This window comes from Anabrus simplex, chromosome 4 (genome assembly GCF_040414725.1).
Source record: "Anabrus simplex isolate iqAnaSimp1 chromosome 4, ASM4041472v1, whole genome shotgun sequence".
In the NCBI taxonomy this organism is placed as follows: domain Eukaryota; kingdom Metazoa; phylum Arthropoda; class Insecta; order Orthoptera; family Tettigoniidae; genus Anabrus; species Anabrus simplex.
The window spans coordinates 147,280,870-147,425,048 of NC_090268.1; the positions used below are offsets into that span (position 1 = coordinate 147,280,870).

The 144,179-nt window shown below is 39.2% G+C and overlaps 2 long non-coding RNA genes across 2 annotated transcripts; one reads left to right on the forward strand and one right to left on the reverse strand.

Annotated features, from left to right (window-relative positions):
* The first annotated feature begins 22,859 nt into the window (after positions 1 to 22,859).
* Positions 22,860 to 66,824, forward strand: LOC136872522 (uncharacterized). Its single transcript, XR_010859933.2, has 3 exons — positions 22,860 to 22,967; positions 58,542 to 58,647; positions 66,704 to 66,824. It is a non-coding gene; the product is annotated as an uncharacterized lncRNA (long non-coding RNA).
* A 353-nt stretch (positions 66,825 to 67,177) lies between these two features.
* Positions 67,178 to 110,520, reverse strand: LOC136872523 (uncharacterized). Its single transcript, XR_010859934.2, has 3 exons — positions 110,402 to 110,520; positions 89,189 to 89,344; positions 67,178 to 67,476 (listed from the first exon to the last, which is right to left on the reverse strand). It is a non-coding gene; the product is annotated as an uncharacterized lncRNA (long non-coding RNA).
* Between the last annotated feature and the right edge of the window lie 33,659 nt (positions 110,521 to 144,179).

Consider the following 144,179-nt stretch of genomic DNA (forward strand, 5'->3'; position numbering starts at 1 on the left):
ATTTAAATCGGACAAAATCTTGGAATTTGTACATCTTCTCTGCCAGTTCGTTCGGTACAACGTAAATATTCTTCCCATAATTCTGGTAACATAATTTCTGGAAATACACAGATGAGGATTAGCCTACATCTAACATAATAAAATAATAAACGGATTTTTATGAGAAGACCTTTCTCTAATATTAACATGATTATTTACAAATTAAATTTTTAATAAATATTTTTCTGATTCATTTATCGTCAGCAATTAAATTATATCCCTTCCTGTTTAATATGTTAAATTAATGTTACTTCAAGTAGATTGAAAATGAAGAAAAAAAATTAAAATTTCTGTCGAAATATTATTCAACATTATTCAACAAGATTATACGAGACTCACCTCGAAACCACAACTTTACTTTTGAATGCTCACTGGAACCTATTTCAAGCCCAAGTTGACAATAGATTATCTATTGAATTATCAAAGAAACAACATACCCTAGAGAAAAAGCTGCATAAGTTAATGAACTCTAAACTCAACAACAACCATGCTAAAGAAACCAACAAAAACACCAGGCCTAACATGCCCAACCAATTTCACCCTCCAATCATAAATTTGTCCAAAGTACCACTGACTGAAGACGAAAATTCCATTTTAGCCAAGGGCCCTAAACACAATTGGCCTAATTTTAACACTCTGAACACAGCCATCACTACAACAGTAGAAGCAGAATTAGCCATTAGTAAATTACCAGCAGATAAACAAGACGAAGTAAGATTTGAAGTAAAAAGAAAATTAAACTCCGTTCTCAACCCAGATAACAGTAACTCCCATAATTCACCCCTTACTCGTGGCAACAATAGCTACAAAGATTCTATCTTCGCACAAAAGCAAATACGTGCTCTAAAAAAGAAAATCAATGATAATAATCTCATAATTACGAAAGCAGATAAAGGCAACACTACCGTCATAATGGACAAGAACGAATATGTAAGCAAAACAAATCAGTTTTTTAAAGATAGCTCATTCTCTACAATAATGAAAGACCCTACTGCAAGAATCCAACATCAACTTAAGCAGACCATCAAGAATACTTCATATCTTTTAACAGATCAAGAAAAAACTAAATTAATTAATATGAACCCAGGTTTACCCACCGCCAAAGCCCTCCCCAAAATACACAAAACCGGTGTCCCCATTCGCCCGATCATTAACTACAGACCAAGTCCCTTATACAAGACATCGCAATTCATTCAAAGATTTTTAAGAAGAAACTATCATTTCTTATCGAACAAATCCGTCAAAAACACTAAAGAACTGATCGATAAATTGAAAAAATTTAACATTCAATCCAATCATTCTCTCCACTCATTCGATATTGTAAACATGTATCCTAGCATACAAACCTCCAAAATATACCCCATCATTCAAAACAATTTAAGCAAATACAGCGGCTTAAGTATACTAGAAATACAGGATTTCATGTCTATGCTTAAGTTAGTTATCAGCAACAACTATTTCACTTTCATAATCATCATCATCATCATCATCATCATCATCATCATCATCATCATCATCATCTTCCTTCCAAGTATTGGGCCATGTGACCCGTTACGGTCTTGCATTTTACTTTTTGCAAGACTTGAAAGCAATCAAATGTCCTTCCGACGGGTTGCTAGCCTGAAGGAAGTTATTTCACTTTTGATAATGTTATTTATCAACAAGAAGGATTGGCTATGGGATCACCGGCCTCAGGTATCTTAGCTGAGATCTACCTGGATTTTTTAGAACACACCAAAATTGATGATAATAATAACTTTAACAACATCCTTTTCTGGGCAAGATTCGTAGATGACACCATAGTAATTATGGATGAGAGCATTACAAATGCAGCTACCACTCTCATTAATCTAAATAACATTGACCCACATATAAAATTCACACTTGAATCCGAAATTGAACAGAAAATAAATTTTCTAGACCTAACTATTACCAGACACCCAAGTTACTTAAGATATAAGATTTTCAGAAAACCCACCCAAACAGTCACCACAATCCATCAAGATTCTTCACACCCCCAAATTCACAAACGAGCAGGATACAACAGCATGGTATACCGAGCCTTCAATGTTCCAATGTCTAAAAGAGACCTCAAAAATGAGTTGAACACTATTCGCCATATAGCTAAATCCAATGGATACAGCAGATTCTTTATAGAAAAAATAATCAATAAATATAAATACTGCCCTTCTACCACCTTGAAAAAAGATAAGAAAAACAACTCCTCTCTTTCTATCTTTACCTTCAACGAACAAATCTACCAAGTCACCAACATCTTTAAAAAGCACGATGTAAAAGTAGCTTTCAAAACAAAGAATAGGAATGCACAAATCTTACATAATGCCATATCCATAAACAAGTTCAATAGTTATTCAAAATCAGGAGTATACAGGATCACTTGCAACAGTTGTAATTCTTCTTACGTCGGACAGACCGGGAGAAATTTTAAGATAAGGTACTCAGAACACGTCAATGCCCTGAAATACAATAAATTTTCGGCTGTAGGACAGCTTATGCATGACTATAAGCACAAATTCACAGACATAAAACAAGATATGGAAATTCTCAAAATCATCAATAAAGGACCCCTCCTTAACATTGCCGAAAGCTGCTTCATACATTTAGATCAATATTTTAACCCAAATCATAATCTTAATGAAATTTCAGAAAAACCTAATATCCTTTTTGACCTTCTAATTCCCATTTTCAGCAATGTCAAACCAACAAGTCATAATTCAGTTTTTCATAATATTCACAGCACATTTCCTCAACAGCCATCCTTTTTCCCACATCCTTCAGCCCCACCTTAATCCCCCCCGTCCCAACCCCACCCCCTTCCCCAACCCCCTCTCCTTCTGACATTCCCCTCCCCTCTCCTTCCTTTTCATTTGAATCTCACAACAGTTAGTCTGAAGCACACTCAACAATAGACCACACACCTCATGCTGTATTGAGAGGTAAGTCTCATATAACCTATGCCATCTAACTAACACATTCTCTCATTCAATTCATTAATTTAATTTTATATAATTTATCAGGTTAACTTCATGGATACCGCAATGAATCGCAAAAATTTTATACCAGACACAATGTATCTGTGTTAACCACATCTTCATGTGCTGTCCTGACAATGTCCAACAACATTTTCAGCAAGATTTAACAAGCACCGTGAGAGCATCTCATTTATTATTTTGATTGAGGATGAAACAACATCTAACAGTTCCCCGTCAGCTAGTGGTTATTTACAGCAGTGTCCAATGGATTACATATAGCTAACACCACACAAATAGATTTGATGACAAACTATAGGATCAACATTTACCAGTTCCCAGCAGTATTAGAAGTAACAGTTCTGTGTATATAAATTAATACTTGAAATTATTCTCAATGATGAACATACTCAAGATGTTAGAACCTAGTTCATTTTCAAATTTATTCATAATTCCATCCCAGTTTTTAATGTCACTTTGTATATATTTGTTTTCATTTGTTTTATGTCAGTTGTGTGCATGTACATTTGTTTAGTTATTAGGTGTTTTACATTAAGGCTGAAGATGGCCAGCCCCGGCCGAAACTAGTCCCTAATTAATGTAATTTAGAATATTACATATTATAGTATTGAAAGGTGGACCATTACTACATTAATTTAATAATTACATTATCGTTAAGGACTATCGCTGCACGTGTTGGCCGACAGGCATCTACAGTACAATGTGTATGGCAGCAGTGGTCAAATGAAGGTATCCACACTCGTAGACCTGGCACAGGCCCAGCGCGACAGACAACTGTGAGAGAGGATCGCCGCATCATTCGGATGGCCCGGATGGAACCCCATGCAACAGCAGCGCAAATTTGAGCAGTTGTGACACCCCACGTTACACAACAAACGGTTGGTAATCGCCTGCGTGCAGCTGGCTTACAAGCCCGTGTCCCTGCAGAAGGTGTTCCATTGACCCCACAACAGCGACGTGTAAGGCTGGCCTGGTGTCGAGAAAGATCGACGTGGGACGACGAATGGCATAGGGCCGTATTTAGTGATGAATCACGCTTCTGTCTTGCCCGCAGTGATCGCCGGAATCGTGTGTGCCGGCATACCGGGGAGAGGGTCCGCCCAGATCTTATTGTCGAGAGGCACACAGGGCCAACACCAAGCATTATGGTCTCGGGAGCTATTGGCTTTAATGTGAAATCACAATTAGTGCTTGTTGAGGACACTATGACTGCTCGATAGTACGTTGATAGGGTACTCAATCCAGCGGTTGTCCCTATGATGGCGAACATTGCTAATGGGATGTTTCAGCAGGACAACGCCCGGGTTCACACTGCACGCATCTCCAGAGAAGCTCCCCACGACATCACAACCTTAGAATGGCCTGCCAGATCCCTGAACCTCAGTCCTATTGAGCATGTGTGAGACATGATGGGTCGACAACTGGCCAACCGTCCTCAGCTACCCACAACTCTGGAACAACTGACCCGTGCAGTGCAGCAAGCATGGGCCACAATTCCTCAGGAAGCGATCCAGGGCCTTATTGACTCCATGCCTCGATGAATTCATCACTGTATTGCAGCTCGTGGTGGGCACATCCTGTATTGATTGTTGTCCAAACTTGCAGTCAGAGGGACCTGAAAGTGTAATCATCGAATCACAACCGAACACTCGTCCTGCATGCTCAATTGCAGCAATGTAGTACCACTCCTTCTGGGTGTTGCAATTTCCATTTTCTTCAGTGTAGTTTGTGATAATATGAAGGAGTTGGGAATTATAGGAACATGGATTTCATTTTTCGAAGTGACTGATCCCTCCTTTTTCTTTTTTCTCTCTCTCTACCCCCTGTGGGTGGAGGACGCAGACAAAAAATACACCCACGGTATCCCCAGCCTGTTGTGAGAGGTGACTAAAAGGGGCAACCAAGGGATGATTGTCTTAGAACCATGAAACTACTTTTGATTAGTACCATCACGTGGGGAACACCATGGGTCGCCTCTACTTGCGAGTAGAACCACTATATTAGGTACGAAATAGGTTTGTGATTAGTAGCTGCAGAGAGTGGTTCCCCTGTGGGTTTCCAGTACCCGTGAGTCGTACCCATGTGAGCAACACCACGGGTCTGGACGTTGCCTGTGAGTTGTACCACTATGTGAGCGACACCGTGGGTCTGCGTTGCCTGTGATTAGTACCCACTATATGAGGAACACCACGGGAATATTGGCGCCCGTGACTAGTACACCTAGGTGAGGAACCTCATCGGTTTGCGCTGGCTATGAGTGGTGCCATTGTGTGAGAAACACCATAGGTCTGCGTTACCTGTATGACGTACAATACTTGTGAGTAGTACCATAATGTTTGGAACACCATGAGTTGATGGTTATGAATTTCATGTTTTTGGTCCGTATTGAACAATATATAAGTAATAATAATAATAACTTAAATGTTTCCACCTTTTCAATACAATATATTCACAAAATTACAAAATTATACGGTACTAGTTTCGACCCATCTAGGGGTCATCATCAGCCGTATTGGAGCAAAGATCATTTGTGGCAAAATCCTAAGACAATATTATTTTAAAGAATAACAAGTGAAATGAGATGTTATGGTAATAGTTAATAATACAAGGAATATACATAATAAGAGGTTTTTAACAAAGAATAAAGTATAAATGGGGTGTTGTAAAAATTATAATCATGGAAATCAGTAAGTTCTTGTATTGAAATGAAATATGGCTTAGGAAGAGGGCTTAAGGTGGGGCTGAAGGGTGCGGGAGAAAGTGTAATTGTCTTGGAAAAGTACCTTTGATTAAATTTAGGATTGAGTTTAGGTTGGCTGCATTATTGTTTCTGAGGAAAGTGATAAATAGATCGAAGAGTATGTTGGGTTTCTCTGAGATTTCATTGAGATTGTGACTGGCATTAAAGTATTGGTCTAGGTGTATGTAGTAATTTTCCATTATGTTCAGTAAAGGGCCCTTGTTTGCTAATACGAGGATGTCCATGTCTTGTTCAATATTGGTGAAATTATGGTTATAATCTTGCATGTGTTGGCCGATGGCTGAAAACTTGTTGTATTTTATTGCGTTAGTGTGCTCGTGGTATCTGATAATGAAGTTTCTCCCGGTTTGCCCGATGTAGGTTTTTTTACAGGTGGTACATTTGATCCTATAAACTCCTGATTTTAAAAAACTGCTGGTCTTGTTGATGTGTGAAGTATTGTATAAAACATTCATGTTCTTATTGTTGGTTTTGAAGGCTATTTTAATGCCTTGTTTCTTAAAGATGTTGGTTAACTTGTAGATATCATTGTTGAACGTGAAGGTGGAAAATGTTAGAGGTTTGGCTATTTCTTTTTTGAGGGTAGTTTTTGGGCGATGTTTGTGTTTATTGATTATCCTTTCTATAAAATGATTGCTGAAGCCGTTGAATTTTGCGATTCCGCGGATTGTGTTGAGTTCGTTTTTTAGATCTTTATTGGACATAGGTATGCTGAAGGCTCGGTGAACTAGGCTGTTGTATGTGGCTCGTTTGTGGGACTGGGGGTGCACTGAATCTTGGCGAATGGTGGAGGCTGTTTGAGTGGGTTTTCTGAAAATTTTATAACTGAAAGAATCTGAGTTTCTAGTGATGGTTAAATCTAGAAAGTTGATTTTTTGATTTGATTCGGATTCTAGTGTGAATTTGATATGAGGATCAATATTGTTGAGTCTTAAGAGGGTGGTGGGTGCGTTAATTGATTTCTCATTCATGATTACAAAGACATCGTCGACATATCTGGCCCAAAAGAGAATGTTTTCGAATTCGTTGTCAATTTTGGTGTATTCGAGGAAGTCCAGGTATATTTCTGCTAAGATACCTGAGGCCGGTGACCCCATTGCCAAACCATTTTGTTGATATATGACATTGTCAAAAGTGAAGAAGTTATTGTCGATGATAAGTTTTAATATTGTGATAAAGTCTTGTATCTCTAGTTTGCTTAAGTGGCTGTTTTTGTTTAAATTGTTTATAATTATCGGAATTAATTTTGATACTTGTATGCTTGGGTACATGTTTACAATATCGAAAGAGTGGATGGAGTGATCCGGTTGCAAATTGAACTTGTTTAGTTTTTCTACTAGCTCAGATGTGTTTTTAATAGACTTTTTGGATAAGAATTGATAATTTTTTCTTAAGAAACATTGGATGAATTGTGATATTCTGTATAAGGGGCTCGGTCTATAGTTGATAATTGGCCGGATGGGAATTCCGGTTTTGTGAATTTTGGGAAGAGCTTTAGCAGTGGGGAGTCCTGGGTTCATATGTATGAGTTTGGATTTTTCCTGTTCGGTAAATAAAAATGAAGTGTTTTTAAGAGTTTGTTTAAGTAGTTTTTGAATTTTTTGGGTGGGGTCTTTTTTGATTATGGAAAATGAGCTGTCTGTGAAAAAGTTTTTTGTTTTTTCAATATATACTTTTTTATCCATGATAACTGTTGCATTGCCTTTGTCAGCTTTGGTTATGATGAGTTCGTTGTCTTTAATTTTCTTCTTGAGGGCGTATATGCGCTTTTGTTCAGCAATTTTTTCTTTATTATTGAGGTTATTTGCGGGGTTGGTTAAATTGTGGAGGATATCAGTCAGTAACCTCAATAATAAAGAAAAAATTGCTGAACAAAAGCGCATATACGCCCTCAAGAAGAAAATTAAAGACAACGAACTCATCATAACCAAAGCTGACAAAGGCAATGCAACAGTTATCATGGATAAAAAAGTATATATTGAAAAAACAAAAAACTTTTTCACAGACAGCTCATTTTCCATAATCAAAAAAGACCCCACCCAAAAAATTCAAAAACTACTTAAACAAACTCTTAAAAACACTTCATTTTTATTTACCGAACAGGAAAAATCCAAACTCATACATATGAACCCAGGACTCCCCACTGCTAAAGCTCTTCCCAAAATTCACAAAACCGGAATTCCCATCCGGCCAATTATCAACTATAGACCGAGCCCCTTATACAGAATATCACAATTCATCCAATGTTTCTTAAGAAAAAATTATCAATTCTTATCCAAAAAGTCTATTAAAAACACATCTGAGCTAGTAGAAAAACTAAACAAGTTCAATTTGCAACCGGATCACTCCATCCACTCTTTCGATATTGTAAACATGTACCCAAGCATACAAGTATCAAAATTAATTCCGATAATTATAAACAATTTAAACAAAAACAGCCACTTAAGCAAACTAGAGATACAAGACTTTATCACAATATTAAAACTTATCATCGACAATAACTTCTTCACTTTTGACAATGTCATATATCAACAAAATGGTTTGGCAATGGGGTCACCGGCCTCAGGTATCTTAGCAGAAATATACCTGGACTTCCTCGAATACACCAAAATTGACAACAAATTCGAAAACATTCTCTTTTGGGCCAGATATGTCGACGATGTCTTTGTAATCATGAATGAGAAATCAATTAACGCACCCACCACCCTCTTAAGACTCAACAATATTGATCCTCATATCAAATTCACACTAGAATCCGAATCAAATCAAAAAATCAACTTTCTAGATTTAACCATCACTAGAAACTCAGATTCTTTCAGTTATAAAATTTTCAGAAAACCCACTCAAACAGCCTCCACCATTCGCCAAGATTCAGTGCACCCCCAGTCCCACAAACGAGCCACATACAACAGCCTAGTTCACCGAGCCTTCAGCATACCTATGTCCAATAAAGATCTAAAAAACGAACTCAACACAATCCGCGGAATCGCAAAATTCAACGGCTTCAGCAATCATTTTATAGAAAGGATAATCAATAAACACAAACATCGCCCAAAAACTACCCTCAAAAAAGAAATAGCCAAACCTCTAACATTTTCCACCTTCACGTTCAACAATGACATCTACAAGTTAACCAACATCTTTAAGAAACAAGGCATTAAAATAGCCTTCAAAACCAACAATAAGAACATGAATGTTTTATACAATACTTCACACATCAACAAGACCAGCAGTTTTTTAAAATCAGGAGTGTATAGGATCAAATGTACCACCTGTAAAAAAACCTACATCGGGCAAACCGGGAGAAACTTCATTATCAGATACCACGAGCACACTAACGCAATAAAATACAACAAGTTTTCAGCCATCGGCCAACACATGCAAGATTATAACCATAATTTCACCAATATTGAACAAGACATGGACATCCTCGTATTAGCAAACAAGGGCCCTTTACTGAACATAATGGAAAATTACTACATACACCTAGACCAATACTTTAATGCCAGTCACAATCTCAATGAAATCTCAGAGAAACCCAACATACTCTTCGATCTATTTATCACTTTCCTCAGAAACAATAATGCAGCCAACCTAAACTCAATCCTAAATTTAATCAAAGGTACTTTTCCAAGACAATTACACTTTCTCCCGCACCCTTCAGCCCCACCTTAAGCCCTCTTCCTAAGCCATATTTCATTTCAATACAAGAACTTACTGATTTCCATGATTATAATTTTTACAACACCCCATTTATACTTTATTCTTTGTTAAAAACCTCTTATTATGTATATTCCTTGTATTATTAACTATTACCATAACATCTCATTTCACTTGTTATTCTTTAAAATAATATTGTCTTAGGATTTTGCCACAAATGATCTTTGCTCCAATACGGCTGATGATGACCCCTAGATGGGTCGAAACTAGTACCGTATAATTTTGTAATTTTGTGAATATATTGTATTGAAAAGGTGGAAACATTTAAGTTATTATTATTATTACTTACACCATGAGTTTACGCTTACTTTGATCAGTATCGCAACTTGAGAAATACCATGGTTCTCCTTTACTAGCAATAAGTGCCATTATGCGGGATCGTTGACATAGATATTGACCCATTTAGACAAGCATCATCAATTCAGGATTGGGCTTTGGAAGCAGTCCCTTGGTCAGTAATATTGTTTCTGAGAATGTGAGGCATTGCGCGTCTTATCCACTGATTGTTTTAAATTCATATTCATCAATTCATTCCTCATCATCACGTTTTGATTTCTGGTCAGTGGATGAATTTTGTACTTTTAAATTGTAATTGCATTTCGTCTCATTTCGTATCATAGGGGCCGATGACCTGGATGTTAGGCCTCTCTAAACAACAAGCATCATCATCAAACAGCAAAATCAAAGAGGGTAGGGAGAGTAGAGAAACTAGAAAACAGCTAATGGGGGAACTGAATAGAGTGAAAAAGGAAACAAAAGAGAATTACCGTATATGAATGGCATTCTTCGAGAGGGTAATGACCACAAAGGGAAATGAAAAAAGCTGTATTCATATATCAGGAATCAGAAAGGAAAAGAAATCCAAATTCCTACAATGGTTGGAGAAGGGGGTGAACACTATTTAACAGATACTGAGAAAGCAAACCTATTTAGTAGGGAATTCAGAGATTCAGTAGAAGATTGTCAGGAGTTGGAAACCGAAACAGAAGATAGAGAGGGAGAGACACATAGGGAAACAAGAAGCTTCTCATTCACAAATGAAGATATTTTCAGAGAAATCTAACTGCTTCATCAAGGAAAAGCAGCAGGAAGTGATCAAATTACTGTGGAGATATTAAAGACAATGGGGTGGTACATAGTGCCTTATTTAAAATTTCTCTTGACTATGTCATAAATAGTAGTGTAATACCAAAGGAATGGAAGGAATCTTTAATAATACCAATTTATAAAGGAAAGGGTGATAAAAGGAAACCAGAGAACTACAGACCAATCAGCCTGACCAGTATAGTTTGTAAAATACTGGAGGGTTTAATATCAAAGCACATCAGAGGGATATGTGATGATAAAAATTGGTTCATGAGGAGCCAGTATGGATTTAGAAAGTTTCTTGTGAGGCACAACTGGTGGGATTTCACCAGGACATATCAGATCAGTTGGATTCAAAAGGCCAGTTAGATTGCATAGCCATAGATCTTTCCAAAGCCATTGATGGAGTGGAACATGGAATATTATTAAAGAAATTGGAGAGAATAGGATTGGACGTAAGGGTTACACGGCCGGGCTGAGTGGCTCAGACGGTTGAGGCACTGGCCTTCTGACCCCAACTTGGCAGGTTCGATCCTGGCTCAGACGGTGATATTTAAAGGTGCTCAAATACGTCAGCCTTGTTTCGGTAGATTTACTGGCACGTAAAAGAACTCCTGCGGGACTAAATTCTGGCACCTCGGCGTCTCCGAAGACCGAAAAAGTAGATAGTGGGACGTAAAGCAAATAGCATTATTATTATTATTATTATTATTATTATTATTATTATTATTATTATTATTATTATTATTATTATTATTATTTCTTTTCTTCTTCTTGCGTTCCGGCCTTCTAAGGACCACGTTACAATTTCAATTGTTCCTCCTTAGTTCTTTCCTTTTCTTCCAGTATTCTTTCATTGTTTCACTGTGTTTCTTTTTCCTGTCTTCAGTCCACTTTGTGCCTGTTTTCTTTTCCTTCCTCCCTTGGAATCCTTCCATTTGTAAGACTTTCTTCCTAAAAATCTTTCTTTCCAATAATTCTTCTTCTCGTATGTTGTTCCTTTCCAGGTCTTTCTTGACTTCTTGAATCCAGGTGGTAGTTGATTTCTTTTCCCAAAGGTACTTGAAGATTCGTTTAGTTAGTCTATTGTCATCCATTCTGTAAATGTGTCCAAGAAATAGCAATCTCCTTTTTCTTATTGTTTCTGATATGTTTTCTACGTTCTGGTAAATTTCATTGTTACTTCTTAATTTCCAAAACTCTGCAATTCTTGGAGGACCTAATATTTTCCTTATAATTCTTCTTTCTAATATTTCTAATTTATCAAGCTTGTAGTTCAGTGCTAGACATTCGCTGGCATAAAGGCATTCTGGTTTCACTACTGTGTTGTAGTGCTTTATTTTAAGTTTCCTTGATAAGCACTTTTTGTTGTAAGTATTCTTAGTTATACCGTATGCTCTTTCCATCTTTTGTATCCTCTCCTCTATAGCAGATTTTTCTAAACCATTTTCTTGAATTGTCTCACCCAAATATTTGAATTTCTTTACCTTTTCTATTCGACCAATATCCGTTGCTAAAAACTTTGGGGCACTTTTTATATTCGTCAAAAATTTTGTTTTCTCGGCAGAGATTCTCAAGCCTGTCATGTTGGCTGTCTTTTCAAAGAGATTGACTTGCATTGCTGCATCTGTAAGGCTTTCTGAAAGTATGGCAAAGTCATCTGCAAATGCTAGGCAATTTATTGCAACACCTTTGCTCTTCTTCCCCAGCATGAGTGGCAATATTTTAGATTCTTTCAGTTTTTCATTCCAAATTCTTACAATTTTCTCCATGACACAATTGAAAAGGAGTGGAGATAGACCATCGCCCTGCCTGACACCTGTATTTATTTTGAAAGGTCGAGATACTTCACCCATAAATTTTACTTTCGAGATAGTGTCTGTAAGTGTTTCACTAATTAGGTTTGCCAATTTAGTTTTAACTCCAAATTCACGGATTACTTTATCTAGGGTTTCCCTATCAACAGAGTCAAAGGCTTTTTTAAAGTCAATAAATGTTACAACTATGTCTTTGGAGTTTATTAATCTGTGTCGAATTATAGATTTCAGGTTGAAAATCTGTTCGGAGCAAGATCTTCCTTCTCTAAATCCACCTTGATATTCACCCAATTGACTGTCCAGTGTCGATTTCTCTATTTAGTAGTATTGTTGAGAATATTTTGTAAGCAACTGGCAAGAGAGATATACCTCTGTAGTTGTTGACATCCTGCTTGTTACCCTTCTTGTGTAATGGGTGTATTAGAGCCACTTTCCAATCCTCTGGGATCTTTTCTGTTTCCCAAATTTCTTCAAAGATTATTTGTAGATCTTCTATAATTTTTGATTCAGCCCATTTTAAAAGTTCAGCTGTTATGGAGTCTTCCCCACTAGCTTTGTTATTTTTAAGATTTTTTATTGCTTCCTTTATTTCTTCCGCTGTTGGAGGTGAATCAGCTTCTAGATTTTCCTGAATTTCTGAAAATTCTAATTTATGATTTGGCTCAGGGCAGTTCAGCAGGTGTTCAAAGTGTTTTGCCAGAATCTCACAATTCTCGGCATTGTTAAGGCCAATATTACCATTTGCATCTCTGAAGCAAATGCTCCGGGATTGATAACCTTTCAGGTTATTCTTAAAGGTCTGATAGAAATTTCGGGAGTTATTTTTTACAAAATTATTCTCAATTTCTACTAGCTGCGATTTTTCAAAAGATCTTTTAACCTGCCTTATTATTCTTGTTGTTTCCTTTCTTTGTTGTTTAAATAGCTCATAGTGTTCATTCTTTCCGGAACATTTCCATTTTTTCCACTTTTTCACTCTTTCCATAAGTGCTTCCTCACATACGTTATTCCACCATACTTTCTTTTTAGTTTTAACTGATCCAAATACTTTCTTCGCTGCACTATTAATCTGTTTAGATAATTCTGGCCATTTGCCATGCTGAGTTATTTTAATTTCTTCCTGAAAGTTTTCTATAGTTGCTTGTGTAATGTTGAGCCTATCTATGTTGTATTTCATTAATTTTCTCGGCCTTCTTTGATTCCTGCGAGGTAGAAGCTTTAGCTTAATTTTAGAGAGGTAATGATTGGAGTCAAACTCCCCACTTCTTATTACTTTAACATTCATAATTTCCTTAATACTTTCTTGAGAAATAGCTACATGGTCCAACTGAAACTCACCTAACATCGGATTTGGGGACACCCATGTTTTAGCCTTTCTTGGAAGTTTCTTGAAGAAGGTCGACATTAATTTTAGGTGAAAGGATTTACAGAGATTAATTAGTCTCATGCCATTTTTGTTTGTTCTTTTGTGTGCCGGATATGCCCCTACTGTTTTGCTGAAAACTTTTTCTTTGCCTATCTGTGCATTAAAATCACCGAGTAGAATAATAACATTTGATTTTGGAATTTTTGACATTTCATCATCTAGAAGACTCCAGAATTCTTCAGTTTTACTTGGGTTCTTGCTATTATCTTCATTTATTGGTGCATGACAGTTAACAAATGTATACTTTTTGTTCTTGCATTTAAGTGTGAGAAGAGATAACCTTTCTGAACTAGATTTAAATTCCATAACATTATCAACTATTGCTTTATGGACATAAAAGGCGGTACCTAGTAGTGGCATTCCTTTCATAATTTTGATTGCTGGTTTACCTTTAAAGATTCTATAATTTTTGGTTTCTGTTACATTCTCATCCATAAACCGTGTCTCTTGAGCTGCTAAGATCTGGATTTCATGTCTATCTAAGAAAATTTCCAGTTCTTTCTGTTTGCCGGTTTTTAGCAAGGAATTTACATTAAGAGTGCCTGCAAAGAATTTCCTCTTAAATTTAAGTCTGAAAGGATTCCAAGGATGCTCCGACTCACCCTTATTGCAGATGTTGGGACTCCCCAGAACCCTAGGTCCCGATGCATTGCATAACGCAATGGTGGATTTCTCTTCCGAGCTACCACCTGGGGTAGTGCTTTCATTCAGCGGACTTTCCATTCTGCAATTGAAATTGTACATTGTACAAGGTAGGAAGTTAATTCCAAGATAAGATCGGATTGTTAGTCCGAAATGATTTTTTATTCGTGCTTTACTCCACTAGGTTCTTCCGCTCTCTCCACCGTTGGGACATTACATTCCTCATCCGCCTTCGAGACCGTTGACCAGGTTTCACCTGTAACCCTAGGCAGGGGCCCTTACAGGGTGCTACCATCCGGAGCCAGATGGACCCAGGTTTTTTTACGAGGTTGTTACTCTTCCCCCTCCTCCTTCCCCATCACTTGCAAGATGGGGCCCCGGGCTTGGGACCGGCAATGGCGGAGTTATTATTATTATTATTATTATTATTATTATTATTATTATTATTATTATTATTATTATTATTATTATTATTATTATTATTATTAAGGGTTACACGTTGGATAAAACATTTCTACATTCAAGGGTTCAGAAAGTCAAAGTAGGAAATAATGTATCGCAGGAAGAGAAAGTTTGGAAGGGAATTGCACAGGGTAGTACCCAAACCGGTCCATTACTTTTCTTAATATTCGCAAATGATTTTGAGAATAATATAACATCAAAAATAAGTTGTATGCAGATAACATAATTGTAGAGAAATAAATAACATTGAGGATTGTTCAGAATTAGAAAGGGACCTTGAGAGTATCCAACAATGGGTTGAAGAAAATAATATGAAGGTTAATGGAGGCAAATCAACTGTTACAACATTTACAAACAGGAATTTTAAAACTGAATTTGAATATACTTTGGATGAGGTAGTTATCCCAAAAGATGGCAAGTGCAAATACTTAGGTGTGAGATTTGAAAGTAATTTGCTCTGGAAGGCTCATGTGGGTGACATTGTTGGTAAAGCATATAGATCGTTACATGTCATATTGAGGCTACTTAAAGGATGCAACAAAGAATTAAAAGAGAAAAGTTAATTACGTATGGTTCATCCATTATTGTAATATGCAAATGGTGTTTGGGATCCTCGCCAAGAATACGTAATAAAAGAAATAGATAGTGTGCAGAGGAAAGCAGCAAGATTTGTAACAGGGGATTTCAGGAGAAAGTGTAGTGTATCAGAAATGTTAAAGGAACTTGGGTGGGAAACTTTAAGTAAGAGAAGGGAGAAACTAGACGTATAGGATTATATGGAGCCTATACAGGAGAAGAAGCATGGGGAGATATCCGTGAGAGGCTTCAGTTGGAAAATAATTGTATCGGCAGGACTGACCACAAGTATAAAATTAGAAGAAATTTTAGCAGAAGCATTTGGGGTAAATTTTCATTCATTGGGAAGGGCGTGAAGGAGTGGAACAGTTTACCAGGGGTATAGTTAGATCCTTTTCCAAAATCTGTACAGATATTTAAGAAGAGAATAAACAGCAACAGAGAAAATAAATGAAGTGTTAGAGGGCATTCGACCAGTGCAGCTTATTGTAAATAAAAAGTGTGTATGGATAAATTAATTCCATCCCCTGGTCTAAGGAATTTGGACAGCCAAAATAGGGGATTGCCTGTAGGGGTGGAGTACAGTGGGGACTTCAAGGGCTCTGGGACTGCTACGGTAGCTGTGAAGGCCCTTCAAGAACTCTGTAAAAGTGGTGGCAAAAGGGGCTCTGTTTAAGACGCAGCAGGTTGTTATGCTACTTCGGTTCCAAAATGGGTAAAAAATAAATAAGTAAATAAATGCAATGTAAATTTTAATCTTATACCAGTTGTATAGTATTATTTAAGTACTGTAATTCCACATACTGTATATGAGTTTACTATGTTTGTAAGACTATGTTTTATGAGCTGTGTGTTTAATAGAAAAAAATTGTTAGCGTAAATTGTATAATATTGTATTCTAGGAAAATTTTCTTCTCTTGTTAATTTAAAATTTAGTGCTTGACAAAAATGTATTTTAGTGTACTATTTGCCACCGAGGTAGACACCTCATTTGCAAATAAAGAGATTTTGATTTGATTTTGAAGTTTGAAATACATTACCAATATAAAGTTCAGTAGCAAGAGTTGTCAGAAAGATGACAACGATCTTGTAACTGGAGTTACAGCTACATGTTGGACAAATTCCCATTTCATGAACTCTGTGGTGGAGCCTGCAGAAATAAGTAGTGGATGTTTCATTGAAAGCAACTGTACTTCATTTTCATCAGTGATTTTTTGTTTTTGTTGTATTGTTTCAAAACATAATTGAGAACCCTGACGAAGACAAACTGGAAATGGAATTCACTTCGTACCAAGCAAATCCATTAAATGAAAACATTTCAAACTGTGAAACAATGGATGTAGCATGGGCTAAAATATCAAAGCTGAAAGATGCTTCTGGAAACATTAAATATTCAATTGTTCCTCAAGTGATGCTTACCGTTTTAGTCATACCTCACAGTAATGCTTCAACCAAGCATATCGTCGTTGCCGGGACAAAACCTCTTATGTGATAATATGTTTTGGAGATATACTGACCCGCAGCACATACATTGTGAAGAGCGAGAATGCCTTGACAATATGCACACGATATTGCACCTTAGATGACCGAACCTTACCAGCCAAAGTTCTAAGCTAAAATTATTTCACATAGGAGGTTTTGTCCCGGCAGCGACGATATATTCTCTGTGTTTTTTTTTTTAACCGTTGGTTTTACATTGCACCGACACAGATAGGTCTTATCGCGACAATGGGATAGGAAAGGGCTAGGAGCGGGAAGGAAGCGGCCTTGGCCTTAATTAAAGTAGATCCACAACATTTGTCTGGTGTGGAAATGGAAAACCACAGAAAACCATTTTCAAGGCTGTCGAAAGTGGTATTCGAACCCACTATCTCCTGAATGCCACCTGACAGCTACGTGCCCCAAACCACGCAGTCACTCGCACGGTGATTCACACTTCTGATGACCTCATTTGAAGGTTGGTATCTCTGAATGAACGAACAAACAAATGAACAGATTTTGGAATGCGCTGGCTACATGGTATATTCTTAACGTAGTTGCTTTGGTGTAGGTCCTTGATGTAGATTGTCGTGCATTGTGGAGGAAATTTATTGTTTTGAGAAGTCATGACAGAATTAATTATAAATAAATGTGTGAAATTAAAACATTAATTGTTTCCATTTATAGCAAAAATAATATTACAAAGAGCTTTTTATAGCATTAATTATGATTAAATACCCTTTTATTAGCTATAAACTCTTTTGTTATTTTGTTGACTTGTTTCAGATGAGTAAATGAAATTGAAAAATTAGGTCTATATAAATGGACTTACATAACCTAATCAATTAGTGTTTAGTTAAATATACTGCCTTACAAAAAAAGTTAAGCACCCAGAAGGAGTGGTCCAATATTATCACATTTTGGTATACATGCATACCATTGATGTGTGAGTAAATGGTTAGATTTACAATGATCTGTAATGTGTAGAACGCCCACCAGAATGCATTCGTAATGGCACCGTCCCGTTGTTGATAAGTTGTTACCAGTCAACTGCTGTGAGTCAGACGGTTAAGCAAGACGTGCAGAGAGGACTAGGTACAGTACGAAGCACCCACGATGCCTCGGAGATGCGTTAGACTGCCTATCCACCATTTGACAGCATTTGACAGAGACCGCATTGTGGGGATTGCATGAGGCTGGTTGGTCATATCTTGCAATTGTAAGGCAAGTGGTCCATTCAGATGTCACAGTGGCCCGATGTTGGACTCATTGTACACATGAGGGCACCCAGTCACGTCGTGCAGGTTTGGGTCGACAAAGAAACACCACTCCGAGAGGGGACCTTTGTATTTATTTATTTATTTATTGATGTCTTTATTTGTGGCGAAGTTAGGGCTCTTGGCCCTCTCTTACACTTAACCACATTATGCGGCTTAATACTGAATCCAAACTTAATATTCTAACTTAACACAGTGTATATAATATAATATTAATATAACTTAATATAGTCTAATACTAAAAGATTACATCCTAAGTATGGTGCACCATGCATTGTGAGACCCCGTAACTTCGGCACCCACCATCCGCGAACACGTACTGAGACTCTACAACACACTGTATGTTCCCGCACAGTGTCTCGGCGACTCGCATCCACCGGATTTGGGTCCTACCACCCATGCGTGGGTTCCCATTGACACCAGAACACCATCGCCTGCGTTTGAAGTGGTGCCTTGCCCAGGAGGCATGGACAGAGGATGACATGTTCAGTGATGAGTCCTGCTTCTCTGTATCCTCCATTGACCATTGTGTGCGGGTTTGGCGTCGCAGAGGGCAAATCCTGCCCATATTGTGGAAAGACACACAGGCATAATCCCTGGCATCATAGTGTGGGGAGCCATAGGATATGCATTCAGGTCACCTCTAATATGCTTCAGCAGACCTTGACAACACAGTGATACGTCACAGACATTCTGCGTCCGCACATCCTACCCCTTATGGCACAGCACCCTGGGACAGTGTTCCAACAAGATAATGCACATCCACACACAGCATGTGTGTCTATGGACTGCCTAGAGCAGGGTCAGCCAACTGGCTGGCGTGTGGTGTAAGAGAGCCCGTGTGACGTCGGAGAGCCCATGTGACGTATGAGCGCAGAAGGTGGGGAGACGCTGTCTTAGAGTGAGATGAAGAGACAGCCTAGCTTTGTAGTAAACACGTGCAGTGCCATACGTAGTGGTGGTGGTAGTGGTACAGTACAGTACATAATTATGGATGAACCGGGCACATCACGGTGCGACAAGCTACCTACTCCTCTGATCTTTTTATCTTTATGGGAAAATCTATATTTATTTATTGAAAATGATAGGAATGCTTCAGCTAAATGTTTAGTTTGTAGAAAAGAGCTACAGTATGTAAAAAGATATAATTTACAATGCCACTACAGTTGGTGTCACGCTGCAGATTATGATCGGTATCAAGGCGAGGAAAGGGTACGTGTAATTACAGAACTAAAAGGTAAATAAAATAACCCTGTTGAGCATTCGATCAGTGAGTCAGCAGTTCGACTGAGTTATAAAATTTCATATTTAATTGCAAAGAAACTTAAACCGTTCAGTGATGGTGAATTCGTAAAGGAATGTTTAATTCTAGCAGGTGAGGAGTTTGGCCAAATATTATTGAAGAGTTTGAAGCTACCAGCTTGTCCGCACACACAGTGTCAAGAAGGATTCAAGACCTATCTGATGATGTCCACCTAGAATTATTAGAACTGACAAAAAGCTTCCAGGCATACTCCTTAGCAATTGACGAGAGCATGCTATTTCTATATGTATGATAACATAGATATTTCTGACACGGCCCAACTAGCCATTTTCATACGAGGGGTTGACGAAAATCTTACAATTTGGTAGGAACTAGTGGATTTAGTGCCTATGAAGAATACCACGAAAGGCATCGACATTTTCAACTGCATTTTGATCTGATTACGACAAGATATAGGTACATTTATGGAGCAACAAAATGTGCCAGTCCCTGAACTACAAGATCGCAGGTGGATTTGTGACCTCGCAATTCTTGCAGATTTAACAGGTCATTTGAACATTCTGAATGTTTCTCTCCAGGGAAAGGGTTTAATAATTACAGAAATGTTTGATAGAGTGAAATCGTTCAAATTGAAATTGTGTCTGTGGGAGCGTCAGTTCATGAACAGAACTATTCCACGTTTTCAAAAACTGCTTACAGTGTTTGAATGTGCTATGGCTGAGGATAGTGATAGGTATGTCAAAATCATAAAAAGACCTTTATTTGGAATTTGATTCTAGATTTAACAATTTGGAGTGTCTGGAAACTGATTTTCAACTTTTAACCACGCCATATTCAGTTGTTGCAGATAACATTGAACCAGACCTACAATTAGAGTTAATAGATTTACAGTGTGATAGAGAACTAAGAGAGATTTGTAAATAAGAAGGATTTGTGTGACTTTTATAGACATTTTTCACAAAAAAATGTCTCCCCAATTGCATAGGTTTGCAGCAAGAATGTTGAGTATTTTCGGTTCTACGTATGCCTGTGAACGACTCTTTTCTATTTTAAAAACAACCAAACCAAAACAGAGAAGCCAGTTGTCAGATCACAGTTTGAAGTGTGCTCTTAAACTTAGTGTTTTTCAAACATTAACTCCAAATATTGAAAAACTAGTCAATGAAAAAAGACTACAAAAATCAAGGAAACCCACGAGTGGCAACTGAGTATCAATATCATGAGGTAAATCGTATGCTTTGAGTTTACAGATTACTCTCTGTACTATTTTTGTTGTAAAACTGTACTGTTTGTTACTATTAGCACTCTTTTTACAGTGCATGATATTGTAAAACACAGCAATTTTTTGTTCAATATCAGTTCCGAAGATGCTCTGAAAGAAAACAAGTTTAGTTTGTATAGGTATGTAGAAATAAAGTTGCTTTATAACTCTTATACTGCTTCATAACAAAGTTACGTTACAATAAAATATGTAGAGGGAAATATGTATTACACATACCGCATTGTACCTGCAGCCCTTGGGCCTCCCGCTACGAATGACGTTGTGTTTCCCCTCGCCCCTCTAGCCTTCACTTCTCAGTTACAGTACTAAGTACTTTGTTTCGCTGCCCGAGCCGAGTGTGTGACGTGTTACCTGACATCACACGTACACGCAGTTGGCTGACCCTGGCCTAGAGCATGTTGAGGTCCGCCGATGGCCAGCAGGATCCCTGGACCTCTCCATCATTGAATACGTGTGGGATGACATTGAAAGGGGATTCCGTCCCAGAACCAACCTGCGGGATCTGGGGGGACAGCTGCAACAACTATGGATGAACTTGCTTCAGGAGAGGATCCAAAAGCTGTTTGACACCATTCCAAACCGCATAAGGGCATACATTGCAGCCAGTGGGGTTGCGACACCCTACTGACCTGGCACCAACATTCCACCTGTAACTGCCAACGGCCTTGTCTCTTTTATCCCATATTGTAATCAGTTCAATAGAGGCACGTGGTCTTTCAGCATATGTAGTTCATACCTGCCAACTTTCCCGATTTAGGCGGGAGACTCCCGATTTTCGACAGTTTTTCCCGCCTCCCAATTATTCTATTATTTCTCCCGATTTTAGCTTATTTTTTGCGAACTTCAAATATTTGTTTTCAGATCCCACCATTTCAGCTTTTTTACACTAGTGGCCAGTCCTTTTCTTGTTGGCGGCTTTCAAACGAAATACTGACGTTTATTAATGCATGACGCAGATTGGTTGTGCAGTAGATGTTCATAATAGATGATATAGGCTAAATTAGAAATAGATTATTGAAAGTTCTGTTTTTTATAAACTGGGTTGATACTAATTTTGGGTTAAAATCCCTCGACATCAACATTCTAAAAAAAAATCCCAACTTGCTAACATCCATTTTAATATCCCAACTATAATTAATTGTTTTTTATACTATTATCACTGAACGACATCCGGTTACAACAAAGGCACAGCAATAGCCTCCTGATAAATTTAGGACAGCTATAGAGTTCCAACAAATGATGAATATGGAAATCTTACAACGTTCAAAAAGCTGATGGACAAGTCCTCTCCGTGTAGTTGCTAAGAAAGATGGTTTCTGGAGACCTTGTGTAGACTATCGTACTCTCAGCAACATCGCCAAGTCAGACAGATATCGTATACATAACTTCCATAGCCCAAGAATGCTGGCACATAAAGAGAAGCAGTCAGAGGTTCAGAGACAGGAAAATTGAACAAAATTAACAAAATGAATAGGCTTGTTACTGGATCTGTGCAGATGAAACAAAATGAGGGTTATCCAATCAGTTGCTAAGTTATTAGAATGAAGACACTGGAGGTGGCATGAGAGTTAAAAGTTCAGCTAACTGAATTTAAGGCAAGCGTGGGATGGTGTAAACAAATGATCCAGCATTCAGGGCTGTATTTATAGCATTGCACTACTATTGCACAGTGACTACCAACAGATTATGCCGATAAATTTGGTCACCCATCAGTGTTACATAATATAACTGAGGAAGGCACACAATATATTATATTAAAATAAAACTTTTGTTCTCAGATTTACTTTAGGACTTATTAAATTATCTCTGTTGTAGGAGAGCTTGAATGTGCTGCAATTACTTAATTTTTCTTGTAAATAGGCTACCTTTCAAAAATTCAGGGTGATCTTATATGCAACACTGTCTTATATTCAGGTCAATACAGTACTGTAACAGTGCTGTTTAGGAACTTTATTTTTTCTGACACTTTTTTGCCATGTATTTTTAAATTTACATTGTTTTTTGTCTTTTCTTTTTCAGGAAAGAAGCACATTTATGCCTTGGCAAGTTTCTATCAGTCAGAAGTTTAACCCTATTCTGGAAACAACATAGATCTGAGCTGATGGATGAAGTGAATTCGTAAAAGGTAGGAATATTATGTTTCTACTTTGATGAACTTAGAGCCTGCTTCACTGTATATATAATGTGAATTAATATAACAGAAAATATTAAATCATGTACTATTGTATTTCATACGACTAGTTCACCACTGGCTATACGGTAATACCTTGATCATGGATTTCAGAAAGTAAAATACAGTTTCAAGATCTTCGTTAAAAGGCAAGCCATTCTCATGTTAATTTAAAGATATTGTGGAATGGGCTTCTGGTGTTCTTACCTGTTTCAGAGAGTGAAGTCATGATGCAATATCTTATACACATGCATATTACGTTTAAGAGCTTGGGTCTACTCACTACTTCTAAATGTACAGTGTACAGAATTTATGCATGTTTTCTCACATATAAAATTACAACTTATATTTGCACTTAAGATTTATTGTTGAGTTCAAACCAAACTCCGTGGCACAACAGCCCCGAAGGGCCTTGGCCTACCAATCGACCGCTGCTCAGCCCCAAGGCCTACAGATTACAAGGTGTTGTGTGGTCAGAATGACGAATCCTCTCGGCCATTATTCTTGACTTTCTCGACCGGTACCGCTCTCTCACAGTCAGATAGCTCCTCAATTGTAATCACGTAGGCTGAGTGGATCTCGGTCCAGCCCTCAGAATCAGGTAAAAATACCTGACCTGGCTGCAAATCGAACCCGGGACCTCTGGGTAAAAGGCGGTCATGCTATTGTTGAGCCAGTACCGAGTATTATTAAGACAGGTCAGTTTGGATACAGGTTATATGTATAGGAAAGTGTTACCCAGGCACCTCATAATAATTCTTCTTCAGTTAAAGAAATATGTATAAATTTAGCCATTAGTAAATAATAGAACATTTTTCTATACTTGGCAAAGCCTATGCACTATGTTTTTGGAACTAAGGTGTTTCAGACTAATATTTGTATATCACTAGAGATTCAACCTTACTTCCTCCGTGACTCAGGCGGCAGCGCGTCAGCCTCTCAACGCTGGGTTCCGTCGTTCAAATCCTGGTCACTCCATGTGAGATTTGTGCTGGACAAAGTGGAGGCGGGGCATGTTTTTCTCCGGGTATTCTGGATTTCCCTGTCATCTTTCTTTTCAGCAACACTCTCCAATATCATTTCATCTGTCAGTCATTAATCATTGCCCCAGAGGAGTGCAACAGATTTCAGCAGCCAGCACATTTTCTGTCCTTACCGGTAGATGAGGGCTTCATTCATTCCATTCCTGACCCGGTCAAATGACTGGAAACAGGCTGTGGATTTTCATTTCATTTAACCTTACTGAATGAATTTTCTGTGCAGTATGGGTAGTGTAGCTGTAACCTTGCATTCAAGAGGTGGTAGGTTTGAACCCTGCCATCAGCAGCTGTGAAGGTGGTTGTCCACAATTTTCCATTTCTGCACGAGGCAAATGCTGGGGAGATACCTTCATTAAGGCCACGACTACCACTTTTCCCTATGTTAACACAGTGCCACTGAAAACACACCAGTGTTGATGTGGTCTTAAAATGGCTAGCAAGAAGATAGGATAGCCCTATTATGAAAATAGTCTTATCATTCCAAAAATATGTTATAGTTTCTTCTTTTCTCTTCTCTCTCAAAAATTGGGTCAGAGGCCTGAATTAGGTTTATCTGTTTAGTTCATTCTATATGGAAGTATGCCGAATGAGGTGGCTTCACGGTTCAGGTCACATATCGATATAAATGGTCCATTATTGGACATTATAAATTTTCCAGCTAACTCATTCCTGGTTGCCAGTGGTTCGCCCCCGTGTGTTAAGTTGGGCTCATCAGTTGGTACCTAGCACACCCACCAAGATGCAGAGATGGGGGCATGGAAACTAGCAAACAGTACCATCATAGTTATGAAGTGTCCATCAATTGCCTGACCAATGATTTTTCTGCAGCATTTTGAGTCCTGGATCAGAAAACTATGTGCGGCAGAATATCAAGGTTGAAATATGGCTATTGGTTACAGGAGTTGAAGAAGGAGAAAATGTGAATTTCAAATTTTGAACAAGGAGCACCAAAAGTTGAATTGTTAATAGGTGCTGATCAGCAGGGAAATATAATGTATTACTAGAGGACCCATGCTGCTCCACAGCATTCATTGATATGCCCATCGTAGTGATATTGTTTTGCCTGCCCTTTTCAATGGGTTTATGAACATTTAATAAGAAGCGCATTATAGTATGTCACAGTTCATAGTCAGAATCATTCTGATGTCATCATGCCGTCTGTTTTGTAAAAATCTATTCAAATATTCGCTTTTTTATCTTGCAGTTCTTGATGTAAAGCTTGGTATTGTGTCGTAGAAGACAATGTTATTTTTAATCGCAGTTCTTTTATACAGAGCGGTTGTCTTGTGAGCTCATAGGTTATTCTCAAAGGAGCGTTTTTTGCCAGGCGCAGATCATTTTTAAGATACATGGCCTTCACTCTTTCTAGTGTAGGCCTAGCTAGGTTATCCTTCAATAGGTGTTCCCAGATAATGTCATGATGGGGTCTGTTTGTACTTGGACTTTTTTCTCTTAGCAGTATGTAAGTTATTAGGAACACTCTGCCACCTGTTAGATATATTTAGAAGCTGGGAAAGGTTAGAGAATCAAAGAGTATCCAGCAGGAAAAAGTATTCCTCCGTGATCAGAGAAAGTGTATACTCTCTGGTTTGATAGGTAGTAGTCAAACATGGCTGCATTCAATGGCATTATTCAGAATGAAAATCACATATATCAGAATATTAATTTAAGTGTTAATCGCTTAGGAACCTGCTAAGTACAGAATGTATTGCGAGTTAGGGTAAGCCTTCGCCTGCAATTATTGGAGTGATCATTTAATGATTTGATTTCATGGTTACTCATAGTTGGCTGAACTTAAGAGACCTATCAATGTTTCATGATTCACCGGCAGGTAATTCCGGAGAGAATAAAACAAAACTGAAGCAAGTCGGTCTAGTAGAACGGACAGAAGGATTTGCCAAAGCTGTTTTTAATAAACTCTTCTATATATATAAAATAAGAATTTTGTCTGTACATTGCTCAGAATTTGAAAACAATGGTATTTTTGTATCGGTTTTGTCCACAGTAATAAGGAAATACACTTTTTACCTTTCCGTAATGTCTGTCTGTCTGTCTGTCTGTCTGTCTGTCTGTCTGTCTGTCTGTCTGTCTGTCTGTCTGTCTGTCTGTCTGTCTGTCTGTCTGTCTGTCTGTCTGTACGCACATCACAAGAAAACGGCTTAAGAGAATTTAATGAACATTGGTATGTAATGTCGGGAGTTGAGTCACTACAATCTAGGCTATAAATTATTTTACTCACGCTGAAGTGAAATGGTAGTTTAGGGGAAGGCCTAATTTAATTCTTAAATATTTATATTATTAGTGGTCCTGTTGATAAATACTACATAACTAAAGTTATATAGAATTAAATTTCCGATCATTTATGTCTTATACATTTTTACCATACTGGCTATGATAACACAGATATTTATGAATTTTAATTTTTGTTGATAAGTCCATATCAACGTTGAGCCACGAGAAAATGTGTAAACAGCATTTAAAGAAAATCGGTATATAGAGTTGGGGAATAAGAAATTACAGTCTAAGTTATAAACAATTTTATTCACCTTGGTTGAAATGGTAGTTTAGGGGAAGGCACCTAAAATTTAATTTTTAAAACCTATGTTATTGGTCCTATTGAAAAGTACTACAAAACAAATGTTATAGAGAATACAATTTCCGATCATTTATGTTTTATTCAGCTTTACTGTACCGACTATGATAAGATTTAACATAAGAAATTTCATTTTTTGTCCGTATTGAACTGAGATTACAATGATTAAACTTTTAAGGTCCACCTATTCAGTACAATAACAGTGTTGTCTAGATGTAATTAAAACATTCTAAATTTATTCAGGGCTAGTTTCGGCACATTTTTGTGTCATCCTCAGCAGTACAAAGAAATCAGAAAATAGATTAATTATATAAAGCTCATTATAAACATTAAATTTTACATAATATAAAAGCCCTATGATGTCTACATTAAAACAAGACACATAATAAAACCTTAATATACACTGTTTAACTGTTCTTTCTTTTCCAACAAGTTGAAGACTTGCGAGTCAAATATCCTGGATGTTGAATAACAATACTCAATATGATTCATGTCCCTGTGGACATACAGTATCAAGCTCAAGAAATTTGGTTAGCGATCCACCGTAATAAAATAGCTTGTGTTTTAAACATTTTTACACCTTAATTCATCTATGGTTCATAAACTCTGTTCTCACATGGAGCCATCTTAAAGTAAACGTGAATATAAATAGCTGAATAAGATTTGAGTATGGCGGTATTCTTCTATATCTAAGGCCTTTGAGGTGGAAACGTATAAATAAATCCTTAAGATGTAAACAGGAACTACGTTTCTCTGTTCAAATGTGGAACCTGTGAATACAGTAATAAAAAACACTTTACTCAATATTGTAAGTGTTTGTAAGACTCACCCCATATGGTCGTAGACTGAGCATAATGTAAATAAAGTGCAGTAAGCAATGAACAGCTTGACTCAGGTATGCATATCTGAACAGGGCAAGGGAGGGATGATAGGGGTAGGCAGAAGAAGAGCGTGTGGAGTGGTCATGTGGAGGGGATCGGAGGGGCACGGCCAACGAAACAAATATTGAGAAAATGTGTTGGGTATAATACGTAACATTAAACTCTTGTTTGGAATTTGAACATTATTGAGAAAGGCTATAAGGAAATCAAAGAAAACTTTCGGTCCTTTGGATATATCATTTAGATTAATATTTGAATTGAAATACTGGCCTAGGTGAATATAACAGAATTCAGTAGCATCCAGCTACGGTCCTTTACTTAAAGTCTCTAGTATCTGAAGATCTTGCTCCATACTTGTGAAATTATGTTTTAATTCGTGGACATGTTGACCTACCACGGAGAATCTATTATACCTCACGGCATTAACATGTTCAGCATAGCTTATCTTGAAGTTGCGCCCAGTTAGCCCAAGATAGGCGCAGCCACAGTCATTATGCTGAAACCTATATATTCCTGACTTGAGATATGTAACACCTCAGTACTCCTATTGTCAGTACGAAAGAATATCTTTACTTTATTATTAAATATATTAGTGACTTTATAAATATTGTTATTAAATGTGAAGGTTGAATAAGAATTATGGCTAGGTTTGTCTTTACATAGCGTGGTTTGCGGACGACGTCTAATCTTATGGATTATACGTTCGATGAAAGCTCCTTTATAGCATAAGCTATTGTAGTGAATTGAGATTTTCTGACTCATTGGTTTACTCCTAGGAAACAGATTAGTAAAAGGGAATAGTTTTTGCCTGGGACTCTACACTACTCAAACCCCCCCACCGAAAAATGATGAAGAGTGCTCACGAATCATGGCTATCTTTGGCCTGATCATTCCAGCTCTGTGGCTACTCTATCTTGAGTTTATGAACTGTAAATGAATTAAGGTTTAAAAATGTTTTAAAACACAAGCTATTTTATTATTGTGGATCGCTAACCAAATTTCTTGAGCTTAGTACTGTATCTCCACAGGGACATGAATCATCTTGAGTATTGTTATCCAACATCCAGGATATTTGACTCGCAAGTCTTCAACTTGTTGGAAAAGAAAGAACAGTTAAACAGTATAATTTAAGGTTTTATTGTGTATTGTTTTAATGTAGACATTATAGGGTTTTTATATTATGTAAAATTTGATATTTATCATGAGCTTTATATAATTTACCTATTTTCCAATTTCTTTGTACAGCTGAGGATGACACAAAAATGCATCAAAACTAGTCCTGAATAAATTTAGAATATTGTAATTATATCTGGACAACATTATTATTGTATTGAGTAGGTGGACCTTAAAAGTTTAATCATTGTATGATAAGAGTGGTATTTCAGAGTCGGATGAAAACTAAATGTGAAAGCCTACGATATCGAAAGTGCATAACATTGATCAACAATAACATTACAGGTTGTGATGTTCTTTGTCTCGTATGCTGCCACTCAACTCTGATAGATGGGATTATTGCTGTGTACCAAGTATAACAACCTGACTGAATATTGGTGGGAAATAGTTGGGGATTTAGATAACTTTCTTCTTTAGCATACCATTCCTCTAGTTCATATATTTTCTGGTATTGCTGGTACGTAACACACTGGTTCATCATAGTATTCCAACTATTCGATCCCTACTCTGACGCGCTGTTTTGAATGAGCAGTGTGCACGGTTACAGCAGAGGCTCACTTACAGTAGTAGTAGTATGACTGTCTAGTATTATAATTTAGACCTATTCCAAATTATAGCACCACAATTCACTAAATAACTCAAAATTCAATCCTAAAAACAGCCATTTTTTAAGAAAAGCTGCTTCCACTTCACTTTTATTAAATTCTACATTCATTTTATTCCAAATTACCGGGCGAGTTAACCGTGCGGTTAGGGGTGCGCAGCTGTGAGCTTGCATCCAGGAGATAGTGGGTTTGAATCCCACTGTCGGCAGCTCTGAAGATGATTTTTCATGGTTTCCCCATTTTCTCACCAGGCAAATGCTGGGGCTGTACCTTAATGAAGGCCACGGCCGCTTCTTTCCAACTCCTACCCCTTTCCTATCCCATCGTTGCCATAAGACCTATCTGTGTTGGTGCGACATAAAGCCACTAGCAGTATTCCAAATTAGCAGCGAAGAGGGGGTTTCTAATCTGGCTTGGAGGAAAAATTTGCCTCCAAGTCAGATAGATTTTCTCTCCGTCATTGTAGTGAATTGATATTTTCTGACCCATCGGGTACTCCTAGGAAACAGATAAGTAAAAGGGCATAGTTTTCGCCTGGGACTCTACACTACTCTAACCCCGCCGCCGTAAAAAGACGAAGAGTGCTCATGGATCGCGGCTGTCTTTGGCCTGGTCATTCCAGCTCTCGAACGTTGGACTCTTAGATCGGCAGCATAGTTCATTAAAAGTGAGAAAAAATGTGGTTTTTCAGTTGATCGATTATTTCGTATGAAAGCATTGCTTTTAATCGTGCCATTCCTACTGACATCATTGTAATGACCTATTTTCATTTCAGTTTGGAAAACCACTAAGACTGTCTTTCTGAGGATGTAAAAAGGCTGGTGGAGAGTGAGTGTCTGCCATTTTAATTAAAACTCCCCAACCTGATTGTGACTGATGGTAGGCAAGCGGGCCTACCATTACAATGAAAATTCCCTAACCCAGTCTTCATATGAGAAAATACGTTTCTTGACTTACCTGTTGTGTTTCTATTGTAACGTTAAGAGCTATGTAATTTAATACAGTCTTGCTTACGATGTGTACACTACCTAACCTAGAACGCTGTAATACAATGTAGAATTCCATAGCGAAGCACGGGTACATCAGCTAGTTTAATATATAGAAGACCGAGCTCGATAGCTGCAGTCGCTTAAGTGCGGCCAGTGTCCAGTATTCGGGAGATAGTAGGTTCGAACCCCACTGTCGGCAGCCCTGAAAATGGTTTTCCGTGGTTTCCCATTTTCACACCAGGCAAATGCTGGGGCTGTACCTTAATTAAGGCCACGGCCGCTTCCTTCCCAGTCCTAGCCCTTCCCTATCCCATCGTCGCCATAAGACCTATCTGTGTCGGTGCGACGTAAAACAATAGCAAAAAAAAAAAAAAATATATATATAGAAGAGTTAATACGTTCTGAAGAAGCTGATAACGAAAGGATGAATGTTGTTGACCAAACTGGAAAGATTGCATATGGAACAATTGCATCTGGATGAGAAGGTAAAAGATTTGTTGTTAGATTGAGATAATGGTATATATGATAATGAATACTACATTGTCGATAGTTGACATGATAAACTTGACGAAAAACGTCAAAAGGTCTCAAATGTTCAATTCAGAAATGATATTATGGAAGCCAGTGGAAATTCGATTGCAACAACACAGACTGAGTCTGTTGGAAAGTATGTGAGATTACCAAAATTAGAATCAGCAAAGTTTGGCAGGGGGGTAAAGTACTGGTTACGATTTTGAAGCCAATTCAAAATAATTCATGATGATGAGAATATTAAAACAGAAGATAAATTGCAGTATCTCATTCAGTGCACTGTAAGGGGCATTTTTCAAGTTGCTTTACGTCGCGCTGACACAGATAGGTCTTATGGCGACGATGGGGCAGAAAGGGCTAGAAGTGGGAAGAAAGCAGCCGTGGCCTTATTTTAGGTACAGCCCCAGGATTTGCCTGGTGTGAAAATGGGAAACCACGGAAAACCAGGGCTGCCGACAGTGGGGCTCGAACCCACTATCTTCCGAATACTGGATACTGGCTGCACTTAACCCATTTATGCCCAAATTTTTTAAATTCCGATATTGATAACTTGTATATATAAACACTTAATATGACCCATTATTCATGTACAAATGAACAAAACCCATATAGAACCCATATAAACACATGGGTCGTTAACGACCCGCTCAGCACTTACTTGAGAAGCAGGGAGAGAATATATTCTGAACGTCAACCCTAGCAACAATTTATTTCTACAGAGCTACAGTTCACTTACCTTTAGAAATGAGTATTATAATGACACAGAAAGCAATAATTGTCATTGTTCTGTTTAATTATAGCTAATAATGTTTAGTACCCAAAACACATAACTTCAGATTCCATAACTGACAGTGGAATTGAGTCTCACTCATGGTAATTTACAAAACACCTGTCATGAAGGGGAACATTACACCTCGGAAAGGCCTTCATTGTTTTATTGCGACAAATCTTGCATTTTCGCCTAGGTTGTTGACTTATCAGCAGGTGCCCTCGATGGTCCTTCCTCTGGCGTTCCTTGATAATGTCAAGCGATGTAAGTCGACTTCTTCCCTTAGGAGCTGTCCCATATTTGTAGAGAATTGCCTTGGTTGCTTCCCAACGGAAAGTTAGGGCATCAAGAGACATTCCGTAGCTCCTGCTAAGAATCCAGGCATTGTTCGTGCATAAATCAAGCAACCAATACAAAATAGGAATGTACCATTTTTTGCCACGAATTGAAATTCATAAATCTGACACGTTTATAAGATCAACTCCACCCATGCAGTGGTTGTACTTACGAAAAACATTTGGCTGTTTGACTTTTATTTTCCCCTGTTGGCTGACTATCTTGTGACTTCTTGAAGGGGAGCTACACCAAACTGATTCGACATAATGTTCACTACACCATTGTTTTTCCAAGACACAAGTATCACACCATGCTCTTTATAAAAACAGGATTAAAAGTAATCGTGCTCTTTCTTTTCAATGACAGGCTTACCAGAAATACGACACTTTAGCATTCTGTTGCTTCTGAGAGTTCCTGTAGCATGGTGGCCTTTTTCAGAGATCCTACATAAAAGCTTAGCTGACGTGAAAAAGTTGTCGAAATAGAAAGAAAAAGCAGTCCCAGGAAATACTTCAGAAAGAATATCCACAAATGTCATCACTACTGCTTCACCTAATCCCACTCCTTTCTCCTTCCTTTCTGCTCCTTCATATCCTTGGTAAATGTTAGCCTGGAGACAGTAGCCTGTCCGCTAAGCGGCTACCCAGCCTTTGAAGCCGAAACAAATTGGTTTGCTGCAGATGAATTGCTTACACCCGTGGTACCCGAAATACGGGATCATAGACTCATCAGTAGATACTTTGTTGTCATTGGGAGCATTTATAAGAAATTACCTGTTTAGATGATCTATAAAATATCTCAATTTACCCATTTTGTCACTTGCCGGGAGATCCAAATTATCACAAACATGAAGAAATCGGAATATTTCCTCAAGCCTATTCCTACGTATGCTGTTCTGAACAAGTTTGTTTCTAACATCATCTGAGTTTTCCCAAAACATCCTTCTTCATGATAGGGGTACATACCCACTCAGAAATAGTATGCCAAGAAAAGAGTACATCTCTTCCAACAATAATTGAAACTGTGGATTATTGGTGTAAGAGGCATAATCAACGGTATATTTCAATATTTGAAGAACTGTATCTGCTTCGAGAAATGCTTCCAAAAAATCTATAGGTTGTGATTGGATCCTAAAATTTCTTTTACCTGGATGATGAACATTGGATGAAGAAGAGGGTGGGAATTTCATATCACCTATTTCCCAATTGAAAGAGTACGATTTAGCTGTCCTATTATACAATTTGTGTCCAAGTCACTACCATCAACCTGTTCCTTTTCCGGAAGTGGTTCAGGTTCATCACTGAATTCGGGAGGAAGTTCTGAATTGAAGTTACTGTTTATTGGTACCTGCATCACTAACTCTGCTGGAGCTTGAAGCTGAGCACGATTTAGTCTGTCAGGATCTGAACAATCTTCATCACCAGAGTCAGCATCTGTTTCTTCTCGTCCATCTTCAGGCAGCTCAATAAAGATATCAACTGCTGAGTCAGGGATATCTGAAAGATCGGCTGCTTTGAGCTCATCCAGAATTTCTGCAACTGTCAATTAGGAATACGAAGACTAATTATGTGAGGTTTAAACTAAACATATGGTCATTATCGAGTGAATGTGAAAGTCAGTGATAGTTCTCGGGTAACGGGTCGTTAGCGACCCACACTAGGTTCTATTGAAAATACCGGAAATTCTAAGCAAGTTACACAGATATAAAATTATGTATATTATTGAAGGTTTAAATAGCAAATACTGCAATGAATAACATGCTAATGAGAATAGTTGCCAATTCTCCTTACATTCTTCTCCCGCGTGCAGAGGGCTGACAATTCATCTTTCTTCTATTGACTCCAGATCAAGAATAACGCCTATAGTGAATCAAATTCCTGCCTAAACTTGTGACGAAATATATAATGGTTAAGTTAATCGATCTTACACGTGTCAACAATGTGATAGCTTAAAGAAGGATGTCATAATTTGATGAGTTGAAAACGACCTGTCTGGACATAAATTATTTAAGCGACTGCAGCTATCATGCTCAGTATAAGGGGCATTAAAGCTAGAGAAATTGTGAACAGCTTTCCTCCAACAGCTGGCAATTATCCTAAGGTGGTTGATTCTCTTACAAGCAGATTTGGGAGGGATGAATTGCTGATGGAACAGTACATCAGAGAACTTCTTGCACTAGTGCTTTTGAACACTTGTAAGAATGAAAAGATGAACATGTTGTTCTGTATGACAGGCTAGAATCACAGTGTTATTTCCAATGGTAGAGCCATGCCTTTCAGAGGAAATTACTAGAGTATGGCTGAGACCAAACAGTTTTATCAGGTGTAGATAAAGTTAATTTGCATTCAGATAAGCTTGAATTGCTGCTAAGTTTAAAAACAAATGAGGTTGAAAGTGAAGAAAGAATACAATATGTACAAGCTGGTTTTGAACTGACTGAAGGAAAATTACAAGTGCCAGGTAGAGAAAAGGAAGAAGAGAAGGAAAGCATGCCAACAGCAACTTCACTTTTTTCCTCAAAGCAGGTTAGAAAAGATTCCAACAAGTGTGTCTTCCATAGTAACAGAATGAAAGTGAGGAATATTTCCTAGCCCTACAGATGAACTTGCTTGAGAAAAGAGAAAATCTCCAAGGGAAAAATGTTGTTTTGCTTGCTTGAGGTTGGGTCACTGAGCCACATATTGTAAAGTAAATATTCCTTGTCCTGTGTGTATGGCAAAAACATGTCATTATGTGTCCCAATCTTGATGTGAACAAGTTAGAAGATAAGACCAGTGAAAAAAGGGAGCAAGAAACTAAACCTACCAGAATTGTAATGAATTCTCAGACTGATTTTCTTGAAGGAAAAGGTTATGAGATCTCTGGTTGATAGTGGGTGGCAGAGATTGTACATCCTTGAGAGGACCTTCCCAAACAGAGATGGGGCTGTGGAAACCAGCAAACAGCACCATCACAGTTATGAAGTATCCATCAACACTCTGACCAATGATTTCTCCACAGCATTTTGAGTCCTGGACCAGAAAACTATCTGCGGCAGAATATCAAGGTTGAAATATAGCTAGTGGATGCAGGAAGTGAAGGAGAGGAAAATATAGATTTTAAATTTTGGACAAGGTACACCAGAAGTTGAATTGGTAATAGGTGCTGATGTAGCTGGTAGACTAATTGTTGGTGATATCTGAAGGTTGAAGTCAGGACTAGTGGCCATGAAGACTAAGTTTGGTTGGACTGTAGTGGGAAAGTTATTGAATAGAGAAAACTCTGACAGTTCTGCCTCAGTGGTGAATGCCGTGTTTATTCAGAGTGCTTATAAATCTGAATTTAGGAATTCAGATGCCTTAGGGTGCAACCACACTGCACGAAACAAACAGCCTGAAACCGCCTCAGGCAAAATGTTTCAGCTGTTTCACACTGCAGCAAATTCAGGCAGTCGTCAAGGTGTCGTTCTGGAGAAGAGAATGTAGATCAACGAATATCAGTAATTTGTCAGTGGTTGCTCTTAAATTCAAAACCACCGCAAAAATGTTGGATTTAAATGTTAAAGGAATTAAAAGTAATAGGCTAGTGTCTTTTGATAATTGAACTACGGAATTTTGAAGATAAATTTCTTAATTATACGAGGATAATCCCTGCAAATTTTGACCTTTAATTAAGTTCAGTTGTGCCGTTCAATTCTGCACCAACTTCCTCCCATAATTTATCCGCGAGGGCTTTATTGCTGTGATATTTCAAATTGAAGTTATAAATAGCTGGACATTTTTCTATGGTTACAATAAGCTTCACACTCCATTTAAAAGGGAGAATATATATTTTACCAGTAAGAGTAAAATACACTTATAATTTATGAACCAAGATTTATGTTTAATTCTCTTTTAAAGACAGAATTGCCTTTTTTCAATATATCACAATATTTTACTCTTTAAGTTTGTGGCTGTGTACAAAAGCATTGTTTATAGACAATTTCTTGCACAGAATGTGAAATAAACAATTAGTTTGGCTTACCTTGAATTATTATGTTTGCTGCAAACAAGTAGCCTCAGCACAACGTCTGCCTGACTGAGGCAGCCTGGAGCAAACAAACATAAATGTTGGAAGCTCCAAACAAAATTTAAGTTTAAATTGTTTAGGACTTGCTGATTGAAGCAGGCGGCGTCAGGTAGCCTGTAACAATTTTGTTTCATCTTCTTTCACGCAGTGTGGTCGTACCAAAAGGGATACATGATTCATTCAAAACAAGATCAAGAAAGGAAATGGAACTAGCTACACTAAAACATTTTCAGTAGACTGTAAAATTTGAAGACGGAAGATATGAAGTGACACTTCCTTAGGTAGTGAATCAACAAAACATTAAAGAAAAAGAGGAGCTGGCTAAGAAAGGTTTCTAGTATGTTACGGTTAATCAGAGAAGGAAAATACTGTATGAGGTCATTCATAGTTTGGAAGTACCCCTATCTTGATTTCATTAATAAAACCAGTCTTTACCGAGCTCGATAGCTGCAGTCGCTTAAGTGCGGCCAGTATACAGTATTCGGGAAATGCTGGGGCTGTACCTTAATTAAGGCCATGGCTGCTTCCTTCCCACTCCTAGCCCTTTCCTGTCCCATCGTCGCCATAAGACCTATCTGTGTCGGTGCGACGTAAAACAACTATTAACATTAAAAATTAAATAATTGAAGTTCAACCAATTCAATACATAAAAGAAAGAAATGTAGTAATTACATTCTTATTTAAATGGGACCGGTCCCATTTAAATAAGAATGTAATTACTACATTTCTTTCTTTTATGTATTGAATTGGTTGAACTTCAATTATTTAATTTTTAATGTTAATAATTTCAATACGGAACAATGAAATTTTTATCTTTAAGTAAAACAACTAGCAAAAAAAAAAAAAAAAAAAAACAGTCTTTCAAAAAGAAATCATTATCAGCAGCACCATGAGAAGAGAGGCCAATGACAGATTCAAGTTGACAAAGTTGTACTTATTGGTAGCGATAACTAGAAGAGGATTGACTGGCCAATTGGCAGAGTGGTAGCTGTGTTTCTAGCAGAGACTCCAAGCTACGGGTTGTGAAGATGAAGACATCCCACAGAAAGTTGATCCGTCCTGTGCGACATATCTACCTTTCAAAAGCTTGCTCTTCACCCAGCGGTACAAGAAGGGTGAACCTACCTTCTCGTCTTATTTGTGACACTTGAATAGTTGTGTTGTAATTTGTTTCTTGTTTACGACAAGGAGACTGTTTATCCCCATTACTATTTAATTGTGCATTAGAATTTATAATAAGGGAATGGTACAAGGTCAACCCAAAGAACATAAAAGTTGGAAACTCCAAACAAAATTCAAGTTTAAATTGTTTAGGATTTGCTGATGACCTTGATCTATTGTCCAACAATATTCAGGAAACTTGACACCAAATAAATCTCTACAGGAAGTAGCACAAAAAATAGGTCTTACAATATCCTTTGAAAAACTGAGGTCATGTTTACACATACCCCACTGGTAAATAAACATTTGATGGTCAAGAATTCAAAATTGTTGATAAATTTAAGTATTAACTTGAGAAACCAGCTTGGCATAACAGAATAAATAATTAAACAAAGCAAATTATATTACCAAGGCAACATACAATTAAAAAAAACTTATTGATAGCAGAAAAATTAAGACATTATAGAACAGTCACACAGCCAGAAATAACTTATGCTAGTGAAACCATTTTTAAAACTACTAAAACAGCTGAAACAGACAAAATGCTGAAGACAGAAAGAAGAAGAATTAGAACATACATAAATAAACAGTATGAAGTTCATGGACATTGGAGAATAGCATCAAATAAAACAGTTTATAAGGAAATTGAACCAGTATTGAGCACAATGAGCAATGAACAATGAGCTTTTGAATTTAGACATTATAATAGAAGTGGAAATGGTACGTTCATTCATCACCAGATGTCTCCCCGGACACGGTACAGCGCTAGCGTTCGAAGCGGAAGCTGACAGAACCATCAGAATCAGTCTAAGATGGTCACATAACATGTGTACATAACATATGACATAGACAGGTGTATGACATTGACACAAGTTTGAAATGAAACCTATGGTGATGAGGAACTTACGAATTCGGAAAACACTGAGATGAAATAACAATAGTGAAGGGACAGGGAAGGGAACTACCTACGTAAATCCTTAATGGCTGGCAACCAAGTATTACTTAATTGATAGCCAGTGTCCCTGTTGAAATTGTTAGGATTTCTACGTGTTTCCACAGCTTCCCATGTAATCCTGGACCTGTAGAGTCTAGTGTGAGTAAGAGCTCGAGCATCTTGGAACATGACATCATGACCCGATGATAGAGCATGCACAGCTATTGCCGATTTGTATGGCTGGTTGAGATGAATATTACGTTCATGTTCCTTGATGCAGGTACCAATGGACTGGCATGTTTGGCCGATGTATACCTTACCGCAAATACAGGGAATTTCATATACCCCAGGATGTAAAAGTGGGGACAATTTGTCCTTGGTTTTATCCAGACTGTGAGCAGTTTTAGTGGCGGTGCCAAACATGGTTTTTATATTGTGTTTATATTGTGTTGTTATTATTATTATTATTATTATCATCATCATTATGAGTGTTTTTACTTTTTAAACATTGTAATTAGATTTTAAGCTGGATTATGTTATATAATTACATAGACTATGTAACGTGTTGGGGATGTAGAAAGAAACAAATTTATCAATTCGTAGAAAAACAAAGCAACAACGTAGTAGTTGATTAAGATTCTTTGACAAGACGTTCAAGGAGAAAAGGGCTGGGACCAATTGGAGGTCGGTGGATGTAATAATAAGAAGAAAAAAGTTAATCAAAACAGTATATTGTTTCTACAAGGAGATCAATTTCAAATTTACAACTCAAAATTTTGTAATCTGGCACATAAAAGAAAATGCTCATTGTGAATGACATACATTAGAATAGAATCCCTAGACCATTTACAACCGGGCGAGTTGGCCGTGTGCGTAGAGGCGTGCGGCTGTGAGCTTGCATCCGGAGATAGTAGGTTCGAATCCCACTATCGGCAGCCCTGAAAATGGTTTTCCGTGGTTTCCCATTTTCACACCAGGCAAATGCTGGGGCTGTACCTTAATTAAGGCCACAGCCGCTTCCTTCCAATTCCTTGTCCTTTCCTATCCCATCGTCGCCATAAGACCTATCTGTGTCGGTGCGACGTAAAGCCCCTAGCAAAAAAAAAAACAAAAAACAAAGACCATTTACAAGTTCTAATGTGTGACTAATCAAATGAACATGGTAACCTATAAGTCTCGGAGAATATTGACACAGATTTCCAAAAAGGTAAACAAAGGGAGAAGAAAGGCATGGAAAAGACCAAGGACGGGGATCACAATAATGGGTGTCGCCTGAGTATAAAAGTTGCCAAATGCAGGAACAGTTTTATGTGATAAGTTGTACCGTCCAGGCCACAAGTTCAATCACTCACTAACTCTTGAAATTGCATATTACTCGATGTTCATTTGTTAAGGAGAAATATCACTCATATCAAGCTTAAAAGAAAACCGGCCACAGCAAAGAAGATAACTCCAAAATCCATAGGAGAATAATAATAGTGGTAATTATAAAATAAATATTCTGTTGCTCACCCATTACAGCAAATAAAAGAAGTGGCGCTTCCCAGCAAATACTGCGAAGTCCTCAGACGACCCTCCAACCACACTCGGTGTCAGTGCTGGACTGAAGACCGAGTATGTGGGGGAAGCCTTTATACCGCTGCAGAAAGTTCAGGAAAAAAGTACACAAAACGTCGAGAAATATCGGACACTGACGCAACGGGTGACGTAATCCAGTGGAGACTCAGTGTGTAGTGAGCAGTTCACCAGGACAGATGCACGGCGAGGCAGCAGTGAAAGTGCAAGGCCGGTTAGACGAGTAAAGTAGCGGCGAGTATATGAAAATAGGTGGAGTTCCAGATGACGGCAGCCGAAAATAGGTGAGTGATCGTTACAACTAGCAATAAAAACAAACAAGTATTGGAAGATGGGATTCTCCATTCAACCTAACCTTAGTTGAGTTGATGCCAATACGAGACAAAAAATGAGATTTATAAGTGTAAGAGCATATCAGCACATCCCTATACAGCCTGTACACGAAGATAGCAGTGATAACTCTGTTTGTATTGTGAAAATTTCTTTGACTTCTGTTTGGACTTCGAAACACAGCTCAGACCTTTCAGTAGATACATTGACACTGTACTGAGAAAACTAGATTTTATGTACTGTTACATAGATAATATTTCTGTGGCATCACAAAATGAATAAGAGCACAAGAAGCACCCTCATTAGCTTTTTCAGTGTCTCATCGCATTTAGTATCAGAATGAACTTGAAGATATGTATCTTCAGTTCCGCAGAGGGCGGGTGCAAACCATACTCACTGCCTACTACAATAAAGGAACTGCATTGATTTCTTGGACTCACTAATTTTTACCAGAGAGCACTTCCAGATTCTGCCAGAAAGCAAACAGTCCTTCTGCACCTTCTACATGGTGATGGGAAAAATGACAGTACAAAAATTGAATGGACAGAAAACCTTCGAAAAACTTTTGATCTGGGAAGCAGTTTGTCAGATGCAGCAGCACCACTGCCTCATCCATGTTCAACCTCACCCTTACTTTTAATGGTTGATGCCTCAGATTTTGCAATTGGTGCATCACATTTACCCAACACTGACAAGCAAGTTTGTTTTCATTCGACATGATGGTGTTAAAACACCCCTTCAGCCAATATATAGTAGGCCATATCCAGTTCTGTATTGCAGTGTCAAGCATTTTGAGGTGGAGACAGCTACAGGGAAACAAACAATCAGCATCAACAGACTGAAACCTGCCTTCGTTCTTCAACATAATTTCCCTACAGACATAGAAGGCAAATTACATAGAACCATATTGGACCTTCTGCCAACTTTACCCAGCACTATCACCCCGACACATGTACTCCTAACAACCAGGCCAGTGAACCTTCAATGTAGACTACAAGATTAGGTCGACATGTCACTTTCCCTTGAAAGTACATGGATGTTCTCATACTGAAGAAGTGTGTGGTGGACCATATTAACAATGGCCAGCGATTATTATAATTTAGAAAACAACAATAAAAATATTACAAATTACAACCCCTCCCAAGGATGATCACCATGTGTTGTGTAGACCACTTTATTGCGCATGTACGGTTTACAATATATCAGCTGACTTCATGACTTAGACAAAGTGTGTTTGACATTTTTCTATCACTGGGGCATTGGATATGCTCAGCTGGAGCTACAGGAGTGTTAATTTTGAGACACTTATAATAAATCTCTTGACACTCAGCACCGGTTATCTTGGACGTTTTGGAATTCTCACAAGCTGCTGCAGTAGCGGCGATTGGAAATTAAAACTGCGGGGCAAAGAAATATACAGACAACAAACAGTACCTGGTTTTGTGGGATATAGTGGACGAGGGTGGGGGGTTATATATGTCAAAACTGAAGAAACTACTACTGAAGGAGAAGTGCAGGGATGTTGAAAGTAGTATGGTAGATGCTACATACAGGAAAATCAAGGAAACCTTTTGAGAAAGGAAAACTGGTGTATGAATATTAAGAGCTCAGATGGAAAACCACTTCTAGGGAAAGAAGACAAGGCAGAAAGATGGCAGGAACATATCCAACAGTTGTATCAAGGTAAGGACATACATGATATGGTTCTGGAATAAGAATATGCTATTGATGCTGATAAAATGGGTGACCCAGTTTTGAGGTCAGAATTTGACAGAGCTTTGAGAGTCCTAAATAGGAACAAAGCACCTGGAATTGATTAAATTCCCTATGAATTACTGACTGCTTTAGGAGAAACCAGCATGGCGAGGTTTTTCCATTTAGTGTGCAAGATGTATGAGACAGGAGAAGTGCCATCCGATTTTCGGCAGAATGTTGTTACACCTATTCCCAAGAAAGCCGGTGCTGACTACCACACCATTAGTTTAGTATCTCATGCCTGCAAAATTCTAACACGTATTATTTACAGGAGAATGGAAAGACAAGTTGAAACTAAGTTGGGAGAAGATTAATTTGGCTTCACAAGAAATATAGAAACACGTGAAGCAATCCTGACTTTACGTTTGATCTTAGAGGATCAAATTAAGAAAGGCAAGCCCATGTACATCGCATTCGTCGATCTAGAAGAGGCATTTGATAATGTTGATTGGACCAAGCTATTTAAGATTCTGAAGGTGATCGGGATCAGATACCAAGAAAGAAGAATTATCTACAGTCTATATAAAAATCAGTCTGCAGTGATAAGAATCAAGGGCTATGAAAAAGAAGCAGCAATCCAGAAAGGAGTGAGGCAAGGCTGCACTTTGTCCCCCCTCCTTTTCAGTGTTTGTATAGAACAGGCAGTAAAGGAAATCAAAGAAGAATTTGGAAAGGGAATCACAATCCAAGGAGAGGAAATCAAAACCCTGGATTTGCTCATGATAGTGTTATTTTATCTGAGACTGCAGAAGATCTGGAGAAGTTGCTGAATGGCATGGACGGAGTCTTGGGTGAGGACTACAAAATAAATAAATAAATAAATAAATAAATAAATAATTCCAAAACAAAAGTAATGGAGTGCAGTTGTACGAAGTCAGGTGATACAGGAAATATTAGATTAGGAAATTAAGTCTTAAAGGAAGTAGATGAATATTGTTACTTGGGTAGTAAAATAACTAACGATGACAGAAGTAAGGAGGACATAAAATGCAGGCTAGCACAAGCAAGGAAGGCCTTTCTTAAGGAAAGAAATTTGCTTACTTCAAACATTGATATACTAATTAGAAAAATGTTTTTGAAGACTTTCGTTTGGAGCGTGGCATTGTATGGAAGTGAAACATGGGCGATAACTCGCTTAGAAAGATAGAGAATAGAAGCTTATAAATTGTGTTACAGAAGAATGCTGAAGGTGAGATGGATAGATCGCTAGCTAGTGGCTTTACTTTACATGTAATTAATCTCATGATTAGACCCGTATTGAAATTTGCTATAAATGCTTACAATATCCCCTTTTAACTAGAACTAATCATTCTAATATTTTCACTGATCAAATCACCAAACTGCAGCAAGCCTCAAAAATTCTAGAAGCTGGTCTCCAACGGTTCCAAGATTTTAATTTTAGAATATCATTTCGGCTCAAATTACACATGGAGTCAAATCACGGTTGTTTTTAAATAACTGCATTGGAGATCACAATTATTAACCAAATTCTGAATATCGGAAGTTACTGTAATCCAGAAATCAAGGGATTTTAGAAAAAATGGCTCCTATATTTTAACCTTCAGTTTATATTTATGACTCAAATTTAAAGCCATATTACAGTTGATTCAATCAACCACATCATTGTGAAAACAATTTTAGCCAAATATTAAAATTGTAGATACTATGTTTTGGACGTCAATATATTTTAGAATTAAGGGTTACTCCAATTCAACATTGTAATTTTGAAAACCATTTTAACCAAAAAAAATGTTTAAATTGTAGTTACTATGTTTTGGACGTCAATGTATTTTAGAATTAAGGGTTACTTCAATTCAACATTGTAACTCATATTATCATACTTTTAATGTGTACATAATTCCTATGTTTTTAACACATTATTACTAAACATGGATTTATACTCAAGCAAAAAATTTGTAAAAACAATTCAAATATGACAGGTCTTGACCTTGAGACAATTATGTAGGCTGAAGATGCTTGTAAATAAAGCGAAACATGTCCCTGTAAATACGTGTTGTAGTATTATGAACTAGCAACACAAAACCAATTTGTATTGAATAGGTGGATTAAAATCATCACTATATTGTAAGCATTTAGAGTGGCTTTATGTCGTACCAACACAGATAGGTCTTATGGCGAGGCGATGAGGTAGGAAAGGCCTAGGAGTTGGAAGGAAGCGGCCGTGGCCTTAATTAAGGTACAGCCCCAGCATTTGCTTGGTGTGAAAATGGGAAACGATGGAAAACCCTCTTTAGGGCTGCCGACAGTGGGATTCGAACCCACTATATCCTGGATGCAAGCCCACAGCCGCACGGCCAACTCGCCCAATATGGATAGATCAAATCACGAATGAAGAGATACTGAATCGAATTGGTGAGAGGAGATCGTTGTGGCTAAATATGACTAGAAGAAGAGATAGAATGATAGAATACATCTTAAGACACCCAGGATTTGTGCAGTTGGTTTTTGCGGGAAGTGTAGGGGGCAAGAACGGTAGGGGTAGACCAAGGTATGAATATGACAAGCAGATTAGAGCAGATGTAGGATGCAGCAGTTATGTAGAAATGAAAAGGTTAGCACAGAATAGGGTGGCATGGAGAGCTGCATCAAACCAGTATATGGACTGATGACTCAAACAACAACAACAACAACAACACCTTCCTCATAGCACGTGCAAAGTCTCCACTATCTGCTGTGGCGCTATACAAATCGTTAGCCGGGACGAATGACATTTTGTGCATATTTCTGCTAATAAATTTGTTAAAAATTGAAGAAAATAAAGGAAAGAATTAGCTGATAAGACAACAGGGCTTGTACATATTACTTGCTTACTTACTCACTCACTCCGTGGTGCTACAGCCCCTCTAAGGCCCTGGCCTCCTGGACAATCTCCACCTACTCTTCTCTGTTGACTGCTCTGGTTATCCATCTTCTAACTCCCATCCTTCTCAAATCCTCCTTGTTGCTGTCCAACCATCTGAAGATCGGTCTTCCCCTCATACAACGTCCTTCTGGGTTCCCATCGAAGACTTTCTTTACTGTCCTCTTCTCTACTATTTATTTCTGCTACTATATCTGGTTTATTATATAGCTATCTGATTTCCTTATTATTTCTTATTATTTCCACCATCCGTTATTGGTCCAGACTTTCCTAAGTATCTTCCTTTCCCATCTCCATAGCAACTCCTCATTACCTTGTGTTATAGTCCAAGTCTACGTACATAGATCACCACAGGTATCACTACCGTGCGATAAACAGTCAAGCTTCAAATTCCTAGTAAGACTCCTTGCTTTAAATACTTTGCCTAAGGCAAAGTAACTCCTATTACCAGCTGCTATTAGCATGTATTTCTTCCTTCATATCATTGTTTTAAGCTACCACTGACCCTAGATATTTAAAGCTTTTGCAGCGTTCATATTCTTTCCCTTTCAAATTCACATATTTTTCTGCTCATTATACTTTAGGAGATTCTCGTAGGAAAGTGACAGAACACTGGCCATTGGTAAACATTGCTTTATTATGGTATAGACAGCAAATACACAAGACTACATACAAAGGCCTTCAAAATAATCACCCAAGGTTTCCACTGTGCGTTGCCAGCGTTGGGGTAGGCGCTGAATACCATTCGCTGCAGGTGTATCGCTAACGTGTGACACCTCTTCCGACATGCTGTTACGATGTCCTCTTTGTTAGCAAACCATTGTCCACGCAGTGGCTTCTTGACTTTGGGGATTAGATCATAGTCACATGGGCTCAGATCAGGCGAATAAGGCGGGACATGGACACTGGACAGCCTCAGTGAGGCAAATCATCAGTTGATACTCTACACCGTTTGAACGTCTCCACCCACCTCGCTACTGTTCTATAGGGCATGGCATCCACCTAATGCTTCCCGCACCTCTGCATGGCATTGGTGTGCATTTCTGCTGCGGAGAACTGCTATACGATCGTTGCTCCTGCTTGTTGACTTCCATTTTGTGACGCTCTCACTCACACACTGAACGTGGAGGCATGCTTAGACCCACACTGTTGTTTACATACACCATACGCAAGTACATACCGTACGTTTCCAAATGCATATCTTACATTTTCCATGTTGTCTCCTGTTCGCGAGAAAAAAGAAAATAGTTGCCATGACTTATGACTCCACCTACGTATCCTTCCTGTGCATCCATGTACTTTTAATAAGCATATTATTACCCATGGTAAAATCAATCTACCTTATACCATTATCGTTTGAAACCTCATGCAAACCCTCCTTACCAGCTGTTTTCCTGTAAGCAATTTCTCTTCCCACTTGGGCATTGAAGTCCCCACTTTAACATCATGCTTTGACACTAGTGCTAATTCTTGTTCCAGTTGTTCATAAAAGATATATTTTTCTGATAAGATAAGATAAGATAAGATAAGATAAGATAAGATAATACCATCTCCCATAATCTTGAAAACACAGGTCAGGGAGAGGGTATTGTTTATTGTAATCTTTTCTTATTTTTTATTCATGCAGTATATAAATGTTGATATCCTTTAGCGTAATTATACATTAAAAAAATAAATAAAAAACAAAAATAAAGCAGTGTCAGGAAAAATCATCAATCAATTTTAACACACAAATGATTTAGGAATTGAACAGAGAAAGAATGTTAGAATTTTTTTAAATTAATAAATGGAACTTCAAAACACAAAACAAAACGAAACAAAACAAAAAGGAAACACGAGACTCCTTAGACATGCCATGAGGTCCATTGGATACTCCGGAAACGTGACACCCCAAAGTGAGGGTCACCACAGTAGTCATCCTCAGTCCCTGCATACCACGTTCAACATCATCACTGAATATTAATATTGTCTTTTCAGAACGTGCAATTTAAATAGAATATGTTGGTTCATTGTTTATATGCTATAAATATAATCTACATACCTAATAGCTCTAGACTTCAACAAAGTTATATTGTCTAGGTTACCTTAGGCACAATTCCGTCACTAACTAGCATGCATCAATTCTTACCTCTATCAATTTATTTCTCCACATTCCCTTAACAATGTTGAATTATTTAGCAATTCTTCCCAGGTGCATTCACTCTCTGTTCAGTAATTTTACAACGGTATACAATTGAGTTTCATTGTCAATTTTTCTCCTATCCTCCTCATCCATAAATATCTCCCTTATTTCCCTTGTCTCTAAACAATCCTTTATAAGGTGTGCCCATCCGATTTCTTTAGAACATAATAAACATGTGTTATCATCCTTGTTCTTTTTGTATACTTTATTTGTGTGTATTCCCATTAGCCACCATTTTACTCCCCTCATTTGCTTTTTTCTTATATTATCTACATTTATCATCATTCTCCCAATTACATTACAAAATTCTGCTAGTGACCTTTAATTTTTACACTGTGAAATAATTTCTTGCTTTTCAGTGTCCTTCACTCTTTGGACTTTTTTTTTTTTTACATATTCTTCGCTGCTCTAAGCAAGCCCTTTCCCAATAGTACCCCATTCCTACCGTTTCCAAAATATTTCTTACCCCGTCCACCCAGTATCCTTGGTTCTGATATTTCATTTGGTGTTGGTAGGCTATCTGTAACATGTTGCCTCCTGCTCCCAACTTCAGTCTTAACCAATACTTAATTATCTTTTTAACAGTATTTCCCTGAAGACTTAACATCATTGCATATCATTCTTACACCACAGTTGGCTGTATTGTGGCGAGATGAGAAGAATACAAGAATGAGGAATGTGGCTGCAAGCACGAACTTCCTGTTCTGCCCAGACAGATCGGCTCTTATCTGCTCGTATCTGCTACACGAAAACATTGACTCACACTTTGCAGTGTTCAATGTCTTGCCTGATCTAATCAGATATGTGAACACTCAGATGAATATGGAAGAATCTGTCGATTTTTTCACTTAGTTGATCCATATACTGCTTTGCCACAATTGATATTGGTCACGCATACCAAATCACAGCATTAATAAGAGCAAAAGTCTGCAATATATCTGGCTAAATCTTTTTCAAGCGTTATTTCAGCATGCTATGAAAACATGCATTATTACCTCGAAAACTTCCAGCGACAGAGTTGGAGAGAAAGGTTCAAAGTTTATAAACTTAATATAATATATTATATCAAATCTCAAGTTGAAAGTGCTATTAGTTCATGCGCTAGGGAATGTATTTTGATGCGGGCGCCACTGCTTCGATATGTTTGGGTTTCTAGCAAAAGAATTAATCTTAGTAATGATAAAGCATACCAAACTTCTTTCTTTTTTTACTATTTGCTTTATGTGGCACCGACACGGATTGGTCTTATGGCGACGATGGGATAGGAAAGGCCTAGGAGTGGGAAGGAAGCGGTCGTGGTCTTAAATAAGGTACAGTCCCAGTATTTGTCCAGTGAGGAAATGGGAAACCACGGAAAACCATCTTCAGATCTGCTGACAGTGGGATTCGAACCCACTATCACCCGGATGCAAGCTCACAGCTGCGCGCCCCTAACCGCACGGCCAACTCGCTTGGTTACCAAATGTATGGTGAAATATTATTTATTTATTATTTATTATATTATTATTATAAATAGAGGATTGTGGCGGTGATTAGCAAATTCACAGAGGCCTGCAGACTGAACGATGACAGGCATAACAGTCTCTAATGAAGATGCATGTATGTTATTATTACAGTATTATTAATCAAACATCAAGAGAAGTTTCAAAATAGGTACAGTTACAACATTGTCGAGGTCTCTTTGCGGTCACTCACAATCCTGTAACTTATTTCACCTGCAAAAAGCCTTATCTGTAATTCCAGTTCTTTAGTCATTCTAAAAAAATATAGTGTTGTAGTAAAGAAAGTCACTCGGTTGCAATCCAAATCAAGTGCCGACTCCAGTAAATAGGAAAAAAAGGAGAAGGAGGAGAAGAAGAAGACTTTAAAATTCAACGTAAATCAAAATACTGGAACTCGACATTTTCCAGTTAGCTGGAAAATTTATAATGTCCAATAACGGACCATTATATTGGTATTATAAATTTACTCATTCGGGACAAATAATTTAGGTTCCCCATGGGAATCAACATCTACATCACAATCCTCTATTTGTAAATAATAATAATAATAATAATAATAATAATAATAATAATAATAATAATAATAAATGTCCAAACATTTCACCAAAATCGATCCCTTTTATTTTAATAAAGAGTGATAATTCTTTCTTTCCTCCCAGGACGTGTACTTCAGGCCGTGTTGTGCTCACATTAATCGGGCTTACCTAACCATCTAAAAACGACTAAAAGTTTAGGGAACTGCACCTGGGTTGTACACCTTCCCACTGACTTGAAATCAACCAGCTGTTTCCTGTTATATTATATATAATATATCCACACCTCAGATTTCAACAATACAACAATGCATAATATATATTATATATACATATCTCATAAACAAGCATACGATAATAATGAACCTTACACTAATAAACCAAAGACTAGAACGTTTCCCACAAACATTTGAATGTATTGTGCATAAAAAAGATGAAAGTACGTGGTAAAACATGGTTCATCTTCTTAATACATCATGCTAGTCCGTAATTAGAACATAGTTTCCAAATGCTGCACATTTATGTGTAAAAAGTATCCACTATGGAAAAATCTCCAAGCTTCTACATCTAACGTATCAAATAAATTAATTCTGAATTACATGTAATAATGTATGTCTCGGGATTGTGATATCTGTCTCAGTACAATAACATAGTTCGTAAATATCACTTAACAATGCATTAAGCCTACGACAAAAACACTTTGAGAATAATAAAATAATAAAGTTTGCACTTTCTATCACAAATCTTCAAAGAAATAATTGCAAATTATTACAGTACAGTAGTTATCAATATGATGCTCAGTAAAATGCTTTGAAGACTATGTGAAAATATGAAAGATGAAGTTAATTGAATGAACAGTTTGAGACTGAATAAATGGAGTAAAATACAGTAAGTTACTCAGGAAAAAATGAAAATGTAGCCTGCATGGGGACACAGTAATTTTAGGATTTTGAACAGCTATGGAAGAATTAAAAACGAGAGTGAGTAACAGGATTCCGGTTAACCAATTTCATCATCGCTCACTGCAAGCGGTTGAGCTAGGTCAGAATCCGAAGAAGAATCACCACACTCTCCATCATCATCGTCACTGGATTCCATATCACCTAAGCGTATGATAAAACTGTCAACTGCATCTTCCATTAACCCATCCTTTTCCCAGAACTTGTTTTCGAGGTTGATGACGTGTTGGTCGAATCCCTCCCAGTCAGTGGGTGTCACAGATGCGATAGCATTCGCTGTCACTTCCTGCAGCTTCGTTAACGAGATGTCACTCGAAATGTTCTGTTCTCGTACAGTTCTTTTGATTTTGGCCCAGGCCAGTTCGATAGCATTGAATTCGCACATGTAAGGAGGCAAGCGTAAAACCGTGTGCCCATGAAATCTCAGTAATTCATCGAACCGGTATTTTTTTTTTCAGGATCTTTGAACTTCTGGATCAGTTCAAACAGCTGACATTTCTTCATTTCTTCAGAAAAATTCACTTTATTCTCTTTTAACCATTTCACCATATCACTTTTAACAGCATACAGAGAAGGTACTTTGTTTACTTCAGTACTGTGATAAGGCGCATTGTCAATTACTATAACACTTTCAGAGGGAAGATTAGGAAGAAGTTTTTCACTCACCCATTTATGAAAATTTACTCCATTCATTTGGCCATGGTAATCTCCTATGGCCTTTCCTGCTCTAAAAATCAATTTTTCTCCATCAATAAACCCACTCTTAGAACCAGCATGGACAAGTATAAGCCTATTTGAAGAGCTTCTGTTGGTTGTTATGCCCTGAACAATGTCAGGTTATTGTCAACCCATGATTCATCAATATAAATGATGTTCCTGTTCTGAGAATGGTAAATTCTCATGCGTCTTAAATAGTTACTTCGCCAATAAACAATGTTTGGGCGCTCAATTAGTATTTTCCTGTTACTGGCGCATCTCTTCCACTTGAAACCCATATCATGTAACAACTTTCTTAGTGTGTGCACCTTCCAGGGAAAGTTAATTTTCACTTGAATTGCCTTCAGCAGCTTTGGTGCTGTTGGAACTATTCTCAGCTTTACATAGAAGTCGTTTAAGACTCCCCTATCAAATTCATCACAATGAAACTTGTGTTCCTCTGATCTAGGCCTCTTTTTACCTGGAGTACACAGTGAAGACTCACCAGCAGAAAGTCCTTCCTTTCGGATCTTTGAGATCGAAATGGAAATTCTAAGTTCCCATGGAGGGAATTAGATTCTTTTCCACCAATAGAGCATATCAAAAATTAGATGGATGGCTTTTCCAGCGTTTGCTCTATTAACCAGCGTTTCGTCTTAGGTCTGACGCTAGACTCTTCAGAGTGGGATGTGTCAGACCCTACCCACTGATGCTGGGGTGTATGCAGGTGAACTTATCAGAAGCTTATTTATGAAGCACAGTCTGATAACTGCATACAGGAGATAAAACTCCACAATGGAATTAATGCCCGCCTAGCAATTCCAAATGGAAATTCTAAGTTCCCATGGAGGGAATTAGATTCTTTTCCACCAATAGAGCAGATCAAAAATTAGATGGATGGCTTTTCCGGCGTTTGCTCTATTAACCAGCATTTCGTCTTAGGTCTGACGCTAGACTCTTCAGAGTGGGATGTGTCAGACCCTACCCACTGACGCTGGGGTGTATGCAGGTGAACTTATCAGAAGCTTATTTATGAAGCACAGTCTGATAACTGCATACGGGAGATAAAACTCCACAATGGAATTAATGCCCGCCTAGCAATTCCAAATGGAAATTCTTATTCTGAATTATCAGACTCTAGAGTATTATCAGAAGCTTATTTATGAAGCACAGTCTGATAACTGCATACGGGAGATAAAACTCCACAATGGAATTAATGCCCGCCTAGCAATTCCAAATGGAAATTCTAAGTTCCCATGGAGGGAATTAGATTCTTTTCCACCAATAGAGCATATCAAAAATCAGATCAAAAATGAGATGGATGGCTTTTCCGGCATTTGCTCTATTAACCAGCATTTCGTCTTAGGTCTGACGCTAGACTCTTCAGAGTGGGATGTGTCAGTTATCAGACTGTGCTTCATAAATAAGCTTCTGATAAGACTCTAGAGTCTAGCGTCAGACCTAAGACGAAACGCTGGTTAATAGAGCAAACGCCGGAAAAGCCATCCATCTAATTTTTGATCTGATTTTTGATATGCTCTATTGGTGGAAAAGAATCTAATTCCCTCCATGGGAACTTAGAATTTCCATTTGGAATTGCTAGGCGGGCATTAATTCCATTGTGGAGTTTTATCTCCCGTATGCAGTTATCAGACTGTGCTTCATAAATAAGCTTCTGATAAGTTCACCTGCATACACCCCAGCGTCAGTGGGTAGGGTCTGACACACCCACTCTGAAGAGTCTAGCGTCAGACCTAAGATGAAATGCTGGTTAATAGAGCAAACGCCGGAAAAGCCATCCATCTAATTTTTTATCTGATTTTTGATATGCTCTATTGGTGGAAAAGAATCTAATTCCCTCCATGGGAACTTAGAATTTCCATTTGGAATTGCTAGGAGGGGCATTAATTCCTTTGTGGAGTTTTATCTCCCGTATGCAGTTATCAGACTGTGCTTCATAAATAAGCTTCTGATAAGTTCACCTGCATACACCCCAGCGTCAGTGGGTAGGGTCTGACACACCCACTCTGAAGAGTCTAGCGTCAGACCTAAGATGAAATGCTGGTTAATAGAGCAAACGCCGGAAAAGCCATCCATCTAATTTTTTATCTGATTTTTGATATGCTCTATCTAATCTAATCTAATCTAATCTAATCTAATCTAATCTAATCTAATCTAATTCCCTCCATGGGAACTTAGAATTTCCATTTGGAATTGCTAGGAGGGGCATTAATTCCTTTGTGGAGTTTTATCTCCCGTATGCAGTTATCAGACTGTGCTTCGTAAATAAGCTTCTGATAAGTTCACCTGCATACACCCCAGCGTCAGTGGGTAGGGTCTGACACATCCCACTCTGAAGAGTCTAGCGTCAGACCTAAGACGAAACGCTGGTTAATAGAGCAAACGCCAGAAAAGCCATCCATCTAATTTTTGATCTGATTTTTGATATGCTCTATTGGTGGAAAAGAATCTAATTCCCTCCATGGGAACTTAGAATTTCCATTTGGAATTGCTAGGAGGGCATTAATTCCATTGTGGAGTTTTATCTCCCGTATGCAGTTATCAGACTGTGCTTCATAAATAAGCTTCTGATAAGTTCACCTGCATACACCCCAGCGTCAGTGGGTAGGGTCTGACACATCCCACTCTGAATAGTCTAGCGTCAGACCTAAGACGAAACGCTGGTTAATAGAGCAAACGCCGGAAAAGCCATCCATCTAATTTTTGATCTGATCTTTGAGATCGTTCGAACAGATACACCACTGTAATTAGCAGCCTTCAAGTTACTCTCTGTTACTAAGTACTTGAATTTTCCTTGTCTAGCTTCCTCATCACATTGGTTTGTAACATTCCTGATCACTTCTCTAGCTTCACTGTGAATTGTCTTTCCCTTCTTGCGTACGACAGACATTACGCTGTCTTTACAAAACAGTTACGCACAGAAATAACAAGAGTAATTAAGAGCAACATCAGTAACAAGAAATAAAAGGCAAACAACTGGTGTGTTCTAGTAATTTTACTGCCCTTCCCATCTGATTATTCTCAATCATTAAGTCTATTCCAATTTTCACTATTTTACATGTTTCTCCTTCATAATAATTCATAAACTATTTCCGAGCTCCTCTTTCCACCTGTATTTTGCAATAATAATAATTACAATTTCTCGTATAATTCATTAAAGCATTACCCTCTATATATTCTATTGTGACCGAGCTCGATAGCTGCAGTCGCTTAAATGCGGCCAGTATCCAGTAATCGGGAGATAGTGGGTTCGAGCCCCACTGTCGGCAGCCCCGAAGATGGTTTTCCGTGGTTTCCCATTTTCACACCAGGCAAATGCCGGGGCTGTACCTTAATTAAGGCCACGGCCGCTTCCTTCCAATTCCTAGGCCTTTCCTATCCCATCGTCGCCGTAAGACATATCTGTGTCGGTGCGACGTAAAGCAAATAGCAAAAAAAATAAATAAATAAATAAATAAATACAAATTCTATTGTGATAATAATTGGTAAGTGGTGTGACTCACTCCGGTCCTGGACCTTTATACTATTAATCATAGGTAAGGCATTCTGTGAACAAACTACCATATCAATCACACTGTTCCCTGTCTCTGTTATATATATTAGGTTCTCCATTTCATCACCATACCATCACTCTTTTAAAATATATAGTTTTTCAATACCACACAATTCTAATAATTTTTCACCATTTTTATTAAATCCTATATCTTGACTTACTCTCTTATGAATATATATTTCCTCTGCCTCTTTATCATATAACGACCTGTGGTCTGCGACCCTGGCATTCAAGTCTCCCATCAGTACAATGCCTACGTCCTCAAAAAGATTCTGTACCCTATTAATTTCCAGTGCTAACTCATAAAAAGTCTTTTTTCGTAAATGGAGAGGCTTCAGGCAGGTTGTAAACTAAACCAATGCACAAATCTCACTCACTCTCTTCAGAAAAGTTTGTTTTTAACCAAATCATTTCCTCTATTCCTGATTCAATGTGTTCTATTTTTTTTTTTTTTTTTTTGTTTACCTCCTCCCTAACCAAAGCCATTATACCACCAGGGTATCTACCTCTTCGCAACCTCTTTTGTTTTTCCTTGGAATAGACTGCAAATTCTTCTATTTTACTTCCCAGAGCCATCCAGCTTTCTACACAGGCAAGTACCTGTAAGCCTCCCATCAGTTCTCTAAAAGATTCATTCCCTAATTTAGTCATAAAACCTTCGATATTCATACACCCTATTTTCCAATCTAGTTACCCTGTTTCCTCCCCTGCATTTCACTCTTGGTGCCAGTCTTACTCCTCATAATCCTGGTTACTCCTAGTTCAATAGAACTCCTCTAGTGCACTTACCCTTTCCCTGTCACAAACTTCCTCATTTGAATTAACTTTCTTTGGCCAGAAGTTCTTCAGGCTCACCCATCTATGTTTGGGCGATACGTCCTTACTTCCAGTCTCTGTCCTCTCCTCCTGCTGAAGGTCGACACGGCTGTTCTCCCTGCTGATGTCCTCCGAGTCAGCAGTTTGATTCACTTCCTCGTTCGACATACATCCCACTAATAAATGTGAGAAGTTTATTTTAACTTCAACCAATTCAATACAGTACAAGATGTTAACGTGTTAGTTAAACATCATTGAAATAATTGAGACATGTTGCGCCCCTTTTGTGGAGCATCATCAGTCATATCAATACCTCAAAGTTTTTACCAGACGTCTGGTTAGAAAATTGTATAACATATTGCATAAGTGAATACATTAAAAAACTTGACAATATACTATCATTAACAAAATGTCAAATTGATTAAAAATATGTTGCACATGCTTGTGAATTTTCACATAAACAAGGCTGTCATATGTGTAGTAAATGGCAATAGTGATAGTCTAAAATCTTCTGCGTGCTAAAGTTCGAAGACAGTTTAAAATTGATATACAAATATTGGGAATGAATACAGAATACATACAATTACAAATACTATACACGTATTTTACATGTGAAATTATGTGGAAAAGCATTCCAAATTCGTGCTAATCTCACTTAAATTTGATCTTAATATTACGTTCATGATGTGGTCTAATGGAATTAGCATCAAGATGTGAAAGTTTATATGTGATTTATAACCAGCTCATGTGAAAGCGTTGCATTACATCGTAATTCAACCCAGATGTCTTAAGTTGCTTGATTATATTTTCGACCCAAACAAGTTAGATCGCTGAAGTATCCATGGGCTATTTAAACTCCTTTGGACACTCTCTATGAGACGGAGTGTCTAGTGCATGTAAACACAGTTAATATTTGTTTCAAATTGAGCCTATGTTGAAACAGTTGAACTAATGGCTTGAGTGAGGGCAGTTGAAATGTCATTAATATCTTCCCATTTGACTAATGTTTTGAAGTTTTAACGGTGTGCTTCAATAACTGGAGTATGGGATGTCGGGTTTATTAGTTGAATGGGTGACAGTCAAAACATTGTGCGATATAATTAATGTTGAGCTGTCTTCCGTATGTGAAAATCTGAAAGGAAGGATAATTCCTTAATTAGTTGAATGAAATAACGACAGGGAAAGAGAAAGACTGAATGCGTTAGAGAATTGAGAGCATATGGATTTAAAGCTTACCTTTAGTGTTGTTGGGCTGTTAACTTGTTGTTAAGAGATTTTTGAAGCACTGGCTGTCACTAACGTCTTACTCCTCGTGTTGTACGTGTGACGTCTTGGTGGGAAGTGGACCTGAGAAGGCGGGGCTGCGGGTCTGTGATTGGTGCTTGGGAAGGAGTTGTGTGTATTGGAGGAAGAACAGGGGCGTGATAAATTGAACGGTTTAGTGGGGGTGCTTGAAGAGGGTGTTTGGGGATATCAACAAGTCTTTTGTCTTTCATATTTAACTTATTAAACAAAATTATTAATTGTTCATATAAAGGGCTTCGATTATCTATTGGTTCATTTAAGTTTTTATTACTGTTGTATTTTTGGTCCAAGAAAATGTACAAATTTTCAAACTCGGTCTGGCTCATTGCCTTAGACCTGTCCAGCTTGGGTGGCCCTACCAGGATCCATAGCTCCGGCTGGCATAGCTCTAAGGGTCATTTGAGAACGCAAGCCTCCATAAAGGTCCGGCAATGCAATATTGCCTTCGTCATGGTGGCAGTACCTGTGGGAGGCTTGTACAAATTGCTTTTTTTTTTTTTTTTTAAGAAAACAATTCCTAGTTTCAGCCGGCTAAAATGTGAATAAAAATCTAATATTTTCTCGAAAAAGTGGGAGCTTTCCCCCCCCCCCCCCTCGCCCCCAACTAATCGCTGCTACTGAGGTGCTGTATTATAGATTTGAAGCTATTTGTCCACTTGTTGCAACATTTTGTGAAAGTACATTTTCTCTGTTTGTTTATAGTGGAAGCCACTTCTTTTCAGTTTTTAATTAGTTAATCTTTAACTGTGAAGTTTTCCAGTGTTAGCAGACTGAAAAATTTCAGAGTTACAGAAATAAATTTTTTGCACTTCTTCAAACCACAATTTTCTGAAATCTTCACTATTTGAGTTCTTATTCACAAACAACAAACAACTCCTCCTGAGAGTTGATACGACGCTGGTATTGTTAGTCTAGCAGCATTATGACTTTAGTACCTGCTATTGCATCACCCGTATGTGTCATACTGAGGTCAGATTTTTCTGCTACACACATTGGCTCTTTCTCTTTACAGTGAGATATTTAACACTGTTGTCTAGAAGTTATTTTGATTTTAAAACTTTTATTTTTTGTGTCCCTCGCTGGCCCAAGAACAGTTCTGAAAGTATTATTTGAGAATCTTATGCATTCTTCGAAATCGCTTATATTTTGCTGAAAATACAGTTTATCACTGTTTTATTCACTTAGAATATTAATTTACAATAATGGAACTGATATTAAAGGGGTACAAATATGATGAGATGTAAAAAAAAAAGGTGAGGAAAGGCACAAGAATCATGCTTTTTATTTTCATCACATTTATTGTGATTGCAATATGTTTATAATCGTAAGTATAATATCAAAGGTGATGGTTTTGTTGTTAGTTGTTAGGCAACAGAAGCAACAGAGAAAGTGGTAATTGGTGAATGACCCTGTCACATCTACATTGTATTAAATAACATACGTGTAGCCGCTAAAAGTTACGTCTGTTACGGGAAGATTATGGGCCGCTGTCCATTCATCTGTGTTTTGACCTCTTTGGTTGTGACTTTGAGGATGGCGTAGTGCTTTGACATTGCGCAATAAATCTATAATGTATAAATAGCCACGTCATATTTCACACCACTCTGTGCATATTTCTCATGCTATTCAGTTGTACAAGTTATACATTTAGGCATGCCCGTTTAGCCATATCCCAAGAATGCTGGCAGTCAGAGGATCAAAGACAGGTAAATTGAACGAAATTAACAAAATGAATAGACTGGTCATTGGATCTGAGCAGACGAAACAAAATAAATGGCATATGGCTTTTAGTGCCGGGAGTGTCCAAAGACATGTTCGGCTCGCCAGATGAAGCAAAACGAGGGTTTTACAATCAGTTGCTAAGTTGTTAGAATGAAGGCACTGGAGGTGGCATAAGAGTTAAAAGTTCAGTTAACTGAATATAAGGCAAGCGTGGGGGTGGTGTAAACAAGTGATGCAGCATTCAGGACTTTATTTACAGTATTGCACTACTATTGTGCAGTTACTACTGACAGATTCTGCCGATAAATTTGATCACTCAGTAGTGTTACATAATAAAACTGAGGAAAGCATACAATATATTATATTAAAATTAAACTTTTGTTCTCAGATTTACTTTAGGATTTATTAACTTGTCTTAGTTGTAGGAAAGCTTGAATATCCTGTAATTACATTAATTACCTAATTTTTCTTGTAATTAGGCTACCATTCATAAATTCAGGGTGACCTTATATGCAAGGCCATCTTATCTTCAGGTCAATACAGCAGTTTAACAGTGCTGTTTAGGAACTTTATTTTTTGTGACATATTTTTGCCATGTGTACTTTTTAAATTTACATTGTTTTGGTCTTTTCTTTTTCAGGGCAGAAGCACATTTATATCTTAGCAAGTTTCTATCAGTCAGAAGTTTAACCGTACTCTGGAAGCAGTGTAGATCTGAGCTGATGGATGAAGTGAATTCGTAAAAGGTAGGAACATTATGTTTCTATTTTGATGAACCTGGGGCCTGTTTCACTGTACAGTATATATAATGTGAATTAATATAACAGAAAATAGTAAATCATGTACTATTGTATTTTATATGACTAGTTCACCACTGGCTATACGGTAATATCTGGATCATGGATTTCAGAAAGTAAAATACAATTTCAAGATCTAAGTTAAAAGGCAAGCCATTCTCATGTTAATTTACAGATATTGTGGAATAGGCTTCTGGTGTTCTTACCTGTTTCAGAGAGTGAAGTCATGATGCAATATCTTATACACATGCATATTGTGTTTAAGAGCTTGGGAATTTTCTACTCACTACTTCTAAATGTACAGTGTACAGAACTTATGCATGTTTTCTCACATATAAAATTACAACTTATATTTGCACATAAGATTTATTGTTGAGTTCAAACGAAATTCCATGGCGCAACAGCCCCGAATGGCCTTGGCCTACCAATCAACCTCTGCTCTGCCGGAAGGCCTGCAGATTTTGATGTGTCGTGTGGTCAGTATGATGAATCCTCTCGGCCGTTATTCTTGGCTTGCTAGACCAGGGCCGCTATGTCGCCGTCTGAGAGCTCCACAATTGGTAATCATGTAGGCCGAGTAGATCTCGAACCAACCCTCAGAATCAGGTAAAAATTCCTGACCTGGCCGGGAATCGAACCCGGGGCCTCCGGGTAAGAGGCAGGCATGCTACCCCTACATCGCGGGGCTGGCTCTTCTTGAGTTAGGACCGAGTATTGTTAAGAGAGGTCAGTTTGGATACAGATTATATGTATAGGAATGTATTACCCAGGCACCTCATAATAATTCTTCTTCTGATAAAGAAATATTTATAAATTTAGTCATTAGTAAATACTAGAACATTCTTCGATACTGGGTGAAGCCTATGCACTACGTTTTTGTAACTAAGGTTTTTCAGACTGATATTGGTATATCACTAGAGATTCAACCTTAGTGAAGGAGTTCTTTGTGCACTATAAGTAGTGTAGCTTTAACCTTGCATTCAAGAGGTGGTAGGTTTGAACCCTACCATCAGCAGGTGCACGGTTTAGGTCACATACTGTACTTATGAGCTTGCGTTCGGCAGATGATGTGTTCGAATCCTACCGTGTATTAGAGCAATGTTGGTAAATGTGACCATAAGAGGTGCTATTTACTCCTGTATTAACTTGTATAATATTGTAAAAATATATTTAAATAGGATGCAGGAAAGATCCACCTTGTCTATACACTTTATGTTAATTGGTTTTATTTATTCAGTAAAACATCATACATGTTTTGATAAAAACAAACATTCTCATCCATTATGATTCTGGTAAGAATCATAAATAAATACTAGATGAAAGACTACCGGTAATTTAAATGTTCTGAGATTTTTAATTTCAGGATAAATGCCATTAGGCATACATTGAGATTTTGCAGCCAATATACTGTAGGCCTTACCCACAGCTAGGAAAAACTAACTGTTGGCTAAGTTGTCCATTTTTGGGTTGACTTGCCAAGATGATTGCTGCCCAGGTAGTTGGCCTACAGGTGTTGGAATATCATGTGGTTAGCACTATGCCACCCTCGGTACCCTTGGCTTTCATGACTGGATTTGCTGTCTCTCATATTAGACAGGTCCTCAGTTTGTATGATGTGACTGAGTGATTCCTGTTCCAGCTCTCAGTCCAGAATTAAAATTCCTTTACTTCCAGGAATTAAGCCAGAGTCCTCTAAGTAAGACAGGCATATTACTGCAAAACCATTGGGTTGGCCTTTTGGTGAATTTTACAGTATTTTAAATTAAGAAATAAATATTTAAATTTAATTAATGAATAATATAAACAGTTACTATATAATATGTGTTGAAGTTGCTCTTAGTTGTTCTTTAGCATAATGAGAAATTATAATTGCATCATGGCTCCATTACTCATGTAGTAACAGTTCCATTGGCAGTTTGGTGAACATTATGAACTAAAACTTTCTGTACTGTAGACATGGTCAACCTTCTGAAATATTTAGACTGAAGATCTATATTAACACAGAATGTGGTTAAGACTGGTGTGAAGAAACTAGTCAGTAATTATTTTCTTGTACTTTGATATAAATACTGTATTGAACCAAATCCATGCTCAAGAGAAATTCGCTTTACTTAGAGTGTCAGAATTCCTTCTTTAAAATTTAGCCATCTATGTTATTTTTCACTTTATATGGCACATAATCCTGTTATATTCTCAAATTAGAGCTTGTTGAACTGATGTTGATAACCTAGGACTATACACAAAGAGGGCTTCTTCTGTTTTGATACTGGCAAGAAACACTCAACTTGTTTCAAATGGGGATCACGTTCAGGTTGCGTGGGTAGCTGGCTAAAGTGGTGTGATTCTCAGAAATAGAAATGGTTTTGGTCCAGAATGATATTTAGGATAATTTCCAGGTGTTAAAGTTTGAAGCAGCCGGTCTCATTTCTCTGTGTGTGGAGGTGATTAACGACAAGCTGGCGCACTGTTGAGTGGGGTTTCCAAGACTATATAAGCAATGAAGTCTGGTAGGAAAAGAAGGTAGCATTTGTTCCTACATGTAGGGTACCAGTAATGTATATATTAATGAGTACCAAAATGTGTAGTGAATAACTGAATGAATATTAGAAAACGTAACATTATAGCAAAACTGTGTATTTCATGTGGTACTTGTAGTACACGATTCTTCTAAAACTCAGGAGCGAGGATATCTTAGGTATTGACTGCATATAGATGATCTTGGGAGCACAACTGATTCATATTTGGGTAGACTTGCAGATGTATCTGATTCTGACTGTGTCTGCACTCACAAAGGATGTCTCCTGATGCACAAAGGAATCCCTACTCGATTAAGTTATCCTTACACCTGGAAACACCAATATGTAAACGGTTGAGAGACTTCGAAGTGATACAGCAAGCAGGACGCTACCCTACTTGCACATAGTCTCAGTGAGAATCTCTCCTCTAACAGGTTAGTGACCGCCGGTGGATTGTATAGTCCTAGCCACCTGAGCTCGAGAAGAGCCATGGCTCACGATATGTCCGAGATGTCCACTCCTATTCCATAGCGAATGGTATCCAGACTCTTAGTACTACTTCCTAGGCCACTCGGCCATTGCCCATGGTTCACGAACTATGATGTGACTACATTAACCCACACCATGAAGAATGATCATAAAAGTTGCAAGGTCCATTCTTTGGGAAGGCTTCTCTGAATTTTCTGGGATTGTATTAAAAATTATACTATTTAATGAAAGAAAATTTCCATGCACTCTTGCCAACATTATCGTCATACCAGTACATTGATGTTATTGCCAAGTGAATTTGTCATGTTCTTCTAATGAAGGTGCTATTGTTTGCATGCATGTGGGATATTTGAAATGAAAGATTTTGTCCCTGTGGTTCAGATTCCATGTAAAACTGGAGGTCCTGTGGTTATGATCACAGTGATATTGATATTATCAGTAGCCACAGAAAATTATAAGCTTGCAACTAGAGCAAAATACATGCTTAATATCAACTATCTGTCTCTCTTAGTTTATCAACAGGGATGCAGATAGCAACATATCAAATTTCTGCCACAACTTTGGGTACAATTTTCATTTCTTTTGGAGTCACAATGATTTTTGTGCAAGTTAATAACACTGGTTGTTACATTAAATAATTTGGCGTGATTAGTGCCATACTACTTATATTTTTAGGGGAAAATATGCTTTTTGTCAGCCTCCCTTGTTCTGTTTTGTTATTTAATGTAGTATACAGAGTTTGATTGCTCTAGCTCTTATAGTTCCTGAGGAAAGCATACATAAGAGTTTTAAAAAATGTCCCTTTTGGGAGTAGAATATTGGGGAGTGGCAGTGAAATCAGTTGCAGGAAAATTTTGAAAGAAAGCTTACTCTGTTCAAAATGTAAGGAACCAAAATGTGAATTCCCATTACATTACACATCCAGGAACCCTTAAATTTGAGGTGTATAGTTTGACTATCAAAAATGTCCTCTCCCTTTTTTGTTTTAAGCATTCATCTTACTGCAGTTCCTTTATATTAGTCCAAACTTATAACTATTGATACAGGAAAGTTGGCCATGTCTGTTGTATTGTAGCATCTGTCTTCTTTGATGAAGCTAAGTGCTACACCCATAATTCACCCATAGTGCCACTCATCAGGACACAGGAAGCTAGGAAGAGGATAGAAACAAGCTTAAGATAAACACAGCTTATTACATATTCTTGCGAGTAGAGAAACCAATGGAAAAGAAGGAAGTACAAAATAAAAAATATCTTTCTTCTTAGCTTCCTTACTTTGATGAATATTCATACATTGAGTTGTTCCCATTCTATTACATTATGATGCATCAGTGTTTCTTGTACGGACACAGCAGGAAGGCTGTTAATAATTAATGCTTACTGACTGGAATGTGAGATGTGCATAGCATTGCATGTGCAATGTCAGTCAAGCTGATTCACGGTAGAAGAAAATAATTAATAATTAAGAAACATGAAAAACTGAGTGTTAGACAAAATTATGATTAAGAGAAAATTTTAGAGAGATTCTTCAAATGCATTGTTTCTTGATAATGAACTTAATGAGATCCAGCTTAGTTCCTATCCACACTCTGTGTGAAGCTGATAAATGCTTTGCTGTGTGCAAGTAAAACTGGCTGAATGCAATGGAGATACAGTTGAACAACACTTTGTATGGATATCGCCAAAACATAATAATTATGATTAGCAGTGTATTCTGTACATCACACTATATTATCTAAGCTACTTAATAAGAATAATTGTTATTAACCCCCTGACTACAATGGAGTCCAAATCTCTTGAAAGATCTTTGAGGAAGTCCATTCACTCCCCATTAACTAGCAGTTGTACAGATTGTGTGAGAGTAATTGCTTGCTTATAAAATATGCATCAAGGCAGGTTGCTCATGGCAGAGACTTTGCTATCTTTCAAAATCGCAGTGGTATTCACGAATTAATTCATGGGGATGAATTACGAAGACATGTTGAAGATAGCTATTTTTCTTCCCTGCCCCCGCAATACATTCTATTTTTAACATGGACTCAATTCAGTGATTCTGTGGAAAATACCCGATCTAAAAAAAATAGAGAAATAGTTTCAAGTTTTTAATTAATATTATAAGTGGTTTCTGTTCAGCCCAAGCAAATCATTTTCAACAGAACATTTCTAAGATATATTTTCGATTCACTAATTATTAATAATACCAATATAATGGTCCGTTATTGGACATTATAAATTTTCCAGCTAACTCATTCTTGGCTGCCTGCGTTTCGCCCTCGTGTGCTAAGTTAGGCTCGTCAGTTGGGACTTAGCACACCACCCAAGACGCAAGGCTAGTGCATACCGTGGAGGCCACTGCATAGGCTACTTGAAGCCACCAGCAGTGCCAATGCACTATGAGAGCTATGTCTCATTTTCAAAAATTGATGCCTGCCTGGCCATCAAATGATGTAGATGTTGATTGGTATTGGTATTATAAATTTACTCATTCGGGACAAATATTTTAGGTTCCCTATGGGAATCAACATCTACATCACTAATTATTGTCAATGCACAAAATTGTTAGTGTGAATTTGTACACAATATAAGGTACAAATTATTTTACTGAATGGGGAGTAGGCATCCTGCATCATACAAGCATTTGCTAATCAAGTGATGAGAACTCCATTGAAGTCGTAATGTCTCAAAATAATATCATTACTCATTGATGAGTAACTAATACATAGCCGAGTAATACATTAGCTTCCTCTCCCTGTCATGGCCTTGTTCATTTGCACTAACTGAAGATTCACTATGGCAGATTAGACAACCATTGTAGACTTCTCTAACTGGTATAATGGATAGGTTACCAATGATTCTTAAAATATAACTTCTTGTCTATATTGATAACCAGATTGCAAGGTATGGGAAATTTTCTGTTAGAAGAGAGTCAGATTACTGGGCTTGATCTTCGTAATGTAGTAGCAGTGAAATGACACAGCAAGGCAGACATAGCATATCTGTTGGTGGCAGAGGCTGGGTCATCTTGTTACATCAGATTCCTAAAATGGTTTTAAAGATCAAGAAGGTTGAGGACAGAATTCCCTGAATTATTGAAAATGCAACAAGTGGGCAACATTCTCACTGGGTTGTCACCAAGGCAGCTGCAGATTAAATCCTAGCTAATGAATATAAGATTTTCTTACTGCTCTGTGGTTCAGATTCCATAAATAACTAAGGTGGCTTCCTTTCTCCAAATTACTCTGAGAATGAGAGTTAAAAATACTGGAATCAGTTAATAAGGGATGTCATGATGTTGTATTGCAGTAAGTAAACCTTTGTCCTCATGCTGTGGTGGTGTAACTCTTTTGAGGCACACACTGAATGGAGGCGAGTTGCATGTAATAGTTCAACCACATACCAGCTCTCCTGCCGTTCTTAAATATCGGGCAGGACTGCGAATCGAACCCGGGCATGAGAGGACAGCAGCTAATAGATTACTTGATAAAGCATCTTCGTAAGATTTAAATTCTTGTGCATTTATATACAGTAGCACCAAAGAGTGCTTAATTGAGGTTTTTTATATATATACCAATAAAAACATGTGAACTTCCAAAACTTGGGCTTTTCTTAAGACGAAGTAGCAGTTGAAATGATAATTACTGTAGTAGTCTTGAAAGGAATGGCTTGCAGTGTTAGATGCTAGTGTGCTGCCATTCCAAACCCAAGCAAAAAGCTTCAGTGCAGTTTTATTTGAAGGCATTCAAACAAGTTGTCGTCATGTCTGTTGATTTACTTGCACAGCAAATGAATGAGGTCATGTTCTTGGAAAGGAGTATAAAATGTATTGCTGAATTTGTGTTTTACAAGGGGGCAATACCTACTCGTCACCACAGATTTCGCTCAAATTTATAGAACATGCAGGGCTTGGCTAGAAATTAAAGTACCCGAAGTGGGAACTCCAGATGGCCAAGCGTATAGAAAATAAAAATGTTTTGAAAGAAAGTCATCTTCTGCGACGGCCAATTTTTGTGTGGCCGATTGTACATATAAGACGCGGCTCTCGCACCGTATAAGCCACTTACGTTAGTGCGCGCGCCGAGCAGTTGTTGGCGTAGCAGTAAGAGCTCGGACTAGTAATTCGATGGTCGTGGATTCGGCTCCCCGTGTGGAGAATATTTTTCTGAATTTTAATTTATTTTATTTATTTATTTATTTATTTATATGCAAAAGGCATATAGGACACCTTTTTTTTTAATGAGCGCACAATTGTAGAAAATATGGAGTTACGAACTTTCCCGACATGTTCAAACAGAAATTCTTCCGTTTCCTCCTTTACTGGCTATCTCCCCTCCTTGGGGAATGTGCCATAAATGTGAATAGTCATTTTGCTGTAAGATTAGTTTTCACCTGACAAGTGAAGGTTGCTCCTGGCAGTTGTACACAAACAATAGATTCTTGGCATAGGTAGAAAAAAGTCTGACAATGAAATCCCAATTTTTTACCTTTTCTATGCCTTTTGCATATAAATAAATAAATTAATAAATTGAATTATTCACCTCTTTGCGTAATTGGAAAATGAATAATATAAAAGTTGACAGGAAAAAAAACAGTCTCCGCACGGGGAGTCGAACCCACGACTTTCGAATTACCAGTCCAAGCTCTTACCGCTACGCCAACAACTGCTCGGTGCGCACTAACGTATGTGGCTTATACGGTGTGAGAACCACATCAACATTTTTATTTTTACTTTTATTTTTACTTTTATTTTCTATACGCTTGGCCATCTGGAGTTCCCACTTCGGATACTTTCATTTCTAGCCAAGCCCTTAATGTTCTATAAATTTGAGCGAAATCGGTGGTGACGAGTAGGGAATGTCTCATTGTTAGTACTGAGTAGTTCTTGTAGCAGAGTGATGTACAGAGTGTGCTGATTTTTAGATGGTTGCTAGATTAATGCATTTTTAATTTATTATTTGAGTGTCCCCACTAGTTTAATTTTCTCATTTTTCTTTTTTTGAACAGGACACTCCGTGATTCATAAAAGTCTCAACGCTGGGGCTGGACACTTGAAATGAGGTGTTGGACTTAGGGTATATTTTTAGGCTGTTTTTGTGCCAAAATTGCTGAATTTTTTGTAAATTGCAAACAAATTTTGTATTTTTTTGTCAAAAATAAAGAATTTTTTTTTAATTTTTTGCTTTTTATTATTTCTAATATTTCCTAATGTTTTATATAGAAAAGTTTTTTTTTAATCTGAAGAAATTTAGAGAAGGAATCTGCAGACCTAAAATTGAAAAGAAAAAAAAAAAGAACAAAAAAAACTAAGTCCCATTTTTTTGATACAAAAATTTGGACAGCTAGTAAGTATAAATTTATTTTTTGTAAGTTCTGTTTGATGACAGCTTGGGAAAAACAGAAATGACAAACATGTTAGAAAGGCATTTGTAAATAAGGAAGGAATGTAACTTATAAACAAAAACAGAGCATGTTATACAAATTTGTTTATTGAAGAAAGTGTTAGACATTTATACATTTTATCAGCATATATTGTTGGTTCTAATTAAAATATGCACAAGTAAATTACAAATAATTCTTGTTTCACAACCAGTAACATTTTGGAAAACAATCATCACAAAACAATCACATCAGATTCTTCCAGCACCACGAATGTCCATATCCTTGCAAACTTCCCTGACCATGTATCTGCAGCTCTTTTGATCCAAAGAGTATTCCCTCTACTTCAGCACTGCCACCATGCTGACCTTCAGAATCAGCCCTTCCATGAAGTTCTCAGTCTGCAACAAATAACCAGATAATGTTAGAGTTTGTCCTACAACAAAACTGGTTTAATTATAAATTGTGAAATTGAAATCTACCTATTTTATAACAATTTCTGACATGCCCTGAAAATCAGTTTTAGAAGTTTCACAGAATTCCTTTGCTTTTAAAATTTTATTAGTCAAGACCTAAAGAATTCTTTTGAGTACTTTTTACTATAACACAACTTTAACTCTTATGGTTATACAGGACACTTTCTATATTCATATAGACAGTTCAAAAAAATTACAGGAACATGTTTTATAACATCTGGTATGTGAAAATTAATGTGGTAGATTGGGTTCTAATGGTCCTACAGCATACCTTGAAACCTTAGCTTCTCAGGATATGTCTAATCTAAGTTATATTCCACCCATAGGCATAGCCATGCATTAAACTGTCAAGTGACCCCCTCAAAACAAAGTGAATAGCACTGTGTCATGAGGTACACAGACTACTGCAGTCATTAGAGCACATATGTAAATCAGCACATCCCATGAGACATCTTAAGACATCTTAACAAGGTTCAAGTCACAAGGACTATATTCATATAGATCGGGGTAGATCGAGCAGATACTGCTACAGCATCTGTTGATTGCTGCATACAGTGTTGGCCCTGAATTCATAATCATGCACAACTATGCCAAGGCTCATGTACTGGAATGACCAGCAGCAAGTCCAGACCTTAATCCCATCAAGCATGTGTGGAATAGGCTTGGAAGAAGTGTCCATGGACATCTTGTTCCACCACAAACTCTCGAAGACCTCAAACAGGCTCATTGAAAAATGGGACCTGATACCGTAATGTGACCTCCGTCGACTTATACGGAGCATGCCACGTAGGTGCCAAGCTGTGATAAATGCTCGTGAAGGACATGCACCATACTGAAGTTTTCCAAATGTGATAAAACTCCACCCTGGAGGACTTATCACTTTATTTTTGCCCTTATTTGAACATTTCAATGTGTGCTGAAAATTAGCACAAATCAATTGATGTTCCTTTGTACTTAAACAGTAAAGAATAAAGGTTTAGTTGGTAATATACCTGGGTGTGAGGTATTGTTTTGTGGAGCACTGCACACTTTCAAAAACATGTTCCCCTAATTTTTTTGAACTGTGTATTAATTAGTTAATCTACATATATAAAATAACATGTCCTGACTGATTCATCATTGCCAAGCCAAAACTACTGGATATAAAGAAATGCAATTTTGAGGATACATTTGTATTACAATGTAGGTGCTCACTAAGGGAAGATTTTGGGATATTCCATTGCTAAGAGAGTGAAAAGAGGGGGAACATTTTTAAAATGATTATCTCAAGAACTCAACAGTTTGAAGGCATGAAAATTAGTATTTGGAATCTCCTTTAGAAATAAGGAAACACTTATTCTTTTGTTTTTATAAAATTCCAAGTAGCATAAGGAGGCTGAAAAAGGGGTTGAATATCTTTTATGAAGGTACTTATGTCAAAAACTGAAGATGTTACAGACATGAAAATTTGTATTTGTAATCTCCTTTAAAAATAAACACATTTTGTTTTCAAAAATCCAATTGGGGGATAAATTGAAAAATGAGTTGAATTCTTTCTTTGAGGATGTTGCAGACAAGATCATTGGTATTTGGGATCTCTTTTTAAAATGAAGACATGTATTTTATGGTGGGGAAGGGGGGGTGTGTAAAGGGAGTTTTTTTTACAGGGATACAAATAAGAAGTGGACTTAAAACAGTACACCACAAAAGGTGTTTTAACTGGTGGGGTGAGGAATGATAAAATTTTTGCATTTATATGAAACCATTTGAATTATGAAGTAAAAATTTCAAATGATATCCTAGGTGTTAAGTAACAGAAGGTTTGAAACAAATTTAACTGCTCAGAAAGTTAAATGGGGGTTAAGATCGAAAAACATATTAATTCCTTCCTCCAATACAGTTTAATATAGAAAGTTGCAATTTTATGAGAAGGGTATACTTCAAAATATTTCTCCCCTAAGGGGTTCAGATGGTAGTTAACTCTCAAAAATACAATATCCATTCTTCCAAAGCCATTTCATGCACAAACTATTTTTTTTTTTTTATGAAGGGTGGTCTTCTATATCCTAGCTGTTAATAAATATTCAAAAACATTCACCCCTTAAAAAGTATTCATTCCTCTATTACTCTTCAACATACAATCAAAATTTTATAGGTTGGTCACTTTCACATCCTCAATGTTAAATAAGATAGGGTTTAAAAGATTTAAATTCTTCCATATAGGGTTCAAATGAGCAGTAGATCAGAAAATGCTTCTCCCAAAACCATTAGACATACTAACAGAGGGTGTATTTTACAGGCTCAGCTGACAGTGGCCTCTCCAAAATTTAAAACTTTGAATAATAACCTTCAATTTAAAACTAGAGCAAAGCACAGGTCTCTTGCTAGTACACCTTTCACAATCTAAAAATTATACCATTATAAAAATTATGAATCATTTACAGCAAACTCATTCTTAACATGATTTTCTATTGCATTATTCAACTTTGACAGCTACAGTTTACAATCCTGAGTAATTTGTAACCATTAGGTTCTTCAGTCTGCCAAAACTAATTTTCAGTAATGACATGTTTCATTCTTGAAAGATAAAATATTTATGTATTTCTAAATATTTGGAGTATGATTTGATAGAATCTGATCAGAACATGTCATTCTAAATTTAGTTGTTTCTTTTTTCAATTATAATACTGTACCATGTTCTCTCTTTTTTTTTTTTTAGCTAGTACTAGCTGCTGTACCAGTGCTTCGCTACAGGATTCTCAGAAAGACCGACCTTGTGGTTTTCTTAACTGAAGTCAACATAGGTCATTACAAAAACGTCAGTACGACAGTAGCGATTAATACTACGGTGCCGATCTAACAGTCCATAGTTCTAGAGCTGGAATGACCGAGCCGCAGACAGCTGTGAGCGCTTTTCTGCCATTATTCTGTTATATATGCACACTACGCATTCCAATCAGTGCCTCAGAGTAGGAATTTAAGAGCTAGAATGCTAAGATGGACCAGTATGTTACATACCAGTAGTATCAGAACATTTATAAACCAGAGGAATGGCATGCTGAAGATAAAAGTTAAATAATTCCCCACCTACTTCCCACAAATATTCAGGCAGGCTGTTACACTCTGACCGGGCGAGTTGGCCGTGTGGTTAGGGTCACGCAGCTGTGAGCTTGCATCCAGGAGATAGTGGATTCAAACCTCACTGTCAGCAGCCCTGAAGATGGCATTCCATGGTTTCCAATTTTCACACCAGGAAAATGATGGGGCTGTACCATAAGGCCAGGCCTCTTTCTTCACATTCCTAGCCCTTTCATATCCCATCATCACCATAAAACCTATCTGTGTCACTGCAACGTAATGCAAATTAAAGAAATAGTTGGTACGCAGCAGTAATCCTATTCGAGATGAGTGGCAACAGAAGTCGCAAAGCACATAACAAGGATCAACGTATTGTTATTGTTGATCAATTTTATGACCTTTATACATTGTAGGCCTTCACATTTAATTTTCTTTGGACTATGTGAGATTAGGGAGTCTTAAATTATTTGAAGCATGGACTGTAGTTCCTTATTCTCTGATTTTACATACCAATTTTCATTAAATTATGTTTACTTATTTTCTCACAGCTCAGCACTGATATGGACTTCGTAACAAAAATCCAAATTCATGAATATCTCTGCGATCATAGCCGGTATGGTAACAATGGATAAGACAAATGATTGGCAATTTAATACTATATAACTTTAGTTGTGTGATATTTATCAATACAACCACTAATAACAGAAATATTTGAGAAATAAATTTTAGACTTTCCCCTGAACTACCATTGCACTCAGCATGAATAGAATTATTTATGGCCTAGATTGTAGCAACTTATTCCCAGACTATGCATACCGATTCAGCCATTTTCTCAAGATGCTTGTACATACAGACAGAAATTACGGAAAATTAAAAAGTACATTTCCTTGTTACTGTGGACAACTGATATAGAAATACCATCCTTCTAAAATTCTGAGCAATGTAGACAAAACTCATTTTATATATATAGATATAAATATACAGTATTACTTAAAATTACTTTCAGCAGACTTTAAGAACCTAATAGTTATAAATTAACCAAATCAAAATTGGAAAGGGATGGCTTCAGATATAAATCAGATAAACACAGATGTTTCATAAAATAATTCTGTTCTGAAAGAACTGTCCCAACTGTATACAGATCACATGTCCAACCCTTGCCCCTTCCTCTACAGGATCAGGTCTGAAATAAGATGAATCTTTTTATTAAGTTTTTTTTATAACCAGGTGCCCTTCCTGACAGTCTCAAAAGGATATATTGAAGTTCTCTCTGCTACATTCCACTTTGTAGTCAACTGCACAAGTTTTGCAACACAGCCCATAGTTCACACTCATAGCATCAGTGCTTCCCCTCCTCACAACATGCATTTTCATACAGCACTATTATGAAATAAGCACATAGCACACTCCCACATAGCCAATTGATTAGCTGTAGCATACAAAATTCATTTCACTTTTACTAACCCAGGGATTTTTCAAATCACAAAATTATTTAAGAAACACAACTGTCAAGTCTCATTTTCAACTAAAAATAATAATGGTCATATATTTTATAACCATAATAGTGTTAATCACTATAAAGAGGATTTCTTAGATTAAGGAATCTATAAACTTACGTGCAATCAATGCTTCGTCACGTACATGGGACAAACAGGTACGAGTTTTCAAACCAGATATCTTGAACACGTCAATGCCAACAGACAAGAAGTATTCTGCAATGAGTGTCCATATGGGGGATACTGGTCACCAGTTTACTGACAAATAAAGACTTGACCATTTTAAAAAAGTAAGCAGAGGGAACCTGGTCAGTTACAAAAATATTTATGTAGGTTTGGACCAGAGTATTAATGCTAACAAAAATTTAAATGACGTACAAGAGAACAAAAATCCATTGTATGAACAAATACCACTGCTTCTATCATCACAAAAAAAAAAATTTGAAGTTACCTCTAATTAAAACTTTCCATCCTCCCACTCCTACTACAGGCCAAACTATTTCCCCTTCCCCCACTAATAGCACAGTTCCCCCCTGCTGCCACTAGCCAAGTTGCACTGGGCGAAAGAAAACAACACGCGCAGTAGTGTGGTGAGAAGCAAGTTGAATCAAGGCTCAGTCTAAACCAGCTACAGGGAGTTTCATTTATAGTAAGCTATTAAGTCATACATTCGTGACAATCTCTTTTCTTAGATATCTGCAGGTTTTAAACCCATTAGTTTTTATATCTTTCTTTCCAGGCCTTGTCTTTTTCAAAAAGGAATATTCTGAAGATTTAAGCTATAATATGGTGGTCATACAGTGCTGGTCTTCAACATACAACAGGCAGTCTCATAAGGCTTCACATTTCTTCTACCAGAATAGCTCAATTTGAAAAAAAAATTATACAAGTTAATGCTTTTAAATGTTCTGATATGGTTTTAGTACCAATCCTTTTCCAAGGCCAGAATTTCTAACTCCCCAGTCAACACAAACTACCAGATTCCAACAATGCTTGCAACATTTTACAAGTAAGGTCATTCATATTTAACTTTGCAGAAAGATTGTTTGCAAGAAGTGTTATACCTCATTAAATGTGTATATTTGTTCTCCAGTGTTTTCTCAACAATTCACTTTTTGCCAATTGCTTTACATCACACACAGATAGGTCTTATGGCAATGATGGGACAGGAAAGGCCTAGGAATGGGAAGGAAGCAGCCGTGGCCTTAAGGTACAGCCCCAGCATTCAGCTGGTGTGAAAATGGGAAACCACAGAAAACCATCTTCAGGGCTGCCGACAGTGGAGTTCGAACCCACTATCTCCCGGATGCGAGCTCACAGCTGCACGCTCCTAACCGCACGGCAACTCACCCGGTCTCAACACTTCAAAAGGAACTTCCGTTTTAAATACAGACAGCAACAATGGACATTGATTCTGTAAGAGACTTAGCAGGCTTGTCATATTTCAAGTCATTTAACATTGAAGACCAAAATTTTCACAAAAAGTGAGGTCATTTTATGTAAATTATATATATATCTGTTTTGCATTTCTAAAATAGCCCTTAAAAAGGCATTTGGGTCCTTCCATTTTTTTCAATTTCTGATTGAGTTTTGTAATCTACCACATGATTTTAAGGCAATGTCGCAAAGAGATGAAACATGTCCCTAAATAAATATTTGTTTAATTAATTAGCTCACTTGTAAAGTGATGTGTATTGATTGGGTGGACCAAAACCTAACATTGTTTCTTAGTTTTAACTGTATCAGTACAATGAAGTTCCTAAATTGTACATACCATTTAGTCGAGCAGCTCTTCTTTCTCCCAAGTCTTCCCAGCCCAAACTTAAGAACATTTTTGTAACGCTGATCTTTTATCGGAAATTACCCAGAACAAATCAAGCTGCTTTTCTTTGAATTTTTTTCATTTCATGAATGAAGTAATCCTGGTGAGGGTCCCATACACTGGAACCATACTCTAGTTGGAGTCTTACCTGAGACTTACTCACCCCCTCCTTTACATCCTTACTCATCATCCTAAACCATCTCCAGTTTCCCAGGTGTGGTATATGAGCCTCCTCCGTCTCATCCTGTCATTGTACTATTCTTCCTCCACCAACTTGTCCCAATCATGACCTCTCAGCAGTACATCGCTCTTAACTAAATCTATCCATTTCCTTCGTGGCCTTCCCACGGGTCGTCTTCCTTCTAACTTTCTGTCAAATTCCTTCCTTGCAGTTCTGTTTATTGGCATCCTCTTCATGTGACCAAACCACTTCAGTCTTGATATCTGAATCTTATTGAGGAGAGAATCATCTATTCCTACTTCTCTAATTTTCTCATTCCTAATCTTGTCTTTCCTGGTTTTCTGGATCATAGTGCATAGGAATTTCATTTCAGCTGCCTGAAGTTTGGAATTATCTCTATTGGTCAGTGTTGTGGTTTCGAGACTACGTAAGAATTGATAATAGGACTTGTACAATGTCATTTTTGTTTTCATGGGTATTTGCTCATCCCACAGCAGGCGTCTTACCTGGTGGTAAAATTGTGTTGCCTTATTGATTCGATTGTTCACCTCATGTTTTGCTAGGTTGTTATTTGATATAACACTACCCAAGTATTTGAAAACATCCTTACTACAACCCCTAAATACCCACATAACCATGTGCAGAGATCTGTACCCTTTATTTACAATCACATTAGTGTGATTACCCCAATGAAGATCTTTCCTTATATTAACACCTAGGTACTTACAATGATCCCCAAAAGGAACTTTCACCCCATCAACACAGCAATTAAAACAGAAGACTTTCCCCATTTGTAAAACTCACAACCTGACTTTTAACCCTGTTTATCATCATACTGCCCATCTCAACAGGTCTTTTTGCAGCCACTCACAATCTTTTAACTTATTACTCTATACAGAATAACTTCTGCCAAAAGTCTTCTCTGATTCCACTTATTTACTCATTTATATGTATAAGAAAACAAAGATCCAATAATACTGCCTTGAGGAATTCCCTCTTAATTATTACAGGGTCAAATAAAGCTTCACCTACTCTCATTCTCACTTCTCTTTTCTAGAGATATAGCAACCCTTTCAGTCAGTCTTTTGTCTAGTCCAGTTGCACTCATTTTTGCCAGTGGTCTCCCATGATCCACCTTATCAAATGCCTTTGACAAGTCAATCACAATACAGTCCATTTGACCTAAATCAGAGATATGAGCTTCAGCGGAATAACCTTCCCTAAACCCAAACTGCCTTGTAACGAACCAGATATTAAATCTGGAAATATGTCTAATATAATCAGAAAGAATGCTTTCCCAAAGCTTACATGCAATGCATGTTAAACTAACTGGTCTGTAATTTTCAGCCTTAGCACAAATTAAGATCATAACTTTGCATACGAACTCTAATGCTCTGTCTTCATGATACAACGTGCATTCCATAAGTAATGCAACCAATTTTTTTCTGACCCAACTGTACACCGCAGCGTGTTCTAACCTGCTGGGCTAGGTGGAGGGGGGTAGCTTCAAACGCCCTCATTTGGCAGCGAACTGCCGGAGAGTCAGGACTTGCGTTTCCGTCAAGCCCGTTCTGAGTTCATGTAACACGGCACAACGGATCTATCTGTAGAGAAATGGTACGCTGTCAAATTTTGCGTTAAACTTGGGAAGTCCGCCACCAAAACGTTTCCATTACTTCAGCAGGCCTTTGGGACTGATTGCTTGTCCAAATCAGAAGTTTTCCGATGGCACAAGTCGTTCATGGAGGGCCGAGAAGAGATCACCGACGAACCTCGCAGTGGACGGCCATCAACCTCACGAGTCGACGAAAATGTGACGCGTGTGCGCGATTGTTTGAACTCTGACGGCTGAGCCTTCAATTGATAGCACAAACTCTAAACATAGCAAAAACAACAGTTTTCCGCATTGTGACTGAAGATTTGAACATGAGAAAGGTGTGTGCCAAACTGGTCCCAAAAGTGTTGACCGACGAACAAAAGGACATAGGAGTGCTTCGGTGCCAAGAAATGTGTGAAAATGATCCTTAACTTGGTTGTCACTGGTGATGAGACATGGATTTTTTAGTACAACCCTAAGACAAAAAGGCAGAGTTCAGAGTGGCACACCGCATTGTCGCCCCGTCCCAAGAAGGCACGCATGAGCAAGTCCAGGATCAAAACCATGCTCATTGTCTTCTTTGACGTCATAGGCATTGTCCACCACGAATTCGTACCTACCGGGACTACAGTGAACTCAGCTTTCTAGTTGGAAGTGCTCAAAAGACTGAAAAGGAGGGTCTTGCACAGCCGAAGAGACATCAAGGACACGTGGAAAGTTCATCACGACAACGTGCCGAGTCACAGCGCCTTCATTGTCAACGACTTCCTGGCCAGGACCAACACCCCAGTGGTTCCCCAGCCTCCCTACAGTCCTGACCTGGCTCCCACTGACTTTGTTTCCTCGGTTAAAAGGAGTCATGAAAGGAAAACATTGGGACACGATTGAAAGAATCCAGGTGCATGTTACATCGGCTCTAAAGGACATTCCGGAAAAGGCCTTCCAGGCATGGAAACGCTGCCTCCAGAAGTGTATTGACGCAAGAGGGTGCTATTTTGAAGATTTTTTATTTTTTGTACGAATATATTCAATAAATGATTTATGAATTTGGTTGCATTATTTATGGAACGCACCTTATATCAAGAGTAACAGCATACCACCTAGAAACAAACCTTGTTATCTTGTTTGATGTTATTTTAGATAATTTTAATCTTTGCAGGAAATACATTTTTACTTTAAAATTGGGAATATCTAGATAGCTGCTTCTTTCATCTTTTTTTTTAATGTTGGTAGGTCCGGCCCGGCGGTGTAGGGGGCAACGCATCCGCCTGTCGCTCGGCGGCCCCGGGTTCAATTCCCGGCCGGGTCAGGGGTTTTTAATTGTAAATTATTAATATCCCTGGCCTGGGGACTGCGTATTTGTGTCTTCCTTAGCATTCCTTTCCTCACATTCAACACTTTACACTTCCGCAATTTCCAAATACACACAGGTTCACTCTAGGTTGATGCCCCGGATAAGTAGCGAAAAAAAAGAAATATGTCAGTGAATTGTCTCGTGGTACATTCCAAAATTTGGTTTATATATGCTCACAAATTTGATTATTTGTGTTAGAGTATCCCACCTTTCTCAAGTGTTGTTGCTATTGGTCTCACTTTGTACAGTGATTTCTTGAATTCTCAGGTAGTTGCTGCAACAGTCATCTTTGAAATCTTGACTCATTCAAATACTTTTATCAGAAAAGTGTTCATAGATACTTTTCTGTTTCACTCTGGGGCAGGATGTGATGGTTCATAGAGACTGGAATCATTTGCTGCACTATTTGCTGGACTCCCCAGCACATCACTATCACCTGATAAAATTTCAAACATTTGTCACCACAATGCCTGCCCCTACAAGTGCCACAACAGACTTGCTGTTCCAGTATGTTATACAACTCTTGTGCAGTGCATCTGTATGGTTCTTGTTAATTCTTCATCAGCTCATTGGTACCTGCACCACAGTACAAGGGATAGTAGTCATTTTGCTGAACACACAATAGTATACTTTTATTCCACATACAGTACTCACTAGCACTAGGAGATCAGGAATCCAGTAAATTCAGCTCTTCTACAGTCCTCACTCAACGTCCTCTCAAACAGGTCCCCTACTTTGAAACTTATCCCCAATACACAAAAATGCAGCTACATGACCATAACACAATGTAAATCTCCCCTACAGACATTACCTACATTACCTACTAAGGCTATGAAATTACTAGGCATTCTCTACCGCTTCACAGAAATTTCTAGTCCCACTGCTTTTCGTCACCACTTCACGATCATGCAACCTCTCTTCAACTATTGCTCTCTGATTTGGACAACAGCCTCCTCCTCCAATATTAACCAGTTAGACAGAGCAGTGTCATCCTTTGCTGCAATTGTTAGGAACAGAAACCCCAAGCTCAGTAAACTTTCTACACAGCAGGTATTAAGGGCAATAAATGTGTCACTGCTGCACATCAGGTGGCAGGTAGCTGACCTGAGTTTCCTCCACGAGATCTTAAATGGGCATTACCGCTCGGAACATCCTGGCTCACTCCTCTCAGTGTTTGTTCCCGCTCCACCAGAATCAAAAACCTTCTCCACACTCAGCACTCAATACTTCAGTGATCTTAACTGAACTGCCTCCCAGCTCTCTAACACGATTAACAGGAGACAAGAACTTTATATAACATCAAATAAAAACATATTCGAGAGGGGTACAAACAGTCTCGTAAGGATAAGTTTATGTGATGTGGTTATACTGCCATCATGTCCCACAATGACTTGACTACGTACATGGATATTCGCATGGTTTTCTATTCGGACAGTTAAAAGGCTGTGTACCTGATCTTATCTCCTGTTATATTTTATTATGCAAGTTTACATTTGTTAATTAGTCTTGACAGTACAAGTGAAATTTGCTCAGTGTAGCTGTATCTTGTGCTTTGTGAATAAATAAATAAATAAATAAATAAATAAATAAATAAATAAATAAATAAATAAATAAATAAATGAATGAATAAATAAATAAACAGGTTCATGTCCTGAACCAGACTGCTGAAGCAACAGTCACCGACACAATGTAAGATACCTACTAGCCGTGCATAGTATCTCAATGACTTTGCTATCAGATACAGTGTGTTTGCCACATTATGACTACAAATATTATAGTTGCACTTCCTAATTTCATAAGCCTTGTTTCAAGAATTGCAGTGAACTGCAAAATGCCGCACTTCAGTTACTTTTGCTTCGCAGTTACTATTGCCTCTTGCTTGCTTACTCCAGAAGGTTTCGCGGTAGTAGTCATGTCTGTAAGCTTCCCTTGTGAGAAGTATATCAAAACAAGATCAGTAATTTTGTCAGAACTACATACATGAAACTGAAAAGTGATAAAATGAACAGGGGTGAAAACGAAATATATGAGAAGGAATGCGAAGGTTAAAAGATAGTCATGGATAATGTGTAATAAAAATGTTTACTTTGCGTAGAATAAACACATTTTAGTACAAATTTTATGGATGTAGCAACTGTCAGTGGATAGTATACAGAAGTTTTATTTAAAAAGAAAACTGGGAAAAGAAGAGGAATGACCTCTTGCAGTTTCAGCTGGCAGTAGTTTGAAGCTCTCATTTAATCAAAATAAAGAGAAAAATTATACAGTAACGAAGATTAACTCATAACAAGGAACCTATAAAAACAGATCTACGCTAATAACCAAATGTAACAAGATTTGATGGAAATTACTACCGGATAGTCAATTTGTCTTTAAGATTGTTAGATTTTATAAAACAAATCGGGCAAGAAGTTTGCTTCCATTTTGGAAAGAATACGATATTTTATGCAGTTCTAAACTATTTATGTAAAAATAACTGAACATTGTTCTTACTGTCAAATTTTGAATTAAATTTTTATATGCTGTGTTTATTTTATACCATTTAAGACAGTGTAGTCAACCACCACAATAATATGTAGCTCAGAGAGGAGAGACTTAGTTGGCCAGCTAGCTGTAAGACTTCAAATCAAGATGAAGTTGAGAAAGGACCTGGACAACATCAATGTAAGTAAGAATACAAGATAGAACCTTTTGGAGGAGAACTGGAAAAGCAGACCCCATCAAAATAAGGAAAGGCAAGGAAAATGCTGCAGTTTTTAATGATTGGAATACTGAACAGTCTCTCAAAAAAATGAATGAATGCATGATATTGTACAAGTTCCTCACAGGTACACTTTTCTGTACCTCAGTTGTAATAGTACTGTAATAGTTGGCAAATTTGCATTTTACAAATGCAAAAGGCTATACCAATGTCCCAACTGGCTGACGTGAGACATCCGAGAGTCCATGTGACGAACGAGTGCAGAGTGGTCAGGAGTTTCAGTCGAGTGGGACAAAGGGACTGCCTCGCTTTGTAGTAGACACATGCTGTGCCGTACATGGTGTTAGTAGTGGTACAGTACTCCTCACCAGCAGAGGAAGAACTGAATTGGAATTATTCCTCCAAAGGCGCATTGTAAACCTCTCAATCGAATGTTCTAATCTGTACAAGCCTGCCTGTTGGCCATGATCATGAAAATCTTAGTCTAGTATACAAAAATGTTGCCATCAGAATGTTGGCCAGCTGGATAGAAGACATGATCTATTTTTAATCACTTGATCACATGCCAGAAGCCTGGGTTTAATTGCAAACCTCTCTGCAATGTTCATAGCGAGTGAAGGCATAACTTGAGTGTAATTCCTATGATTTCTGTAGTTATACAATAATGGGAGGTATTATAACCGCTTGCTACTACTTCATTAGATTATTGTACATACAGTAAAATTGTAGTTTCAGAATTTTATATGGAGGTAATTGGCAAAGAATGATGCTACACATTTTGTAAGGAAACAGCTGTGAGAAAGTTTCATTATTAGCTCTCATAAATGAATGATCTGCATTTAGGGCTGTTTCCCAGATGACAGACTGCCTATCAGTTGTTTACCTAGTCTTTCGTCCGACTTGTTGGCTGAATGGTCAACGTACTGGCCTTCGGTTCAGAGAGTCCCGGGTTCGATTCCCGGCCAGGTCGGGGATTTTAACCTTAATTGGTTAATTACAATGGCACGGGGGGCTGGGTGTGTGGCATATTCAACATTAGAAATCATCCTAGGTAGGGCCCTCATCTTCAGACATGCAGGTCGCCTAATAGGCCATCTACTAGAAGACCTGCACCAGGCCTTTCCAGAGGCCATACGCCATTATTATTTACCTAGTCTTTCCTTAAATGATTTCAAACATCTGAAATGTATCTGAAGGTTTAATTAAATTAAATTGATAAATTATTCTAATCCCTAATTCACCTAATGAGGAACTTATTTAAATCAACACCAAATTGTTATAGCAAAAAAGTAACAAATCGAAGTCTGAATGAAGATCGGTTTCTACAAAAACTGCAAAGGAAAAAAATCCATCTGATTTAATGTAGAAACGAAAAGCCCAACAACCTACTTTCGTCAGACCAAGGAAAATCGTTTGATGTTTGAGGAAAAACAGTACTCTTATTTAAGACCTAACTTGCAGGACAAAAATGACATTTTTGTTTAAAAAGAACCACTTCAAATGATATGAAAATTGTTCAAGTAATAGTTGCAAACAAAATACTGTAGGTCATTTTAGTTCATTATTAACTCTCCATAGATTGCCCAATAGCAGGGGTTTAGGGAAAGTTATTCCACTGAAGCTCAACTTTGATTCCCACAAGATACTGTATAGCAGTATTTTTGATTCAGAAGGTAAAATGGACTGTATTGCGATTGACCTATCTAAGGCATTTGATAGGGTGGATCATGGGGGAATACTGACAAAAATGAGTACAACTGAACTAGATGAGTGACTGAATGGGTGAGTGGCTGTATTTCCAGAAAATAATTCTGAATTAGAGCATGTAAAACTATCTGATCCTGTACTCATTAAGAGAATTCCTCAAACCAGTATTGTCAGTTTAGGTTTTCTAACATACAAATAATGAGTTATGAACTAGAATCAGAAGTTTATTTTTGCAGAAGATTTTTATATATATATAATAACTTTTCCTGACTGATTCATCATAGCCAAGCCAAAACTACTGGACATAAGGAAATTAAATTTTGGTGATACATTCATATCAATGCTCGCTAAGGGAGGATTTTTTGATATTCCATCGCTAAGGGGGTGTAAAAGGGGGTGAATTTTTTTTTTTGCTTTATGTCGCACCGACACACGTCTTACGGCGACGATGGGATAGGAAAGGCCTAGGAATTGGAAGGAAGCGGCCGTGGCCTTAAGGTACAGCCGGCATTTGCCTGGTGTAAAAACGGGAAACCACGGAAAATCATCTTCAGGGCTGCCGACAGTGGGGCTCGAACCCACTATCTCCCGATTACTGGATACTGGCCGCACTTAAGCGACTGCAGCTATTGAGCTTGGTGGGTGAATTTTTAAAATAAGGATATCTACAGTATATCTCAAAAACTTAGCATGTTGCAGACATGAAAATTGGTATTTGGAATCTACTTTAAAAATGAGGAAATGCGTATTCTTTGGTTTTCAGGAAAAAAAAACCCTAATGGGGGAAGGGGGGGTGAAAGAATTCAAAAATTATGTGAATTATTTGTATGAGAATATATACACCAATAAAACTAAAGATGTTACAAACGTGAAAACTGGTATTTGAAATATTTTAGGGGGGGGATGAAAACAGATGAATTCCTTTTACAAGGATACATATATCTCAAAAACTGAAAATGTTACCGTCGTGATAATTGGTATTTGGAAGCTCTTTTAAAGAAACTGGTACAGTTTGATTTTGGAAAATTCACTTGAGTGGCGAGTGTGAAAGGAAGTGAAAAAAATTGGAATTTTCTGGAGAAATATATCTCAGAACTGAAGGTTACAAATGTGGAAATTGGTATTTGGAATCTCCTTTAAAAATAAACACTCATTTTTTGGGTGGGGGGAAACCAACTTAACAGACAGGGGTGGAGTGATAAAGGAGTTTTAATTCTTTTCATGGGGATACTTATATCTCAAAAACTAAAAATATTAAAGACATGAAAATTGGTATGTGTAATCTCCTTTAAAAATAAAGAAACCCGCACTTTTGGGGAGGGGGGAATCAACTTAACTAGTAGGAAGGGGGGTGAAAAATGAGTAATTACTTTTATGAGTATACTTATATCTCAAAAACTGAAGATGTTACAGATGTGAAAATTAGTATTTGGAATCTCCTTTAAAAATGAAGAAACACGTTTTTGTCTTTTTCAAAAAATCAACGTAAGGTGTGTGGGGTTGAAAATAAGTAAATAAATACTTGAAATATGTTTATTAGGGTACTTTATCTTAAAAACTGAAGCTGTTACAGACGTGAAAGTTGGCATTTTGAATTTCCTTTCAAAATAAAGAAGCACTGTTGCCAAGTTCGGGCTGATAAGACTTGGGAGAAAGGAGAAAAGCTGCTCAACTAAGCAGTATGAACCGATCTGTCAGTGGCAATATGGCATGGATGACATTGGATGAATACGTTTGTGTTTTTAAAAGTAGGAAAGATCATAACATGAAGGTAAAATTAGAATTCAAGGATAAATTGGGGCAAATATTTGTTTATATGAAGAGGAATTAGGGACTGGAACAACGTATGAAGGGAAATGTCCAGTAAATTTCCAAATTCTCAAATTATTTAAGAGAAGACTAGGTAAACAACTGCCACTTGGGTGGCTGCCCTAAATGCAAATCAGTAGTGACAACCCTGGTTTCTCCCCCATGTTGTAGAGTTAAATGGAACGTTGAAAATGACATGCAGGCAGCCTAAGTGGTATCCATAATGTCTCCAACATAGTAGCCAAGGTCATTTGATCATCAGTCTGGCCAGCACATACTGGTATGTTAATGGAGTAGACTATGCTACCAGGGACACGACGCCGAGTGCAAGATAGTTGGTAACTACTTCCTAAATGGATCAATGGCTAGTGGTGTTGGTGGTACAAATTACTTGAGATTCAAGTTTGATTCGAGCAAGATGAAGCAATTATTTGATACAGGAGGTCAAGTGGAATGTGTTGCTGTTGACAACTGATACGGTAGACTATAGGCTCTGTGCGTTAATGGGAGAAAGTCACTGCTACGTTGCTTGTAGCGAACGTTGTAAGTTATCGTGTGTCACCACGCAATCTGCTGTAGTCTCACTGGGTGTTGCAATGGCTGACTAATAACAGAGGGACTTCAGACTACCTTACATGACAGCTATCAGCCTAATCCTATCTTGCAGAAAGTGGTCATATTTAAAAGAAAAAGTTTGCAGGAAACAAGAGTAATTGCTACTGTGATAAGAGAAACATCGGTTCACTTACTACCCTACCATTTCATGAGAGGCAATGTAGTGCAATTTGTTTGTGAAAAGAGTTGCACCACCTTGGGATGAGGACACTAATTTTTTTATTATCATTATTATTATTATCATTATTATTATTATCATTATTATTATTATCATTATTATTATTATTATTATTGTACTACCTATCCTTAGGACTATGGTTATACGTTGTAGGCCTATGTTGGGTATTCAGCCTGAAGGCTGGTTTGATCCTCCACAGCTCCACCAACAGTTGTCCTACATAGCCTAGGTGTCACCGAAGAGGCATACTAGGGAAAGGAGTGAGGTAGTTTCCCATTGCTATCCTCACCAAGCCAGAAGTTGCTATTAGTCTGCCAAGCCCACTGAAATGCACGCACCAGCCAACCCTATGAACAATCTTTTCATACTATTCTTAACGGACTGGCTGCATAACGACCGGTATTAGCATTGCTCATACCCATCACTTTCATATTGTCAAAACCAAGGATGAGACACACAGGTCAATGAAAGTAAATTTATTCTGGCCCATGCCAGAAGACTGCACTGTTAACATCATCTTGCAGACTGCAGGAGTGTGTATTAATGTGCTTTAAAGAAGGCCTACTGCAGCTTACTTTGCATATATAGTATTGCTACAGGCCTAATAATTTGTTTGCAATTAACTTATTTGTGAAAAGTTAAAATTAAGTTTTGTTAGGTTACTTTGTATTAATTCAAATATTCAAACAGAGTTACTTCTTGCAATTTACTGTGAAGATCCATCTTTTGAAATCAATTTTGCTAGATTGTAAAAAGAAAGCTCTGTATTACAGTATATTAATGCACCAACAGTAAGCACATAGTTCTGCTGGGATGTTACAGTATTAAAAATAATCTAAAGACAGCACTATAAGATAATTTAATAAATGCATCTGAAGATCACACATACTCCAGCTCATTACAGGCAATTGTTGATGAACATGCCTCTAAGTAGTTCTCATAGTATCCACCCACAGCAGCACATTACTATATGCAAGGAACCTATGGGAGACAGCTGACAAAAATGGGGCTATTGAATAGAGAAAAAAGTCTTCGAATTCCTTACTGATAAAGACAAAATTAAAAATCTGGCATCCACATCTTTAAGCACGCAGAAGTAACAAATGCTGAACTGATCTTCGAGTTTCGACTCATCATTCGACTTGGTCAAAGTTTTGCAAAATGTCAGCCAGTCATTACTCAAAATTCCTCCCGGTCGCACATGGTCATTGTAACCTTCAACTCATTGCCTAAGAGTGTGACCAGAAAATGTTTAATAACTCACCGCTCCAAAATGAAAGGCTTCTACTAACATTTGTTTTAGGAGTGTTATCTGCAATAATACTTAATATTCTTAATGGCCCCCCTGCATATGTTTTCATATTTGTTATTTCTCACACCTTTCAGTGCACTTGTGTTTTATAAGCCCCAACAGAGGTTTTCATATATGTTTTGTCATGTTTTTCACGCTGTTTAATAATTTCCTCTCGTCTTCAGAAATGGTACGGTAGATAGTTTTCACTGTACCCGCGGATACACAATGTAAAATGCACTTGTGCTGGAAAATCTTATCTAATGTTTTTATATCCCTGTTGAATAGTTTTCATTCGTAGATTCAGTAGTAACAGTACGTTTTCTTGCTTAATACATTAATTTTTGTTGTCCATGCAGAAACTTCTGAACGAGGTTTTACTGTATAAATGATATGAGTAAAGAGCTTTAATCTTACACAAGGCTTTTTGCAGACAAAATGTAAAGAGTAGTAAATAAGTTACAGGACTGCAAATCAATGCAAGAAGATTTTAACAATGTTAGATGGTCAGCAGATAATTATATTTTACTGTGCTGATGTGATGCTTGTTTAAAGGGGCCTAACATCTACGTCATCAGCCCTTAATGGTACGAAATGAGACTAAGTGAAATGACAAAAGTCCAAAATCCTCCACTAACGAGAATTTAAAACGTGAGGCCGAAGAATGAATGGAAGGATATGAATTTAAAACATTTAAAACAATCGGAACCGACCCATAGTGCCTCGCATGCACAGAAGCTGCAAGTAACTATTCTCATTTTGGTTCCGTATTGAAGTTGACGTATATCTCATATTATTATAATATTTATATAATATAATATTTGAGATATGCACAGAAGCTGGCATAAAACAATACTGAATCGATGTAGTCGAAAGGGATCCAAAAAAAAATAATCACATGACATCGGCCCCTCATAATGGTACTTATCGCTAGGAAAATAGAACTATGGTATTTGTCATGTTGCAGTACTAATCAAAAGTAGCACAGACTCGCAGTATTCCACATATGGTATTACTCACAGGTAATGAAATTCGTACATTGAAAACAGACCTATGATGATTCACTCAATTGTGATGCCATTTACAGGCAACTCAAACCTATGGTGTTCATTACATAACTGTACTAACCACAGGAACTATCCTGTGGTGTTCCTCGGTTAGTGGGTACCAATCATAGGCAAGCCAGAACCATGGTGTCACTCATATCGTACTACTTATCACAGGTACTGTATATGCCAGCAACGCACTCTTGCTATTAATCACAAACCTATTTGGTACCTAACAATGGTACTACGCTCAAGTAAAAGCGACCCATGCTGTTCCCCACGTTGTGGTACTAATCACAAGGAGTTTCACGATTCTAATATAATCATCCATTGGTTTCCCCTTTTAGTCGCCTCTTACGACAGGCATGGGATACCATGGTTGTATTCATCTGCATCCCCAACCCACAGGGGGTTGTGTGTTTGGTCTGCGAGAGGTATTTTATTTCCCTCAAGTACTACACCTGTGAAGATTTCAATTGAAAACAGTTCAATAGAAGGCAAATCCAACTGATGAGCCCACTGCTACACTGGGGCAAAACACTGGCAATTGAAAAAGCCTAAAGAGCTTAAATGTTTAACATTTGCAATTGAAATTACATTGTTTCCTTCACATTGTCTATTTGAAAAATTAAATTACTTTTAAAATATTTACAATCAAATACAAATGTCAAAGAATAGAAGTCTCAACTCCCCACACAACCAGTAACTCTCCATCCATTTATTATCATCATCATCATCAAGAGATCCTCAACATTTGGCAGCATTTTAAACATCTACCTGTAGTGATATCTTTTGGAGATACTCTGAAGCCTATCCATAGAAAGAACTTTTGTTTGAGGTTGCCACTTAGGATCCTATGTTGGAACTTTCATTTAGTGACAAATGTAATGGTTAAGGGTTAGCACCTCTTCCTCTTTGGTCACTTCTAAAGGTTGCTCCTGACTTTTTTTTTCAGCCAATCATAGCTCAATCTGCCATTATAATAGGAATGACCAGTTGCCTTTTAAAAATGATCTCTGTGAGATCTGAAGCTGAAGTTCTTACCTCGCTTAAGGCAGGTGGCATACTGGGACAACAAGTAAGGTAGGCTTCAACCTAAACCCTGTGACTAAGTGGCTAACAGAGAGCCCTAATGGCTGGAATATCTGAAAAGGAAGCACGAGTCTAGATCCTTTTCCCTTTTCTTTTTTGTTTCCTTGATCTAGGATTTACAAAATTGAACCATATCTTTCACATTTGGCTATTAATTTGTTTTTCACTAGTCACAAGGTGATATGGGGTTATCCTCTGACTGGGCCTCATGCCCCATCAGGTTTTATTTTTGTGTAACATGGGGTTGCTTAGCTTGTTTCAGCATCTTTTCTTGGAATTTGTCTATTTTCTAAGTTCACTTTCTGATCTTTGGGTATTTAACCTGTTTTTTGCCTATATTTTAGCATGATCTTAGCTCTTGATTGGGATTTTTCCCATTCATGTGTTATCGACTTCCTAGAAAAAGGGCAGCTAGCATCGGTTCATATGGGTTATCTGGAGGCTCGTTAAGCCTTAAATGGATTGGTAGTTCAGTTCTCCCTCGTTATTAATGAAGCTCAGAGCATTCAGCTTATTGTGAAATTATGCATCTTATTTGTTATTGAACTGATTGATTTCTCACCATTCCAATACACTGTTTTTGCTGAACCAAAGAAAATAAAATTACAATTTCCCTTTATGTGGTCATTCATTTGTCCAGCCATATATGGCCCTGCCACTTCTTTCCTCACCCTTAAGTGGACAACCATAATTATAGGACCACACACATAAATTGGATGACAACTGCATACCAGTCTGAAATGTATTTTTCAACTTTTAGAACAGTATCATAAGGAAGACTCTAGGACAATCATAAGTGATGTTAAGTAAAGGGAAGGAATTCTTGGAAAAGTATTGTTCATAAAGAAGTGCCAGAGTAATGAATGTGAAAATTTAGAAGTATTTGAAGTTCATTTGTCAAGCAATGTACTTCAAAATCCTCCAATTAGCCACTTCCCTAACTTTCCAGTCGTAAGTCCCCACAGGTATAGTCGCAATAAAACTGAAGGTAGTTTGAGAAGAATTCTATCAAGGTCAAAGAGTCAATATTGGACCCTGTATTAGATACATTTTATCAGTTCTACCAGTTTACAACAGATTCAAAATGTGGCATATGTAAATAAAATTGTGGCCAAAGCAAAATCAAGCTGTTCCTTGCTCATATTCATTTTCAAACTTAGTTAAATGGAGAAGAACCGAGGAGGATACCATAGGCCATGGTTAACAAATTATTAAGCAATTAGATCAGGATAATTAGTAACTCAACAATATTGAATCGGTCAGTAGGCATTATGGTACCATATTTAGAGTTAATTTCAGTTAGTATACTTTAGAACTATTTTCCTAAAATCTAGCCTAAATCTGTAAATAAGTACTTTTTTAACAATTTTAATTCAATATGAAGAAATGAAAAATAATTTCAAGAATAAGTGCTGTAAATTAGTTGAGCTAAGTTATATCCAATCAGACTCCACTCTAGGACTACGAAGTGAAGAGAAAAAATCCCAAGACGACCCAATAAAAACAACCTGCAGCTTTGTGAAGGGAGCAGGTATATCTAGATGGGAATGAAGGAAAAACATGATAGCAAAAGATCTTAGAAGTCGACACTGATTAGGAACTAATATTTAGAGGCCCCATGAAAAGAAGTAGTTATATCCAAGTAGTTCATAACTCATTTTCAAACATTAAATAAAGATGGAATTAATTACCTTGTTAGCTCATTACATCCAGGAGATTTGGCAACACATTCCTGATTGACCAGCTGACAAGATGGAAGTTGACAGGCTACAAGTACGATGCTCTTTTGTCATCAGCTCTCCACACAACAGGATGGACGAACGAAACCAACACAGTAGAGAAGCATCCTGAAAGATATGACTAATAAAGAAAACTTGCAAGTAAGACATACAAAAGCAACTTTATATTTCGATAACTTTTAGCTAAGTTGTAGCCCATAGTCAAATGACATTCTGAAGGTTTTTAAAGCAAGTTCTAATAAATATCAAAATCAAAGCCCTTGGATGTATATTACAACTTCTTCCTTTCCAATGTTTCTGCACAAAAGCTACAGTACAAGTAAAAAGTATGACTATTTCATGGAACACTACAAAAATCTCTAAACAAATCATTTTCAATAAGTTGCACATTCAATGGATATTGTTTTAACATTAGGAATCTTACTACCCATCTGCCTTTTATTTTCTCCCAGCCAAGCACGTAATGTAGCACTGTGGAATATAATCCTAAGCTTTAAAAATCTTTTTGCAAATAAAGAGATTTTGATGTGATCCAAGAATAGGTGTAAACTACAATTGACCACAACTGCAATTCTTCTGCACCATGGTTCAGGAGGTATAACAAATGATATGGGCCTATCTGTAGAAAATAGCATCCCCTCCCCCCCCCACACACAAATGAATCTGATACTTATCATTAACAGTTCATTTGCTAAACAATATATGATTTACTTCAAACTGTTTAAGAGTTGTCACATCATACAAGACATGACAGACATTAAATGATCTAAAAGGAGCACTCGTTCAAAACAAACTTTTTAATACACCAAATTGTTATTGCCTTCAAGAATTTAAGTGAACTACTCGTTCAATAAATTTATGACAAGTGTTAGATGTTTAATACAAATTATGCTTAGTACAGTATCAGATACACTAGACACAGAATGACTATTTTCTAATTAAAATGTGAGATTTCAGTACCATATTGTATTTTTTTCTACCTTGGCACAGCTCTGTGACAGTTCACTCAAGTTAGGTAGTGTTGGGCAAACGATACCTGTGTTAGAGCGGGATCAAGCCGACCCGATACATGCCGAGGTTCGAGCCTGTTCAAAGCAAGCTCCAACAGTCATGTGACCGAAAGCGAAGTCTGACTCGGGCCACGGGGCAAACGTGCACATAAGCAAATAACATGAAGTGAAGCGCCGTTCACGCAGGTGTATGTAAGATATTGATAACGAAAGTGTGCTGTCACATTACTACATTCAGTCATTGACATATCTTATTGGGAATAAAGATTGCCCATAAAATTAGAAGGCTTTGATGATATGCTATGAAAAGGACAAAGCATGTATCCATAATATTCCCCACATACCGGAAGTATTTCCTCCCAAAGCAGTACTTTTGTATCTTGCAACAACCGCACATTTGACGCAAAATTGGGAATACGGTAATATTCTTACAATGTTGCGCTTTGGGCGGCTAAGACAGCTGTGTAACGTGGCAGGCGAGGTTCTGCTTCTGTCCTCAATGTTGGGGGGTTTGAATCCATTACTTGGGAGAGAATTACCCTTTTTGCTTGTATAGAAGAATTTAAGAAAGGATTGACATCTCGGCAATCGTATACACAAATAGATTTATAAATACTGTTATGGAGCAATGTTACTAACTGCATGAAATATATATGAAAATCAAAAGAGACTCAAGATTTCAAGCTGTATCCTTTACCAAACTTCAGGTCAATTGGTCCAGTAGTTTTATAGACCAGAACAAAATAGACCATCTCATGGTATTAAAAATCCTGACCCTGCCAGAAATCGAACCCAGGACCTCTGATCAAAGGCCAACACACTAACCATTTAGCCATGGAGCAGAGCGAGAAATTTTTCAACAGCTGAAGACAAAATATACATTTTTAGTCTTATAACCATTCAAATATGTAACCATTTTGACACGTGTAATCGTTTCCTTTTTCTTCATTTATTACATGGCCCATGCAACGCATTTTAGTAGACAATAGGTTTATTTTGATAGAGGCATTCGTAACGAATCATTGCACAAAGTTTTGACTGTCAAATTATATTATGCACAAAAGACACGGAAGTAACAGTAAACAGAGGACGAACCCGTACTGTCCAGCATAATACTCATACATCCTTCAAGTTTCTGGGTGTTCGTAAGCTCAAGGTGCTAGGTTGCAGCACGCACAAAAGCTCGAACTTGTTCGAACACTGACATCTGTTCGAGCAGCTCGAACCGGGCTCAAGTACATCACTAGTGTTAGGAGAGACTGCTGTGCTAGACAACTCCAGCTAGATGCAACCAGCTGATACTTCCGTACTTACGAATTGTAAAGAAAGGTACTTTTCAACTCGTTCTACAAGAACATCGTGTATCACCTATCCATTACAGAGTGCCTTTCAGGTAACAATTATTACTTGCTATGGGAAGTCTGTGGCCCTGAAACCACAGGCCCATCTGCAATGCATCATTCTCTTCCCCCCACCCACACTACAGTTAAAGAGATCAAATACTTCAAGATCAGTATACAAAACTACGGGAAAATGGTAATTGGGCTCTATTAGTTACATGATAAATATTTTACTCAATACGATTACAAATTACATTTTGAATGAGTAACCAGTAAAATTACCATTACTTCACAGAATGATAGTGTTCAGGATATTGCCAACTTTTCATTTTCATAGAGATGGAATAATACAAAAGTTTGCAAGGAAAAGATTACTTCATTTTGAGTTTTCTTTTAACATAGAGGCATTAAGTCGCCATCACCAGTAGGTGAGACTAAACAAGATAGCTTGGAACTTTCAAAATGATTATCTTTTCCCATCTTTTTTATTTTAGTTAATGACTTGGCATTTGTAATTATTTTCCATTTACTTTGCAAATTAATTGGTTCTTAAAATTCTAACAATATAACAGGTCCATTATTGAACATAATTTTTCGGGCTAACTCATTCCTGTTGCCAGCATTTTTGCCCCAGTATGCTGGCAACAGGAATGAGAGCCTGAAAATTTATAATGTCCAATAACTGACCCATTACATATATTGATATTATAAATTTACACATTCTTCTTCATCATCATCATCATCATGGTATCCTTCCATTAGGTCGGGTAGGACTTGTGGACAATGTGCCTCGATCGGATCCTGTCAGAGTGCCTCTCCTTTCACATCCTGCAGTATTCCTTTCTCGATTAAGGTCTGCATTTATTTGGTCCAGCCACCTTTTTCTGGGACATCCAACAGGTCTCTTTCCAGGTACTGCCATTTCCAAGTATTGTCTGGTGGTTCTAGTCTCTTCCATCCTTTGCACATGCCCGAACCATTACAACCCTGCAATGCATAGTCTTTATTCCATCGTACAGGTCACTTCCATGTCATTTCTGATGCACTCATTTTTAATTTTGTCTTGTTTTTTTGCATAGCAGATTGTAAAAGTTTCATTTCACATGCCTGCAGTTTGCTGATGTCTCTTTTCAGTAACATGTCTCTAGCCCATATGTCATGATTGACAGGAGGTAAGATTTGGCTTTTACGGAAACTACTTTGTCCCACACTAGATTTCACACCTGATAAGAGCGTGGAACCTTTTCACTGTTCTGGATTTCCAATTTAGCACTCCCCTGGTTCGATACAATTTTTCTAAGATAACTGAAGCTTTCTACACATTCATTTCTCTCCATGAAGTTTGAGGTCACATTCGCTGGGTTTCTGTTTTCTTCCTACTCACAGTTAACTTCTATTCTTTAAATTTGTTGATGTAGCAATCTAATTTCCTTTGGACTTCTTGCTCCATTTCTCCCCAAATGACATCATCTGCAAACACTAATGCATTCAAATCTCCAGGTTCTGCAGCTTTAATTTCCTTAATGATTACATCCATGAGTGCAAGGAAAAGTAGTGCAGATAATGCACTGCCTTGTACACCTCTGTTTGGAACCATTTGGATCTACCATTCCCTATTTGTACACCACTTTCACAGTTTTCATATAGCAATTATTGAATTTTATGAATTAGAGAACTTAGAGCCCCTAGTTTATGCAGACATTTTCATATTTTGCTCCTTGGAACAGTCATAAGCTTTTTCTATATCTAGGAACACATCAGATCTTTCCCCTTTTTCCCAGTACTTTTACATTAGTTGTCTAATGGCAAAAACTAGGCCTATTGCTCCACTGTTGCCTCTGAAGCAGTGTTTTTCTTCAAACTGATGTTCTATCCTTGTTCTTAATCTCTTCACTATGATCTTTAACATCTTGGGACAATGTGGTCACAAGGTAATTCCACTGTAGTTTGTACATTTTCTTCTGCTTCCTTTCTTGAATACTGGTATGATCAGTCTTTTTTCCCCATTCATCTGGTATCTTATTTTCTCTCCAGATTACTCCTAGTGTTCAATCTAGCCACTTAAGACCTTGTATGCCTGCCACTCTGATTATATCTGCAGATAACCCATCTACTCCTGGCAATTTTCCTCCTTTCATTAGCTTCAGGGCATTTTCTGTTTCTGACCACATAATTGGTCTTCTCCATGTTTGATAGGTTCATTGTTTTCGTGCTCCTCTTCTTCATTGCCATTTAACAACTTGTCAAAATAGTTTCTCATTTCTTCTCTGATGTTTTCTATATTCTGGATTAGGATTCGATCCTCTGTTTCAATTGTTTTAATATCCCCTTTGATCTCCAACACTTCAATATTCCATACATCTTTTGATTCCCTTTCGAGTCCTCTAGTTTTTGTGTGAACATCTCCCAACTATTATCCTCTTCCTTCACAATTCTCTTCACCAATTTCTTATTTCTATATATTTGTTCGAGGTCAGCTATTTTTTGGTTATCTTGTGGTAAGACACCTTTCATTTGTTTTTGCTTCTCAACATCTTTATGTTTCTTTGCCATATTTCAGACTTTAAAAGATTCTCTTACTAGTTCACTCCACGAACTGGTCTCTCTGCTTTCTTCCTCTTGTTTTGCCACATACTTCTGCTGCACAACTCTCAAGTTTTTTGAACAGGTTCCATTCCTCCTGTGCACTTTGTGTTTCATTCTTCATACCTTTTCCATTACTAGGTCTTGAAAAGCTTTTTATATACCATGTCTTTCAATTTCCAATCTTTTATTCTTGGTATTTTCTGTGTAATTTGTGCTTGCACTATCTTATAGTTCAAGTCAGCTACTAGTAGCCTGTGATCACTGTCTAAACATTCACTGGGAATAAAATCTAGGATATTCTCGCTTTCAGCATTCCTTCCCCCATATCCAAGGTGCCCCATTACCTGTTCATAGCCTGTTTTATCTACTCCAATTTGGGCATTTAGATCCCCTGTTATCATAATATCCTCTTGGACAGGGTCCTCCAAATTTACAAGGAACTTTCTCTTCATCATCATTACTTCCTGCCTGTGGGTCATATACTTGGATTATTGAGACTGTTACTGCCAAGTTTTACTCTGGCTTTGATCATTCCTTCATTTACATATGTGATATCTTATGGCTTCAATATCTTTATGTAACAAATCCAACTCCATTTGTTGTGAATAGAAGGGGAATACGTCACTGTATACCTTACGTGACACTTTTATTCAACTACTTATTTTACAAGATGGCTACCGCTCAGATCATATATGTAAGAAAGGATATCCAAAGATATGTCTCTCCCGGAAAGTAGCATCTTTATCCATAGCATCTTTATCCCCACCCTGGTCAACCTCCAGAGGTATGACCAGCTGAAGAAGCCTAACAAATCGAGCGCCATCCGTCTTTGAGAACAACGGTCCGGGCGTGTCCATCTTGTCCATGTCGTAACTCCATGATACAGGCCTTATTCCACAGTGATCTTCCTGCAAAAGGACAATGTCTCCTACTGCGATGGCAGGGCGTGTTCCTCTTGAGCATCGTACTTGGAAGTTTTGCAGTTGCAGCAGGTACTCTATTCCATCGTTTCCAGAAATGATCCGCCAGTTGCTGCTGGAGCCTGAAATCTTAAATTCTTTGATTCTTTCTTGTTACCATGCCAGTATAGCTCGTAATCTTCCCTCAGTTTCTTTGATTTCATCCCCTTCCATTTTGTCTCACTCCTGATATTCAGGGTTCCTACTCTGTTTGGTCTCTTGGTAAGGTATATTCCGGTTATGTCTAATCAGTATATCTTCTTGCATTTCCAGGATAAGCATCAGCCTTATTAAGGTCATCATTAGTTCCTGAAGTGCCAGAAGTGAAGTCTACCTTGTATGTTCGATCCAAGGCTTGTCCGTACATTGAAAGCAATCAAATACTTCCTTACTGGCTCAAACATAAGGATTTTCTTTCAGGGTTTACTCCTTTAGCCTCTGAGGATCCCACAAGGCAGTGGGTTCCATCTGTACTACCCCAGAGGATGTGTTGCCTCTTCCGCCAGCTCTGCCGTACCGAATCGCATCTCCGCCTTCGCTGCCGTTGAGGTCTTCACCCGTAACCCTGGGCACGGGGTCCGTGATATACCCCACGGGACTGGGTCGCTGTCTGAACTCAGCCATCCTATCACTCCGGCCTACTGGAGTGTAGAATGCCCACCCCGCAGCATGGACGCGCCAGGCTAGAATTACTCAAGTGGAGAATAGGGAAGTTGGCCCTGTCTCCCTCGAGCTAAGTTAATGGTTGTATATGATGCTACAACCAAAGACAAAGGGCTGTGTGGCTCAGGCGGTTGAGACGCTGGCCTTCTGACCCCAACTTGGCAGGTTCGATCCTGGCTCAGTCCGGTGGTATTTGAAGGTGTTCAAATACATCAGCCTCGTGTCTGTGGATTTACTCGCACATAAAAACTGCTGTGGGACTGAATTCTGGCACCTCGGCGTCTCCAGAAACTGTAAATTTACACGTTCAGGACCAGTGGCGGTGGGCTCTCAGGAGCACAGGAGCACGTGAACACCCAGTTTTATTACATATTTACGCATTCATTCTTTTCTTAAGACCTGATTTCGAAAATCGATCGAAAGCATTCGACAATCGACTTATATCGTAGCTCCGTTACACCGACAGTTGTTCGTTTTGACTGACAGTGCAGCGAGCACACTGGATAATGCGCTATTGTGCTGAAGACTATACGCATGCGCAAAGCAGATGACGTCATGGTTTTCTGCACTGATATTCCCATTAGCAAGGAGCACGGTAAGGTACGTGCCTTGACGTCTAGAGCTACCCTCAACCCAGTGGCAGTATTACAGTTGACCACAAGGGTCCGCCACCTCCCCTATTATGGTTAGCCACAGCCTCCCAGGAGCTACTATTGCATTACATTACCGGCAGATTTCGCTAGTACCCTAATTCTGAATAGGCATTTTGGTGTCTATTCAGACTTTTCCAGAAAGAGAACTGAATGCAGTGGCGCATATGTATCCCTGCCTAAATAAGACACAGCTGAAGACTGAATAGAAGTATTGTATATGAGAAATGGCTTTCAGAAAGATGATGGGGCCATTTTCATGTTGCAGTTTCTGCTTGACAATGAACTAGATAGGGACACATTTCTACAAGTATGCGAATTACTCCGAATTGTTGTCACAACCCCAATTACGACAGCGGAGCCCAAGAGGTGTTTTTCTACTTTGAATACGAATTAAAACGTTTCTGAGGAACACCATGACTGGAGAACGACTGTCAGCGCTGGCTATGCTTGCTATTGAGAAGAGATTTGTCAACATCAGTGACTTCAATCGTAAAGTGATTGAGAAATTTGCGCGATTGAAGTACAGAAGGATTGCTTTCCTGTACAAATAATCGGCATTTACGTGAGTTGCTAATCTAAATTCTATTATTTAAATAAGCATGATCTAGTATTGTTGGTTGTACTGCATGCTAAATTGTTTAGAGTAGTGGCTATAATTTGCAAAATGAGAATAATTACCATGTGAAACAGTAGAACCTGACTAACCGAGATAATGTGGAGACTATTGGGGTCAATTCGGAAATAATTATTTTAAAAAATTTACCGGTAAATGCGGTACACATTCCTTCTATGCTTCTCGTCATAACCAGGTGAACTTCGTGCTGTTTAAAAACCAGGAATAGTGCTTGCATCCTTCAGTGTTCGCAGTGCAGTAAAGCTATTATGAATTTTGCTACTGTTCTACACTAAGACAGCCTGACCGCGGTGTAGGGGTAGCGTGCCTTCCTCTTACCCGGAGGCCACGGGTTCGATTCCCGGCCAGACCAGGGATTTTAACCTGGTTCGAGGTCCACTCGGTCTACGTGATTACAATTGAGGAGCTATCTGACGATGAGATGGCGGTCAAAAAAGCGAAGAATAACGGCCGAGAGGATTCGTCGTGCTAACCACACGACACCTCGTAATCTGCAGACCACCGGGCTGAGCAGCAGTCACTTGGTAGGCCATGAGGTTTGGTTTAGTTCTACACTAACACCCAGGTGAAATTCGTGCTGTTTGAAAACCAAGAATAGTACTCGCATCCTTCAATAATCTCAGTGTAGTAAAGTTATTGTGAATTTTACTTTTGTTCTACACTAACAAATTAGTCTCGTATAAAATTTATCCTCTGTTACAGGGGTTCTACCAAAGTATTTGTGAAGAAGGAACCGTACAAGGAACTGTTAGTGAAATGATTTATGTACCTATGTTACTTTTTTGCTGATTTGAGACATGAACAAAAATGTTGTGAACCACCTAAAAATTTTGTCACGAGCCGCCACTGTTCAGGACAAATAATTCAGGTTCTCCAAGGGAATCTATATCCATATCTGATGACCTGGCAAGCTCCAACTTTTGCAAAAGAGAAAGTTTCTTAGTGCCAGTAGCTTCTAATAGCCTACGCAGTCTGTGGTTTAACAGCTCCGCACTGATTATGCAACCGAGCAGAGGAAGGGTGGCCACGGTTCTACTCTAGCTCTACACCTCTATTCGGGAAACTGATAGGGCTGGACCTCACGGCTGGCCCCAACTGTCTGATGTCCTGAGAATGATTTTCCATAGTTTTCCATTCTCCTGCACTAAAGCGAATGCCAGAGCAGTTCCTAGTATAAGCCACGGCCACCAACCCCCTCACCTCTGTATCTCCTTCACCATAAATCACCCAGCCTGAGGCCATCTAAGAGGCCCACCTGCCCCTTCAGGGGAGGAATGAAAACATTTTAGCAGTAGTAGTAGTAGTAGTAGTAGTAGTAGTAGCAGCCCCACAGTATGCCCTAGCCATGCATTTTGGTAGGTGTACTATTTACCAACTGACAAGCCCAAATTAGCAAACTAGGACAAAACTCTGGCAACAGGAATGAGTTGTCCTGAAAATATATAATGTCCAGTAACAAACCCATAATATTGGTGGGTTATGTAGACCAAGGGTTATCTAGGAAATGTCACTTATTTGTCCCAAATGAAGATAATTGCTTTTACTCAAAGTAAAATCTGTGGTAAATTAAGAAATAGTACGAAATATTTTAGTTATAGAGAATATGGATACATACTTTACTAACAACTATTTTTTCTGCCATGTTGCAGCACTTCTGTATGTGTTTAACACTTTCGTGTGATGTTTTTGCTCACTGAAGTTGTTTGAATTAATTGTTTTCTTCATGTTGCTATTTTGTGTCCTAACTCATTCATTAAATAATATATTTACTGGTCCAGGGATCATGCTATTTTGCTGTTTGAACTGCCCACACTAGTCATATGGGCAAAGATAATCAGAATTCACAGACATAGCACTCTCATTCATCAGCGCCAGCCCTGGACCTCAAGAAAGAAACAAAAGACAGTACGAGCAGCGGAATACAACACAGTAGAGGTGGGTTAAACTTGTTTTTCAATAATATGTTCCAACATTCCAGTTCCACCAAGATAACATGTTCCAGAAACATGTTGTAAAAACATGTTCCAAAACTAGCTAAGCATAATGTTACTTAACGAAGTTGTTACTAGAAGGTGCCAGATATCTTGACAAGCGAGTGATACAGCACTATCAGTGGAAGGGGCGGTCTCTGACCACACAGCCATGTGTAGCATAGTATACTACACCGACAGCTTTATGAACTGGGTGCGAAAAAGACCAGAAACGCCTCCACTGATAGCCGTGACGCGACGGTTTTGATTAATTACTGCCAATAAAAATATATGATAGAGAATTAGGACAAAACTGTATCTAGGAAGCATTTTATATGTACACTTTATATGTACACTAAACCACCGGGCAAGTTGGCCGTGTAGTTAGGCGCGCGCAGCTGTGAGCTTGCATCCGGGAGATAGTGGGTTCGTAATCCCACTGTCGGCAGCCCTGAATATAGCTTTCCGTTTCCCTTAATTAAGGCCACGGCCAGTTCCTTCCCATTCTGAGCCTTTTCCTATCTGATCTTCGCCAAAATACTTATCTGCGTCAGTGCAACGTAAAGCCCGTTTAAAAAAGCAATAATCACATAAAATCAGTGAACATAAAGCACATATGGTATAGATTACAAATGGTTTTAAATGCCCTGTATTGTGAAAATCAGGTCTTGAAATAGGACACAAAACAAATAAGTTGAAACAATTAACACGCACAGTATGCATAATCAAATTCTTCACTTGACAATCTTGCTTTAAGATCACATTCGGTGACCAGTAAATCAGGAAGGAAATTTACTCATTTGGGACAAATTCAGGTTCCTCTGGGAATCTATCCTTATCTTAAAATTCTTATAGCTAATTTGCTGAAAAGACTCCATACGGGGGCACTAGAAGAAATACCTGTATTTAATTAAAGAACATAGTTTGAATATCTTGAAGTAGATATTGGAGAGAATAAAGTAAATATCCAGAACTGGTGAAGGTACTTTCCCCCCACCCCGTTTCTGCTCCCGTGCAATGTATATTACTAGAATGTAACTATTACACTTATTTCAAGAAGTAAATTACCAGTAAAAATTACATTTTGTAATAAGTAACTATTACAAGCAAAAATTACTAAGGACGTAATCATTACAAGGAATTCTATTACTTTTACTCAGTTACTTCCAACTCTGTAAAAGACCCACATTCAATTGCACCAGCAATGAAAATAGATTTGGATGTCCAAATACTTCCATCATGTAAAGTATGCACCGGTAGCTGAATGTTTAATAGCTATTAGTTTCAACGTAAAAAAATTAAACAGTAGGATAACATGAAAGAAATTAGGTCAAAGCTTCTGTAGTTTGACTGGAGGTGTATTGTAAGTTTTGTGATAAATGGAGAGCTGAAACAATTTGAGTTTAAGATAGTACAGTAGCATGACAAACTGAAGTATCGAGTGATTTCAATTAAACTTTCCCCACTTACGTGGAAAACTAGCGATCGCATGAGCAGGAACAAAGAACGTTGCCAAGGACTAAGGAGAGTAACAACAAATACCAGTAATTCCAATGAAACGATTACATTTTATACAGGTTTTTTTTTTTCAATGAAAATAACCAGGGCTGTAGTCTAAGAGTACATGCCGTATGCCCTCTGCTTAACTCCACTCAGAGTATGCCTTCTACTTTGTTTTATTTATAATTTTGCCATGCCCTGTGAATTTTGGAACTACAGCACTGAATATAGCGTCCATGACACTACAAAGTGTATTTGAAATGGCTGTCATCTGTGTTGGTGGTGATTGTTTTAAGAGGAAGTACAACTAGGCAACCATCCTCTAACACTGATCATAGAGAAAAAATGGAAGGGATCCAAAAAATGAAGGTATCTGCCATAGAAAGAAGAGGGCCACGAAGGGCATGAAAATTAAAGACTCCCTAGGCCTCGAGTGCTCTAATACCTTTGATGTTTTATTACGTGCTCCCGATATGTTTTTTCTTATCTTGTGCATATTTCATCGCTCCGCTCCTAGACATTGAACTGCTATGTTTTCCGTCCATTTGCTGCCTTGTCTGCCTTACGACTGTTTGTGCTCGCTCCCCTCTCCGCGCCATCTCCTGACGTCACCTATTTCCAGTACATTCCACGCCTGCCCCCTCCCGCCTATATATCTCGCCGCCTCACCTGGATGAGAGATCAGGTGTGTGTTTCATGTTGAGATAAGCAGTGGAACCTTATACCATTTGCACGGCTGGTCCGTGCTGGTTTTAAAACCTGTGTGGAACTTTCTTCTTCTGGCTGGGTGAGCAGACTCATTTTATTATGTTTTCATGTTAACATCTTTCTTGCTCCTGGCAGACTTTGTTACGATTATCAACTTTCAACCTTGGTCCCTTTTGGACTTAACTGCACAATGGAGCACTACCCTCACTTCTGTGAAGGCTAATAATGGTGATGAGGGAGTTATGGTTGGCGGACTAATGAGCGACTTGGAACTTAACTCGTGTGTTGAAATGAACGTTACTTCAAACTGGGTTTTTGCAGCCTGATCCCTGCCTGTTCTATTATACCTTTTCCTGTGGTATTTTTCTTTAATCCTTTTCCTTTGCTCTCTTTCTTTTCGTGTTTCCCCATTATCACTTCCCTTTCTCCCCTTTCTATAAAAAAAATTGTAATGGTACAAAATGTTTAATCGTGGTCTGCGAATCTAATTGGTATTCTTTCCATTCCATTGTTTATATGGTGGCAATCTTGCTGTTTGGAGCAAAGTGAATTCTGTTTGGGGGATTAATATAAAAATAAAATGGTCATTGCATTTTGGTATCCCAATGCTTACGGAATGTTTCATTCCACTTTGAGTAAAAATTGGACCCCCTTTTCTAAAATATCTTAGTGGTACATTCTTGCTGCGATGTCTGTATCATTGTGATAATTTGGATCTAGTCATTTGTATGCTATTATAAATGTAATTGTACATACAGTCATTTTTATCTTCTGTAATTTCTACTATTCTTGTACCTGTGAAATACCAAAGATATGAGATCAATTGCTATGTACCCTGGCTGTAAGTCCTTTCTCTTGGTGTCATAATATATGTCTTGCTTTCTTGAAACCTGCTCCTTTGGGTATTGTTATTTATTTGGCATCCCTTTCATTTAATTCTAATGCTCGTACCACGGAACACCTCTAGGAAAGGGTCTGTCTTTGTGTTCTGCGCGCTGTTTTTTGTGACGAATTGCGTATTGCCTCTTGCACGCTTCGCTCTGCTCTGCTTGGTCTGTCACCTAAACGTTCACTACTTTAGGATTAAGGGAGATTCTCCTCTCCGCTTCACTTGAAAATCGTGCTTAAACTGACCTTACTAAATGATACGTAACAGTTGGAAAAGAGTAAGAGTTGACCAAGGGAGGTCAGATGAAAGTGAGGAGCCTGGCATAAGTGGAAGCAAAACTAGAATTTTCTGAAGGCCCCATGGTCGCCACCCCACGCTCCCAAGTTAAGAGGCCCTGGGGCCCCTTTCAGTCACCTGACGGGGAGGGAATTCCATGGGTGTTATTTTACCGCCCCCACCCGGCCATCAGTGTTCAGGGCAGTAAGTGTACATTAGCTTGCTGTTCGACTGCATGAAGAATTGGTATGTCTGATACCTCTTGATGTGGTTCTCTCCAGATACGGCACACGTGGGAAAGTTTCCCTGATAAAGTTTGTCTACGGCAAACCATGCAAATCTCTTAGTCCATAACAGTGGTGAATTTGCCATACATGCGATTGATGTGGCACATCCCATGTATTTTGAACGAAAAATAAATATTAATTGTTCATGTTTTAGTGGAAGTTATTTATATAAAATTCAAACGCACAATTATCGATACTCTGATGAAAAGAGCGTCGCTGGCTAGTGACTGCCACTAATTGCCAAACTACTCCAGAGATGACAGCACGAGCATTGGACCCTTGTTTGTTGATCTCTTTCGTGGGGTTGGAATGAAGAATGAACAACCACATTGTCAAGAGGACGGTGCAAGGTAGAATCCTGTATAAGTTATCGCATGTAGCCGGGATTTATTTGCTATTTAGTCAAATACTGAAGTTCTTGCTTGTGAGTGGTTCTTTTCTTGTGCTATAAATGATTATAACTATATTACAAACATGCGTTGTTGTAATATAAATTATTCAGTTTTGTGTGCTTGTAGTGTAAATATCGAACAAAGAAAATGCAGGAAGGATGTCATTTTGAAATGACATCACACCAATCAGTAGTTCAGCAGGCATGGCTGTAAGAGCGCCAGCATCGCGGGTTTCTACCGCGCAATTTGAATTTAATTCTAACTATTGTGTAATTGAACGATTAAGAGAACTATTTAGTATACTTTCTATTAAGGAAAAAAGCAGAATTATAAATAAAGAACAGCATCCAAATCTGAATATAACTAGGCCTACTCAACCTAAGTCGTGGGTCATTTCTGCAGAAATATTTATGAAACAGACCACTAGATTAGTGGATGTAAGATCTTAAACTTTTCTGTTGGCCTTGTTTCCTCTTGAAAAATGTGTTTGGAATGACTTTGCGTTGATGTTCGCAATTTTTTTCGGCTGCATCACCTAAACCAGAAGTCAGGAGTCGCCACTGGTCAATAATCATGACATTATTTCCACGGAGTCTGGTGTATGTATGTATGTATGTATGCATAGTAGTACGCGCAACTTTTTACCTGGGCTCCCTAGTGCTGAATCGGTAGACCTCTTATCTTTGAGATTCATACTGGCAACCTTTGAAACAAACTATGAATCTATTATGCATCACCGTGAGACATCTGGCGTACACTTTGCGTACTCGTATGGTTGTTTACACAGCAAAGCCAAAATATAGGTTAGGATTGAACACTATAGTGAGGAAAACATGCCTAATAAAATTTATGCTGTTGAAGACATGGGTGGAGAAACAGGTCACGTTGTACTACGTCTCCCCCCCAATACAACTGATCTGAACGCCACTAAATTGGCATGGGCAAAAATAAAACGAGAGTTCAAACGTCGCAATATTATGGGAGACGTCAGCAGTTAACTTACGACGACTGACCATTGGGGCATTCCATTTAGTATCTGCCACAGATTGGGAGGGGTATTGCAGAAATGTGAAAGAACTGGAAGAGGAATACTGGAGGCACGACCGTGTCATGGTGATAGCAAGGACGAGATTGCAATTATTAGTACTGCAGATAGCAGTGATGATTGAGCATGGTTGTGGAAGTGCACCGGCACCCGCAAGGGGGGCGCTTGCTCCCCACCCCCCCACCCCCCACTGGAATTCTAAATAGGTTTATGTTCAATTGTTTAATATCATACCAGATTATTTAATAAACTGAACTTGTTGACAGTCTAGCATCTGTAATAACCAGATTATATTTCTATTCAGTTGGCAGTATTACCGGAACCGGGAGAACTCCCTCCTTACTCCTCAATTCCGTAAAACCACAGATAGATTTAGACTGGCAATGAGCAGTAGGATTTTGAAGCCGGAAGCGTGCAGCCGCGGGCATCGTATGTCACTACACTACCCCGATGCATTAATGTAAAATCGTAGCCAAAATAGGAATATTGGACAGGAGATACTTTAAATAATTAAAAGCACAAAGCACATTGAAATAATTAGACCTACTAGATCCTTCATTTTACTGTTAAAAAAAGGAACGCTGGTATATCAATTAACGAATGCTTAAAAATAGCCAATCTTTTAGACCGATCTATGGTCAAATCTGTTTCCATTTAACTCTCTCACAGCAAAATTTACATGTACTTTCCGGTTTGTTTGTCTAACCCTTCTCCCGTTTCTGTACAGGGTCGGGTATGAAGTTACATGAATCTATCGTGGCGAGTTTGTATGACCGGATGACCTTCCTGACGTCAGCCTCAACAGAGGAGTTGACTAGATGAAATGAATGTCGTGATATGATAGTAGGAAGAGACATGGTGAAATCCGATGCTGACACATAGCCTTCTCTCTAATAGCACCAAGGGGTCTGCTCAAGGCTTAACGTCCCCATCCGACGGACGAATCACCAACAGCGTCATATGCCCTCACTCCATATGAGCACTGCAGAGTGGTTTGGAATTTAATCCAGGCTTTTGGCACACAATTTAGTGATTAGAAATTGTATACCACCACCGCCTCCCCTACCATGCCAGCTAACAATCTGATAGTGATTTTTTTTTTCGACCAATGGGACTCAAACCAGCTAACCACGGTGTCAAGACTAGATTTCAACACCACCAGGCGGGCTAACACGTATTTCCAGGTACAGTAATGAAATTACACTAATAAGGCGATAAACGTGCGTGTCCTTTGAGTTTAGACCTAAAGCATGTGAGCTTAAACTTGAAAAAAAAAAACAAAAAAACAATGTTTCATACAACTGAGCTGTTCCCTTTCATGACGAGCTTAAATGATTACATGTATTCTCTCCGAAATACATCTCAGTAAGTTTGCACACATGAACAACATCTTTCGTAGGAACATACAGATTACCTCCATTCTTGAAAGAAGTGAATGGTTAAGGATTTTCTAATAATGTATAATGCTATTTATTTTACGTGTCACAAACAACAACTACTACTACTACTACTACTACTACTACTACTACTACTACTACTACTACTACTACTACTATCACCACCACCAGTTTTCAGAGACTCCGAGGTGCCGAAAATTTGTCCCGCAGTTCGTTTACGTGCCAGTAAATCTACCGACACGAGGCTGACGTATTTGAATACCTTCAAATACCACCGAACTGAGCCAGGATCGAACCTGCCAAGTTAGGGTCAGAACGCCAGCGCCTCAACTATCTGAGCCACTTAGCTTCCTTGCAAGTATCACACGGTAGATAATTGACTTGCATCTTTACCACTAAATCCTGAGGTACATTTAATATTCTCTGATAAACTTAACACCTTTTTTGATAGATGCAAGCTTACCAATCCTTCCACTCTAATTTTAACAGTAATGACATCCTTACGAAATATCTTGGAAGAATAGAAGAGATCAAGATCACTATTATTCAATTACTAACACCACCGAAACAAAAACTTATAACCCATGTTGGATTATTATTATTATTATTATTATTATTATTATTATTATTATTATTATTATTATTATTAGGCCCTAGCCACACTCCCTCACAAGAGGGCTAACGCCGACAAATATACACAAGTGAATTAGGCATTTTTTTGTTTGCTATTTGCTTTACGTCGCACCGACACAGATAGGTCTAATGGCGACGCGGGATACGAAAGGCCTAGGTGTGGGAAGGAAGCGACCGTGGCCTTCATTAAGGTACAATACAGCCCCAGCATTTACCTGGTGTGAACATGGGAAACCACGGAACACCATCTTCAGGGCTGCCGACAGTGGGGTTCGAACCCATTATCTTCCGGATGCAAGCTCAGCCGCGCGCCCCTAACCACACGGCCAACTCGCCTTATTCTATCTTCATAAATAGGAAAAACCACACCCAAACACTTCGCGGGTATTAACCATTCTGCCACACAGTAGTTAGCCGAAGCATGAGTGTGAAGTGTGCATAAAAACAAAACAGAACTGCATGTAACACAGGAACATGCATGTTTACATTGGTTCTGTAGTGACGAGCTACGAGATAGGGCGCTGCCAGTCTATTAACTATATTCTGTGCGTAAAACCACGTATCACTAAAAGTTGCGCGTACTATACTACAAATAGTTTCCTGTCTGAAATGGATAGAGATTAAAGTGTATTTGTAACCATCCGGTACGAAAGGGAAGTATGCAAGCAATACTTTGTCGAACTAGTACCAGCACTTCAGAGAAAAATCCGAGTAGAATTTTGGAATGCAAGTAAAACATGATAAAGCATTGCTTGGAAAATATCTAGGCTTAATGGTCATGAAATACAAAAATCTACATGGTCATATTATTCGCTAAATAATTAAGGCTAGTAATCTGCAAACTTATTCGAAATTCTCATGTACCATACAGAACTAAAATCCACCGTATTTTTACATGTGCTCAGGAAACAATTGTTAAAATTTCTTATCACCTGCTTTCATTTAAGGTACCCGTACACGGATTAGCTGGAAGTTACTCACACTGCGTTTTTAAGGATTTCACGCTGCCTGTATGCTACCTTGCCGTTCTACAAATTCGGAAATTTGTGTGATATATACCCTGAAATCTGCTTTAGACCCAGTTAAGGCCCAGGAAATTGGAATGTACAATAACTCCATTTACTCTTGTCCAAAAAATATATTTCCTACTTAGTGTGAAAGTAAACCACCAAAAATTTCGGAAGTTTTGTGAAGGAAACGCGCAAGTTGCGAGAGCGCTTGAGAATTACAAATTTAGAGCTTAAAGCCGATTGGTATTTAATTCAATTATCGCTAATTACCGTTACCAGCATTCTCCAAAACTTTCAGGTAGAAAGAACAAGCTTCGAAACAGTGCGAATTAAAATGGACTAGACTTTTGCCGAGCAAAACCTTCAGCGGCCAAACAATACATATCGGCACATATTGTATTAAGGTGTATGTACGGTGGCGTGCCAGATGCGACCGTGCCACAAGCGACCACAATCTTTAACCGTGCCGGATGCGACCGCCGTTGACAAGCAAATTGTCATTTGATAAGTTGTGTCATCACCCAAGATAAGCTAAACGAAGTGCAATGTCATTTCGCCAAGTCCTATAAGCAGCTACTGCCCCTACTTTACAATCATAACACTTCTGGGGGAAACTCGTTTTACAACACGAAACATGGTGGTGCGTTTACGTCTTTTCCCACCGGGCGAGTTGGCCATGCGGTTAGAAGTGCGCGGCCCTGAGCTTGCATCCGGGAGATAGTGGGTTCGAATCCCACTGTCGGCAGCCCTGAATATGGTTTTCCGTGGTTTCCCATGTTCACACCAGGCAAATGCTGGGCTGTACTTTAAGACCTGGGCCGCTTCCTTCCCATTCCTAGCCCTTTCCTATCCCATCGTCGCCTTAAGACCTGTCTGTTGGTGCGACGTAATGCCACTAGCAATAAAGAAAGATCCTAATTTTCTGAAATTATTTAAGACTTAGGCCTACTTATCGTGTCCTATTAGTACCAGGAGTGTCCGAGGACGTGTTCGGCTTGCCTGGTGCAGGTCTTTCTGACTCCCTTGGGCTGCCTGCGCGTCTGGATGTAGGATTATGATGAAGTAGGGAGAGATGAAACCCGGTTTCGGCACGTAGCCTACTCCTCCCGAATAATACCAAGGGGTCTGCTCAACGCTTTACGTCGCCATCTGACGGCCGAATCACCAACAGCATCATATCCCCTCACTCCATTTGAACACTGCGAAAAGGTTTGGATTTGAATCCAGGCTTTTGTTGTGCAATCTACCACCAACTTTCCTACCCTGCCGGCCAACATTCTGATGGTTATTTTTTTTTTTTTCATCCAGGCTAAGTGGCTCAGGCGGCTCAGACGGTTGAGATGCTGGTCTTCCGACTCCAACTTGGCAGGTTCGATCTTAGCTCAGTCCGGTGGTATTTGAACGTGCTCAAATACGTCAGCTTTGTGTCGGTGGATTTACTGGCACGTAAAATAAGTCCTGCGGGACTAAATTCTGGCACCTCGGCGTCTCCTTAAACCATAAAGTAGTTACTGGGACGTAAAGCAATCATTTTTATTTCGACCAACGGCACTCGAACCTGCTAACAACGGTGTCAGGCCTTTATTTTAGAAAAGACCAAGTTAGCTACTTATAAGCAATCTGCCACTTTGTGACAGCCCTTAATGTAGATCAATTGTAAGTGACTGATGGGTCGCATGCGGCACGATGCTTATCCGCTCGGTCGCTATTGGCACGATAATGGCCGGGTCGCATCTGGCACGTAACCGTATCTACATATAAGATTTTCTCGCTAGATTTAGTAACTGAAAGAACTTCTGAGGGGGGGGGGGGGCGACCGTTCCTGTAATAGTGTCAGATGCAGTGGTTAAACAATTAGCATTGTTTACAGAAGTTATTTCATGACATACTGTAGGCCTATTCATATTTATGAACTTTAATTTGTTCCTATTTAATAAATAGTCTACTGCCGACATTTCGAAGTAATGTGGACGTTCACTTACTAACTTACTCTTAACAGAGGTACCGGTAATTAAGATAGCTTAAAAATGTACAATGATACCATTCGTACGTCAAATTTGTGTACTACCAAGTATTCTAATTGATTGAAAATAAATTTAACTTTCGCACTTATACATGCCATTTTGCCCAATGTTAGATACCAAAAAGAAGAATTCGGAGCAATTAAAAATGAATTATTTTAGTTTTGATTGCGATTACTCAAGTTACCTACAACATTTATAAAGTGCTATAGTATTTCTGGATTGCACGGACAGTTCGATTTTTAAATCAAGTCCTGTATAATACGATCAGTTAAGATTTGTTAAAGGAACATCAAATTCTAGCTAGTCCTTTAAATTTCGTATACCTACCGACCTATACAAGCCCATTTTAACCACTGCATCTAATTATTACCGGAACGGTTCCCCCTCCCTGAAGGAATTCTTTCAGTTGTTACTAAATCTAGCGAGAAAATCATAAGTACATACACCTGAATACAATTTGTGCTGATATGTATTGTTTGGCAATTGAAGGTTTTGTTCGGCAAGGTCTAGTCCATTTTAATTTGCCGAAATTTCAGTTATGACAGGACCTTCGAGAAACAAGGGCGAATTTTTGTGATATAAAAATGCTTTTAGTACTGTTGTATCAGTTGCAGTTTATTAGATAATTTACTGGATAATTTCAAACTTCGGGAAGACTTTGAATGTCTATGTCTCAGATGGAAGTTTCATCGAAAGAACTGGAAATTAGAGCTAAAATACGACCTTAACTACAGATATTACGGGGGCTTACTAAACTCAGAATACCAATTCCTATTAAGTCTAATTGAAGTTTCATTACGTCTGATCGGGGATAATCTACCTACAGTATACTGTATATGCAGCTTAAACGATTCTACGAGTTTTAAGGAGTGCTTCACGTCGTCCAAGAGGCGCATTTGACGAGGACAAAGTGGCGACTTAATGCAGTTAGAAATTCTACTCAATGCTGCTGCCGCCACTAGGACGCTCCATAATTCAATATGAATCTCAAATCAAAGAGAATATGTCTCAAATTCTAAGTGCATAGTACGCTCTCGAGAAACCGTAAAGCCTAAATAAATTTTTTAAAAACACTCGCAATGGAAAGCTATCAATCGGATATTAATTTGCCGAAGCATAAGAGTGCTGAGAAATTGCCTGGTTATATGAGGATACGGTATGAATAAAGCTCGTGAAGGTTATTGCCTACCTTTCGTACAGGTCTGCAGTGCTGACGTGATCACACCAGACTAAAACACACGAAGTGCAGCCGTCAACGATGAAATTGACAGTGAAATGTTCAGTGCACATTGAGCTAAGGGGAGGGGAGAGGGACCGACTTGCGCAGTTCAACGAAATACATGGGAGTTCTAAAATCACGTGTTCCCATATGAGAGCTACGTCACATACTCCTCGGAGGGGTCACTTGGATCGTTTGTCGGAAGGAAATAGCTGGAGGAGACCAAAAATTGTCATGTTCTTTTTATTATGGAACCTACTGTAAAATATATTGCATTCAATTGAACCTATTGTGTTGGGACTTACAAAAGTACCTACCGGCACCCTTTAAATATTTTTTGGAGCACATATACGTTTTATTTACCCCCTTTCGGTGCATCTATAAGAGCCTATTTTGTAATAATGGTGGATAGCCTATATAAGGGTTCATTTTATGGAGAGTTGCTATAGTAACCCCTCTGTATAAAGGAAAGGGTGATAGACATAAAGCTGAAAGTTACAGGCCAGTCAGTTGGACATGCATTGCATGTAAGCTTTGGGACAGCATTCTTTCTATTTATATTAGACATGTTTGCGAAATTAATAAGTGGTTCGATAGAAGGTAGTTTGGGTTTAGGAAAAGGTTATTCTACTGAAGCTCAACTTGTAGGATTCCAGCAAGATATAGCAGATATCCTGGATTCAGGAGGTCAAATGGACTGTATCGCGACTGACCTGTCTAAAGCATGTGATAGGGTAGATCATGGGAGACTAATAACAAAAATGAGTGCAAATGAATTCGACAAAAGAGTGACTGAATGGGTGGCTATATTTCTAGAAAATAGAACTCAGATAATTAGAGTAGGCGAAGCTTTATCTCTCCATGTAATAATTACGAGGGGAATTCCTCAAGGCAGTATTAATATTGGACCTTTATGTTTTCTTATATGTATCAATGATATGTGTAAAGAAGTGGAATCAGAGATCAGGCTTTTTGCAGATGATTTCTGTACAGAGTAATAAATAAGTTTGTGAGCAACTGCAAAATGACCTCGATAATGTTGTGAGATGGACAGCAGGCAATGGTATGATGATAAACGGGGTTAAAAGTCAGGTTGTGAGTTTCACAAATAGGAAAAGTCCTCTTAGTTTTAATTACTGTGCTGATGGGGTGAAAGTTTCTGTTGGGGATCATTGTAAGTATCAGGTGTTAATATAAGGAAAGATATCCATTGGGGTAATCACATAAATATGACTGTAAATAAACGGTACACATCTCTGCACATGGTTATGAGGGTATTTAGGGGCTGCAGTAACGATGTAAAGGAAAGGGCATATAAGTCTCTGGTAAGACCCCAACTGGAGTATGGTTCCAGTGCATGGGACCCTCACCAGGATTACTTGATATGTACTGGAAAAAAATCCCCCAAAAAAAAAAGCAGCTCGATTTGTTCTGGGTGATTTCCGACAAAAGAGTAGCGCTACAAAAATGTTGCAAAGTTTGGGCTGGGAAGACTTGGGAGAAAGGAGACGAGCTGCTCGACTAAGTGGTATGTTCCGAACTGTCAGTGGAGAGATGGCGTGGAATTCAGTAGACGAATAATGGTGTCTTTAAAAGTAGGAAAGATCACAATATGAAGATAAAGTTGGAATTCAAGAGGGCAAATTGGGGCAAATATTCGTTTATAGGAAGGGGAGTTAGGAATTGGAATAACTTACCAAGGGAGATGTTCAATAAATTTCAAATGTCTTTGCAATCATTTAAGAAAATGCTAGGAAAGCAACAGATAGGAAACCTGCCACCTGGGCGACTGCCCTAAATGCAGATCGGTAGTGATTGATTGATTGATTGATTGATTGATTGATTGATTGATTGATTGATTGATTGATTGATTGATTGATTGATTGATTGATTGATTGATTGATTGATTAAGAAGTAATTTAAAGTTTTATGAAGCCACTGTGTGTTTTGATTCAGTTTATTGCCAAAGTTCAGCAGAAAAGATACAATATCGAGTTTATTGATTGATGGTAGAATACTATGACATTGATTATTGTAGATGGTCTTGCTCGTGGTGCACGTAGTGATGGGCAAAACTATCGTTTGAAATATTCGAGACTTAACGTCATTTCTCTCGATGCTTCTTGAGGTGCACGCTTCAGTTGGACCTCAGCGAGGACGAATATGGTAGAAGTAAATACTAAATGGACTACCATGTAATCAGCTATATCATTAACCCGGTAGAAACAACCAAATCCTTAACAGAAGTACCTGACATTTTTGAATATACCAAATAACCAAAAGATAATAAAATATATGCCGTTCGAACACATACAATATAAATCAATCATTATATAAACAAAACCGGATTACCTCGTGGGGTCTTTCACCGTCCAAAAGCAGTTACGGGAGTTTATGCTCCTTCAAAACGTGGTCTCGCCAGGCGGACATAGTAATTCGTGAGGTTTCTCCTCGGGACGTGCCATCGACGTCGAGGATTTCTATTACTACAAGGGTTTCCCAACAAGGTCTGGATTCATCATGTCATCAGTCACCGTCACATCGGTGTGGGTTCGGTGATTGCTTCATCTCCGGAATTTTCTAAAAGCACCATAGGTTTTTCCCCCAAGAGACTTTTCTGTCTTCTAGAACAGACGTCTATCATAATGGATACCATTGCTACCAGCTCTTTCACCGCAACCACAAACACTTCCACCTCGACACCAACCACCACCACTGCCATATTTTCATTATCTTCATCTGTGATTCTCTCCCAAGCCCATATCACGGGCCTCATGTGTCCGGAGGTGCATCCTACTCCATCAACCTCTACACATGAACGTCACTTATTAGTACTAACAGCGCCGCAACGAGAGCACTCTAAGGGTGTTAAAAGGCATCTCAATGCACCAAAGGAACCAGTACCACATAAAGTCGTCGCCATCGATTCAACGCCTCCTCCACCTTCACAGAATACTGACTCAGTGGAAACAGCCAACATTCCACCAATAAATACATCATCCAGCACTGAATTTCTTCCCCTCTCCGGCACTTATCGTCCTATCGCCAATCCCCGCTTCCTCCAAAAACCACCCTAAATTACCCATATTTTTCTCCTTCAGAACCAATCCCCTGACTTCCCTTCATCGCAGAAGATCTTCCGAACTCTTTTCCACTTCATTTTCACCGTGAAGACATCGAAGACATCAGGCCTACCAACCATGAATACCTAATCAAAGTCACAAATGAAGAAACCGCCAGCCGTCTTTCAAACTCAGTAGATGCCCACCATCTGACCTCCACTTCACCATTTAAAATTATTTCACAATCCAAACCAAAGACTACTTATCCTCCGCCCCGGCACAGACTCTTCAGCTGTGTCATCAGGGGAGTCGACCCGGATATTCCATACTCCGAGATCCTGGCGGAACATAACGCCGAGGGCGATCCCAATAAGACAGTTTTCCGAATTAAGAATGCGTCCGGGCCGACCTTCATGATGCGGGTGCTGGTCCCCACCACCGAAGATCTTGACAGAATTCTGTCCACATGTGTTTCAATATATCGCCAGCACCACCGGGTGGAGCCCTCAAAAGCTCCCTCCACACCCCCTACGCTGTGAACGGTGTCTAAAGTACAATGTCCACAAAACGTCAGACTGTAAAGCACCCACACATATCTGTGGACACTGTTCGCAGCAACATCCCATCCCAAAATGCCCCAACAACACACAATCCCCTCACTGCAACACGTGTGGCGAATCACATCCCACCTACTCCCGCCTCTGTAAGGCCCGACCTCCTCCCCCTGACAACAGACCCAAACTCATCCCCCTCCCCGTCAGAACCGTAGAACAACCCACATACCTCACCCGCTCACGGTTCCTTTCTCCTACCATCGAAGATATAATTCGCTTCACCACCCTTACCTTCATCAACCTGTTCCCATATCACGGACCCTTAGTCCTCTCTCACCTTCAAGCAGCGGCCAAGCAGACTTTAAAACTCCATTCTGTCACCACCCACTCAGGTTTAAACTCCCATTTTCAATTCACACGTTTAAAGACCTTTGTTAGATGGATTGTCGACCCAAACGTGTGAATTCCTCTGGTCCCATCTCCATTCTAGTCTTCAATATCCAGTCCTTTTCCACCAAGTGCCTCCACCTCCTAACTCTCATTCAACAGCACATAGTCCACACCATGTTACTCAACGAAACCATGCTCCGCCTCAGAACCCCAACCCATCTTCCTGGACACACCCTCCATCGAGCAGACCACCCTGAAGACCGCGGAAGAGGGGGATCAGCAATAGCTATAAAAGGTTCCCTTCCCACTCGCCTCCACGTTCCCCCTATCCCCTTAACTTTCCAGAATCCGTAGCAGACACAATCTACTTTCGCTCCCTTATCCTACATCTCGCTACGATTTACACGCGTTCCAGCCAACCCCTCCCACTAGATTACCTCACTCACCTCAGAAGAAGCTTTCCGCACTACATTCTTCTTGTCGACCTGAATCTCACAGACAGATCCGTTCGAGAAATATCTAGCCTTCACTCCCTCCACAATGACATCGATTCCTCCCTTATCCCACTCCCTGGCCTGACACGCCGCTCCTCCCGACCACATCTGATGCAATCATCACCCATAACTCTCTCACACATCTCATCAATATTACACTCCTCCCAGCATTGGCAGTGACCATCTCCCTGTTCTTCTGAAAATCCCCACTCACCACCCATCCTCAAACCCATCACCTCCCACCCCCCACCCAACCTGTACCCAATTTCGTTCGAGCCAGTTGGAATTCATATCGCTCCACCCTCTCCAACACGCTCCCAAACTCTCCCCACCCCAACCCCTCACCGACCAGGCCTCAGTTGATACCCTCCAGGATCACCTGCAATCTTCTATCACCTTTTCTTCCAAAGCCAACATCCCCCACCACTTTACATTCCCCTTCGAAATCACACCTCCCGCACAAATTTCTCCGTCTCCAGAAACTTTCCCAATCCTATCTCCAGGATTACACTCGCACCCGTGACACTTATTTTCTACGCCTGCACCGCCAACTCCTCCGCGCAGTACGTAACTACCTTATCACTCACAAACGTCGCTCATGGCCCCAAACCTATACAACACTCAACTCCCTACATGCACACCCCTCCCAATATTAGCGTCGTCTTTCCATCCTCCTCGACCGACATGGCACCCCTACCTATCATTCACCAGGGAAAGGCTCCAGCTAACACCACAGAAAAGCTGAAGATCTTCTCTGAACTTTTCGCCTGGTGCTTCAACAACCAAATCTCCCAACATTTCTGCCTTGTTGATGCACCACTCTGCCATACAGTTCAATCCTCTCCTGAACTCATACCTCTGCTGCACATACCCCCTTCCCTCACCCTCTCAATTCTCCCATCAGCCCCGCCGATATTCATATCGCCCTCTCCAAAACTCGCAACATCACACCCGGCTCCAACAATATCCGTTACCACCACATCCGTGAAGCCCCTCCCATTCTCTGCACCACTCTAGCCACTCTTTTCACTTTCACCCTCCATACCGGTTTCTATCCAACCGCCTGGAAGAAATCCATCATGCTCCAGTTTTCCAAATAGGGACAACCTCTGTCCGACCTAGACTTGTACCAACCAATATGTCTCATTTCCGTCGTAGCCAAATTTCTACATAAAATCCTGGTCCGTCGACTCCACTCTCACCTGTCTCCCCATCACCTCCTCCCGCTTTCCCAAGGAGGTTTCCGTCTCGGCTTATCCTACCAAGACCAACTCCTCAAGCTCATCCAAATAGCCTCCAACCACCTCAACCATGGAAAACCCTCCCTCCTCATTACTTTCGATTTTAACAAGGCTTTCGACTCTGTTTGGCACGCAGCCCTCATCTTTAAACTTCACTTTTTTGCCCTACCCACTGCCTACATTCACCTCTTGCATCTCCCACCAATCTGCCAGAATATCCATTAATCGTGAACTCTCCTGTTCATTTCCCATGTCTTATGGTGTTCCTCAAGGCTGTCAACTATCCCCCATACTCTTCATCTTGTTCGTAGCAGATATTCCTCAACCACCCGCCCCCATTCAGTTACTTCAATTCGCAGACGATACTGCAAACCTAGCACACTAGCATGAACAACCTCACCAGGTGTGACAAGTGGCATCTCCTTATAAACCCTTCCAAAAATCCAATCCGTCGTAGCCGCCGTCGCTTCTCAATGTCGCGTGACCCCAACCTCCTCCGGCTCATTATCCGTGACACCCCACTTATCACTCAATCCCCCAAGCCCCCTCAAGTATCTGGTGTAACCATAGACGAATTCCTCACTTTCCGCCCGCATTTCTGGACCCTTCAAACCAAATCCTCTCGTCGAGCTCAGTTGGTTCGTCGGCTTGACGAGACAACTGGGATCTCAACTCCAAACTTCTCCTACTCACCCACACCACCTTCATCCGCTCTGCCATTACCGCCTGGCTCGCCGTTGTCGACTCCCACCCTACCCTCCTTAAACCCTCCATATCCATGGAACGCCGCCTAGTCCGCATTGTCCTCCGCCTTCCTCCACTCTTTCACACCTCTGACCTGTACATCTTCCCACTTCCCAAACTAGATACTTCCCTCTCCTTCTCGCTACCCGCTATTTCTAACGTTCCCTTGACCGTAACAATCCCTTCCTCTGCCTTCTTCTGCAATCCCCTTTCAAGAACCCTCTTTTTATCCGCATCCCACTCCATATACTCAAATCCCTTCACGCGACCCCACCGCCCGGACAGCATGTGGAGACTGTGTAGGGGTAATTTCTCAGTTTCGTTGTTACCACGTCACCCCTTTTTTTCTACCACACAGTAGGAAATTTGTATATATCTTCACTTATCTTTTTTGTATTAATTTATACTTAGTATAGTGATAATTAATAGATAGTCCCTTAATATGTGTATATCCGATATGTGTCATGTGTAAATGCTTCAGCTAAATCTAGTTTTCTAATGTAAAGTATATTTTAACCTGGGCTGCGCGCGTTAGATCATTTATAATTCATTTATATTCTGTATTATTAGATATCAAGGTCATTAACTCTCTAGATGTCCTAATGACCTGTTTATGTTCACAAGCTCTGATAAGAAAAGAAAAATGTCTATGTATGTTTTTTATTAATTATTTTTGTACCGGTTGGTACACCTATACGCCGCACATTTGAATTTTCCGCCTTAAAGTACTCCTCTACAGCTGAAACTGTGAACTTTAAAACTGAATTAATTCAACCGTTTATCAGAAGATGTCACTGAGTGAATTTCGAATTGTTTTTGTTTACAATTATCAAGAAGTGTGGACATTCTCTCACAGATATCTCTACCCAAAAACTATGATCATGTACCCTGGTGCGAAGTAATGGAACTTTTCTTGAAGATATTTTATACTCAAAAGTTTTCCTATAACTAAATTTTGTTCTTTCATTTGTAGGTTGGCAATATAAATCTTTTCTTTGCGGCAGTTTTGAAATTAGCCAATCGTAAATTTCTGTCATTAATTTTCAGCCAATAGCGTCTTTCTTTACCAATGTCAATGTGTAACAGTAAGCTACCCACTAAACGACTGTGGGTGTGTCTTAATCATTCATGAAAGGTCTCGAATCTTCCCCGAGAGTATAAAAACTGCTGATTTTCCTGGCTCTCCGCCACTCGTACAATATCTAGCTTAGTGTATGGAAGAATAGCAGGAGGCGGGAAGCGCCTCTTTCATCCGCCAGCAGCTCTTCTAAAATGTAATGGCCGTTTAAAATCTGTATTTTCTTGCTAGCTCAGCAGTTTAATCCTCGGGAAAGGTCCGAAACCGTCTTTGATGTAACCTATATTATTTCGATGTAAAATTTTCATGTTACCTTAACTGTAAATCGGGGATAGAGAGTGCCTTATCCTCTCGAGCTCCCCTGCATTTTGATCTGAGGTGACTACGTTTTCATAACCGATTTTCTTCTCTTTCCTAATGTATTTAAATTTTTCTTGTACGAGTCACCTCCATAGTATGGGAATATCCCCTGTGTAATTGGCCTATCGCCACTTAGATTTTTGACAAGTTTCATGTAGGAGTGCAAGTTCTCGCCTCCATTCCTTTTGTATTTAGGGCCGTTTAAATTAACCTATTATTTTTTTTTTATTTAAGGCCCAGTAGAATGGGTACAAGGTACCCCTGTTCATTTGTAAGTGTGCCTTGAGAGGCAGGCAATGCGAAAGTTGTTGTGGCCTTTAAGAGGCTTGAAAGATTGACAGCGGTCAGCTCTTTCTGGTATTTTTAAAGGTGCCTCTAGGAGGCTTGATATTACTAGGTGGGAGCAAGTGCTCCATGTGATTAGGGTTTTCTGCCCTTTGGTATTTTGTGGTTGTGAGCTGAGAGCTCAGAGGTTGTAAAAGGTGGGGCTTGAGCCCAGATCATTAATTTGTCTCTAAATCCTTGCTTTTCTGGTCTTGTACCTGATTATTGGATAGCTGTTGACTTGTTAAGTTTTCAAATTCTATGTAAAAAAAAAAAATGTTAAATTTTGTTGTCTACTGAAAATATAACCTTTATTGACATTTTAATTCATCTTTCGGCCTTGTAGTTAGACCCATTCCAGCCCGCACCTTCTTTCACCTCTGCTGATCCACCAAAACATGGTAACACTTTTCTTCTTTTAAAAACTATGTAAAATGTATATCTCCTTATATCTACCGTTTTGATCAACTTGTGTTATTCATGAAGTTCGTGTTGAAGCTATCCATGATGTCTGTAAAAAAAACCCGCTCAAAGAATGTCATAATATCAATCAGATTATACGTGGAAAGAAATATATACAAAATGAAACAAAACATAAATAAATAAAAATAAATCAATAAACACAAAAACCCGTCCCTCCTATGCCTGCACTATCTTATAAAGAGTAATCGTACCCTAGCCTCAAGACCATCCAGTCCTTCAACACATCTTCAAAACCAAATATCCTTTTCTTCCCCACTTCCTCTTCCTCCAATCCCTAAACGCCGTCCCATCCCCTGGCCAGGGAGAGGGCGACACCCTCTAGATGACCCGCCCCACCCCTTCATGGCGGGGAATTAAAACTTGAAAAAAATCGTGGCCATTTCATCAGATATCTACAGGATAAACTTTCGGAGGTTGTTCAGGGATACCTTCTGAGTATAGTGGTATAAGGGACCATTGGTCTCCGGTGGTTCGTTGCAGAATAATAATAATAATAATAATAATAATAATAATAATAATAATAATAATAATAATAATAATAATAATGCAATTATGGTTTTATCGGTTTGTTACCCCAATTAACCTTATTTATGTGAAAATACCTTCACAACAGTGAAAAAGCCTGCAATATTCAATAACCAGAATGTACAACACAAAACACAGAGCAATGCGATAACCCTCACACGAAACACGTGTTCAATATGTTCTGTCAGCGTACTGTACAGTGTCGCTAGTTTCCAGCACGTTAAAGAATTCCTGCGGGGCAAAATTCCGACACCCCGGCGTCTGTTAAGAACTAGTATTTAGGACGGTCGTAAAACAAATAACATTATTGTTATCAGTGGAGTACAGATACAAAGCTAAGTGTCGAAATTCAATTACTCTTTAACGATCCACCGGAGACCACGGGTCCCTTTCCTACCCCTTCGTCGCCATAAGACCTATCTGTGCCGGTGCAATGTAAAACAGATTGTAAATAATAATAATAATAATAATAATAATAATAATAATAATAATAATAATAATAATAATAATAATAATAATGGTTATTATTATTATATATCTACAGGATATTATTACAGTGGTTATTATTATTATTATTATTATTATTATTATTATTATTATTATTATTATTGTACCGGGCGGTACACCTCTACTCTGTTTATTTAAAAGTTGCGCCAGTTGAAACTCCTCTTCTGGAGGAAGGTTGAACTTTATCTATTCTATTAATTCTTTACTTTCTCAGAAGATGTCACCACGTGGAAAATTTTGAGTTTTTGAACTGTGTCACTTTTGATGTGTTTTTGTTTCGCTTGAAGTAAGAAGTGTGAACTTTCTCTTCTAGAGGACACTACTGAAGATCAACTATAGTGCAACCTAGTGCGAAATCAAAGAACTATTTTGTTGGAGAAATTTTTATTTCAAGAGTTTGTTCTTTGTTAAATTTCTTTCTGTCATGGTTTAAGTTGGCTGTATACCCCTTTTTTTCCCCTTATTTTGGATCTAGCCAATCCCGAATTTCTTTAATTAATTTTCCACCAATAATGTGTTTCCTTTTCCTCCATGTAGGGGTTTCTTTTCCCGAACCAATAAAGATTTTGTGGGAGGGTGTTTTCTTTCCCCTAACGCCTAGAATCTTCCACGAGAGGATATAAACTGCTGATTTTGGGGTCTCCGGGCCACTTCTGTTCCATCTTTCAGTGTATTAAGTACATAGCAGGAGGCGGGAAGCGCCTCTTTCTTCTTCAGCCGTTCAACACCAGGTAATGGCCTATTAATAACTTCTTTTCTTGCTAGGTCGGCAGTTTAACTCTCGCGGCGGGTTCGAAGCGTTTTCCATCATGTAACCTTTTCCTAAAATGTAACTACTTTTTTCTTCTATTCTCTTGTAAAGCTATATTATGGGATAGAGAGTGCTAACCCTCTCGAGTTCCCACTCACATCGTCTTGAGGTGAACTTATTTTTCTCAACCAATTCTCCCGTAATGTAATGTAAATTGCCATTAAGTCACCTCTGTAGTATGGGATTAGCCCTTGTATTAACGGCCTAGTGCCAAGTAGGTCTTAAGCAAAGTGTATTAGGAGTGCAAGTTCGCCTCCTCTCAAGTTGTATTTTGAGGTCATGTATTAATCTTTTCTCACCTAATAGACCTCAGTAGGTTGGGTATTTTACTCCTGTGTATATGTCCTTTGAGGACAACTTGAAAGTTGAGTTTGGTGTGGCCTGGGAGAGGCTTAACTTTAAGAGCGAGTGGCTCTTTTCTAAGACTGAGAGTTGTATGCCTCGAGGAGGCTTTGCTGTGTAATTTGGAGCAAGGGCTCCAGGGTTTGATTGGGGTCTTCTGCCCCTTTTGTTGAAATTGGTATATCGTAAAGTTGAGCTAGTTGCTCAAGAATTGTGTTTTCAGGGCTCGAAGCCCAAATTCTTTAATCCCTGTAATTGTACATTTCAAGTTGTATTTCGGCTACTAAGTACCTGTTCTATTTGTTGTTACCTAATTTTGAAAAGAAAATATAACCTTGTTAAATTTTAAAATTTAATTTCTCTTTAGTAGCTTGAGACCTATTCACCACCCAGCACCTTCTTTCATGCTTAACTACCACAAAAACTCGGTAACAAGTGGTAGCAGAGCGTGGTTGAATGGGTCTCAATTTAGCCCCTTTTGACGGCTAAACATTGCTTTGATCCGAACTCTAACAATTTTCTCAGTTGCTGGAATTTTTTGAGTTTTTCAAAATTGTTCTGTCATCATGCCCGGCCCTCGCGATGTTCTCCTCCTTAACTACTTGCGCAAAGAGGAGTTGATATATGAGTTAACTATCAGAAACGTTCAATCTGGAGGCACGGTTGCAATAGACACTAACAAGCTTAGAGAGTCCCTTGATTTGCCCATTTCCATCCCCAATTTGGGAGAGAAAGAAATTGATGACTCTCTTTCCACGATTGTCGAGAATATTACTGGGCTAGCATCGGTAGTCAGCTTTTTTGATGAAAACGACCCATCTCCTAATCAAATTAAGCGTGTGCAAGGCAGGCTGTATCACTTTGCAAATAGAGTTAATGATCTGTTGTCTCTAAAGGTGAATGACGTTCAGAGGAAGCAAGCTAATACGCTCCTTGAAACTATTTCTGAATTGTCTAATAAGGTCACTCTATTGCTAACCGGCGAAGCTCCTCCCAAAACTGATCAACCCGCCGCGGTGAATGTAGGTAACGAGGAAGAGCCTCCTCAGGGAGAAGTCAATAGGATAACCGTTGCTGCTCAAACTATCTCTGCCCCATCGAACAACGAATCTGAACGCCGTGCGTCATTGAGTAACATCCGCTCTGAATTAACTTCTTTGCCATTGAAACCTTTAACGACTATGTCACCTGGGTTCAGCAGCTTGCCTCATCCATTGGCAATGTTGCTTAGAGGTATCTCTAAGTTTTCCGTCAACACCACCAGTGACGTAATTTCATTTTTAAGATTTCTAGTGGAATTTCAGGATCATGCCCTTGTGTTTTCTCTTTCCCCATGTCAAATTTTGCAAATTATCTATCCTTATGCTATTGGTGTCCTATCTGACAAAATAGTTAGAGCCATTGCCGAGCAATCTTCTATTGAGGATTTCCATGCCCATTTGCTAGCTAACTTCATCCCGGCTAGGGCCAGGTCCTCCCTTATTCAGAAATACTATTATCGGGTACAGCGCTTGGATGAAAACCTGGCAGACTTCATCCAAGATATTAAGTTTTATACTAGGGTGTTTGCTCTCCACTTCCCCGAGGACCAGATCGTGCAAGCTATTGTCGAAGGGATTTCACCACCCTACAGGTCATATTTGTGTTTCGCGGCGTGCCCGCAAACCTTCTCTGAACTGGAAGCATTAGCCGTCTCTGCGGAAGGAGTTAGGTATGCCGATTCCTTGCGTGTGGCGAAAGAACCCCCGCCTTCCTTTAGTAACACTCGGCCTCCACCTCGCCGACCAGTCAATCCCCGTAAATGTTATGCTTGTGGGTCGCCTGACCATCTGCGGAATAAGTGTCCTCTGATCAAGTCAAGTGGGACAAGGAATGGAGCAGGGTCATCACAAGGCTGCTTTAAATGTGGGGCTTTCTCACATATCGCCAAGAATTGCCCAAACTCAAATAGCACCCCCTCCTGCTCTGGTGCAAATTCCACCCATGCCAATAATAAAAAGTGACTAGCGGCTTCGGCTGAGTCGACTAATTCTGCTTTCCAAGACTCAGCCCCTAGTAAACAGGTTGTAAATGCAGAGAACGACCAGCCTTCAAATTCATCTTTTGAATGCCCTAAAGAGTGTCTTAGGATTGCGGCGGATACCCCCGCACCTGTTCCTTTTCTTAAGATTGAGTTAAATAACGAGCCTATAACAGCTCTCTTAGATTCAGGCAGTGTTTGTTCCATTATTTCGGCTGATTGGTATTCTAAATTGAAATCTGTTTGTAAACTCCCTGACTATGTCTCTTCTCCTGTTCAATACGTTTCGGCTAATTCATCTCCATTAGAAATTCTAGGTTCCTTACTGGTCAAAATTCGTGTTTTTAAGTTTACATGGAAAATTAAATTGTTTGTGGCCAAGCAATTGTCTTGCCCCATTATATTGGGAGCTGACTTTATCTCTCACACTGGTCTTGTGCTCGATCTCAAGTCTAGGTCGTGCACATTCAAATTTGCTTCTAGTTGTAAAATACCACTATTAAAGTGTAATTCTGTGTCATGTTCTTCTATTTCGCCTACCCAGGATGAGATGTTGTTAGACCTTAGACATCTACCTGAGGAGCAGGCTGATAGTATTCGCAAACTGTGTCAGTCGTTTCCCGAGGTGTTCTCTGATACTCTTGGTGTTACTGACCTTATTGAATACAAAATTGAGGTCACGGATTCTATTCCTGTCCGTTTTCCACCGTATAGGCTATCTCCACCTAAAATGAAGGCTCTGAAAGAAATCATCGATCAGATGTTGAAGGATGGTATTATTAGGCCCTCTAAGTCAGCGTATTCTTCGCCTATTTTTCTAGTCCCGAAACCCCAAGGAGGCTTCAGGCCTGTCATTGATTACAGGGCTCTCAATCGGAAGGTGGTGTTGCAATCTGTGCCCCTTCCCGACCTTCATTCTTGCTTTTCATGGTTTCGTAAGGCCAAGTTCTTCACTATCTTGGACTTGAATCAGGCCTATAATCAAATTCCCCTTGCCGAAGAGTCTAAACACCTTACAGCGTTTGCCACGGACTGGAATTTATATGAATACAACCGCGTGCCTTTCGGGCTCCCCACGGGAGCAGCTGTACTCACTAGGCTACTAGATAGGGTCTTCTCCGACATCAAATTTGAGTACTTATATCACTACTTGGATGATGTCGTCGTATTTTCAGAGACTTTTGAAGAGCATCTAGATCATCTGCGAGAAGTTCTCGATCGCCTTCGTAAGGCTGGGTTAACTGTTAAGTTGTCCAAGGTTGCCTTCGCTAAGCCCTCTATGTCCTTCCTTGGGCATATTGTGTCACCTGATGGTGTAGCTGTCGATCATTCTAGAACACAGGCCATCCGTGATTTTAAACCTCCTAAGGACATCAAAGGTATCGCTAGATTCATTGGTATGGCGAATTTCTTCAGGAAGTTTATTCCTAACTTCGCTAATAGAGCGGCGCCCTTAAACCTTCTTCGTAGGAAAGGCATTAAATTCGAGTGGGGACCTTCTCAACAAGCCGCTTTCGAAGATCTTAAATTAGCTCTCTGTAACGCCCCTGTTCTTGCCATGCCTGATTTCTCGAAGAAATTCATCGTCCAAACCGACGCGTCGTCGTCAGCGGTAGCTGCAGTCCTTCTTCAAGAGACTGAACTAGGGAGGCGCCCCATCGCCTATGCATCTAGGACTTTGTCGGCTCAAGAAGCCAAGTATTCCATCTATGAGCTCGAAGGTTTGGCAGTTTTATTTGCCTTAGAAAAGTTCCGTCTCTATCTGGAACATGTCAAATTCGACCTGGAGACAGATAACCAAGCCTTAAGCTGGGTCTTAGGTAGGCCGCGTCGTACAGGTCGTATAGCCCGTTGGGCCATCCGTATTTCTGCCTTCCAATTCGATGTACGGCATATCAGAGGTACTGAAAATGTTGTTGCCGATGGACTCAGCCGTATGTTTCATAACGACGTAGAGACCCACGAACCGGTCGACAGTTCATCACCTTCTGAGTCCATACTATCTGGTGTTAATGCCATCTTAACAGATGCTCCCATGCTTTTTAGGGATATTGAGAAATACCAACGTGAAGATCCGACGCTGGCTCCGATAATGGAAACCCTTTCTTCTGGGGAACATGCTGTCCCTTATGTTCTGAGGAATGGTGTTCTATGTTGCCCTTCGAGGCATGATAAGTTGATGAAAGTTGTCGTTCCAGCGGTTCTTGTACCTATGATCTTCAAATACTATCATGAGACCCCATTGGGGGGGCATCTTGGAATCTTTAAAACTCGTGAAAAGATTCGTGAAATGTTCATATGGAAAGGTATGGACGGCGAAATCCGTGAACTTGTAAAAGCTTGTAAATCTTGTTTGCTCAGTAAACCCACCATGTCCACTAAAGTAGGCCTTTTGTCTTCTCATCAAGCGTCGCGCCCCATGGAACGCCTGTATATTGATTATGTAGGACCCTTCCCCCAGTCGAAGGGAAATGCCAACAAATTTATCTTTGTATGTGTAGATGGTTTTACTAGATTTTCCTGGTTATTTCCGACTAAGCTGGCTACCGCTCAGTCCACCATTACCTGCTTAAATTCTATTTTTGCTTCCTTTGGTCCGTGTCAATATATTGTATCCGATAATGCTAAGGCTTTTACATCTAAATTATTTCGTAAATTCTGTTTTGACTTATCAATCTCTCATGTAACTACTTCTGCTTATTACCCTCAACCTTCTCTGGCTGAACGGGTTAACCGTAATCTCAGGTCCGCACTCATTGCCTATCATCATGAAGATCCTTCCAGGTGGGACACGTCCCTGCATTGGATAGCTTTTGCTTTGAATTCGGCGGTTCATGAATCTCACAAGTTTACTCCAGCTTCCTTGATGTTCAAGTTTGTTCCCAACTCGCCGCTCTCTAACCTCTGGTCTTTGAATGACATTCTCCCCGAGACAATAGATCCGGATAACATTAAAGATCTTTGGAAGAAGGCTAAAGCCAATCTTAAAGTGTCTCATGAAAAGGTTAGGGAAAGGTATGATCGTGGACGGAGACCCACCCCTTTAAAGGTAGGTGACCAAGTAATGGTCAAAAATTTTGTTCCCGCGGGCAAGCTTGCCCCCAGATTTCAGGGGCCTTGTATCATTCTCGATTTTCTAACGCCGGTTACCTTATTGTTAAGTAATCCAGCCACCGAGAGGATATTTAGGGTTCACCTGTCCCAGGTGAAACCGGTGTAATTTTGTGTTAACTTGCTTCATATCATTTTGAAAGGATATGAAGGTTATATTTTTTTTTGAGTTTCACTTTTAAGGCTTTCTGCCCCTTCTGTAATATTTTGGTTTTAGATGTAAGCCTTGTGTAAAACCTGCCCCGACCCGTTAAACTGCCATCCTGTTCTTGCCACGGCCATTACCACGCTCCCGTCTCCTGCTTCACCTTACACTGTGGCTTCATAATAGTAAATGCCATGGATATCTACACGCCGCTGGCCCCTCAACCTCTCCACAAGCATGTACCCTCAAAGAAGATGATAGTCCAACACAATTCTGCCGCCTAGCTTTAATGTTTCAGCGCCCCCGCAGCCGCGCAGCGCCGTGCAGCGACTGGGGAGGGGGATGGGCCCCCTCCTCTCCAGCGAGGACGACATGTGCACGGCGAGCCGGAGCTCTCCCCCCGGCCAAGGCTGATGTGCGGCGCACGACCTGCTACATGCCCGCAGCCTGTATCTGTTCACCGCGGGCGCGGCGTACTTCAACACCTCTGCTCCCCTCATAGTGCGGGCGAGCGGTATCTCAGGGTACTTGAGGGGTCCGAGCGGCCTCCGTTGGACGCAAGCTGCAACGGCCAATCTGGCCATCCGACTCAATCTACATCAACTACATGGACAGTCAACATAAGCAATAATTACATTTGGGAATTTAACAACAATATTTGGTGGACATTGCAAAACTTTTCTTCACTTTTAAGCATTAAAGGTTTATCTTCAGAAATTCAACTACTACAACAGAAAGACTTTCATTCACCTGCAACAACAATATTTTGAAATTGAAACCAACCAAATTACTAAAATCTTATAAATGCTTCCGCAATTAATCTTAATATCAACATCATTACTTGGACTTTGTTTCAAACTGATTTCATGTGTCACCCCTGGAGGAACTTTTGGGGGGGGGAGGTCTGTACCGGGCGGTACACCTCTACTCTGTTTATTTAAAAGTTGCGCCAGTTGAAACTCCTCTTCTGGAGGAAGGTTGAACTTTATCTATTCTATTAATTCTTTACTTTCTCAGAAGATGTCACCACGTGGAAAATTTTGAGTTTTTGAACTGTGTCACTTTTGATGTGTTTTTGTTTCGCTTGAAGTAAGAAGTGTGAACTTTCTCTTCTAGAGGACACTACTGAAGATCAACTATAGTGCAACCTAGTGCGAAATCAAAGAACTATTTTGTTGGAGAAATTTTTATTTCAAGAGTTTGTTCTTTGTTAAATTTCTTTCTGTCATGGTTTAAGTTGGCTGTATACCCCTTTTTTTCCCCTTATTTTGGATCTAGCCAATCCCGAATTTCTTTAATTAATTTTCCACCAATAATGTGTTTCCTTTTCCTCCATGTAGGGGTTTCTTTTCCCGAACCAATAAAGATTTTGTGGGAGGGTGTTTTCTTTCCCCTAACGCCTAGAATCTTCCGCGAGAGGATATAAACTGCTGATTTTGGGGTCTCCGGGCCACTTCTGTTCCATCTTTCAGTGTATTAAGTACATAGCAGGAGGCGGGAAGCGCCTCTTTCTTCTTCAGCCGTTCAACACCAGGTAATGGCCTATTAATAACTTCTTTTCTTGCTAGGTCGGCAGTTTAACTCTCGCGGCGGGTTCGAAGCGTTTTCCATCATGTAACCTTTTCCTAAAATGTAACTACTTTTTTCTTCTATTCTCTTGTAAAGCTATATTATGGGATAGAGAGTGCTAACCCTCTCGAGTTCCCACTCACATCGTCTTGAGGTGAACTTATTTTTCTCAACCAATTCTCCCGTAATGTAATGTAAATTGCCATTAAGTCACCTCTGTAGTATGGGATTAGCCCTTGTATTAACGGCCTAGTGCCAAGTAGGTCTTAAGCAAAGTGTATTAGGAGTGCAAGTTCGCCTCCTCTCAAGTTGTATTTTGAGGTCATGTATTAATCTTTTCTCACCTAATAGACCTCAGTAGGTTGGGTATTTTACCCCTGTGTATATGTCCTTTGAGGACAACTTGAAAGTTGAGTTTGGTGTGGCCTGGGAGAGGCTTAACTTTAAGAGCGAGTGGCTCTTTTCTAAGACTGAGAGTTGTATGCCTCGAGGAGGCTTTGCTGTGTAATTTGGAGCAAGGGCTCCAGGGTTTGATTGGGGTCTTCTGCCCCTTTTGTTGAAATTGGTATATCGTAAAGTTGAGCTAGTTGCTCAAGAATTGTGTTTTCAGGGCTCGAAGCCCAAATTCTTTAATCCCTGTAATTGTACATTTCAAGTTGTATTTCGGCTACTAAGTACCTGTTCTATTTGTTGTTACCTAATTTTGAAAAGAAAATATAACCTTGTTAAATTTTAAAATTTAATTTCTCTTTAGTAGCTTGAGACCTATTCACCACCCAGCACCTTCTTTCATGCTTAACTACCACAAAAACTCGGTAACAATTATTATTATTATTTCTCTATCCTGATATGCTTTACTTTGTCCATTGTGGCAACCCGTAATTGCGGGAAGTCGTTGATTCGTTCAATAAATATATATCCGATTTTCTGCAGAATGTTGTTATAGGCCCTACCTATTCCCAAGAAAGCCGGTGCTGACAAGTGTGAAAACTACCGCACCATTAGTTTAGTATCTCATGCCGAACGACAAGTTGAAGCTGAGTTGAGAGAAGATCAATTTGGCTTCAGAAGATTTTTTTTCTTTTTCTTTTGCTAGCTGCTTTACGTCGCATCGACATAGATACGTCTTATGGCGACGATGGGACAGCAAAGAGCTAGGAGTGGGAAGTAAGCGGCCGCGGTCTTAATTAAGGTACAGCCCCAGCATTTGCCTGGTGTGAAAATGGGAAACCACGGAAAACCATATTCAGGGCTGCCGACAGTGGGGTTCGAACCTACTATCTCCCGAATACTGGATACTAGCCGCACTTAGCGACTGCAGCTATCGAGCTCGGTAAACACAACTATATTTATTATTATATATTGTTTTACTGTAGGAAAAGAAAAGAACTAAAAATACCTATGCTGTAGTAATTATTATCATTTTCTAAGGTGAAATTGTTGCTTAAAAAAACCGGGAAACGAGCCCCCTTGGACCAAACACCATTTAGTCATGGAGCCGGACAGAAGACAAGTAAAATGAAGTATGTATATATGTCGACTGCGAGTAGATTATAAAGAAGTGAGCGTTACGTCGTTAGTTGATTAGCAGGCAAAGTACTGTGTAGTCGAGGATAACACACCGCGTACACATGTCCCTATACAACTTCGAGATAGCATTACGAGGTGTTGAGCGCATCGTTTGCTCAGAATGCATCGAGAACATTGCATCAGGCGATCCATTACTACTAATTAAATAGTAGGTAACTAGTAAACATTCTGAGGTCGAACTTGCGAGTCGAAAGTTAAAATACAGGTTTGTACGCGGATTTGTGTTGTAGTAGAGTTCCTAGTGACGTACTTAGGAAATCTACGAACATGTAGACTTCAGACTTCAGAGACTAATACATCGAAGATTTCCTATTCTTTGAGAGGAGGGGTTAAACAAATATAATTACGCCCTGTCTGTGTACATTGTGAGTAGCTATATATGGCAACCTGGAAATACCCGGAATGTCAGTGGATGCAGAGTGGGTCTCGGCCCTCAAGTAGCCACGGCTGGTCCGTGGTCCAACAGCTCTGCATTCCGACCGACCAGCTAACCAAGCAGAGGAGGGGTGGCTCTACGTCTCTATTCGGGACAGGGCTGGACCTCACGGCTGGCCCCAACCGTCGGCCGTCTTGACAATGGTTTTCCGCGGTTTTCCATTCTCCTGCACTAAGGCGAATGCCGGGACAGTTCCTAGTATAGGCCACGGCCGCTAACCCCCCCACCTTCTCCGAACACCTCCTTCGCCGTGACAAATCTCCCGGTCTGAGAGACGACGTTACCGCCTAAGAGGCCCGCCTCCCCCGTCAGGAGAGGAATGAAAAACATTTTAGTAATAGTAGTATACCAGGAATTTGACTTCACACTGGCTAGCAGGAGTTTCCCCAAGACCATGAGGTGAAAACGTTCCTTTCTTCCACATACTGTACACTAATAAAAGGCCATTGATCCCTTGGTTTGTGTATTGCATGAAATGGCGTATGACGGGAGTGTCCGAGGACAAGTTCGGCTCGTCAGATGCAGGTCTTTTGATTTGACTCCCGTAGGCGACCATCGCGTTGTAATGATGATGAAATGATGATGAAGACGACACAAACACCCAGCCCCCGTGCCAGCGAAATTAACCAGTTATGGTTAAAATTCCCGAGCCTGCCGGGAATCGAACCCAGGACCCCTGTGACCAAAGGCCAGCACGCTAACCATTTAGCCATGGAGCCGGACACTGTATGCTATGAGAAGACGTGATGAAATGGGCCAGGTTGTCCATCGGAAGATGCAAGTTTTTCTATGTCACCTCGTAATGTCTAATTTGAAATACTATCACTATACCGTGTTAAAACTGACTTTAGTAGTTTCGGAGAAATACTTGATACATATCACATGGTATAAAGCAGAATTCTGTCACAAACACGTTCTAATCTATTCTTAGTGGAAACTATATTGATTGAAGTGATGAGATATACAGTACCTGGTTCAATTGGAGAGCTGACGACAGTTCGTTGGCTGTGACAAGCGATGTTCGTGAGTTGCATTGCAGGATTGCAGAGCCATGTTGAATTAACTCTCCCAAATCTGGGAGAGAGGAGGGGTCACTCATGTTGGACGAAATTCGATCATAATGTAATATTTTGTTGAGAACACACAACTAATAATTTCTACCGTAGCACGCACGAAAGCAAGGGCGCCGTATCGCAGAGCGAACACTGCCCACTTGCGACTCGTACGGCTGCTAGGCAGCAACTGTAGTGATGGGCAGTGTTGCCAACACAATTTTCATTTAATAATCAAGAAAAGCTAGAAAAAGCGAAATCAGAACTATACTGCTAATAATAAGAGTTGGTGTCTGACATTTCTTAGAGGGAGGTCCGTTTACTGCCTGCCGAGGCGGGATAAAGGGAGCGGCTGTGTGGTTGCCATGGAAACGAGGGTGGGTCGACTGTGGTTGCCATGGAGATAAAACTTCAGGGCAGCTCGTCTTGCTGGAAGTTGCCAAACCTGTCACTGTCACTGATAAGAACCTGCTTGTTTGTATAAGAGTGATCGCAAATGGGACGACACCGCCTGGCCAGGTAGTCTACAACAGATCACAGCGGTCAGAATGAAGGAGGGAACAAGTGAGCCGGAAGCGAGCGGTAAGAGTATGTAGAAAGGAATGCTGGAATGTGGCAACATCGTGAAATGGCACGTGTAGTGCTCCTCCCTCCAACCTTACCTGTCAGATGCCAACTTTAGTTAAGTCTAGTATAGAAAAAGTTAAAAAATAAGCCAAATATTTACACTTCTCACCGGGTAGAGAATGAAATTATTCCTTGTTCTGTTCAATTAGCAAATTACTATAATAGCAAACCATGAACACTGAGCTAGTCCGTTGCCTACGAGATAGTCTAGACAGGTTGAGGTGGTGGTGATTATTGTTTTAAGAGGAAATACAAACATCCTCTATTAACACTAATCAGAGGAGAAAATGGGAAGAGGTCCAAAATTTCGAAAAAATAAAGATACCGGACAAAGAAAGACAAGGGCCACGAAGGGCGTGAAAGTGAAAGACTCCCTAGGCCTCGTGACCTAATGCCGTTGGGGTCGGGAAAGAACAAAAGTTGACCAAGGGAGGTTGGATAGGATAGATGGCAGTGAGGAGCCTGGCGCAAGTAACGAAGTTTTGAGAGGTCATCGGATGATAGTAAAACTGAAGTACAATAAGGGATGTCATAATATTACATCATAAAGGCACATTCCATGCTCCCGCTGGACCAGAGGTGAGTCACGTACCATGACTAAGTGATCATAGTTTTGCTGTTGCTACCACATCATTCAAGAAGCAGTAACGGGATACTCCGTACTTTGTGGGGGGGGGGGGGGTATTGCATTTTTATTCCATTTTAGCTGAAACTAGGAATTATTAAAACAAGCAATTTGTACAATCCCTGTTGCCTTATCAACTAATTCTTTCCTTTATTTTCTTTAAATATTAAGACAATGATTATTAGCGGAAATACGTACAAAATGTCGTTCGTCACGGCTAACCGACTTGTATAGCGCCATAGCAAGTAGTGGAGACTTCATGTGTTGTAAGAGTAGCAAGATATACAGTATATACAATTCGTCAGTCTGGCAGTCTCTTTAGTGTCTGTTAGTTTCTTAGTGTGTAGTCAAATACTATATCATTTTAAATTCTATAATTACGCCGTACCTCTATTTAATTGTAATACATGTGTAATATTGTTCCTTTGGTGAAAGTTTTATTGTATAGTGTTGAATCAAAATCTCAAAAGCAATTATTGCCGCACTTAAGTTGTAAACTGTCAATCTTTACCTCTCTGCCGAAATTCGCTCAGAGAGCATAAAAAACTCACAGTTTTGTAGCTTTTCTTTTTATTTTCAGTTTTGATTTATATACCCCTCCCCCACCGCAATATACCACAAACTCTGGTACTTTTTGTTGTCTGCACATTTTTTTGCCCTTCCCCCACTTCTAACTCCCAGTCACCGCTACTGACAAGAAGGGAGCATAGAGAGACAGAGCGAAAAGAGTAGTCTTCGTTCATACTGGGGTAACCACAACGCTATATCACGTGAGGCACGTTGGATGAAATAAGCTAGATATAGCGGGGGGGAAGCTACAGCGGGAATATTGTTCTTTTGCCGCTAAACGTTGGATTAAATAAGCTAGATTTAGCGGGAAAGAAAGCTAAGTTGGCAACACGGGTGATGGGGAGCTCGTGAATGAGTCGTTCAAAATGAACGCTTCACTCCAACTACGTGTGAACTAACCAGTCAATTTCAAGTAGATCAGACACTTCATAACAACATTCACAACCCATTCGATTCGTCTGTCGCTCGCTCTCTTACCCCTTCACTCCGAGGTCCAGCCTACCTGTGTTCTCATATGTATTTCCTTCTTTATAAAAGACAGGCTTCTCTGTTTACCTCTTCCTTGTTCCTATCAACCATCATCCAGATGCAGGGGCGTAAGGCCGCTATTAACCGTGGGCGACTAGTGGCGCAACTAGTTGCTCTGGCGAGTCATGGATTAGCCACGGGCGACTAGTGGCGCAACTAGTTGCCCGATGTACCTGCGCGCGCATACGGAACATCACTCGAGCTTATGCTCTCCACCCATACATTTCATTAGCTTGTTGGTGGTAGAGGTAGACTGAATACTATACTCGTTCATGTGCATTACCACATTGTGATAGTTGTTTTAATGAACACGGAAACATCAAATAAACTAGCACAACAAATGAAGGAGATGACAACACTATTTGAAAGTAGAATTCTGATCCAACAAGTGGCTGTGCGGTTTGTATCACGTAGCTATGCGCTTGCATTCTGGAAATAGTGGGTTCGACCCCACTGTCGTCGGCGCTGAAGATGATTTTCCGTAGTTTCCCATTTTCACACCAGGCAAATACCGTCACTGCCACTTCCTTCCAACGCCTAGCCTTTTCCTATCCCATCGTCGTCATAAGACCTATCTGTGACGTTCAGCAGTTTGCCGAAAGAAAAAAAGAAAGTCGAATAAATAGTTAAGAATTAATTTTTGAGGTTGAAAGAAAACCAACCATTTGAGATTCCAGCATTGAAACTTACAAAGTAGAAAAACTGAATTCTTGGAAGAACATTTGAAAGAACTTCATTCCAGAATTCGAAGATAAACCCCTGGGCGATGAGAGTATTCCAGGTAATTTTTATACTACTTGTACTATTCAATGTAGAAATATGTAACAATAACAATTCTATAAGCCTATCATTTAATTTGTACCATTGTTTCTTTGTCTTGCTATATTAGTGAATTATAGCTGAATTATAGCTCAGATGGACTGGGTAAATTGAAGAGCAAATAACGTTTTGTAGACCTGAAGTTTTATTTAGAAAAATGTTAAATAATATTGACACGAGGTTTTTCGGTATACTCAGCGTTAATTCAATTTGTACAATAAACATAAGTTGCTTGCTTTTACTTACCTTATTTACTACTAGTTACTAGCATTACTAGTTACTAATATTATTTTCATCGCAAAGTAAATATCTTCACAGAAATAATTTTATATGAAATAATATTCATGTTTTTCTAATTAGAATTATTTTAAATATATTTCGTTAGCAAGAAACAACGCGCAGCAACTATGACGCCGTCAATAAGTAATGTATATATGTATAGTATGTATGTCCACCACTTGTCCGGTTTCTCTACGAGTCGTGTATCAAGTGAGATGAAACTTCGCAGCTAGTTTTTACGACCCTTCCTGACGTCAACCTCGTCAAAAGGCTAATGAGTCAGTTACTAATAATTAACTAAAATAATTTGTGATGGGCTCGAATATCAATATTTTTCAAAAATACGGTTAATTGTGAAATATTATGAGAAACAAAGTAACGACTATGGCACGGCTTACCGCAGTGTGGGGACCAATTTTTCTTCTGCTGGGAAACGCTTGTTTAGTCCCGTGTCGATTCCTGTTATATCTTATTTTATGTACCCAAGCAATTAGTAAAATGATTTCGACATGCGACAACTGAAAAATTTACTATAGCCCGCAGTTAGATCGTTAACCAATGTATAATATAATCCTCTAGTCAGTCGAGAAATAGACATAGGATGTTTTCGCATTTTCCTAACCTTCGGCTTTTCATTTTGAGTAGAAGAGCAAGGAGATGTTCATCATAGGACACCATACTCTTTCTCTAGTGACTATTCCCCGGATGTGCGCCACTAGTTGCCAGAGGATTTAAGTACCAGGCGATCAGTGGCACAACTTGTGAATAATTGCTCAATTCACGTAATAAATAGTTTATAATTATCCGTAATTTTGAAAAAGCTTGTTATTCGAACCCATCACAAATTATTTTTAGTTAATCATTAGTAACTGACTCATTAACTCCTTTGATGAAGTTGGCGTCAGGAAGAGCACCCGGTTGTAAAACTAGCTGCGAAGATTCATATCATTTCATACCCGCCCCGTAGAGAAACGGAACAAGGCGTGGACATTCATATACATTAGTTATTGACGGCGTCTGAGCTGTAATTCACTAATATAGCAAGACAAAGAAACAATGGTACCAGTGTAAATGATATAGGACTTTTATTGTTAGTCCCTGCACATTTCTACATTGAAAGTACAAGTAGTATAAAAATGGCCTAGAACACTATTCTCGCCCAGGGGTTTATCTTCGAATTCTGGAATGAAGTTCTTTCAAATGTTCTTCCAAGAATTCAGATTTTCTACTTTGTCTGCGTAGGTTTCAATGCTGTTAAACCACGGAGGCAGTCAAATAAAACCTATTAAACATTAGTTTTAATAATCTTACAGTAATGAATAATCTTCTTTTGCGATCTATGTCGCACATGTGGATTTGGCCCTGTTTTACGACCGGATGCCCTTCCTAGCGCCAACCCAATATGGAGGGATGTAATCACTATTGCGTGTTCTTGTGGTGGTTGGTAGTATAGTGTGTTGTCTGAATATGAAGAGGAAAGTGTTGGAACAAACACAAACACCCAGTCCCCGGGCCAGAAGAATTAATCAAAGGTGATTCAAATCTCCGACCCGGCTGGGAATCGAACCCGGAACCCTCTGAACCGAAGGCCTGAACGATGACCATTCAGCCAATGAGTCGGACCTTACAATAATAAATTGACAATATATTACATTGTTACTGGGCTACTTACTGTAATTATACTTTTATTAGTTACTCATAGGTTCTGCATTTTATTTGAGGGGGCCCGAAGTTTTATTTTGGCAGGCGAGCTCGTATTACATTCGCTACGCCCCTATCCAGATGTCATAAGCGGGTAAGCCATTGGGTGTCCATCAATTACATAGCTCTGCCCGAAGTTTGTAACGTTTTCGTAACACTACTTCTTTGTCGGAAAACATCCAGAACAAACCGTGCTGCTTTCCTTTGAATTATTTCCAGCTCTCGTATCAAGTAGTCCTGGTGAGGATCCCATACACTGGGGTCTTACCAGAGACTTGTACGCCCTCTCCTTTTCATCCCTACTACACCCCCCCCCCCCCAATACTTTCATAACCATGTGGAGAGGTCTGTAACCTTTCTTGACAACCTCCTTAATAAGATTTCCGCAATATACCTTGCCCTGTACTATTCGTTAGTTTCTAGTCAAACAACCGGTAGTAACAACGTTAATATTACGGGGAATCACCTCCAGAAGACCAGAGATGAATGCGAGTCAAGATGTGAAGCTCGCCATGTCAGTTATTTCTCTTCTACCAGACTTAAAGTTTGTGCAAGCGTTAATATACTTTAACTTGCCTTGTGGGTAGGCGCAGTAGAATAACCATATCTCCTGCCTGTCGTAAGAGGCAACTAAAAGTGGCTCCAGGGACTCTTAATTTGGAAGCGTGGGTTGCGACCACGGGGTCTATAGCTGAGCCCTGGCATTGCTTGTGCCAGGCTCCTCACTTTCATCTGTCCTACCCAACCTCAGTTGATCAACTCTTGTTCATTTCAGACGCCGGCAGTATTAGGTCACGAGGCCTAGGGAGTCTTTCATTTTCATGCCCGTAGTGGACTTTGTCTTTCTTTGGCACATACCTTAATTTTTCTAATTGTTGGATCCCCTCTACCCCCCCAGCCCCCCACTGCTTAGTTTTATCGGAGGATGATTGCCCAGTTGTACGCCCTCTTAATATTCACCACCGCTGTGCCAACAATGGTGCTGCACCACGTTCTCTATGCGGTCCGTCCTTAATGTTATAAGTGGCGGCTGCAATAATATCCTAATTTGAAGGGGGTATGCGAAGTAGCTCCTTTGGGAAGAGCTTTCGCATTACTGGCCATCCGCATGGTCGTTTGCAAGACTACATTTTATATATTTATTCTCTCAGCCGCGCGCCAAAATTTCCTTTTTATTTGATTATCTTCTCAATTTTTTGTCTTGAAAAGCCTTGCAGGCGGCCATGGACCGGGGGTGACAGTGGCTTTTGAGCGGCAGTGGTCTAGCGCCGGGGATGTCTTGGTGACCGCGACAGAGTAACCAGTGCCGAAAGGAGATATGGGATTGTCTGGTGGGTTTAGGGAGGTTTCTCATAACTTCTCTTTTACGGAGGGGTGGAAGTAGCTGGCAGAAGACTAGCCTTTGCACCTCAAGTCATTCTGTACTCTTGTACTAGGCTATGTTCCTGCGTTAGTACATTTGTCCAAACAGGTAGGTCACCACGGGCTGTGAGGCGGGGCGGAGCCTCACGGCACTCCCCCCCACCCCCCCACCCCAAAGACACTAACACAGCTATATTCTCATCTCGCCTAGAAGAAGGCAAACCTTGTCGAGCTGGGCTGAGCGATGACCGTCCGACCAGGCCTCCAGTGATTTCCATCCCTTCGGATCGTTGATGAAGCTCGGGGATCATGCATTCTTTTCTCTGCTTGTAAAATAAAGTTTCTCCTTGCAAGATCTTGTTTCCTTATTTTTTTGAAGGTGCATTGTACTTATAACACATGGTGCCCGTCATCTTTGAAGGGTCTACCTTACAAAGGCTGCACCACTCTTAGCAATAAGCCATACAAAACACACCTTGAGGTGTACAAAATTCCCTGTACTTGCGGCAAGGTATACATTGGCCAAACATTCCTGTTCCATTGCTACTCGTATCAAGGAACAACGTAATATCCGTCTCAACCAGCCAGACAAATCAGCAATAGCTGAGCACGCCCTATCGACGGGTCATGATGTCACGTTCCAAGATGTTCGACTACTAACATGTTTTCATTCCTTCTTTGAATAAGGAGGTGAGCCTCTTAGAGGGTCACGCCATCCCTCAGGCCAGGAGATGCTTGGAGAAAGTGAAGGGGTAGGCGTTCGTTGCCTATACTAGGAACTGTCTCGGCATTCACCTTAGTGCAGGAGAATGGAAAACCACGGAAAACAACTTTCAAGACAGCCCCTCTCCGTCTCCCGAATTCGGAGGCGTAGACCCACGGTAGCGACTTGACCAAGAGAGGTCGGACAGGGAAGTTGAAAGTGAAGAGCTTGGCGCAAGTAAGTGGAAGCAATGACATGCTCAGCTAGGCAATCCGTGGTCACCAACCTACGGTCGTAAGATGAAAGCCCCTGGGGTCCCTTTTCAGTCGCCGTGGACGTATTCTCTCGCCTCTACCCACAAAGGGTGTTTTCGATCTTGTGCCCGAAGATTTGCCTCATTCTCAATTCAGGCTCAGTTCCCACTTGTAAACTTCTTTGTATGAGGATAATTCATGTGTGTAACTGTGCTGTAAGGACAAAATCCATAACTTCATTTAACGTTTTGTCCGAATTAAGTGTGGAAGAAAACTCGGGAAAAGAAAGTAGAAAGAGAAATCGGACTTGGATAGCCATGATACACCTATCGTGGTCTAGGCACGAGCCGTTCACTTTGTCTTCCGAGTCCTTCCCCTTTCTTGGGACGGAGGATTCTCCAGGTTACCGGTACGTTTCCAGTTGATTTCTTAGCGGTATAATCGTTTAATGCAGTTGCTGGCATTTTGTTCCGGTTAGCGACAGTGCCAGTTGAAGGGGTTTAAATGCAACATTTCCGTGTCGTTGGCTTCCAACACTTTAAAGACGTCTGCAAAACAACATTCCGACACGCTGGCGTCTGTTGATTCTGCTAGCAGTTAAAACGCTGCTTTTTTTCTTTTGCTATTTGCTTTACGTCGCACCGACACAGATAGGTCTTATGACGACGATGGGATAGGAAAGGCCTAGAAGCGGCCGTGGCCTTAATTAAGGTACAGCCCCAGCGGAAAACCATCTTCAGGGCTGAGTGGGAATGATTATATGAAGAGTTATTTCTGAAGTAAGTTTATTTATTTTGACTGAATAAATTGAATTTTAACTTTATTATTATTATTATTATTATTATTATTATTATTATTATTATTATTATTATTATTATTATTATTATTATTATTTCTGGCTCCATGGTTAAATGGTTGGCATGCTGGCTCCCCCTGTGGGTCGGGGTAGTGGAATGATGATGATGATGATGATGATGATGATGATGATGATGAAGATGATGATGATGCTTGTTGTTTAAAGGGGCCTAACATCGAGGTTATCGGCCCCTAATGGTACGAAATGAAATAACAAAAAATTCAGATTCATCCACTGACCAAAATGAAATAAAAAATGTCATGAAGAATGAATGGATGATGAACCCTACAAAAAACAAACAAACAAACAAACAAAAACAGTGGATCAGACACAAAAAAAGATCGTGAATAATAGTATTACTGACCAAGGGACCACTTATAAAGCACAATGATGATGTCAATAGGGGTGCAAAATCCACGACTAAGGCCCCACAGAATGGTACATGTCGCGAGTAAAGTAGAACTATGGTATTTGTCATTTTGGGGTACTAATCAAAAGTAGCGAAGACTCACGGTGTTCCACACAAGATGGTACTACTCACAAGTATTGTACTTCGTACAGGTAACGCAGACCTATGGTGTTTCACACACAATGGCGCCACTTAAACCAACGCAAACCGATGAGTTTCCTCACCTAGGTGTACTAGTCACGGGTGCCGGTCCCAAGGGCCCCGTGGTGTTCCTCACATAGTGAGTACTAATCACAGGCAACGCAGACCCACGGTGTCGCTCATATAGTGGTACAACTCACAGGCTACGCCCAGACCCGCGGTGTTGCCCACATGGGTACAACGCACGGGTACTGGAATCCACCCGGCCAGGCTTTTTACTGCAACGAATCACAAACATATTTCGTACCATGTTAGTGATACTACTCGCAAGTACATGCAACCCATGGTGTTCCCCGCATGATGGTACGAATCAAGAGTAGTTTCATGGTTCTAATTCATTCATCCCTAGGTCGCCCCTTTCAATCGCCTCTTACGACAGGCAGGGAATACCGTGGGTGAATTCTTCGTCTGCCTCCCCCACCCACAGGGGGTGTGTGTTTGGTCCGCGAGAGGTATTTTATTTCCCTCAAGTCCGCCGGCAATCCGGTTAGGACCCCCCTATCCGCCACCTGGGAGTATCACCTCTCCCGCTGCTACCTGCGTAGCAGGTTCATGGGGGCAGTGGAGTAACACCCACGGTATCCCCTGCCTGTCGTAAGAGGCGACTAAAAAGGGCCCGAGGGGCTCTTAACTTGGGAGCATGGTTTGGCGTTCGTGGGGCCCTCAGCTGAGTCCTAGCATTGCTTCCACTTACTTGTGCCAGGCTCCTCACTTTCATCTACCCTATCCGACCTTCTTTGTTCAACTCTTGTTCTTTTCCGACCCCGACAGTATTAGAGCACTCGAGGCCTAGGAAGTCTTTCATTTTCATGCCCTTCGTGGCCCTTGTCTTTCTTTGGCCGATGTCTGGTAATGTACGTGTGCAGCATAAAACTTACAGATAAGACATTTTTAGCAACTTACCAGATATTGTAATAGGAGTTGAATCATGGCTGAGAAATGATAGGTTATAATGGATGCAGAAATATTCTCGAGGAATTGGAGTGTGTATCGCAAAGATAGGATAGGAATGGTAGAAGGGAGAGTATTCATTCTGGTGAAAGAAGAATTTGTAAACTACAAAAAAGTTAAAGATGACGAAGTTAATAGGAAACTTGATGTCTTTGGAGTGTATAGAATGGGAAAGGGTAATGCTGATGCTCATTCAGAATTATTTGATAAGATAATCAGCTATGTGGGAAACGATATGGAAAGGAACGTGAATGTAGCAGGTGATCTCAATTTACCAAATATCAATTGTGAGGGTAATGCGAACAACAGGAAGCATGACCAACAAATGGCAAATTAATATGGGAAGGGCAGCTGATCCAGAAAGTGATGGAACCAACTAGAGGGAAGATATTCTGGATGTGGTGCTGGTAAGAGCAGATGAGCTCTATAGAGAAACCGAACTCATAGATAGTATTAGTGATCAGGAGGCTGTTTTTGTCGTTAAACATAAATGTGATAAAAAGGAAGGTATTAAAATTAGGACTATTAGGCAGTACCATATGGCTGATAAAACAGACATCATCATCATCAATGTCCCACTCCAGTCGCCTGGGTGTAATTAACAAACCTCCTCCACTTTTTTCTGTCCTTCCATTTTTCCTACTCCATTACTTCCGCCACATCCATTCCAGCTTCTCTAATGTCCTTCCAAATCTGATCCATCCACCTTCTTCTCGGTCTTCCAACTGGTCTCTTTCCCTTAACTTCTCTTTCCAATTCCCTTCTTGCTACCCGGTCCTTTCCCATTCTCTTTACATGTCCGAACCATCTTGGTCTTGCTTTCTGTATGTTCTGTACTAATGGTTCTATATTTAGCTCTTCTCTGATTTTAATATTTTGGATTCTATCTCTTCTTGTCTTTTTAACCAATATTCTTAAAAATTTCATTTCTACTGCTTGGATCTTACTATCTTGTCTCTTATTAGTTACCAGCGTTTCTAGTCCGTATGTTACAATTGGTATGAAATACTGTTTATATAATGTCAATTTCATTCTCTTGGGTAGGCCTACTTCATCAGCTCATAAAAGCTCTCTGACTTGATGATAAAATGTTGTACCTTTACTTAGTCTGTTAGTAATTTCAGAGTTGATTTCATTACTTCCATTAATAATGCTACTCAGATATATAAACTGTTCTATATACTCTAACCATTCTCCATCTATGTTCACTTGGCTTCTCTTTTTCTATTTTCCACTACAGTTTCCTTTTTACTAATTACCATTCCAAACTCCTTCAGATTCTCCTTTGTACTTCCTTTTCTCCTTTTCCCCAAATCACCACATCATCTGCAAATACCAAAGCATTCACTTCATCGCTACTGATACCCTGTTTTACACGTTTAATGATTTCATCCATCAATATAATAAACAATAATGGTGACAGTGCACTTCCTTGCTTGAGACCTTTTTTTTTTTGCATAAAATGTTTCAGAGTCACCACTCCCCCCACTTGTACACTGCTTTTACTCTCATGATACAACATTTTTATCTTGTTAATTAATGATATTGGTACATTCCTTTTTCTGTAGGCACTCCCATACATGTTTTCTCTTAACACGTTGGGTGCCACGTGCCGCCATATGGCGTCACGGTGGTCTACAAATTTGAGATGGCGTGACGCCATATGGCGGCACACCGTTCTTGAAATCAGAGTTGGCGTGACGCCATATGGCGGCACAGTTGAGTTTCAGACGATGCGCCGTAGATAATCAGCTGTGACATCTATGCGCGTAAAATTGGTACTACGTGAAGGGCGAACTTCAGGGTCTATTCCAGCTATGTATTTTTACTGTATGCCACCATGTGGCGCCACAGTATTCTTCCGAAGCCACTGACTGACCAGTGGTCTTTGTCACAGGTGAAAGCGCGCCAGGCTTTGTTTATTCCTCGTTTACGTACGTATTATCACTCAGTTTATATAGTTGTGCAAAAATATAAAAAATTGAAGATATTGGTAATAATCTTACGAGGGAACACATACATGTGTTACACTCGGATTCGGTTGAAATTTGGTAGGAATATTCGTGGGAGGCAGTAGAATGCCAAGGTGAAAACTGCATGTACCCAGCGCAAGTTTAAACGCCAAAATTGAGCAAATAAATAGTCATAAAATTAGAAGTACCACGGGAGTATCGGGGTGTGGCGGAGAGGTAGGGAGGAGCGAAACATCGGACGTGAACCAACCGGGCTGCGTCGAGCTGCGCCAGCAGCCAGGTAGCGTACAGTTAGCGCGTTTCCCTTAACTTCCCGATCAGATGTGCAAAACGTAAATATGAATACAGCACATGAAACAAGTGTACAAAGGACGATGTTTGAACAACGATGCCAATAAGGTTTGAAAAATTACAACGAGTAACAAGAACTCGGGCATGCCGAGACGCATATTTTCATTGTTTAGAGTTATCAGAAAACTGTTCACAACAATATGTAATGCAATATAAGTACTTGTTTTGCATTTTACTAGGTTTTCATAAATATTGCGTTAATTTGAATTAGGAAATAAATATCCCGTATTGGAAATTCGTATTGAACATTCCATGTCAAAAAATTCTGTGACACCATATGGCGTCACGCTATATTTTATCTTTCCTAAAAATTGATGTGACACCATATGGCGTCACGCATGACCATGGTATGGTGAGATAAAATTTACTTAGTACATCATATAAATACATCCCAAGATTATATAAACAGTCTACAACGCGTACAATTGCTTTGGCACCAGCGGAATGCAATTCAAAAACATGCCTGGCACCAGTGGAATAGTGTGCTACAATCGGCTCGGCACTCAACGTGTTAACTGTATGATGATGATACTTGTTGTTTAAAGGGGCCTAACATCTAGGTCATCGGCCCCTAATGGTAAGAAATGGAATGACAAATTAAAAGTCCAAAACCCTCCACTGACCAGAATTCAAAACATAAGGATGAAGAATGAATGGATGGATTTGAATTTAAAACAATCAGTGGATATGACCCGCAATGT